Source organism: Mustela nigripes, chromosome 3, assembly GCF_022355385.1.
Source record: "Mustela nigripes isolate SB6536 chromosome 3, MUSNIG.SB6536, whole genome shotgun sequence".
NCBI lineage: Eukaryota > Metazoa > Chordata > Mammalia > Carnivora > Mustelidae > Mustela > Mustela nigripes.
Genome location: NC_081559.1, coordinates 29,286,080 through 29,410,522, shown reverse-complemented (window position 1 = coordinate 29,410,522; position 124,443 = coordinate 29,286,080). Strand labels below are relative to the sequence as shown.

Genomic DNA, 124,443 nt, shown 5'->3' with positions numbered 1-124,443 from the left:
GGTCTAAACGGAAGCGATCTGCATCACAGTCCTACTTGGTTTTATGTATATATATATATATATCACCACATAATTCAACCCTGCTCAAGCTCTACCTGCTCTCTGAAGATATTCTGGCCATCCCTGTCCCCAGTAATTATTCCCACCATTGACTTCCTGTAGGATTAATGTGATAACCTGTAAAATCACCTAGGACTGAGGCAGGCACACTAGGGACTGCTCAAAACCCATCTCTCAGCCAGCACTGGCGCTGGTCCTGTGGCCCCCAGCAAACTCCACCCCGCGTTGTCCTTTATCTTTTGACATAGCCATGTTCTGTCTCCTCAGCCCCTCTGTGAGCCAGGGAGGACAAGAGACCCTATGGCATACCTCACGGTCCTGAGTTCCTCTGTAAGTAGGTGGTCAATAAACATTTGTTTAAGATGATAATTCCCAACCCCTCTTTTCTTGCAGAATAATGTCTGTGAATATATGGGAGACAGTAGCACTGTAAATATTATTCGACAGAGAGGCCTACTTTGCCATTTAGGCTTCCAGTCAAAGCCGTATGAATAGATGGGAAAACTGAGCTTTAAAACAGCAGGAGTGGAACAAAGCTGTACTTAACAAAGGGCAAGATGTACTCAAGGAAAGTTGACACCTAACCTAGTTGACCCAGCCCTCCCCCAGCTTGTATCCAGCTGCCATTACGAATCCAGAGCTGATTCTCTGGGTAGAAAGCATTATAGGAAGACAGCCAAAGATAGGGAATGGGGTCTAAACGGAAGGGATCTGCATCACAGTCCTACTTGGTTCTAGTTGGATATGTTACAGAACCACCTTGACCCACAGTTCCCTTGCCTGGTGCTTGAGGGATAACGACATAGACACCTCAATGCCATTATGAAGTGAAAGGAAGGTATAATGTCCCATGGATGGGAATTACTGCAACTAGAATTACTGCAAGGCTTTAGCCAGGAATTTGGGAAGGTGTCAGGATACCAGGATACGCTGTACCTCACCCCCAAATCCTTCCTCATTCACTCACTTAGCTGAGTTACCTTGGATAACTTAACTTCCTTACCCGTAAAACAGGAATAATAAAGTCTACCATTTAGCACCTGTAACAGTGATCACTAGTTTTTCATCAAATATCCCAGACGCTCTTCTTCCTGGGTACTCAGGGAGGCTACATTTGCCAGTCACCCTTGAAGTCAAGGATGTCCCTGAGACTCCCTAACACATGTCCCCATGTTGGCTTTTGATCAAGATCAAACAAAATAAATACATATAAAAGTGAGCTCGATAATGGTTCATTCCTTTCCATTCATAGGTCTGTTACCCCCTGAAAATATACCAATAAAACCTTTTTTTTTTCTTTTGAGTGAGAGTTTTCTAGGAATATGTCTAAGCACAGACCGGGGTTTACCTTGTAAGCCTCTTAGAAGCAAACTTTTGGAAGATTTCTGACCATTTGCATCTTTAAACTGCTCTGTGACCTGGGGGTGATGCTTGCCTTGAAGCCTAATTAGAAGCTGAGAGAGGTGGAGGTCCTGGGACAGGGAGACCCACCTAACTCAGAGGCCAGCAGGCCCTTTCAGATTTTCCAGAGCAGGTCAGACCTGCTGTAATTTACTAGGGTTCTCTAAACCTAGAGAATGCATTTTTTTTTTTCCTCCTGACTGGCCAATCGGGGACTATTTCTTTTTTAAGTTTCCCAGTGGAAATATTTGTTCATAGTTTATATAAAATCCCATAGAGTTTTAGCCATACAGACAATTATTTAAAACTCACACTCTTACTCTTGCAGATTCTTATCAAGGTTTGGAGGGAACTCTTTTAAAATGGAATCCTGGCCAGAGGCCACCAGCGAAGCTCTGTCCCATATGTGAACCCATCCTACCCACAGTGGGGTATGTGTGGAGATGGGGACAGCAGGTGGCGTGAGGGGGGCTGGAGGAGGGGGTCAGACTGGAGGAGGGAAGGATGGGGTTCATAGGCAGGTGAGAGAGAAGCCAGGAGTGAGACCAGGAGCATGAACACAGAACCAGGATTTCGAAAGGCAGGAAATCACCATCAGTTATTCTAGGCAGAAACAAAGACACAGATTTAGAGAAAAGCATGGCAATAGTCATTGCTATTTAATGATGCTAGATAATGTAAAATAGACTAGAATGACACTTCCGGAAGGTGGGCACTACAGCCAAACATGCCTTTTGGACACAACTGTGAAGTGCCTACAGGCCACAGCTCCTGCCCTGGGTGCCCCTGGGCTGCCACCGTGCCCTGTCACCGGCAGCGGTCAGAAAAGTGAGTGGACCAGCCGAGTGGCATCCAGACACATGGGCAACAATCTGGAGTTACTTCTGACTGATATCCTTTCTGTCTAGCATTTATTTCATGGGCAAGAGGAGGCGTTTTATTTTCACAGTTCCATTGGGAGGCTCTGTCTTCTTCTCTGGCTACATGTAATGATCTGAATTAACGGGCACACTCTTGCCAAAGTTTCAGTGATGTCTTAACACTCAGCAATCGCCCAGTGGGCATGCCCATTAACTGGGCTCTTCTGAGTGATATTGCCTTCTGAGGAAACACCAGGGAGCGGACTGGCAAACCAGGCACGCCTCCTGCTTTTAATCCTTCCTTCCTCTTTCCCGCCGGAAATGCATCTCCTTTCCAGACAAAGCACCTTTCACATCCCTTCATGGCTGATGCCTCAACACAGCCAAACGTGGAATCACAGCCCACACTTCCAATGACTCGTTTTGGGAAAGGACAAATGAGAAGGCAGAATGAAAACCTGCATGGATGGAGCAGAAATATTTCCAACGGAAGAGTCTATTCTATGAATATGCAATCTCGTAAGAACAGTGGAGCAATTCAGTATTGCAGTGGGGATATGACAAGTGTTTTACTGATGAGGCAGCCTGCCTCTGGGAGCTTTCTTCAGTATGTCTGGGGCTTTTATTCCGCTTCGACTGCTCAGCCTTCATGCCAGCCATTTTCTTTCCCAGGTGTCACGTGAGTGCACATATGTGTGTCATCGTGCACATGCAAGAGCGTGTTTGTAGTTTGCAGAGGATATCTCAGTAGCCTATTTTCCTGGACTGTGCAAAGCCAGAGTTCATGTGACAGGGTTTCCATTTCAAGGCCAAATTATCTGGAGAGGAAAAAAAAAAAAAACTATGTATTTTTTCTCAGGTGTTTATGAAGTCCTGAAATTGTGCAAAACTATCGTAGAGAAAAACATTTTTATGGACAGAACACCAAGACCTGGGAGGTAGAGAAAAACAACTTTAATTTAGAAAGCTCACCATGTCTAGACCTCTTCTGTAATTTATAATAATTTGAGTCACTCTCTGCAGTCCTTCAGTATTGCAAAACTAAATTGGACTGAAAATATACATGTAATTAATAAAATTTAATTCTTTACTCTTCCGCTCCCTCAAAAAAATAAATTACCTGACCTTCAAAACATGCCCGCATTTCACTTAGTTAAGGGTCGCTTTTGTGTTTTCTTTTGGTGGAAGACTGATGGTTTAGTTCAAGCTGTCACTCAAAGTCTCTGGGTTAAAAGGTCTCCATTTATTTACTTTGGGTGCTCATATTAACTAGTTAAATGGTTGAATAGCAGTCAATGATGGAGAAAAACAGATATCTAAGAAGTAAAACATTTGGTACTTGAAAAATTATAGAAGTTCTTTGGCGGAGTTTATTATTCACTAATTATTGACTAAGCCTAAGAAGTTGTATATTTTCCTAGCTTTGAAAATAATAAATCATTCAAAGCTGCACACATCATTTTAAATAGCCGGTAGAAATTGCTCCGCAGACCTACCAAAAACAGAGCTTGAGATTGTCCGACTACTGACAATCCTAGAGATTTCAACGTCTGACACCTTACCCACCCCCCCCCAAACACACACGTGGCACAGTAGTATAGCTATGGTGGTGGCGAGTCTTGGGGACTGTCTGGATGGGGGAGGAGCTTCCTATACTTTAATGAGGCCAGACTCCAGTCTTTAAAAGTAAATTCACCAGCTGCTTTCCCAGCATGGGTTACCTTCCCAGCTTCCTCAAATCTGTCAGTAACACCACTGGCCTCTCAAGCAAGAAATCCGTCATCATCAGCCACTCTCCGGCCTTCAGCCCTTGTATGCAATCTGTGACCAAGCCTGTCATCCCCACTCAGAGACTCTCGGTGAACCCCTCCCTTCCACGGGAAAGAATTTCTTAAGTCTCAATAAGTACAAGGTAATACTGTTGCCAGGGTATCTTGCCCAGCATCACCGTGCTAGCCCTGGCCTTAACCATCTCCCAACACACTTCTGCTCTGCCCTCAAGGACACAGGTTGTTGCAAAGGATTTGCTTTGGAGGTAAATGAAAGGGAACCTGGCCCTGCTGACACCTTGATTTTTTACTTCTGGCCTCCGGAACTGAGAGGATAAATTTCTGTTGTTTTAAGCCACCCAGTTTGTGGTCCTTTGTCACACAGCCACAAGGAGCTAATACAAGGGCAGAGAGAATTATCCAGATAATTAACAGTTTGTCTAAAAATAAGTAACTGAAGCTACAATTCTCTTAAAAGCCTAAATCATCTCAATTTCTACCTTGGTTCTGTCCTTCACTTTGGGTGTGTACAGGGATATGTAATAGCCCCCACGCAATTAATAATAATAATGATGATCAGGGCGACTGGGTGGCTCAGTCATTAAATGTCTGCCATCGGCTCAGGTCATGATCCCAGGGTCCTGGGATCGAACCCCGCATCGGGCTTCCTGCTCAATGAGGAACCTGCTTCTCCCTCTCACACTCCCCCCTGCTTGTGTTCCCTCTCTCTCTGTCAAACAAATGAATAAAATCTTTAAAAATTGATGATGATGATGATGATCACTGTTTTTATCACTTTATCCACCATTTATTAGGTACCAAGCTTTGGTCACATCCACAGATTATTGCATCCTGCACCCTATCAGGCAGGCATCATTAGCAACCCCACCTTTTGAAGGTCTTATCCTGTAACAAAGGTAATTTTAAAAAGTTTAAAAAAAAGTAAAAGTTTATTACTCTAGACATATATACCCAGCCCTTTCTACTAGCAGCATCGAACTCATACAAATGCTGCTTTTCTGTCCATTTATTCCTCACACGAGTTCTGGGGGCTTCAGTAAGTCGCAGGACCTGCATTGGCAGGTGGAGTTTCTGCTCTTGCCTTTGGTCCCCACAGAGGGAACACGGGCCTCTCCTCCAGGGACAGCCCAGCTCCAGCAGCACATGCCGTTTGGGGTCTTCTTTCCTAACAGAGGCTTAGTGCTCAGCACCAAGCACTCACCTTCTTCTGTATGCCTCTCTCCAAAAATTTTAAAAAAAAAGAAAAATTGGAGGAGCCATCTGATGAAGAAAGCCCACACTGTCCTTGTTTGCTTCCTGGCCATTTCTGCGAATGGCACTGTTGTGGCAGGAAATTTCAAACAGATGCCCCTCGACCCTCCGTGGCCCCAAGGTGACTGATCATAAGGTCAGCACGTGGGCTCTTCATTTGGGCAGAGCCCAAAGCCGGGGTGTTTTAATTGAGGGCGTCGTCTGTTACAGCTGCAATCCATTAGGGGCAAATGCTTTTCAAGAAAGCTTTTCTTTTGCTGTTGCTCTCAGTGCTCATGCCTGTGCCTGGAGACTTGCTGGGGGGTGGGGAGAGGGGATGCAAACTTAGTGCAAGTGTCAGGTAAGCCAACAAAACCTCTTTTATGATTCCGTAGCAATAGGAGATTGCATCTGTATCTGGGAAGAAGGAGACATCCAAGGAACTCCTAGGAGGAAGCAAGGTAACAATCTATACTAATCCCAAACGTGATCATTAATGCCAGACATCAAAACAAAGCTTCTCCCTGACTTTTCCCTCCCAAATTTTACTAACAGAATTACCAGAGACCAAGAGCACCATACTTTCTTTTTTTTTCTACTTCAGTTTCTCCTTGGGTGAGGGAGACACCTTGGTAGGGAACAAGACAAACTTAAAATGAACCAGGCCCAGTTTACAACTAGAACAGTGCAAGTAAACATGACTCCTACCTTCCAGGAATTTATGTTGGGAGATGTGACACTCATTCCAACAAAGCCAGAGCTTTATTCAAAACACCTTGGCACTTCTCTTTGGAGAATGCCTTCAGAGCTGGTTCTGAACCAATCACATGAAAAGTAATGACAGTGCCTCACATTCAAATACAGTTCTAGGGCCCTTTAGTCATCCATTTTACCCACCACACCGGTGGTTCTCAACCAGAGGTGACTTCTCCCCCCAGGGAACCTCAGTCAATGTCTGGAGACATATTTGATTGTCACTCTTAGGGAGTAGGGGGCTACTGGCATCTTTGGGATGAGGCCAGGGATGAGTCCAGAATCCAGCCTTTAAAAGCGACTTAAAGATTAACTAAACATCCCACGGTGCCCAGGGCAGTTCCCCACAGCAAAGGATTATGCAGCCCAAAATGTCAATAGTGCCACGATTGAGAAACCCTGACTATGCTCCACCTCTGACTTCAGATCACAAAGCCTCCCTGGGAAGATGCAGGTGTTAATCAATCCTGAGTCTTCTGATAGTAAATTTCACAGTTAAACAGCATTTTGAACAAAAGCAACATCATCAGAAAAAAAAGATTCAGTTTCCCCAAAGGAGAATTTTGAGGCAAAACCACCCATTTGATCTCTCCGCTCACTCTCTTGGTTATCAAAAAAGTCACATGCGCTCGGGGATATCTTTCAGAGATGTTTCAATTACATTGTCTCCCAGGCTGGAGGCTTTCAGATGCCTTTTTTTTTGAAGCTGCTAAATCTTTTCTCAAAATGATATTGTAGTTATCAAGAATCTAATATAAAAAATGTAGAGGTACTCTGCTTGCAGAAAGGGTAGAAGGAGGGGTGGCTGGAAACTTCCCCGTGTAGAACCAGCCTTAGCCGTCACTACCTCTCTTTCCACTCCCTAACCCCTAGGATACTAAGAGTGTTACCTTAAAAACCACTGTCCAGTAGCTGAGCTGTGAACAGGGCAGAGCTGCATGGACCAAGAGACCTTACATTCTCATGGTTGTATGCCGATCCAACCACACATTCTGACCCTTTGACCCCAAAATATATTCCCTTGGAAATGTTCCTGTCATGTCAATGTACTTATTTGGTCCTGAAGAACAGCAGCCATTTTTCCTTAATGATTTCTATGATAACGAATTAGAAAATCACTCTGTGAATAATACATAAGTATACCTTATAAACCATAGAAGTAACCACAAAGCAGGTGATTTAATTTTTTTTTAAATCTATATTTCAACATGCCTTAGGCACTTCTCTGCCCTCCTGACACCTACCTTCAGTGTGCAGTAAATAATGCCTTCCTTATAAAGCAGAAATTAGAAACTTATTCTAGTTTGCCATTTGCAGTCTAGGAATATGATGGCTTAAGGCCAAGATTGCATTCTACACTCCTAATTCTATGGGATGCTCATCTTTCTTCCAAATAGTCAAAAGTTGCATCAGCTGAAATGATGTATCTAAAATTGTAAAAAGAGTTTGAATTTAAACTCCAAAACATCAGTAAAGAAATGCATAGAGAAAAATCATTCCCAAATACACCAGAGACTCTCTGAACTGAAAACCATCCCAGGTGGGGAGTTCTCAAAAATGTTACTTTCCACCAAAACAAGATGCCCCAATTCTGCCTATGGCAGCCAGTCTCCAAGGTAACTCCCAATGACACCCACCTCCGGGTATTCACTCTCTTAGGTAGTGCCCTCTGACACTGTTCCAGGACTGAGTCAGTATGACCTCTAACATATGGCAGAACGATGCTATGTCACTTTGGAGGAAGCTGGCTGCCATGTTGTAAGCTGCCTTATGGAGAGGTCCACATGGCAAGAAACTAAGAGAGGTCTCTAGCCAATAGCCAGTGAGAAAATGAGGATCTCAGTTTAAGAGTCTGCAAAGAACTGAGGCCTGCCAACAACTGTGTGAATGAGCTTGAAGAGGACCCTTCAGCTGAGACTATATCCCCAGCCAAGAGCTTGAAAGCTCATAAGACACCCTGAGCCAAAACCATGCAACCAAACCACTTCTGGAGTCATAACCCTCAGAAATTTTGCAAGATAATAAACGTTTGTTAGCTGCTGAGTTCTGGGTTTGTTTGCTATGCAGCAACAGGTAGCCTTCACCATATCCTCAGCCCCAAGAGGTACCAATCACAAAGACTGGGGTTCATAAGACATGTAAAGGTGAGGTCAAAGGCATCAAAAGGATTGGGGAACTCCAGCTCTGAGCATGAATCAGAGTGTAAAAGTCTAGCTGAGATTCCAGTTATCATCACAGAAAGGGATGAAGAGGACAGTGGGAGAAAGCCACTGTGAGTTTTTAGAATCAGCTGGATAGTTTTATCTTCTATTTCCATGAAGTGGTCAAAACATCACACAAAAAGGGCCTGTGGACTTTTCACTGAGCCAACAAAGAGGCATGAGGGGAGAAAATGGACTTCTACTCTATAGCCAAGTTTTGAGGACTGGTAGAACCCTAGGACAAAGAAAAAGCTGAGACCTGGGACCTCGTGCATGAAAGGAATAAAGAAAATGTGGACACAATGTGAACCTGGAATGGGAGCAGAGAACTTAATGCATTGAATCACTCATTAAACCAACATTAAATGAGCATCTAGTATATTCCAGACAGTGTGCCAGGAATGGTAATAACTGCATGATATCATGATAAGTAGAGTATGCGCTGAAAACCACAGAAACATGGTGAAAACACGTTTAAGTCACAATGGGAGAGAGAGATCAAAAAAGGCTTTCCAGAGTAAACAGGATTTGATGTGAGTTTTGATGAACTAGTTAACTAGAAGAACACTCAGAGAAAAGCATCCATGGCAAATGTAACATGTACAGAAATGATCAATATTGCAGTAGCCTGGGAGAATATAGTATAATGTCATATGGACGATGTAGCACACTTGGAAGGAAGAGTATCTTCAGGTGGGTTTTATAAGATGAAGGTAAAGAGGTAACTGGGACAATATCATAAAGGAATTTATGGATGAAATCTGATCTCTATAGTTAACCACTGAACATTTTTCAATATGCATGCAACAAGTTTTAATAGAGCTTCTGTCCGGGGCAAGGCATTGTGGTACTGTGGTACAAGGAATACAGAAAATTGTGGTCCCTGCCCTGACTGCACTTACAATTCTAAAGGAAAAAAATATATTAATGAATTCATGTTTTAGGTAGATTGCTTTAACATTTGTGTGGGGAATGGGTAGGTATGGGAAGGGGGAGGAACATGAACAGTTTCCCAAATGCATTTCCAAAGACATCTTCATATTCCATACTCCCCGTGGGCCTCTCCCCCACCTTCATATTGGCCAAACACACTTGGAAAAACTCCGCTTCTCAGATAACAGTTGTGTATGTTCCCAAGCAAGAACTTTCCAGACCTATCTTTTTAAGCTCCTTTTCTATTTTCTCCATGGCAAGAAGGACTACTGAATGTCAGAATTGAGTAAGACCCAGGAGATTATCTACTCTGATCCATGCATGCTACAAACATGGAAGCTGAGGCCAAGAGAAGGGACGGACTCCCTCCAGATTCTCAAGGCTGGTTATGGCAGAACCAGCTGGACCTCAAGCCTCCTGGATCCAAGACCAGTGCTTTTGCCCACCACATGTCACTACTACCATCATCCTTCAACTGCTACGTATGCTTCTACAGCCTACAAGAGCAACATCCACCAAAAAAAAAAAAAAAAAAAAAAAAAAAAAAACCCAAAAAACAAAAAAACCCTCAGAGCATGGCAGATTTTAGCCTCACTGAAATGCCAATGGCTTCATTCGGCAGCTGTCCAGGTCCCTGCTAAGCTGTTTTCCTCTACTCAGTTAGACAGAGCACTGGGGGAAGATCAGGGGGAGAAATTCTCCGGGGTCCCATCTGTTAATAAAAAGCCACTGTCAGATTTTCCACAGTATGACGAATGATCAAAGATTTCTTCCCCTTTTCTTTATCATATTCTTATTTCAAGGCAACATTAGCCCAAATTACAAGTAAGAAATAGCACAATCTACTTGAAAATGGAAATAAAACAGTCAAAGGGAAGAGACAGGCGTAATCACTTAGATAGCTGCAAATTTTGATGCCAAGGAGTATCCATCTTTCAAGAGGAAAGAGTATCACATTTTGGATAATTCTATCGAATTGTGTGAGCCCTGCATTGGTTTAGCCCCTCCCAGCCATATTTCAATTGCCTGCTGTTTAACATATGTGCAGGGTCTGAGGTCCTTCAGGCACTGGATGCATCAGTGACTGGCAAATTAACAGCCTGTGTCTATATTGACATTCGTGCTCTCAACTTAATGTTAATTTCTTTAATGAACAGTTTCTGTCCTCATTAGGAGGGTAGGATGTCAAAAGTATATTGGACTGGGCAATACGACAAACAGGTGATGAGATTTTTTTTTTCCCCTCATTGACAGGGTTAACTGTTTGCAACGTATTCATTTCATAAACATTTGCTTTTGAGTACCTACCATGTGAATGCCTGGTCCCAGGCTGGGTCTGTGGCTTCCAGCTGGAAGGCTCTCCCTCTGCCCCAAAAGAGCTCAAACTCAATGTAAGCCAGTTCACAGGCACCCAACAATGAGAAGATGAGGTCCTGATACTCTTCGGTTCAAATAAAGGTAGTAGAATAAAGTTGTAGCCATTAGGTTGAGAACCAAAACGTCAACTCAAGTGCAAATCTATGAATTTGCTGGTGGTTGATAGACATTGGCCCCTCTATCATTGCCTAATAGGGGAGAAAAGACTATCCAGCAAGGATAGTCTATCCCAAGATAGAGTGAGTATTGCCTATCCCAAATAACAGGGGCAACAAAAATTCTAACACGGTTAGAACCAACAGTTGTCTCCAAGTGAGATCTTCCAACACTGAAGTCTGGACAAATCGCTCTTGCTTCCTCTTTTGTGCTGACAGAGTTTACTCACAGCTTTGTCCAGCGCGGGTTCTTTCTGCCTTTCAGCATAGCTACATGCAGGTATGTCTATCTCCTCTACTCCATAGTAAGTTCATAAGAATTCTGAGTCCAGTGTGCCTAAGCCACTACCTAGGTATGCTGATCTCTGAGTTAATCCGTAGAATTGAAGTGAAATTCGAAAATAAGGGATGTGTTTCTTTTTTTTTTTTTTTTAAGATTTTATTTATTTATTTGACAGAGAGAGAAACAGCGAGAGAGGGAACACAAAGCAGGGGGAGTGGAAGAGGGAGAAGAATGTTTCCCACTGAGCAGGAAGCCCAATGGGGGGCTGGATCCCAAGACCCTGGGATCACAACCGGAGCCAAAAGCAGATGCCTAGACTAAGCCACCCAGGGGCTCCAGGGATGTATTTCTTACCATGAGCACTCTCTCACCCTTCAGTTAAGACCATAAAGATAGGGGTACCTGGGCAGTACAGTTGGTTAAGCCTCTGACTCTTGATTTTGGCTCAGGTTGTGATATCAGGTCCTGAGATGGAACCCTACATTGAACTCTGCCCTCAGCACAGAGTCTGAGAGGATTCTGTTTCCCTCTCCCACTCCTTCTGCCCCTGCTACTCCCTCTCTCTCTCTAAAATAAAATCTTTAAAAATAATCTCTCTCACACTACCCTTCCTCCCCTGCTCATGCTCTCTTTCTCTAAAATAAGAAAATAAAGTCCTTTTTTTTTTTTAATTATCTTTTCCCTCTGCCCCACCCCACCCCCACTTGGGCTCTCTCACTCTCTTGGGGAAAGAAAAAAAAACAGAAATGTAGAGAGAAGTGGTTAAAAATGCAGATCTTGGAACCTTGTGAGGCTGTGTTTGGATCCTTGCTAGCACTTACTAGCTTTGTAACCTTGGGACAAGTTATTAATCCACATTGTGCACCAGTTTTCTGTTCATTTCTCTATAAAATGAGGATAGAAATAATATTTCCTAGCACTGTTGTGAGGTTTGCTAAATGGAAAAGAACTTGGGGGGGTATGCAAAGTGAGGAAATTCTGCCAGATTTGTCCTACCCAGGGGCAAAAAAAAAACATCCTAGGAAAACTACAAGAAGATTTGCCATGTCCAGAAAGTTGCCCATTCTGGGGTATGAGCCACAAAGCAGGTGAAAGATTTTCTCTTAACTTTTCTGTATTAAAGATAAATTCTAGTAAAAACTAAGAGCTGTTACATGGCTCAGTGATTCATACCTCTAAAAATTGAGAATTAAAGGAAAACCAAAAGCCTCAGTAATATTTTAAGTCTCTTGTTAGGCTACTCTCAGCACTTTAAAATAGGTATTACATGGAGGTGCCTGGGTGACTCAGTCTGTTCAGAGTCCAAATCTTGGTTTCGGCTCAGTTGATGTTCTCAGGAAGGTGAGATCGAGCCCCGCACAGGGCCCCATGTCCAGCTCTGTGCTGGGCATGGAGCCTGCTTAAGATTCTTTCTCTTCCTCTTCCTCTGCCCTTCCCCACCCCCATGCATGCACTCGCTCGATTGCTCTCTGAAAACTAAAATAGGTATTGCATGGAGGAGACCGCAAACCTATGGAAGTAGGTTTCTTTTCATCTTTGATGGCATATCACCTGATATAGCATTAGACACACAGTAGGTGCTCAATGAATGTTTCACAAATGAATAGCTCATTTTATTTTTATATCTTTATATGCCTCTTATATACTTCCTTGATGTAAATAAAGCTATGAGTTACACTGATACGTATATATACATACACGTATGCGTGTGTGTGCAATGTCTTTTCATTTTATTGAAGTCGGTATAGAAAGAGAACAAAAAAACTCAAAAGATACAATAATGGAAGTTTTAGAAAGAGCTGTAGGTCCAGATTTACCTATAACTGGAAGCATCCTTCCAGGGACAATTTGTTCCTGGGTGGGACAAAAAACTAACTGCACATTTTATTTTCTAATTTTCTGAAATGATTTCAGAGCCCAAACTTAGGAACATTTCACTATTTCTAGTCCCACTGACACTGGTGATTCCAGACAAAATGCATCAGGAAGCAAAGGGCCCTAATGGTGTCTACAATGACACAATGCCCGCAGGACAGAGATCAAGCAACATCATTACACCAGATGTATCCTACCTTATAAGTAAGGCCATCTTGGCTTCTTCACATCTTCACTTAAAGATGTAGGAAATCCCTTTCTCCTTCTGTCTGTAGCCCCTGTTGGTGGGAAAGAGGACAATGCATGAGATCACTTCTCTTTATACAAGTAACAGAAACTTACCCAAGTCTTGTTCACTTTGGTTCAGTTTTCTGGCTTCCTTCTGGGAGTCATCTTTGATAACCCAGATACTAAACAAGACTGTTAGTTAAGTATAGAACTATTGTATGCAGAATAGGTCAGGTACCTTCCCAAGCTGTGTTATTTTGGGAAAGAAAATTTGGAAGGAATTCTAAGTGACAAGATACCATGTGTAGCTTAACTCATGAACACAAGATTGGAATAGGTTGAAAAGATAATTGTTTACAATTTCTCCCCTCTTCATAAATATTAGGAATAAGAAAGGAATTTTAGCAAGCTAAAGTGAAAAGTTAATGTTAGGTCATTTTAGTTGACCAGAAAGCCTACACGTTTGTCTAGACTATGAGAAGGAGAGAACTCTCTTACTTGAAGAAAGCAATTAAGAGGTGTATTAGGAATAGTCCTGTGAGAAATAAGAAACAAGAAATAAAGTCTTTGCAAGTTTAATATCATGACCATCATTTTAGCTTAGTTATGCTAAAGTACACTTGAAAAATGTACATGAGAGTCCTGTATTTTCTATGAAGTTAATTTTCTTCTGTTTGTATTGCCTTTTTAAAAAGCAATGTATCATGTTATTGTCTGATATTTTGGCTCAGAAACTCATACTGAGGTCACCAGTGAAACCCCTGTTAACCAGCTGCTCGGAACATATGTCACTCTACTGCCACCTGATGCCGACATGTGGAAATTGCAGGCGCAGATCGTTCAACCCCAAATTCCTCCAAGACTGAACTTGCAGAACAAAGCCAGTTTTTGTAAGTTCAGAGAATACAGCTTTGACTGACACAAATGCAAATGAGAAAATATAATGACTAAAAAAACTGTGTAAAAACATAAAAGGGGTTAAAATTTTCCAGTCTTGATAAAATTACCAACAACAACAACAAATAAGCACATGTTCACTTTTCTATACTGTTCCCAAATTAACTCTTGTGCTTTTTTTCCTCCTTTGGCAGAAATATTTCCAGGAAATTTGAACAATTCCTTGGATAGTGGTTTAGACAACTGCATTGGTCAAGTTAGTAGTACAAATGCTATAAGAAAGAGACCCAAAATAATAAGACCTAAAATAATAACATTTAGTGGAATTTTAATTTGCTCATTCAAAAAAAACCAGGCTATGGATACTTGATAATATTAAGAATTATTACCAATTTTCCAAGGTCTGATAACAGTACGGTGGGGTTTTTGTTTTTGTTTTTGTTTTTAAGTTCTTAAATTTCTGAGAGGAATAAGGAGAGGGGATAATCTGGTAAATTACCAGGGGCTGGTATGGTTATTTTGTAACTTTCAGGGATATCTTGTTTATCAGTTTCATGGTCCAAGAGAGGATTTCCACCACCACCAGCACATCTCTACCCCATATTGTACACATTACTTCCACTCATTTCCCAGGGCCCTGGATTTTAGTCATACGGGTAGCTTTAGAGGTCAGCTGGGAAATGTAGTCTTTCAGGAGGTGATCATGCGTCCAGCTAAAAATTCTATTATTCTATTACAAAGATTAAAGGAAAGTTGATAGTCGCCACCATATTTTGATTCCCCCCTTTAATCTACTCTAGATGCTTTTAAATATGCGTTGCTTTGAAGAAAGACTAGGAAAACTATCTCCAAATAAAAGGGGCTAAGGAGACATGACAACTACATGCCAGGCATGATTTGAAATTTTATTTTGCTATAAAGAACATCACTAGGACAATTGACAAAAAAGGAGTATTGTTTATAGATCAAATAATGGTATAGTGTTAATATTAATTTGCTGCTTTTGATAACTGTACTATGATTATGTAAAAGAACATCCTTACTTTCAGGTAACTCACAGTGAAGAACTTATGGGTAAAGAAGCATCAGGGCTGCAACTTTTTCTTAAATAAGCAAGAGGGAGAGACAGGGAGGGAAAGATGGAGAAAAAGCAGGAGACAGAAAACACAAATGGTAAAATATTCCCATTTGGGGACTGAGGATGAAAAAGACCTGGGCAGACTTTCGTACTATTCTTGCAACTTTACTCAAAGTATGCAATCATGTCAAAATAAAAAGTTAAAAACAGCACTGCCTTAGTTCTAACTCAAATTAATTCATTAGATTTTTTTTTAATGTGGTTCATTTATAGTTTAACCATTATATAACACCTTGGTTGAATTCAATTTTCAGAAAATTGGTAGACTTTCGGGGAGCCTGGGTGGCTCAGTGGGTTAAGCCGCTGCCTTCGGCTCAGGTCATGATCTCAGGGTCCTGGGATCGAGTCCCGCATCGGGCTCTCTGCTCAGCAGGGAGCCTGCTTCCCCCTCTCTCTCTCTATGCCTCTCCAACTACTTGTGATTTCTCTCTGTCAAATAAATAAATAAAATCTTTAAAAAAAAAAAAAAAAAAGAAAATTGGTAGACTTTCTTGCTGTATATGTGATTTAATTTAAGACTTTTTCCCCCAGATATTAAACAGAGCTAAAAAGGAGAAATTATTTACAGCATGAGAAATGGTAAGAAGAGCCCACCTTCTGTATAGGTGTAGATCGCTCTGTGATGTAGCCAGGGATCCAGAGGAACCAGCATGGAGGCTTCCTTGCCCAGGAGCAGGTGCAAAGACTGCCCCAGCTTCTCCCTCTGCTGGAATTGGGAGAGATCCCAATTTCCTGTCCATCTATGCTCAGGCATACATCATCAAGACAGTAACAATCTCTGAGCTTCTATTTCAGGAACACTGAGGAACTTCAGGTCCTCTTAGGTCTTAAACCAAATTCCACATCCAAAGTCTTACACCTTATCCTTGTCAGAGCAGACAAAGCCATTTGAGTACCCAAGCGTTCCCAAATAATACTCCAACATCCAGTGTGATAGGAAGCCAACATCTCCACATGGATGCTCTCTGAATGGCAAAAACCCTGAGACATTCAATCCTGCAAATCTCCTGAAGAAACACCCTTTGCACTGGATCAAACACAAGCAATATGGTTTGTGAACCTGCTGGCTCTTCCCTGTCCCTAATGGTGCCATCCACCTATTTTAGTGTGGAGCAGAGAATGTCATTCAAACAGAAACATATCTAATTCCAGAGTTCCAACGGTCAGCGATAACCACTGGTCCTGTCCAAGGTCAGTTACCCTCTGCTTCTTTTTATCACCAAGCTCCACATCCTTGCTTACCTAGTCATATCCCCCCCAGACTCCACCCACACTGCAGTAGTTTTAGTAGCTCCTATTAACACTTCCCGAAGTGGGCACATCAAAGGAAGAGCCAGAGGCCATGAGCGAGTGGAGATCCTGCCCCAAGCCCGCCACCCTCCAGCTGTGTTATGTCGTGCTGACTTAAAAGCAGCAGAGAAGTCCATTAGGCTTTGGACAGCAAAGAGCACCTCTTCTGTTGAAGTCACTTATAAACAGGACCCTGGAAGGGGGCAGGGGGGAGCAGCTTTCTGCCCCTTTATGCTATACTAAAAAGGGAAAGTAATCTTATTCCATGTTTTTAATATTTACAGCTAATACCAATGCCCTGGATTTGCCAAATAACATTCACACCTCCCCCCGCTCCTTAGATCTGGAAAACACAAATTTCCAAATGCATGTTTCCACAAATTGGGATTTTACTGATAGAGATGTTCAGGTTCTTTGGATATTGGTTAATTGGGTTGTATGCTTGTTTGGCTGGTTTTTTAATTGAAAATGTCTTCCTAGGAATGAATTGATGAGTATTTCCTCCTCGATTGTCTCCTAAAAGAGCCAGGCAGCTAGATAGGCTCAAATAGTATTCAGCATCATCATAGACCTGTGATCTATAAAACGGCAAATCACCCTAGCAGAACAAAGAGAGCCTTGCATGTTCTAACCTGGAATGTAGATGGTTTCTATTTGTTTTCAGTCCTATTGTTCAGCTTTGATTAGCTTCATGATTCTTATAATGACTTAAAACAGTTGCAGTAGAAGCAATGGCATTGATCCTACTTGACCTTCCTCAGGCCAAGCACTCAGAAGCCAACTCTCCATGCCTGGCCCCTGTTTTAATAAAACAGACTTCTTTTTTAAGCTGCTCTGATCACAAGCTACAATGTGGAAGCTGTGATATTTCCCACCACTATCCTTGCTTCTGGACCTGTCCATGGCCCTTTTTCCTGCATGACCGCTGATCCGATGAAAAAAGGAAAAAAAAAAAAAAAAAAAAAAAAAAGCTGCCTTGAAGAACAACACGTGTTCTATTTCCTGACCTTGGCAGCTCAAGGTTCTGCAGGACTCTTTTGGAGTCACCATGGAGCAAATCTCTCCCCTCCACTGTAAATTTGTTGAAAAGAGCAAAGGAAAGGTGCAGAAACGCTTACAAGTAAACATCCTCTGAAATCAATGAGGACAGAGAATTACTCTTGTGCCGAATCCCTTTTTCCTCCTTCACAGAAAGCTGCCAATAACCGCGGCCTGATTCTAACAAATACAGGACCGATTCTACCTCTACCTTTGAAGGGCATAATACAGCACAGGTCCTTGGAACCTGGTGGTGAAGGCCTTGGAAGGCCATGCCCACACTCCGCAGCACACTTCTGTTGAGACTGGCACAGTCTCTTTCACGTGGAGACCGGCTTGCTGGGGAAGCCGTGGTTTGAATAGCCCTCAGCTAGGAGCTTTTCACAGCAACACAGAAATCTGACATATTGGGTATGGAATGGCCAGTCCTGGGCACATAGCTCACACCTCAAGCAGTGAACATGGCAGCCTGCCCAGCAAGCTATGACGTCATTATAGGGGCCAAGTAATCAATCCTTTCTAGTATCATTTACTATTTACTCGACATTTACCTGTGTAGCCTGGTGATTAATCCCAAGGACTCTGGTTTGAATCCCAACTCTGCCAATGACTACTAGCTATGTGACCCTGAGCAAAATACTTCACTCCTTGGCACATCAATTTTTCCATCTGTAAAAGGAAACTATTTCATAGACTTGTGAGAATTTGCTACATCAATAACCATGGAGCATTTAGAACAAGTGCCTGGCACTTGGTAAACTCTCAGTAAATGTCAGCTTTGTCATGAGGAGCTAATCTTAATAATGATTAACTACTTTTATTAATTTTGGCCATGTCTACCAGGACCTGGAAGAACCTGAATGAAGGATCCCTCATTTGAGGTTATGACCATAGGCCATCCCAAATGGAGAAGGGCATGGATCAAACAACAGGGTAGGAAAAGGGGTCATTCTAAAAGCCAGTGTTGAGCCTCTGACACGGTTATCTCCCACCCTCCATGAGCCCTTCAGGCAATGGCTGGTGGCACAAATCCTATTTATGATGTATATTTTGGGTCCTCTTCATCAACCTCTGTCTCCTGGGTTCCTTTCTCCATTCTTAGTCTTCTAAATATTCAACATTGTTCACACTCTTCTTTTTATACCCCTCTAAGCCTCAGGGCTCAGGGCTTCGTAGGCAGCACTGTTTAGCATCACAGGGCTGAGATTTCTGATCCCTGCATAGTGCACAAAACGGTTTTTATGGAGGTGTGCTGTTCACACCTCAAGTGTTCGTCTGCTTCTCCTCACCATCACATAGATTGCGTAGGGTCAGTGCAAAATATGCCGAAGGGAAATTCTTCAGATGTGATGAATTGATAGTTTGAAAAAAAAAAACTTTTATAAGGGAAATATAAAGTTGCTTTTGGGGTTTTGAAATAAATCATTGTTATCTCATCCACTATGTTGCCACATCCTGGAGCAACCTGAGAGCAGTAAGCTGGACCCGTAAAGAGTGGCTTCTCCTGACACTTCTAGCACTTTCTAATCATGTGACCTCGGACAAGTGAATTTCAGGATTCTTCTCTTGCTAAAATACAGACAAAAACATCTGAGTTTATGCTATTGGGTGCTTTAAGGCCCCAGTAGGATGATATATAGGACAGCGTTTTGAAAATTGTAAAGTGCTTTAGCAATATAAAATGATATTTATGATGTATCTTTTAGCAAGTCCTGAAAAGCATAGAACAGAGAAGACATGCAACAAAGAGTCAAAGGCTGGCATTTTAGTTCCCAATTTGCTACAAACTGATTCTCTAAGTTTGGACAAATAACTACCCCTTCCTGGTCCTCTCTTATCTGTAAAATAAAAGGGTTGGACTAGATGAGCTTTAGACTCCCTCCTCTTTCAATAGTCTATGAGACCAAGCCAAACAAAAAGAAGAAAATCATAGTAAAATGGATATCTTTTGTAAAAGATAAAAACTAAATTTAATAATAATAAAGAAAATGAAAAAATCCAATAGTGACTGGAAAAGGCTGACCAAGACAGACACAGTTTATTGATCATGACTCTCCTTCTCCAACTCAGACATGCCCTCATAGACTGCTCTGCCATTAGCAACGAATCATTTTTGCAATGCGTTGTCTTAATAAGGAGATTTTAAGGCAAACCATTTACAAAGATTTCTCATTGCAAATAGACAGATTATAGAGTTTTGCCTACAGTCTCAGGTCTGCACGGGTTTACATGCAAGCACTCACAAGCACACACGCGCACACACACACGATTCCCTGATACTTGGAGGCCACCTCTAGCAAAGATAAATAGCTTTGGCTACTTGGATGTGTGCAGTCAATGCCTCTACATATGTTCATTTCCAAAGAATTTTAAAGCCTCTTTATACATGAGGAAATTGAGATCCTAAGAGGGTAAAATGAGTTGTCAAAAGTCAGTGGCTATTTAGTGACCAAGAGAGCAAGCCACCTGCTCTGATCATGGCTTTTATTCTATGTCGGTAGTTTCTTGACCTTAACGTTAGCATCTATTATAAGGTTCCAAAATTTTATCCATTGGTTTCCTTCTAACCTTGAGTGTTTTTCTCACAGTTTTGTGTTTCCGAAAAGATGACTAAGATTATTCTGCACACAGCCTCTTTGTGTCAAAATCCTTCTTATACCACATTTACTGGTGAGGTTGATAACTGTGAACCTTCTACATGTATAAACACATACTTTGTTTCCTACACACCAATCTTTTGCTCCCCGTTCTCTCTTTAAATCTCTTTTTAATTGAACTATCAGCATAAATTCAAACTTCCGCTTGTTATTTTAATAGTAATTTTAACAATTAACCCATAACTGCTTTCATTGCTAACATAATTATTAAATAATAACTTGTATGTTCGTTAACATAATAAGTCTCATTAATTGCATGCTGTCTCACAATGAAATTAACCTATGAAGATCGGGAAGAAAACACAGGATGTAAGCAGCATCAGAGACTCTCCTTGGAGCTGTTAGGGCCAATTTTCAAAAAACTCGGCTTCAGAAGTTGGGAACAGGGTGTTGGGTGCAGGGGAGATGCAATGCCAAAATAGTAACAACATCAGTTAGAGCTATGAATATCCCAATAATGGGTTCATGAGGGACTTTGAAAGACATGCAATGTTAGGGAAATAAGACTAATGAAGGAGTTTAGAAAGGATCATAAAATCAAGGCTCCAGTCTTCAGAAGGAAGAGAAGAAAGGAGAGAAACTTCTTTTCCTCCCAGCCACTGATGTTCCAGGATCCATAAAACAATGGCTTACTGGTAACTCCCTGGTGCTGATGCTCTGTGTCCTCAGGCTCAATCAATAACCTTTTAATGTATTCACTGTCAACTATTTTTCCTTCCTCCCCCTCATCCATTTGTAACTTACCTCTTTGTTCCACCTGCTGCAATCCCTATCTTCCTACAAAACGTCTCAACCATCTTAACTTATTGTATCATCCTCTCTTGGGCTTTTACTCTTCCTTTTCCTGCCTCTCAGTGTCCATGTTTGCAAAAACAACATATACATTAATTTGTTGCTTTGTCCCTTTGGTGATGGGCAGAATTTGCCATTTGCCCCCTATTTTTACCCTGAAACTTTGTTACTGCATATAAGTTTCCTGTGTGTCTTAAGACGGTGTCTATCTATGTACTCTGAAGGATGATAGGCTACTTGTTAAATATGATGGAACACTGAATCCCCACATGACCACCATCACCACCCTTCCTCAAGAGATATCAGTGGTTTTTCATGGCACATAAAAGAAGTTCCAAACTCTTTAGGATGTCTTTCAGAGCTCTCTGCTGTTCATTCCAAAACTCTATCTGTACCTACACAACCTATTTATGGTGGTTATTTTGTTCTCCTGGAAGTAGACAATGGATTAAACTGACATTGTAAACTATTTTAATAATTATGGGTTTTTTTTTATTTCTAGAACAGTTATTTCTAGTTCATTCTTCTTCCAATCCATTGGTCACTTTGAGTAGTCTTTTGTTCCTTACTCGGACTCTTGATTTACTCTTTTACTTCTTTAAACTGAGAGAACACAACAACATTATATTCTGTACCTAGTAGTTCTTTTATCTGAAGTCTTTACAGGACGACTTCTGCTACTGGTTGTTTGTTCTGACTGTCACTCATGGTGCCTTAGTTCCTCACGCATTTTGTTATTTGTCTATCTATTGTTGTGTGAGTTCATGTCCATTGGAACTTTATATGTGGGGATTACATGAAGCATGTGTTGACTGGCTTATTCTTCCAGAGAGGATATAGACTTAATGTGGCCAGGCACTACCTGCTTGAAACTGCTTGAAACTAAATTCTTGGTGTCTTCACACCTTACATGTTGTGTAAGCCCAGGCCCCAAATATGCATAAGAGCTATATTTGCTATGAATTCTTGGGGGAAAATTTTTCCTTACTCTCAACCAAAGACCAAGACAGCAAGTTTCTTTGTTTGTGTACTTTTTTGTTCTAGGTCACTCTCTTAGTAAGGATGTTGTCGTCCAAGAGTCCCAGTACTGGCAGTGGGGAAGAGGGGTGCACAAATCAACTCGTTACTTTGCACAGGCCCAAAGCTTTGTGTCCTATTCTCCCAAGTGATTACCAGGGATCAGAAGACTCCCTTAGGGCAACTGCCAGCCTCCATATCAGCAATATGGCTGTTTGAAGGCTCTGAAAATTACCCTTTCCTCCCAGTTCAGCTATGCATTTATAATGGTTTATTTCATACAGAATTTTTGGCTACTTTGTAACAAAATTTCAAGGTGCTAGATTCACATTGTTGCAAGAAAAGGAAAACCTGCAATTTAAAATCTCTTTCAACATTGTCTCTTGCCCTTAGAACCTTATATAACTATAGTAATTTTGTTTATAAAATGAACAACTGACCATTCTGGGACAGCACCTCAGTAATCCATACCCTAGAATCAAGGAACTCTGATTCTCATTTCATGACTCTAGGCCAAGATCACACATTTCCCTGTGATATCCCAGAAAGTATATATTTCTGGTTTTGCAAGCCATACAGTTTCTGTCACAACTACTCAACTTTCTGCCATTGTAGCAGTAAAATGGCCAAAGACAATACATAAGCACATGAGCACAGGTGTAGTCCAATGAAACCTTATTTTTGGACACTGGAATTTGAATTTCATATTATTTTCATGTATTGTGAAATCCTTTTTCCTATTTTTTCAACCATTTAAAATATTTCAAAAAAAAAATTCTTGGGTAATGGACCATACAGAAACAGGTGGCAGGCTGGATTTGGCATGTGCACCATAGTGTGCTGACCCCTGCCCTGAACCATGGTTCTCAAATGGGTACACATCAAAATCCTCTGTGCAACTTTTTAAAAACAGAGAGGCTCAAACCTTACAGAATGACAATTTCTGGTGGTGGCTCCCAAGGTTGTATATCTTTTAATATTCCATAAGTGATTCGGATAAGCATCCCTCATTCAGAAAGAGTGATCTAAATTTTCTTTTTCCTAGAACTTGAGGGGGCTCCCTATGTTACATGGTCTATTGTGTACAATTATCCCATCTCTTTGACTCCAAAGTGCCACCTAATTACCTGGTCCAAGTAACCAGCCACGATGCAAAAATAAATACATAAATAAAAGTGAATAATCCCAAGGGCTTTTGGTATATTTCTTATGAAAAATATCTAAAACCTAAAAGTAAAAAAAAAAAATGATATATGAAAAAGAATATATCACAAATCAAAAAGAAGAGGGATTCAATCAACAAAATAGGTTTGCAGTCTGGAAGCAAGAACAATTTATATCCATATCTCACACCACACACCAAAATAAATACCAGATGCACTAAAGTGTAAAACATAAAAGAATTAAACCACAGAAGGAAACTAAAAAGGCAATTGAACTGAATATTTATCAAACCTCTGGGGCGAAGAGGAATTTCTAAGTTCAAAGGCTTAGAAAAAGCCACAAAGAGAAGCTACCCGGATTTAACAGCATAAAAATCTTAGGTCTGCATATATACTAAGATAACATAACTGAAATAAAGAGATAAACTGAGAAGTCTTCATAGTTAAAGAAATACAGAGCTAGTTGACAAAATACAGAAAAAAAGAGTCTGAGTTGTAATAAAAAAAAATGCAAGTTAATCCAAAACACCATTTGATCTATTAAGTTAGCCAAGGGTTTTCAAGATGAAACAGGATTCGTACCGACTAAATAAAACTTAAGGACAATCCAGATTGTCAGAAAAACACCAATCTAAGGAAGGATTTCAAACCAAATTTCTTTTCTTAGTAGGTGTGTAACCTCTCCAAAAAATTGGTAACAGCCCACAGGTCTAAAAGAGAGGACTAAACAACTAAAACATACTCACTTAATAACAGATTATGAGGCCATTAAATATTATGTTTACAAATACCATAAACTAACATGGATAAAGGTTACAATATATTAGGCGAAAAGGGCAGGATATAAAATTGTGTAAATATTGTGGTTACAATTTACGTAAATCTTAAATAAAGTGATTCATAAGGGGGAAAAGGTGAGGAGAAATACACAAAGACGTTAACAATGTTTGTGTGGGTGGTATATGCTGGAGACTTTTTTTTAGATTGTGTTTATAAGATTGCATTATAACTACAATTTTTAAAATGGCCTTTTAAAAAGAGAAATTGTTTGAAAACTGGAGTGGGGCACACCAGTCAGCAGGAAATGGTAAAGTTTCAGAACCCTATTCTGAAATCTTACTATAAAAACCCTGATTAATGTGAATAGTTCATGTGGCAAAATCCCAGTGCACAAAGCCTAGAATTAAATTTTAACTCTGTCCTGTGTTTTCTTTACACTTGTTATATCATTAAGACTATAAAGTAAATAGCTACTGTTCTCACTGATAACTAAGTGAAGCCTAATTGTGTGGTTTTAGTCTCAATTAAAATTGCTGAAAATGTGAAAGCCTTTCTAAACAGCCTCTCAGATAAATAACACTTGAATGCACAGCCTTCCATTGGGAACTTAAAGATTTCCTTAGCGTTCTGGAAGTCTCTGTGCATAGATCTTAAGAGCTTTAGATACTTTTGTGACACTTAAATTTACCCTTCTGCTTTGTCTGACCTTGATATAATTTCCTTATTTGTTAAAGGACATTTGAATTTCAAGACAATATGCAATTCTTTAAATGACAATGGCATGTAATTTAAGCATCCAGCTCGCATCTGCCACAAACCTTTTGTCTTCAATCAAGTTCCAAAGAATGTGTTCCAATTCACAGTGGTTTCTATGAGGAATTGGCAAATCACAGACATGCTCTCCCCCCTCCAAAAACACTCCATGGGCCCCCAATTTCCCCCATCTTTCCTTCCTTCAGTGCTTTTGAACCTGTCTGCTAGAATGTAGGAGAAGCATCTGCCCATACATGAAAAGCAGCATTTTTAATAGGAACACACACTGTCTGGTTTGCTTGTTCCTGCTGCCAACACCAGAACAACCTCTCCTCCTGATCTCTGCCTTCGAGATTTCTTTTCTCCAGGTGGCCAAGATGGAAAGTGCCTTCCGTGCAGACCGATGAATTCTGTCTGACAAATCTCATCTCGAGTCACAGCCGGCTCTTCCTGGAGACCTTGTTTTAGGGCTTTGCAAAGTGAAGGACCGTCCATTACAGCCAGGCATTTATGCCTTCAAAATGCTCATTTCTTCTTATGAGACAATAAAATACTTCCTAGAGGCAACAGCAGGTGAGCGCAGAAAGCGTCTTAAATATCTGACCTGAAGTGCTAAAGATGCTTAATAATCTTTAAAGTTACCAACAATATTGTTTCCTCCCGTTACCAGGATGTTGTAAAATGTCCTAATTAGTCTTTATGATAATGCCGACACCTCCACAGCACATAAAAAGGACTTTTAATTTTTAAAAGGACAACTCTGGTTGGTTTGATTTTTATCTCTAATTGGCCTATAATGTCTATTCCTCTGGCACTCCAGACAGGCAAACATTAATTTAACAAGCAACTCATACACCATTGGAGACCAGAGAATGGAGTGTGGGGGTGGGGTTGGGGGGACTGGGAAAAGGGTCCAATTTTCTGGACATGTAATTGGTTCCATTCTCTTTTACCTCCTGGAAGGTGCTAACCAAGCTTGTCTGCTACTCATAGGGGTCCCTCTAAGGCAGCTCCTTCTTGAGGACCCCCTGCCCTCAGCCAGTCTCTGCTGTGGCACAACCAGGACTCAGCAAATTCCAGGGACCTGTGGAGTAAGTGCTGCAGGGGGCCCAGAAGGAGCCGCATGGTGGACCGAGCCCAGAAACTGAGGCCAGGAGAGCAGAGACCACTTCCTGCTTCCACACCCAGGGCCCTGTGTTCTTAGACTGGTCGTTCATCCTCCGTGGACCTGATTCTCTGCCTATGAAATGAAAAGAATGTTCTAAAATCATCTCCAAAATCTTTTCTAGCTTTCACAATGGCACAGCTCTGCCAGTAGCATGGATAACGATCCCGGATTCCCTGCCAGTCGGTAAGGCAAGACTGTCTCCAGCCACTGGGACCCATCAGCTCTTCCTGCCACATCCGCTCCAGGGATAAGCACTCAGTCCCTGCCCGGCTCCCCACCGCCCTGTCCAGGACACACCTGACCCATGCAGAAGCCAAAGGCAGGTTGAGTGCACTACAGAATTATTCTTCCCTGCCTCTGCCTAAATAAATACCTTTTAGATTTCAGGAGGTTGAGCTGAATGATTCTGATGATCTCAGTTCCAAAGTGGGAAGCAGAAAGCCATGGCTCCCCCTGAATCAGACAAACATCACCTATGCACGAAAGGAGAGTCAAGGCTTTCTCTGTGCCATGAAATTGGCTTGACAAGTCATTCCTCTGCATTTATCTGAGAGTTCAATATGTGTTTCGGGGCCCAATGTTGGGCCTGTGGCAATGGAGACATGGTGTGGGGACACCGCATATTGACCCCAGATGATTCCAGTTGCTGACTAATGAGACTCCACTGGCGACACCACTTCCGCCCCACCCCTTTTCAAGACCCATTCTCCTCGAGTTGCTGCTGGCAAAGAAAACAGAAGCTGAACTGAAGAACATTGCTGTTGAAAAGCTTTTTTCTTCCAAAACCAAGAAAGTCATGACAATCTTTTATTTATATTTCCAATACTTCAATTTAGAGTACTATGGGTAATGGTGCTGCCTGTTCCCTAGCTACCCTTTCTCCTAATGGCACCCTTGCCAGACATCACACACAGCTCATCAGCAAAACCAGGCCGGGGGGTTGTGGGGGTGGGGAAGGGGTAAGGCTGTGGAGGTTGTTGTTCTACTCACACACTGGCTACTAGAAACGAAACGCATTCCTCAGCTTTGACGTGGTGCTACTGAGAGAGTGGTCCTCTGGTCAGTCTTACCAAGTATCTGTTAAATCAATCATGCTGTTAAACACATTAACACCACACACATACATATTTTTTAATTCTAGGACCATGAAGCCTGAAACAAAACACAAATAATGTAAAGAAACTTGGGGCCAAAATTTCCCTCAAACCTCAACGAGGCTTCCACTCAACCTCTCATCTGTTCTTCTCCATTGATATTTCCCACCCATCCCCCTTCCTCATTCTCTTGGCCCAAACACTAAGTAATTACAGGGGAGAAAGAAGACAGGAATCTGCATGAGAGCAGTGGTCAAGATGAAAATTTTGGTTTGTCCAACTTTGGTTGACACTCAAGCTTAAACTTCTCTGGCTACAAGTTACTAGTTTTTTGGTTTTTGTTTTTTGGATTTTTTTTTCTTTTTCAGGCCATATGGTACCCATCAATCCCAGCCTTAAATTCACTTCCTTTTGTTCTGTATAGGATCTGATCTAATCACTACTCTAAAATATAATTTAGGTTATGTTGATTTGACTTCCCCTCAGCCACAAGGGTTGGAATGAAACAATATTTCTCATATAGCAATGTTGATGTTGGGCGCCCAGATGGCTCAGTGGGTTAAGCCTCTGCCTTTGGCTCAGGTCATGAGCCCAGGGTCCTGGGATGGAGCCCCGCATCGAACTTCCTGCTCAGTGGAGAGCCTGCTTCCCCCTCTCTCTCTCTGCCTGCCTCTCTGCCTACTGTGTTCTCTCTCTCTGTCAAGTAAATAAATAAAATCTTTAAAAAAATTTTTTAAATAATAATTTTTTAAAATGTTGATGTTTTAAAATGATAGAATTATTATCATCTTCTACAAAAAGAAATCAAATTATGAGCTATTTGTGGGGTTATATGAAAATCCTTAAACTGTGAAAGACCCATTGACATAACCATCATCTTCTGTCCTTTACATCATTTTGGAGGGGGTTGCAAGGACTCGATACTCATTTTACCTCATGAGTCAGGGGCTGATTGGGTGGGTCAGGGCTCCAGAGGATCACAAACCCATGTCCACTTCCCACCTCTACCACTCACTGTAGGATCTCAGGCAAATCCTTCAGTCTCAACTTCCTCACTCAAAATATGGGAATAATAATGTCTTGTAGGGGTTTTGTGAGAGTTAAAAAGATGTAAATAAATATGGATATATAAGGTATACTTAGCACAAAATAGAAAATCAATAAGTGATGCTATCATCATCATCATCATTATTATTAAATATTATCAAAAGCAAAAGACTACTCACCAAGAGAGTAATGATATTTAGAAATTATGGAAAAGCTGGGTTTCCTCCATAAGGAAACCTCACATTAAACAGATGTGAAATCTTCCCAACAGAGTCCTCACTGAGAATAAAAAATAAACTAATCTACAAATTCCTGTATCATCATTAGGAGACAGATGAAAAACATGCAGCCTCCATTGACATGCTTCTCTGAATACCTACCAAGCCTGTGTCTAAATACCCATGACAAAACCATAACCTTGCAGTTCATCCCTAACAAAACTTAACTTCAGCCAAGTTCCTCTTTCATGCTACTTTATTAAAACTCATCTGGCTCTTCCACTCCCTAGTGTGTAGCATCTTCCTCTGGCTGACCCAAGTTGGCAATGAATCCCCAAAATGGTGCCTGAACTCGAACACTTTCCTTCACTCTCCACTCCATAGTCTGTAACGTTGCCAGGGGACTTTATTTTAGTCAACAACTGATTAGGAATAGGACTTAGAATACAAGCATGCATACCTAACAATTTCACTGGGACCCTGCTTAAGGACTCCTAGAGTTTATCTACACTTACTCCTGCCACATTGGAATCTGAATATTACCTGAGTCTTCTTTGGGCACAAAGTCCCTTGTCAACCTTCAGAATACGCCATATAAATGGCCAGCCCATGGCTGGATCTGAATGTCCCATTTGTCTTCTTGAGGAGTATCATGAGCACTATCTGATGACGAGGTATATCAAGATATCTTACCAACAACAGGTCCTGGAAAGAGGTCTGTCTTATAGACAGACACAAAATGGGGCTAAGTGAGAAAACAGCCTTACATAGAAAGGCTATGCAAAGTAGAGACATCTCAGGGCCTTTCCCGTTAAGTTAATAAAAGGACAATTTATGGAGTGATTCTGATTGGAGGAAAGAAGAAGAGAGGCTTCAAAGTTCCACTGATGTCATCTTCAATGAGGCAGATTTAGCAATAAGTGGACAGAAATCAAGGCAGGGTCAGGGAGTATTGGGGAGGTGACCCTTGTTAAGCAGAAGCAGACTACTTGTGCTGCAGAGGTATTACATCCCCAAACCAAGGGGCAGGAACACCTACAGAAAGAGAGAAGCTTGTGATGTTACTCACCCCTATGATCCTCGCCTCATCTCCCAACTGTGGGACTGCGTAGCAATACAAGATGGAAACGTGCTTTTTCTCCTAGATGGCATTGTAATTGGGATCCTTCTACCAAACTGTTCCTCATAAGAATATAACGTGAGTTCTCCAATTGAACAATAGCAACAAATAAAGTCAGTGGGTTTTATGGATCAAGCTTTTATATAAGCCACATTTAAAGGCATATAAAAAGAGTAAATAATATTTACTTTATCAAACACAGCATTATTCTTCTTTAGTCTTATTCTTTTTTAGTCTTATTCTCAGGATTTGTTTAGAATTCTTTCCAAATCACCCAGAATTGTAATTACGTCCAAGCCAAAGCCTCCTTGGGATTGATTTGGACTTTAAGCCAAGGTAGAATCAAAAACGTATATTGCTTTTCCCAACTGCCAGCTGTGGTAATTTCAGCATAGGAAATTGTGATTCTCCTCTTTTACAACTTAATTTTGAAATAACTTCTCACAACTTTCGGCCATGTTTTCTCAGAGTTCTACTTTTCTTCCATCCATGAAAAGGAAACAAGAAAGTTACATCAAAAGTCTCTACCAAACTTTCATGGGGATCCTTCCATCTGAAGGATGTGCTTTCCAGTTCTGCTCTTAAAAAGGGAATGGGAAAACCACTCTCTCACCTCATCTTACCTTCATCCTCACTCCTTCCTCACCCATATTGGTTTCTTTTCTCTCTGAGCTCTTATTTATGGCACTTTGCATACAGTACCACTTCTCTCAGCAATGGATTAACTTTCTAAGTTACACATTATAATCTGTTCTGAAAGAAACCAAGAGTGGATATCCTGGGTTGCCTTCCTAACCCATTTCTCCTTCTTTTCCATCCTATCAGAACCCAAATTCATTCAGGTCTCTGCTTGACTCAGAGAAAGGCGACCAACCCCACCCCCAACTCCAGGGGTAATCCGGGTTTATCTTTATCCAAACACAGGGATTCTATTTTCCTTGCCAAGTATTAGTCTACAAATGGGCAGGTACCTATTTCTGGCTAATGAGACATAAGACAAATTCTACTCAGGGCTTCAAAGAAATGTCTTCTCACTTCAAAGGAGACACTGGAAGAAGTAGTCTCTTTTCTCCCTTGGGAGATTTCCATGTCCTGTTTTGAAACCCAGGGTGGCTATTGCCATCTTATTAACAACATGGGGATGGAATCAACAAAGAGAAGACAGAGTCAAAAAAAAAAAAAAATCATGGAGAAGTCCTAGGCCTTGGTAAACTAAACCTGGAGACTCCCTTCTAAACTCTTCCTACATTATATATTAAATTTTCTTATGGTCTGTCCAGATTAAATGGGGATTCTTCTGTTACTTGTGGCTTGAAACATCATAATAGATACAAGATTCCTATAGCAAATAGAAAAGTTTTGGAAATGCATAAGATTTTAGAACATGGATTTAACTTGGCCATGTGACTCTTTCCTTCACATGTCCTAACACACAGATTTCTGTCAGTATAGTCTGCAGTGTCATGAGAGATATACAGGTAAAATTGTTTAGTTTGCATTAAATTCTTAACATTGCGACTACACTCAGTGTTTGATGGCTTTAGTATAATATTCTGTATACCTGTCCTGTTGTAGAATTGGAAGTGAATTTTGAGTTTGTTGGTGTGTGTGTGTGTGTGTGTGTGTGTGTGCGCGTGCGTGTGTGTGTGTGTGTAAGCACATTGGCATTGCCTGAAGTCCCAGAAGCTAAAAAAAAAAAAAATTCTAAGAGATAAACCTGGAAGCTATGATAATGATTTCCAAGGGAAGTAGACCATGGAGCAAAAGTATGTCTTCTTCAATGCCAGTACATTTGAGGTGAATAACTACATAAAAATCATAGAATGTGAGGGAAAAGAATGTCGTTTTGTTGGGATATAAGACTCATGGAAAAATACTCATTGGAACTAGGAATTGGATTCAGTTACAGCCATGTTGCCTAAAGCTTTATATATTCCTGTTTTTCACTCATTCCTAACCCTTTCTACAAAGCCACCTGAATCCTCCTAGGCTCTGTCACCAACTCCATATACATTCCCACTAATTATAATTAGCACTTGTGCAGAATTTATGGTTTTCTAAACACCTTCGCTTTCATAATCTCTCCTGATCCTCCCCATATCCCTATAGGATAAAAATTATTACATTTATCTTATTGATGTATAAACTAAGGGGAAGAGAACTTAAGTAAGTTGCCCAGGGTCATACAGCTAGCAAATGGAAGAACTGAGAATAGAGATCTTCTAACTTCAAGTTCAAAATTTCCATTTTACTCTGCCCCCTTCCTCATTCCTGTAAGCTGTAACAAATTTGAAGTTATGCTACTGATCAGCAGCAATTGGTTTGAAATAAGAAATCTTTGTATTCAAATATAAACATGAATATTTGAAAATTGCTAATTTGGGCCAAATGTTGGACTTAAAATGACTGCCAACCTCTTTTGTGTGCTCAAACTCCCTTAAACCATTTGTTCTCAAATAACATTTAGCCTAAGATGTAATACACAATACACATATAGTGTTTCCCATGTACAATGTTTTCCAGCTTCTAATTCATTTTAGGCCATCAAAAGAGAACATAAAATAACTCCAGAGCTCTAGACATTTGCAATTACCTTATGGAGAGGGAAAGGGAAGAGTGGGAAGAGTTTTTACAACTGAGAAAATCCAGATTTCTTATTAGTCATGGTCTAAAAATGACAACCCCCTGCCTACCCAGCAGACCTCCTTCCACCCCGCCCCTCAACCCGCAAGCTGCAGCTGGAAGAGCCTGCTGCCGACCACATTGCTCTGCCTGGCAATCCATCTACAGACTTTTGCAGGGAACCCATTTTTGCACAAGCTGGATCAGTCCCCATGGCCTCTGGGGCAGAGTACCACCCAGAAGGGTTGAAATGAAGCACATGAGAGTGCCCAGCTGCAGTTCCAGCCCCGGGCCATGGCATCTGGCCACCCATAGCCCACCAGGAAGTAGAGCCAACACCAAGTCCCCTCCTCACCCACCAAGGCTTCCTCTACCAAGAGCTTACAAGTAAGCTTAATAAAGTTGTCCTGAATACTCCCCCGTGCTTCCCACCCCAGCAGCCTTTGTTTATCCAGCTTGACCGCAGTCAGGAGAGTCTGGTGAATGAGGTGAGAAAGGTTCCCCTCCCACCAGAGCTGGCAGAAAGTGGAGCAGCCATACCTTACATTTCAGAGGAAAAGGCATGTGTGATTTATGAGATTCAAGAAAGGGTCCTTGTCCCCAGATGTATTTCTTCAACAAATATTCAGCTACCTGAATATATAGGGTTAAAATAAAATAAAAGTAATTTTATTAAAATTTATTATTAAAAATTTTTATTAAAAATAAAATTTGTATTTAAAAATAAAACCTAAAATAAAGTCAATCCAGGATATCTTTGATACAGAATCCCTCTTCTTCTCTCTCCCTCTCCTTTACTCCGAATTCCTTACACCATAGCCCCCGTATTACAAACTATACTTCCCTTTCCAAGAAGTCCAAGTTCTTTCTATATCCCTCAGCTCTGCCTCCCCTATTCTGAAACCAACACATTTTCCCTTAGGCATATAATAATGATTACTGGAGAATTTAAACCCCCAACAGAGGCCTGTGTTCCAGATGCAAATAGCTCAGAGCAAAATGGTTAAAATATTTTTATACTCTTTTCCCAGGAGGACAGATACATTCCATCCAATCAAGGTTTTAGGCCTTTGCTACATGTACAAGAATCAAAGAATTGGTTTGAGTGTCTTAAATTGGGAACCTTGGAAACAGACTTTAAGATGAAAAGTTGCCTGCTGAAGATTTACTGGGGAGTCCACTCAGGATATAGGAAGGTAAAGAAAGCAGGACTGGGCAGAGGGAAAAATTGACCCACAATGCAGTTGCAACAAAGACTACAGCAACCCTGTGGGAAGTTCTAAAGCTGGGATGGCCTGTAAGAGTTGCCCAAATTGAGAGAAGAAGCCAGGCCTTTTAGTCGTTTTAGCATTCTGTTATGGGCCTTACATTGTTCTCTAGGAGGGTATACACAGCTCCTGTGAGGCAGTTCTCTGTGACTGAGAGCAATTCTTTGAAGGACCAAGTTGTGAGCCATTAAAAGCCAAGATTTCCAGGAGCTAGGGATGGTTTCATTAGTTCTGAAGATAGATCTGGATGGAAAACAACAGTATTCACTATATCCCACCCCTTATGCACATATTTTTTATAGTAAGTCCACTCCATCAAAAGAACAGTTTTTCTACTATTCTGGTTGATCTTATTTCCAGAAGAAACAAAGGCTTGTAGAAAGACTAATTCTTGCTGCTACAATTGATCTCAAGGCTGAATCTGACGATCATCACTCTCCTATTCCACTACGTTTATTCTAGGCTGCCTTCACACTTAGCTAGAACCTCTGCTGGCCTAAATGGCATATCTGGTAGGATGACACAGATCTTCATCCCTGAGGACTCTGAGCTCCTGGTTCCCATGTTAATCTCGGGCAATGGCTGTTGCACTTACATATTTTCCATTAAAACTGGGTCAGGTATCCCAGTGATCCAGTGGATCACCTAGGAGTCCAACATTTTCTTCCCTGTTGTCTTTGTGTATTAGTAGCCTTATGTCTTTCCCAATATGAGGGTCAATAACTCTTAACAGTATGCAACTCTTTCCTTGATTGCTGGTCTCTTGGTATAAGAAACCCAAAGTGACCAGGTGGCAGGCAGTCACAGTTCAAAGGAACATTTACTGTGCCACACTGTGGAAGTATTTTTCCTCTGGGAACCAGGATCGTTAGACTCACAGAACCCCAAGTTGTGGAAAAGAAAAGTAGTAATTCCCCAAGTGAGTCACTCCTACTTTTACCTCCCCAGTTTCCAAACCCATGTATTCTACCTATTAAGGAAGACCATAGAGTGGTCATTGATTTACGATATGTATCTTAAATGGAGGGTGGTGCCCCATCCCTATAGTATATCATCTTCAAGCTGACATCTAAAAGGCCTCTTTAATAAACCTTTTCATCACTCTATCACTCCTGTGGCTTCTGGGTAGTGTGATAAATGATAAAGCCAATTATCACATGGCCATGTGCCCACTGCTTTATCTACTTCTGCTATAAAATGACTCCCTTGGTCCACGGCAATGCTATATAGGGTCTATGTCAGTAGATTAAACATTCTGTAAGTTATCAGATAGATGTACTTACTAAGGGCTTGAAAGCAGGAAAGACAAACTCATAACTAGAATAAGTGTCAGTTCCAGTCAAGATGAATGGTTGTTTCTTTCAAGGTAATTATCCAATGTATTCAAATTGCCACCAGGTGGCTAGTTGGTTCTCCTCAACAGATGTTGCCATATTAAGGGCTCAGCTTTGGTCTCTGCTTCTAGCCAGTTGCACGTTGGGCAGTGGAAGTAGTTACATCAGCTTTAGTGAGGGGGAGCCCATGCTATTGGGCTACATCACCCTGATTCTGACACCACAATTATTCTTCTTTCATCTGCTATACCAGCACTGAGGTGGCCCATGACAGAGATCGTTTGATGTCACCTGCCTGAGTCATTCTACTACTTTGTTGTTTTGTGTCTCTTTTTTGATAGCTATCCTCTTGTGATCATGTACATGCAATACAAAACACACACCCATTGCCTTAGATCCATCTAGACCTCATTGTCCCTGATCTTCCAGTCTTTCTCCTTCCAAGCCTCTGACACAAGCAGCAAGGCCATGAGTCCATGGGTATCCCCTCATAGGGTCACTTCACTTTCATACCAAGTATCCTAACTAGAACTTTGTCCACTGGAGGTCAGTGGGGGCCATAAGCCAAACAAACAAACAAACAAACAAACAAACAAAAATGGATCTTAATGCTACTGGAATCTTATTTATACCCACTGACTGATGAAGTCTGGACAAATCCAGTATACTCTGAGCACAAATCTGAGGTAATACCTTTCTCAAGAATACTCTCCTTTTCAGCCTAATGTCTAATGATGAAAGAAAAGAGTTTCTTTCTCACTATGATAAAACTTTGAATACCTGGGTGGACACAGGAGGAGTAATCTTTATTTTTTTTTAAAGATTTTATTTATTTATTTGACAGACAGAGAGATCACAAGTAGGCAGAGAGGCAGGAGAGAGAGAGGAGGAAGCAGGCTCCTTGCTGAGCAGAGAGCCCAATGTGGGGCTCGATCCCAGGACCCTGAGATCATGACCTGAGCCGAAGTCAGAGGCTTTAACCCACTGAGCCACCCAGGCACCCCAGGAGTAATCTTTGGATCACAGGACATGTTTTAGGGCCCATGGGATCCTATCCTTAGAGACTTAGATCAAAACCACTAGATAAGCATCAAGAGGCCTATCGGTCACCATCAGCCATTAATCATCTTAGTAAGTACGTCATGTAAACTTCCTAACGAGTCATATAACATCTCCAAGGTCTGGCCTCTTCAGGTGTAAAGTGGGAGCTAACATGGATGTGGTAGAAAGCCTTGGACTAGGACTGGGCAGGATCTTGGCTCTGCCAAATTACTGTGTGACCTCGTACCAGTACCTCACCATTGTAGGCCTCCATTTATGATCTACAAATAAAAAACTAGGTATGATATGCTCTCAGACTCCTTCTAGTCCAAATAGCCAATATTTCTGTGTGTATATCTTCAACTTTAAAGCAGGTAGGTTCAACCCTTCCTAAAAGTGGAGTCGATTTTTAAACCGACAACTTTCTTATGGAAAGTTTCAGGTGTAAAAAGAATGAGCTTGTAGAACAGATGACTGAGCATTTCTCAAAATAAACATTTGCCAAAGCTAAGTTAGACAGGAAATTGCCTGGAGTTATGAGCTTCAAATGCAGCATTAAAACTCTTAATAGACTTGGAGATTCATTTGGAGATTTAGTATTTATTAATATTCCCACTGATTCTATTTTCCACTCCAAATTCAACGCAAATGCTATTTTTACCAGCATCTTTATTACATTCATTGAATGGCACACGGAGGCATCTCACAGAATTACACAGAAATGTCCTGAAGTTGCTTTTAGAAATTGCTATTTTTATTCTGTAGAGTTAATTGAACCTGCTGCTATATATCTAATTTATGTAACGCACAAAGACAGCAAGTTGTTAAACAAAAGTGTGTTCGGTGCATAATATTAGGAATCACTCCCTCTAATGTTATGGAATATAGGCTATCAAAATGATCTTTCTCTCCTAAATGTAATAGCTGATCTTTATTTATAGTTGCATATCACATATATTAAGAGTTATGTAAGACAATAAATATGGTGGGATGCAGCAATTTTCTCTACTAGTATTGGCAGATAAAGTTCCTTAAGTCAATATTTTGGTAATTTAAGCATTGATAACTGGCTCTTGAATATATTAATGATGATCCATTTCACTACACATCATGGTCTGGATCAATTTGTCTATCCCTTCTTTATATAGATCTAACTGGCTCAACTTCCATTCACAGATGTAAAGGACCATCAGTACACATTACTTTTTGGTACTGCTTCCCTCAAATATTGATTTTTAATTTTTTGTCAAACAGAATGTGTGCTCTCATTTTATGCTACCAGGATACACACACACACACACACACACACACACGCATGCACACACACGTCCGGGCAAGAGCCATCACATTACATGTCATTTCCCTAATAATGTAGAAGCTGATAGGCATGAACATCAATATTTTTTAAGTTATTTTTGTTTCAAGAAACGGAAGCTGACTGCTTAAGTAAAGGAGGGAAGAAAAGACAGCTATTGAAAGGATCCCAGGTTACCACCTAGAATGAAAAGAAACATTGGATGAATTCAGATAGCAAAGGAGCCAGAGCATCTCCTGACCCTCGGCAGGAGATAAATAACTGATATATATTGAGTATTTACTTGCATTTAGCACTGCTCTACATATTTTAAACATGTATTCTCACTTAGCCCTCAAAACAATCATGAAGTAGGTATATCTCTCCATTTTAAAGGTGAAGAACCTAGGGAAAGGGAAGTTAACCAACCTGTGCAAAGTCACAGAACTAATGAATGGTAAAGCCAAGACTCCATGCTACTCTTGCATGCTGCCTTTTTTCTAGAGCATGACCACAGGATAACTCAGCTCCATCAACTGCCCAGCTGCCATTCTCCCTGCATCATGGTTTCAGATTTCATATTCATGGGAAAAGGAATCCCCACCACTCCCCGCCACACCCCACCAACCTCCACCATCAGGGAGGAAGGACAACACTACATGATCATGGCCCAGAGGGAAAATCCCATGTATTCCAAAGCCCCAGAGAAAGAAATCCTTATAAGCCAGAAGTCATTACAATTGAGTCATTGTAGTGGGAATACCACTGAGCCTGGCCTCAGAAGAGCTGGGTTGTAATCCCTGCTCTGCTGCTAATTATAGGACCTTGACAAAGCTTAATCAACTGTGATTCCAGTTATTTCATTTATAAAGTTAAGCAACTGGACTTTACTTACCCTATTCATTCTACCCCTAAAATTATATTTAATAAAAACACAGGTTCACCCTCTTATCCAGCACCTCCTTCAGGTGCCACATGCTTGAAAACTCCAGGTTTCACAGTTTCCTTTTCTCCATAGCAGACCTCCAAAAGTCTTCATGAAATCATCCTCAAGAGCCTCTCATCTCTGGGGACAATTCGGTGCCTTCTTCATTTAGACATCATCAAAGAGATGTGGTATCTGGATTCTGTAGTTCCAGGGTCTCCTTAGCAAGCCACGATCTGTTTATCATTCCTGGTGTATTACTCAGCTTCCTCCCCACAGGCAGAGATGCCCTAGCAGTATTCTGGCCTGAACACCAATGAGATACACTGCCTCTTTGTCTACACCTAATAGCCCCAAGTGATCATCCTAAAATCAATCTCTCATAGTTCCTTTTTGTATATCTTAACAGAAAGGGAATATCAAAGTTCAAAGGAAACTCAAAGGCAGCTGGGGCTGGGGCATGCAGTTAGTGAGGCTGTTCAGGTATTATAGACGACATATTTCCTCCCTCCCCAAAATTCATATGTTGAAGCCCTAACCTCCAATGTAGTAGTATTTGGAGGTGGGTCCTTTGGCAGGTACTTAGGTTTAGATAATGTCATGAGGAAAGAGCCCCATGATGAGATAAGTGCCCTTAAAAGAACACGAAGAGACCAGAGTTCTCTCTCTTTGTCCCAAGTGAAGACCCAGCAAGAAGGCGGCCATCTGCAACCAGGAAAAGTGTTCTTACCAGGCACTGAATCAACCAGCATCTTGGACTTCCCAGCCTCCAAAAGCATGAGAAATTAACTTCTGTTTAAGCCACCCTGTCTGTGGTATTTTTTTCTAGCAGCCCAATTCTAAAATCTGTGGACTTTAGACTTGACCACCTAAATGAAAGTGTTAGCCCTAATCCCCAATCCTTTGGTCTCACCTAACCAATTAATCCCTAAATGTAAAGTCACTCCCAATATATAGCAATCCAGTATTTCCCAAGAAAAGATATTTTGTTAATTCTTAGTCAACCCGAATATATACCTTTGTAGGAATTGTGGTTGTAGCAGGCAGAATAGTGACCACCCAAGATTTCAGGTCCTAATCCCTAAAAACTGCCAATAGAATTTTATATGGTAAAGATTTTGCAGATGTGATGAAGTGAAGGATCTTGACAGGAGGGTGGTTTATCTGGATTATCAGATTATCTAATTATTATTGCCTTTAATGCCCTCACAAGTGTTCTAATGAGAGAGAGACAAAGGGAGATCTGACACACATGCAAAGGAGAAGGCGACATGATGACAGAGCAGAGAGAGATCTGAAGACGCTGGTCTTGAAAACTGGAGTAATATGGCCACAAACCAAGGAATGCCAGCAGTCGCTGGAGCTGGAAGAGGAAAGGAATGGGTTCTTTTCTAGAACATCTGCAGAGAGCACAGCCTTGCCAGCACATATCAGCAATATTGATGTTGAACTTCTGGCCTCCAGAACTGTGAGAGTATAAATTTCTTTGTTTTCAGCCATCAAGTTTGTCTTAATTTGTTACAAGCAGCCACAGGAAATGAACACAGTACCTATTCCCTTCCTCTCCTTTACTTTAGTGAGAAGGGGATACATCCCTGCCCATTGATGCAGGGCATGGCCATGACATCTGCTGTCACCCCAAGGTGAATGGAGCATTCATTTCTGCTCTTCAGCTTTGGGCTGAACCCCATGACTCGTGTTGGCCAATAGCATGTTAGTAGATGTGCTACAAGCAGAGACTAGAGATGTGCCTGTATGGTTGGGTCTGTCTTCCTATGCTTCTGCCACTGCCATGGAAGCACGTTCCCTGGGGAGCCTGCTGGTCACAGAATGAAAGCTCTGGGCACCAAATCAAAGAAAGCCTGTAGCCCAGAGCTCAGCCCAGAGAGCTCAGGGTAGCTCAGCTCAACCCCAGGCAGCCATAAACACAGGAGTGATAAATATCCTCCTGCTGTATGTCCCAATGAGAATTTACGGCTACTGTGATACAGGAACACAGTTGAAATCATCAGATCTAGTTACCATTAATGAATTAATTTAGTTATGCATATCCTTCAAGACTTATACAACATAACACATGAACACAGGGTTTTTTTTCCATTTTCACACATCTTGAAAACAATTGGATTAAACCTACACAGTTGACACAGCAGTGTCTTTGTGTGACACCGTTTTCCAGAGCACACCATTTTCGCTTTCATCCAAGCTGTGTAAGAAATTAGACTGTCCAGTTTCTCACTGGAAATTTCACCCCAATATATGAGTACCCAGTCTCATAACACAAGATGAGTTTGGGGGTTGTGGGCTTTTGTTTTGTTTTGCTTTTCATCCATCACAATTCCTATAATGTATCTTCTATTAGCCTTTTATAAAGATTTATTTATTTAATTTAGAGAGAGAAGGAGAGAGAGCACAAGCAGGAGGGGCAGAGGGAGAGGAAGAGAAGATCTCAAGCAGACCTCACGCTGAGTGTGGAGCCCTACGCGGGGCTCCATCTCATGACCCTGAGATCATGACCTGAGCCAAAACCAGGAGTCAGATGCTTAACCTACTGCACCACCCAGGCACCCTTCTATTATTTTTTTAAATGGTCTTTAAAAGGTCCGGTTTATAGCCATATCCAATGCCTGTAATCATGACACCATAACATCAGGATCAATTACTAAATTGTGTGAAAATTATTACCTTTTTTTTTTAACCTATCAACTTGGGTGATTAGTTAGCATTAATCTAAGGCATTTCAAGCTGCTTTCTACCAGTCAGTGCTATGGTCTTTCTCCAGTTACCTGGTGAGTTTACCACAAAGCTCAGCTGAGGATTCCTAGCAATGGTTTGTATGGTCAACCGAATTTGCAAAATTTGCAAAAGTAAGATATTTTAACTTCAATGAGTTAAGACCACTATACCTATATTTCTAATTTATTCTCCATTAGGCTCTCTCCTTGAGCCAGGTGTTTCGGAGTGACCACAGGCATTTTAGAGCCCTGGCTGTGGGAAAGTTGAGTCGGGATGCATTTTGTATGAGCTCAGTGGGTGTCTTTCATATTCTGGTGGCTCACAGTCACTTCTGGGGCACAATGAAGCGATTGTTAGCTGTCCCAGGGTAGGAACAGCTTTTCAGAAGACTACTGCTGAAGGTACCAACTCACCTAGCACGACGACCAGTGCCAAATATCATATCAAGACATGCACAAGTCCTATGGCATCCAGCGTAGAAGTGTGTGGGTAGTGGAGGAGAGACCTAATTTGAAATGTGTGGAACCAGAAGCTGGTCTGTGGAAAATTCTTCCAATCATCAGAGATTTAAAATTGTAAGTAGGAGATTTGGTTCTCATTAATGCCTAATAAGAACAGAAGTTCCTTCTTCTTGAGGAAATATACTCAATAATACAGCATGGGCAATTATAAATGCACTATTGATTTTTTTTTTCTTTTTGATGGGAAACATGTGAAATAAATTTATCAAAATTCCTGGAGCTATTGAGGAAAACCCAAAGCAGTACCACAAACTCAGTACATCATCTGTAACAGCTCAATTACAAATGAAATTTGCTAGTGGTTTTCTCAAATCTGACAGCCAACCTGAAGGTAAATGGCATTACCCAGAACAAACTATGAAGTCCAAAGAAGTTTTCTAAAGTATGTATAATTTCTTTAAATTCCAACAAACCAGATTATCTTTATATCCTCATTATGAAAAATGACATGATAAAATTATTGTCCTATGAAAACATATATTCTTTTTTTCTGGATTTTGTAGTGCTTGGGATATTTATCGGCTTTTTAAACATAGATGATTTCTTCCTTCACTCTAAATAACTTCAGTAGATTAAATAACTGAGCAGATTTTGTACCCTTTTCTTAAAGTGAGTCCCTGAAAATTGACTTCGGGAAAATATATTAAACTCAGTTTGATCATCATAATGGCACTTGAGTCTCTCATACGTGGGTTCAGTTCTCTGCATCAACTAACCTACGGTGCTCCTGGCAGACCCATTATAGACATACTCCACCTCTTTCTCACCATTCTTTTTTTGTGACTCATGTGCATTTTGAGACCCAGGAGCCTCACAGGGGGACTGACTGAAACAGAGGGGCAGAAAAAAGGGAGAAAGAATCTGTGAAGCTGCTACTGCCAGGGTCCAAATCCAGGATCCTCCATTCCTAGGCGTTGATTAGTGGGTGAATTTCTCAACCTCCAGGAACAAGAATAACACCTCTTGCAGGAAGCCATTGTATTAATTGAGCTGATTCATATAAAATGTTTAGATCAACACCTAGCACGTGGTGATAAACCCAAGGAAGGTCAGCTTTTACTCTGTCTGGTTGTTGATCCCATCTGCTAGGCTATGTGCCAATTACCAAGAACTCCCTTAGCTCTCAGCCAGCCTTATAATTGCCATGTGGCAAAGGACAAAATGAGTTTCACAGAGCTTCCAAATGTGCTCAAAATCTCATCACATAACTAGGATGAATGATAGAGGGAAAATTCAAACCCACGAATAGTTGACTCCACCCCACTTCTTTCCAATATACCCCCCAACTCAAAAAAAATGGATTTTGTTGTCTCGAAACACAAATGAAAAGGATGGATTATGTCAAGGCTAAAAATTGATCATTGGATTGTGAAAGAGCTTTTTCATTTATTTTAAGTAAACATAAAATCAAAAATATTGAAGAAAATTTACACAGATATAATACTTATAATTTCGTACTCTTTACAAATCCAGAATCATTTGATTTAGTGGCATAAAAGCACATTTTATGTGAATTGGTTTGCTCTTGAAATTAGTCTGTTACATTAAATTAAAAGCATTTTTATTCAGACAATCCTGACAAATTTCCCAATTCTACTGCATTTGAGGGTTTCTTTTTTTTAATTTTTTTTTCACTTTTGTTACAAATGGAGCTACAAGCTGCTGAACTTTAAGGAATCCAGCATCACGTCGTTTCTTTTTTTTTTTTTTTCCTTTTTGCCAATTTATAATGAGGGAAACTGTTGAGAAGAGAAAAATGCAACTACACTATAAAAAAAACAAAGGGCCATTATGCTATCTGGAGTCGGTTTTCTTTACAGTGAGGGGTAGAGACAAACAGCATTCATTTGCCGAAAAGAAACTGAGAGAAAGAAAGGAAAAGCCCTCACTTCTTCATCCATGCCTCCCAATGGATTGAGCACAATGTCTGCCATGTACAACACAATTGTCCAGTGAGTTTCTAGCAATCTGTGTTTTTGTGATTTTTAAAAGAATTCTTTAACATCTACACAGAATTCTGAAATCCTCAATAATTCTATGGTAAACTATGGTAAAATGTTAAAGAAGAGCACTCTAGGTAGAAAGAATGGCAAAGCCAAAGGCCTTCAGTTGGGGGCCATTTGTGAAGTACTTGAGCCGCAAAGAGATGACAACAGGGTTGCCAGAGGAAGAATGGTAGGAGGTAAACGTGGAGAGGCTGTGTAAGGCTGGACTCCATCAGATCCTTGTAAGAATGTTGGCTTTTATTCCAAGATGGAAATTATTAAAAAGTTTTATTTGGTAAGGAACATGACAATTGCAATGCTGGGAACCAGACTGCAGAAAGATAAAAAAATAATAATTCTTTAAAGTCTTACCACTATTAATTCTTTAACATACTGTCATCATAGTCATATATTGCTTCCCTCCAATACAGAGCTTTACAAACCTACAAGCCTGGGTCAGAGGCTGCTCTGAATGTCCCATGGAAAACACCATGTTCCTAGTTTACATTTCCTTCAGTCCACATAGGGTGTTAAAAATCTCTTGAATGGGGGCGCCTGGGTGGCTCAGGAAGTTAAGCCTCTGCCTTCGGCTCAGGTCATGATCTCAGGGTCCTGGGATTGAACCCCGCGACGGGTTCTCTGCTCAACGGGGAGCCTGCTTCCCCCCTTTCTTTGCCAGCCTCTCTGCCTACTTGTGATCTCTCTGTCTGTCAAATAAATAAATAAAATCTTAAAAAATAAATCTCTTGAATGGGGGGCACCTGGGCAGCTCAACTGGTTAAGCATCCAACTCTTGATTTCCGCTCAGGTCACGATCTTAGGGTCATGATATCAGGATCATGAGATTGAGCCCTGTGTTGGGCTTCCCACTCAGCAGAGATGCTTAAGATTCTCTCTCTCTGCCTCCCCACCCTAACCCCTACCCCCACTCACACGCACTCTCTCAATCAAAATAAAATAAAATAATACAAATTCCTTGAATGTGCTGTCAGTATTAAAATGGAGAGATTTCACATAAAGTCTGGAATTCTAGATTTTCTCTAAAAACAAGAACATCTGGCAACTCTGGGCCTGCATGTCCCCATAGCAACAATCAGCAGGCACTGGGGACAGCTGCCCCTCTTAGAGCAGGCACTCTGTGGGCACCCAGCCTACACCACTCCCTCAGCAAAGCCAAGCTCTAGCTACCACTTATCAACATTCTTCAGCTCTTGTACTTCATTTAGTGGAGTAGTGGTCTTTGAGAATTTGGTCTTAGAACACTTTCACACTCTTAAAAATCAATAAGCACTCAAAGAGTTTCTGTTTCTGTGTATTATAGCTATAAATATGTATTATATTGAAAATTAAAATAAAATGTTAAAATATAAAGACATTTCATTTAACATCAATAACATATTTTTATGAAAAACTACGATTTTTTCAAAACAAAAAGATTATGAAAAAATGGCATTGTTTTATATTTTTGAAAATCTCTCTAATGTCTGGCTTAATAGAATCAGCTGGATTCTCCTATCTGTTACGCATTTAATCTACTGCGATATTTTGTTTTGATTAAAGCAAACGAAGAAAATTCAGCCCCACATAGTTGCATAAGTAGTTGGAAAATGGAGAAGTATTTTCACAGCCTTTTCATACAGTTTCAGATGTTCTTCTTTGATACTACACTACAACTCAGCAAGTGGTAACTTCTTTAAGGGTAGTTGCAATATAGAACCTGAAACCATATCAAGGAACTCCAACTCTATTACATTAAAAGCCACTGGTCTATCTTACACTTTGAATGTAACTTCTATCTATATAGGATTTTGTAACATCAAGCATTGGTCATTTAGAAAATATTGATTCACTAAGTTATGTAGATCTTCTAAATCTTAACACATTTCATTGGATAATATTTTAAAAAAAGAAAATCATTATTGTTTTCACTGTGACCTCATCAGAAAAAAATATTTAAAACATTGGGATGCTGTCAAACTCACAATGGTGGATACGAGTTTTCCTAAATTATAATATAGCTTGAAAGCTCCAACTTTATCACCAACAACAAATTCTGACAGGTTTTCCCTGAAGTGACAGGCTAACTTCATTTGTTTTTGAGAAAATGTCTGCCATATACCCAAGTTTGAATAAATGTAGTTTGAAAAAAAAAAAATGAGGTTCCATGAAAAAAAAAAAAAAGTGGCTGTTCAAATTGCAACTCAAAAAACAATTGCTCAAGTGCTTTCCCTTAGGACACCCAATATACTTCATTGTGCAGAAGGGCTTGATGTGTACTTCCAGTCTTGTCTCACAAAATATTAAAAAGATGTGTACTCACCAAGAGTAAAGTTCTGATAAAATTAATAATTTTATATTACTCAATAATAGTTGAAATTTAATTAGAATAATAATTCATAATTCATAAAATCAATCATTGATAAAATAATAATTTTAATTTAATAAAATTATTGATGGGTTCATAGAATTAATGTTTCATCATGGGCATTTTTAAGTGAAACTAGTTTGTTTTTTTTTTTAAGTGCTTGTATGGCTGTGAAGAGTACAATAACTGTTAGAATCATTTGGTGCCATGCCTTGATTCACATGGAGTCACCATTACTTTTGCACCATCAGAGCAAATATCAGTACAGTAAAGAAAAGCAAGTAATGCCTTGTATTTTATGAAAATAGTGTTGACCTCATGACTCGCCTGGAAAAAATCTCAGGCACTGCCAAGGGTGCATGGATCACATCTGAAAGCTGCTTTAGTGGAGAAATACTTCTCTGTGTCCATTTCTGTATCAAAAGCAGAGAAATAAAAGATGCTCTCAGAGGGTGACCTGTTTTAAGAAATAGGAAGTGAGCACCCATCTCTAGTTTAAAGTTCCTGCCTGGCCCCTGTAGCCACCTAAGTCTATAATAATGGCCTAAGTATGTTATAGTCAGGACCACCACCCACTTACCCTAGTTTCCCACGCTAGAGTGACCACATTTCAAGTCGCCAACAGCCCTTCACACTTGGTGTGTATGAACGATGGGAGCAACATTCTGATGATCCAATGACCCGAAGCAGACACAGTTTGGAAGATGAGGGAGAGTTTTTGGGAGTACCAATCATAGGCCTAGCCAATTTTCTGTGTTTTGCCTCAAAGACAATGAGAAGGGGAATGACTGCTCATTTTTACAAAGCTGATATTTGCTTTTTTACTTATTTATTTATTTAGAAGTATTAAGCCACTACTGTGGACTTAATCCTCACACCTGCCCTGGAAATTCATTTTTACCAACCTCATTTCACTCAGAGTCTAAGAGTCCACCACTGCTGGCTAGCAAAAGGGGGAGGCATTTAAACCCAGGGCTCTGTGACTCCCAAGTCCCAGAGCTCCAAATAGTCTAGAACTCCTGACATTTCTAACTGGGTACAAAATAGCAATGTGTTTTTTTAATTATGTTCAATTTGTTTCTAGTGATGGTGATAACATAAAAAGGAGATCAAAAACAACAGTAAATGGTGCTGATAATAGAAATTAATATCCCAGTTACATACATGTCATGATGGAAGCAGTAACAATGATAATGATTATCATTTATTTATTCAGCCATATTTTTGTCTCAGGCACAGATCTAACTTTGGGGGATAGGCACTGATAGAAACACAGGGTCTCCGTGTGCCAGCCCCAAGTCTAAGCTTTGTTTATACATTGTATATAGTTCACTTCAACAAACCTGTTAGGTAGGTATTACTGTCTCTTCTATTATATAAAGAAATGAAGCTTCATGGAAGTTATTTATATTACCCAGGATCACATCACTTATTAGGGCAGGAGTCAGAATTTAATCCCAGGATTGTCTACCTCCAAAACTCTACTTGTATCAATTCAAATTGAGGACCAAAATTATGTCCACTTAGTCCTTGGGTTGTAAAACTTCCTTCTCTATAGACAAGAGTGGGAGAGTACTGTTGGACCCTACCAGGCCCAAAACAAATCTGAGTCCATGTTTGGGAAAACTAATTAGAGTAGGGTGCGCAGGTAGTGATCAAAGGTGAAGAAATAACTCACTCCAAAAGATGGATATTATGGGAGAATGGAGAAAGGACCTGGTTCCAGAATCTTCTCCCCAGAGGGCCAGTTAGACTGGTAGCAAACTCCCCTGGGAGTGTTAAGTGTTAGTTCTCTTTTCTTTTTTTTTTTTTAAGTACGGAATCATAACAAGTACTAGTTCAAGTAGCTTAATCAGAGAAATTCAACTGTTCTGACCAGAGCTATTAAAAAGGGAGCAATGATTTGCAGCTTTGGCTATTTGGGAAAGAATATCAAGAAAGAAAACTATGGCGTTGCTAGGAGTTTTTATATACTCTCTTATATAAAATTCTCAACCACCTGTGAGGTAGATTTGACTAGCCCTCTTTTCAGATGAGAACACTGAACCTAAGAAAGAATAAGTGATCCACCCACCAGGTCTATGGATTACAAAGCCCATCCTCTCTCCACACCAGGGTTTGGCAACCTACAGCCCAGGAGCCAAATCCTGTCCACCACCTGCTTTTATAAATAAAGTTTTATTGGAAAACCGCCATTCCTGATCCTTTACATACTTTTGTGGCTGCTTTCATGTTCCAACAGCCTAGCTGAGTAATTCCAGCAGAGACCACACAGCCTACAAAACCAAAAATATTTAATATCTGACCCTTTGCAGAAAAACTGCGCTGACCTCTTCTCCAGAGTAAATGTCTCAGTACATTTAATGTTCCCTTAAACTAGATCTTGCCAGGACCCCCAGCATACATACAAAACAGACACAAGCATAATATTGTTAACACTGCATCTTATAAATTCAAATTTACATAACACTTACTGCTTAGAAATTCAATCAATAAGATAAGTTAGTTTCAAGTAAGACCAAATTTTAAAACAGCAACTTTTTAGAGTTTAGATGCAGTGTCAAAGCAGTACTGGCATGCCCTTTATACTTCATTTAACATTTTTCCAGGCTGGCCCTCACTGACCCAGAAGCTTGAAGAGGAGGGCTAGGAAGCATTTGCTTTCCAAGTCAAATCCTTGACAATGTCATCATTTCTACTCATAGCCATAAAATTCAGACACGGTGAACAAAAAATAAATGTTCCCTGAATGACCAGATAAAGCATTTTCATACTGTGTTATAGTTATACTTTCATTTATTGCACAATGTTATTTTTTAAATTTTATTCTAACAGTACATACATACACACACACACAATAATACCTTTACAACTTCTGGTGTGGGGACAAGACCCTTTTTTGAGCATATATCAACTATTTGGAGTTCCAAATTATTCATTTTTCATATAAAGCACAATGACTTTTAAAACTAATGAAGAGGGACGCCTGGGTGGCTCAGTCGGTTAAGCATCTGCCTTCAGCTCAGGTCATGATCCCAGTGTCCTGGGATCGAGTCCCACATCAGGCTCCCTGTTTCAGGCTCCCTACACAACAGGGAGACTGCTTCTGCCTCTGCCTGCTATTCTCCCTTGCTCTCTCTGTCTCTCTCTCTCTCTCTGACAAATAAATAAATTAAATATTATAAATAAATAAACAAACAAAAAATAAAAATAATGGAGAGAGCTGTGATTCATCCAGTGGGTCAGAAAAGTCTAGATCAATTAAGAGGTCTATTGTAGAAATCCTCAAAAGTTCAAGTCCTTGGTTCAGTTTATCAAACTCATTTTTCCCCCTTTTCACTAATTTCCACTCTTCTTCGATTATTTGCTTATATTTTTATTTTGGTTTCATTTCAAGGGAATACCTTTCCCACATTCCTGAGCTGAAATCTTATTTTATCTTAGGTTGGGTTCTCTGGAAGCAGAGCTTGTGATGGAGATTCTTGGAAAACTTGTTTTTTATAGCACTTGTTTTTATAGCACTTATAGAAGTGCTCACAAGAACCTGCAAGGAGTAGCAGTAAGGGAATGGAATAATCTAACCTCACTCTGCCTAGTCCCTTGGGGAGCTCTGGAGCATAAATCCAGCATAAACTGTACCATGGCCTGTCCTAGCTTGTGGCAGGAGCTATGTGTCCGAACATTACTGTACAGTCCCCCTCTTAGGTCCAGAGGCAGATAATCCTCCTCTGACAAAGCATGGTATGGGGGGAACATATTCCATCCAAGACCCCAGCAGATGCCCAAAACTACAGATAGTACCAAACCCTGTATACCCTGTGTTATTGCCTATACCCACCTCCCTATGCTAAAGTTTGATTTACAAATTAGGCACAGTAAGAGATTAACAACACTAACTAATAACACAATAGAATAATTATAATATACTGTAATAAGAGTTATGTGCAATGGCCTTTCTCTCTCTCAAAATAGCTCTTCCCATGATGATGTGAGATGATAAGATGCCTAAGCGATAAGAGGAACAGAGGTGAACGACTTAAGCCTTGCGAGGACTTCGGTGAGCATCCCTGCTTGCTTATGGAAGATGCTTGGTGCTGGCTGGGCCCTGTGCATCATACAGTGTGTTTCAGATGCACAGGCCTTTGGCTTCAAGGAGTTTATCATCTTGTAAGAGATTCAGACAAGAGCACCCATGCCACAATCATGAGCTCGCTTCGACGACTTTACATAACCCTGGACACTCATGAGACAGCAGCCAGAAAGGAGAGAGCAAAAACAAGTGAACAGGAGACAGATGAGAAGACACCAAAGAGACATGTTTTTTTAACTTGTGTTTCTTTCCTTTGGCCTAGAGAGCATGGAGAAAATACCAACAGCAAATGCCAACCACATAGCGCACTTTCTAGCTGTTTCTCGCCCATTATCGCCCCTAACCTTCGCACCCGCCCTTTGCAGCAGAAATTAGATTCACCATCCTTTAAATGAGAAAACTGAAACTCGGGTCACTAAAAAATTGAGGGACCAGAATTCGAAGCACGTCTTTTTTTTTTAACCATACAACCTCGATGTTTTTCCATTGCCGTCTACAGGGTGCCTCCGGGACTTCGGGATGCACGGATTTAAGTTAGGTAACAGAAGCAGTTGGGAAAGTTACACACCTTAATTTAGATAAATCACTTGGTAAAGCGAATCCAATCACACCCCATTCAGTCCTGACTCACCAGTGAACTGGGGTCAACCCGTCCCTCCTGGCCCTCGAGGGGAACAAAGGAGAGAAAGAGGACAAAGGACTGAAAGCACGGCCTGGGATGGTGACGCTTGGTGACGCTCATCAAACTGGTTTGTGACAGAAGCGCTCACAAGAACCTGTAAGGGATGAGATAGCAGGACGGGAATGGAAAAAGTCTAAGCTCACTCTTCCTCATCCCACGGGGAGCTCCGTTGCATAAACCAAGCATGAAACGCACCATAGCCTGTCCTGACTGGTGGCAAGGCTACAGGACCTACCCTCTTGCATTGCCCTGGTGGAAGGACTGGCCTGTGTAATCGTGGTAAAATGTTAACATTTTTTATGGGCTTTCCTTCCTTCCTGAGTACACCCCTTTGCCCTGGTCCACCTTTGCCACCATCTACAAGGAGGGAGATTCGAATTTACCCATGAAGGGATGCAAAAGCAAATGCAAAATAAGTTAAAACTTCAGTCAATGAGAAATACTATTACGCAGCAAGCTAATGTCTTGAATGATAACCATCCTTCTATCTCTCTGCTTCTAACACCACAAGAGTTAATTCAGGAGGACCCAGTTCACTGAGTTCTCTTGCAGTCTAGAATCATCACTTTAGGTTGTGTGTACTGTACGTTGCCCACAGAAGACCCATCTGATTGGGTGACCACATCATGGACCCCATAGTTTCATTTATCGGATATGACGATGCCTGTTTCTCGCCCATTATCGCGAGAATGTTAGCAATCAAGTGTCTTGTTACAGCATAATCATCATATGACAATTTTCTGATAGGTGGAAAATAAAATGCCTTGACAGAGAGCCACCTTTCACTAATTTTCACAAAGTTATTGTCTCACTAGCAGCACCTCAAGGTAAAGACAATTCCCTTTCTTTCTATCCTTCTTGGGCTCTGTATTAGTCATAGCTGCAAAGATGCCATGTAACAAGCAACACAAAAAATTTTGGTGACTGACAAGCAGGGCTGCTAATGTAGGTCACAGAGTAAAAGAAAAAAGAACAAAATAAGTGTTTACTTTTCATGGGTCTGTGATGTTTGTTGTGCTCTGTTGGACTCAGCTGGATTTGGTCCAGTTTACCGTCAAAACTGAAGGTCAGGTTTAGTTCTGCTTGATGCGTCTCTCATTCTGAGACCCAGGCAAAATCAGCTCTAGCAACCTAAAGCACATTTTTCTCATGGCAGACAGCACAGACTCAAAAAATTAAGCCAAAGCACACAAGTGAATTTAAAACCTCTGACCATGTCACATCAATGCATCTTCTATTGACCAAAGCAAACTTCACAACCAAGGACGTCATAGAGGGTAGGGACATGTCCTCCTCCCACAGAGTTGAGAAAAGGAGAGTGAATTCTTGCTAAAAAGTAGCATAGCCTGGCACAGACTTACTCAACTGCACTCTGCAGTATTAAGAAGACATTGTCGAGAAAGCACCCCACTATTACAGCTCAGGGAATGTTAAAAACTATTTTCATATGGAGACAAGTCATTTCCCATACACCACTGACTTCTGCACACCAGGTTCTATGTACTGTTTTAAAGGAGATAAGTCTGCTTATCTTTCACCTTTTTGTAGGTTAGTATAAGAGACCAGATTTAAGCAAACTAAACATTGTCCATCAAGGATCTGAGAGTAAACATTTTTGAATTTGCAGGCTATCTGGCCTCTGTTGCAACTACACAGTCACTGCTTCAACCAGTTGTCTGGCACACTGGCACATTGCCCAGAGAGCTAAACTCAGCTGAGCCATGCAAAGATCTCAGTCCTAGCTTCTCTGCCTCCCCTCTCCTCCTTGCACAGCAAGCCAGGACTCCCCAAAGTACCAAGAGGTAACTATTTTGCCTTTTTAAAGCTTAGGCCCAGCACGTCATTTCTGCCACATTCTACTTGTAAAGGCTCTCATCCCTCATCTGTCACCTATAGCCATAGCCTCTGTGCCCAGTGTAGGCCTATGTCAGAATGTCAACTTTCCTACATCTGGACTTTCAAATGAGATGAAATAAATTGTAATGCTTTACATGCAAACTGCTAAGCAGATTGCCCATCCTACAGGGCAACCACAAAATCTCCTACTCCACACAGACTTCTCTGCCCAGAAAATGGTGCCTCCATCCAGCCACAGGTAAAATCAATTAAGGTTATATAGGGCGAAAGGCAGAGATTGCCTATTCTCAATCACATCTGTCATGGCTTGAGACATTCTGGACATCCCCTACTAAACTGAGTACAGGTGGGTCTCTTCTCCCAACAGACCCAGCTCTACCCAAACATCTGGCCCCATGTTCCTTAGGAGAGGGCTGATATAACAGGGCTGACAAGTAGCAGTGCAGGAGGTGGGGGTGGTGGGCAGGGGCATGCAGAGAGTGAAAGCAGACAGCGCCCTGAGACCCAGGCACAATGTTGAGTCCAGTGCAATTTTCCCTAATATAACACCCCCTTTATAACACCCCTTATATACAGATAAGTTCCCTCACTCTCGGTCCCGAACATGTCTTGAAAAATTATAATTTTAGATTTTATAATGGAGCTGCTACCTTCCTAAGGCCCAGTGTAATTCCAATAATGGTAGGTGCATTCACCAAAATTATAAATTTCTCCTGCCCTGGACCTCTGCTGCTTCCATCAGTCCACTCATTCTCTACATCTCAGTCTGTGCCATCGGCCCCTCCCCCAAACTCACAGGCATTTCCTAGGCTCACCATTAAGTCACAAAACAACCATGTTGACTTTTGCCACACGCTATGCCATCTGTGCACATTCACCTTATCTACCACCACTCCCTGCTCTCCCAACCTGCCTGTACCTGCGCTTTCCCCTACACCTCCCTTCCCTGGCCTCCAGCCCAAGCCAAGCCAGAGATGGTAATTAAAGAAATACCGGCTTATCACAGACACCTTTTCCAGCTCCAATATCAACAACCATGCAAAGGAGATGACCCAGAAGAGAAACCAAAGTAATCGGGCCTGTGGTGTGAATCTCCCAGAGTATCCCTGAGTTCTTTCACTGAATGAAATGAGAGCTGACCTGTTCTAGCCCGTATTGCATAGAAGGCCTGAGGGATGGTGGATGGGGACAGATTCCATCCAGATCCTGTACCTTTAATCCAGCCAGAAACACCCACCTGCTATACACCTTCAGGACCATAAATCTGAGCTGTCAACACCCCAACAGAGCTCATGACGGTCATTCTATAACCTACTCACCCTAATCCCTTTCTAATCTGCTATTTGTCTGGTTACCAACTCTTGCTTCTATCTCCCTTTTATAGCCCTGTTGGCTTGACAGATGCATGTATTCTCCTGCTCTCTCGTCTCCCTGTCAAAGGTGCTGTCTTGGGCTTGCTCATCAGCTCCTTTGTTTTCTACTTTCAGTATGAAATCCCCTAGAGTGCATATGAGGACCCAACCAGCTCAGTCACTGGGGCTTTTATGGGGTGAGGGCCAGGATTCACAAAGATCAGTCCTTTTACATTTTCAGTGCATGGCCCCCATTGAGGATTCATGAACACTTGTTGAATGACTAAGTGACGCATAAAGACCTTGACCTCATAAGCAATTGTCCCATCAAACCCAGACAACTGGCCCACAATGAGCTATTTTCAAATGAGTTTGTGTCAAGTGCTGGCGAAAAGTGATACCCAGTGGAAGATGAGCCAGACTGAACTACTTAAGGAAACAAAGCATCTTTGAGACATGAAATTAATTAACTGCTTCCAAAGGGAGCAGAAAGTAGGAGGTGGGGGTGCGGGGGCGGATTTTATATAAATTTCCAAAGGACAAGGGACTTGATAGTAAACGAAGAACTTCAGGCTCTAAATTCAAACACTGCCTTCCAAAATCATGGCTTAGCCGTGTGTGATAGGCACTCATAATCAGGATCTGGTTATGTACAAAGGAAAGCTCTGACAGAGGAAAACAATAAATTAGAAGCATAAATCAAGAGGCTTTGGGGCTTTTTAGAAGTTGCTGCACAATATTCTCTGAGGGTGATTTTAGACTAGACCTTGACAGGGTGAGTTGTGAATATAAAAGTGAGCTTTTGTCAATCAGAAGGCACGTCTGTAGAAATAAGTTTCTAGAGACTAACCAAAGGGAATTTCAAAGATCTAGTTTACATTCTTTGTGTCTTTGAGCCCATTTCCTTGGGATTTAAGAAACCGTAAGGATTTTGAGATCTTGAAACAGCCATATAAAACAGTGTTTGGTATGAGTCTCACAGTATTTGGTTCCCCCAGGCACCAACATTTTGTTTTGGTCTATTCTACCAAATTCCACCACCCAGGCCTCCAGCCCTTGCGTGGTTGGCCAGCTTCCTAGACAGAAGGGAGCAGCTACATCTTATCTGCCCAGCATGAATCTCAAGAGCAAAACAGAAGGGACTGGGGGTGTGTCAATGGATGGGGAGGTTCTGAAGCCAGGATACGCCCACCCCACCAAGGAAAAATATCTAAAAGGTCACACAAAAGTGGTCCTACAGCTAAGAAAGGGGATTCCTCTGCACGTACCTGAGCTAAAAAAAAAAAAAAAAAAAAAAAATTAAAGAATTTATTAAAATCCATAACTTCTGGTTATTAAGAACCATGAAAAACATTATATACCTGATTTTGATTCTGTCATTTTGATCATGAAAATAGTTCAACCCCATTGTTTGACCCAAACTGCATTTCGATCCTGCTGTATCCAAAATTTGGCAACCAATATAGCAGAACAGCTAGAGTCTCCTTGGTCACGGTGGGTGGAGAGGGTGTCTTTTCTCTCATTCTCTTGCTCTGTCAGTGTGTGTGTTTATGTGTGCGTATCTGGACACTTTCTCTACATTTGCTCTCTGTCTTCATCTGTTTGTGGTGTCTTTCTCTTTCTGTGTTTCTCTGTCTCCCTCTTTGTGTGACTGCCTCTGCAAATCCCCCAATTTCTCTAAGTCTGTATTTTATATTTTTCTGTCCTTGTATATATGTGTTCCTGTATGTATTTCTCTGTTTCTCTGCTTCCTCTCTCTTTACCTTTCACTCGCTCTCCTTTTCCTAATCTTTTTTTCCTTGTCCTCTTTTTTTCTCTTTTTTATTCTGATCCTAATGAAAATCATTTCATTAAAAGCAGAAAAATATCACAAAGTACTTACTGTGTGAGCTAGAAGACCATGCAAGAAACCAAACTAAATTAATGGTATTGCTTGAGAAAAATGTATGTTCAACAAAAAAGCAAATGATACTGGTATGATCCTATTAAAATTCTTTTGTTCACAATGTAATATGGGAAGGTCAAAATATCCTGAACCCCAAAACCATGACACCACCGGCACCTGCAGCCTGCTTGGTCCATTCAAGCAGCTCCCTGGACTGTCACTGGTTCCAGGCATGGTGAAAAAGGACCTCTTGGAGAACAAAAGGTCAATGTAGATACCAAAAATATGGAGTCAGTCCTATCACATATCACCCCTCAACCCTCCGCCCGGTCCAACTGGCCTCAGGACATTGCAAATCCCAAGTGTAGAAACACAACCCTTAGCTCAGAGCTCTAGATGGCACTGCCCAAGCAGGGATAGCAACTCCAGAGGCAACTCATCTTTTCTTGCTTTCTTGCTTGTGTTGAAAGCCAACAGAGAAAGAGAATAAGACCTGAAAATTCTTGGATCGCACTTAGCCCTTTTAAGAAACCTGCCACGCTCCCCGCTTCCTTTGCTCTGTTTCTGCAGGCTCCCTTCCCCAGGCAGCTCAATTCCACACTTAGACATGCACATGCACACACACATGCAGGTGCTCACACACACACACACACACACACACACACACACACAATTCAGTTTCTTTCTGCCTTTCCAGCCCTCCCATAGTAGCCAATAATTGTTAACATTTATTAAGAGCTAACTATGTGGCAAGCACGATTTTAAACACCTTCCATGTCTATTTCATCTACGTCTGGCAACATTCTATGCCGGTGCTATTATTATCTCTAATGCCCAAAATGAGAGACCTGAGGCACAGGCAACTTAACTTACCAAAATCGACACAATCAGCAAGAGGAAAAGCCAAGATTTCAACTCCGGAGCCTATATTGTAATACTGTACCATATTGCCTAAAGCTAGCTGTTGATGATTAGCAGATATTAGCAGAGAAAGCTATGTGCCCTCTTTATTCTCTAATGAGCTCCCAGGACCCAATAGATAACAAGCTTCTTAAGATCAAACAGTTTTAGAATGCTGAGCAGCACAGAAAATTTGGGGTCACTTTGAAGGGAAGCTAACTACTTTGAGTACTGGGGAAAGAAAATCCCATTTCCCCTGACTTTTTATTTAGAGAATAATCAAGAAAATGTTTCCCCTTTCTCTCTCGTTGAATACAATTTATCTTTATCAAACCAGAAAAGAATGTCGCTCCAGCTGGAAGTTTCTCACAAAGCCTTGGGAGATGAAAGGTACAGTAATAGATACACAAAGCAGTTGCTTTTTATCTGTGAAGAGCTGGTTTCATATGGTCCTTTCATAAGAGTGAAAAATAAGACATTGTGTTTATGTGGAGCATACATTTGTCTGCGTCACAACAAAAAAAAAGGAGTATGACCGTCTACCGGGACAACCTAAATCCTTCACTGTTTGTATTTGGTCCGGCCCAGGTGCTCCATAATAGTGGAAAACCTGCTTTTTAAGCACCTGAAGTATAGACCAAGTGGCCAATTCAGGCTCAAAGCAATTGCATTTGTTATCTGTCCTAAACAGGAGCCCAACCCATACTTTTTACTCAGCTAAAGAAAGGGAACACTGAAAATTTCGTAAACAGGACAATTGATGGTACCTGGCTTTGTGTCAAGCAAAAAGCCAGCCTCTGCATTGAAAAGTCGTGACCTTGAAAAGCTGGTTAAAATGGATGATGCGTGGGCTGCTGGCTGGAGAGCCAGCCGGGAAGTAGGTCAGCGAAGTTACAGGCTGGCTTCTGTCACTCCCAGCCGGAGACTGTGCAACTCAGAAGGGAAAAAAAACAAAAATGTTCTCAGACAGAATAAGACCCTGTGTGTGGTTCCCGGCAGCATGTGGTATGGACAAAACCATCACCACTGAATGAAATCATCGAGGGAAAGCTGTCAGCCCCTGCCACATCCAGGAGACAATTTCTTGCTCCTTTAATTAATGAGGGGTTGTCCTGGGTTGTTTTGTTGTGTTGTGTCCAACCACAGAAACAGACTTGGTTGTCTACTCCTCTGTGGACCTCGCCAAAGGTCACCTCTTCCAGGCTGTCTGCCAGGTCCCTAATGGCCCGGGCCAGGCTGACAGGCAGGAGGAGCTAACGAGGAAGCAACAGATCAAAGGGACATTAGACTTTGTGATGACAGTCATGCCCTGGACCATTCCCCTCATCCCTCCCGCCCGCATCGCCCCAACTCCTCACCCCTTCTACCTCCCCTCTCCGCCCCACCTCCCCTGCTCCGAGAGGCACTACAAGGCATTGCTTAGGGACACAGCTCCTGGAATCAGATCACCTGATGTTTAATCCCAGAGGCTTGTGTGTTAGCTGTGTGACCTTGGACACAAATCCTAACCTTTCTGTTTCCCAATTTCCTTCTCTTCAAGAGAGCAGTAGTAAGGGTCCATACTTGGTGGGTTTCTTGGGCTGCGTACCCCATCAGATTGAAAGTTCATTCAAATCTAGATAATCCAAGGAGCATTTAGTAAAGGAACTGGTTACAAAGGAGTACAGAGGATGTAGCAAAACCACAGAGGAGGGTTCAGTGCCCTGAGGCGAACAACGTGGGTTTGGTTACCTTTCCTAGACCTGAAGGGGCACCAGTCAGACCTAGTGATATCCACCCAAAGAAAGCGGGAGCTCAGCAAAGAGGGTACCCCATTACTTTGGACCATCAGGGTAGCCGGCTCATAGCAACGGGACAGAAAAGGAGACGCATGAATAAATGCACTGACCTCACTCTCCTTACCTCTCCGGGTCTCCATTCTTCCCATCGGCTGAAACCAAAAGAGACAAGAAGGCCAGAGAGCCCCCAGATGCCTTCTGCCTGGGGCCCCAAGCTGGGTAGGGAAGGGTGCAGAGTGAATGGTGGGGCAGATGGAAGCTACCGAGCACCAGGAATTCCATGAGGTGTTGTGGGACAGAGCCTAGAGCACCCACTCAGTGTTTAGGAGTAGCTTATTGTGTGTCCCTAGTTACCTGTCCTTGGATACATCATCAACCGCCTGACAGGGACAAGAGGGTAGGGACCGCAGATGCTTTGCAAATAAGGCTCTGGGGTCTGGTGAAACCATTGCTCCTTTTGCATCCTGCCTCAAGGATTCTCCCAGCTTCCTACTGACCACACAGCTCATACCCTTGTGGTTCTAAAAGGAAGCAAAACCTCACAATGGTGGGAGTGGGAGGGGAGTGACCTATGCTCCTTCAGCACCCAGCTAGCCCTGGTGATCCCAGTCATTCTCAGCATCCACCAGCCAGTTTCCAAAATCACTTTTCAATCTAAAAGACACTTTTATCAACACTTTACACATACATGCAACATATGGAATAGTTAAGATCAGGCAGTTCTAGCTAAAGTAGGGTCAGACCCACTGAGCCAGTCTCTCAATGGATGCCAAGGGCTACAGAGAGCACTGTTCCAAAACACCTGACCCACAGTACCCCTCAACTGTTCTTGGTCCCTCTCCTGGGTCTCCCCTTCCCAGGTGCTAAACCAGAGGCCCTCAACTAGTCAATCACTATCCACCAAGAGATTTTGGAGCTTAAGCAATAATAATGAAACCTTACCATTAGAGTGCTTAACTGATTTTACAGGCCCTGTCACCCACATTATATTATTGCATCCCAACAACAACCTTGAGCTTCCCCAAATTCACAGCAAAGTGAGCAGCACAGCCAGGCTTGGAAATTTTTTCAGTTTGTTGTTGTTGTTTTAACTTTAGGACACAAGCCAGAGAGACCAGCAGATTCAGTTAGGTTGTTATAAATGATTTTTTTTAATTATTATTATATTGGGGCACCTGGGTGGCTCAGTCGGTTAAGCATCTGCCTCTGGCTCAGGTCATGATCTCAGGGTCCTGGGTTTGAGCCCCACATCGGGCTCCCTGCTCAGCAGGAAGACTGCTTCCCCCTTTCTCCTCTGTTGTGCTCTCTCTCACTCACTCTCTCTCTCAAATAAATAAAATCTTTTTTAAAAATTATTATTATATTTATTAGTTACCCACATCTTCTTTTCTTCTGAACACTATTTAAAATCATTGTCTGTTTGCCTACATGATATCTTCTTCCTCCCTCAAATGCCAAGCGAGCTCCCAGAGAGGAAGTCCCGTGCCTATCTCCTGCGTGGCCACATCCCAACGTCTAGCCAACATCTGACATGCAACACACATGCAGTCCTTATTTGCTGAATGAAAGAGTGAATCTCTTAGTCCCACTCTTTTAGGTTATTTACCCTAACTAGGTTTCAAGGTTCCCAAGGCTAAAAATAACCAGGTTTTGACTCAGCAGCTGGCGAATGTCCAGATTACTTTTAGCTCTTAAGGTTACGGAGAAAAAGTGGGCCAGACCTAACTGGAACAAACTGCCTGCCCATACATCCTTGCTCAGCGAATGTTAAAGACTCATGTGTAACAAATATTGACGAAGGCTGGCTCTCCTCTCCATTTTCCCTGGGGTCTCAAGCCCTCAACAGCCTACAGTTTCTAGAAGTTTATGATTCTTTCCCACGAGACTGTGAGGCCTTAAGGAACAAGGACTCTGCCTTACTCATCTTTATTTCCCTAGGAATTAAAAGTGCACCTGGATCAGGCAAGGCCCCAAATAATGATCTGATGAATGTTGGTGAATGATTAGCAATGCAAGCCTGAGCACCAGAGTATGGAATCATGGAATTTTAGAATCAAAGGGATTTCAGCTACTGTCTAAAACTGCTCTATCCAGGACCATCTGGCTGACTTAGTTGGTAGACCGTTTAATTCTTAATTTCAGGGTCTTGAGTTCAAGCCCCACATTGGGTATAGAGCTTACTTTAGAAAAATAAAATTTTTTTAATAAAACTGCTCTGTCCAATGTATTAGCCACTAGCTATGTGTGCCACTAGCACACATTTACCATTAATTCTTAATCTCAGGGTTATGAGTTCAAGCCCCACATTGGGTATAGAGCTTACTTTAGAAAAACAAAAAAACTTTTTTTAATAAAACTGCTCTATCCAATGTATTAGTCACTAGCTGTGTGTGCCACTAGCACACATTTGCCACTAATTGCCACACATTTGCCACACAATTGCCACTAGCAATTGAAATTAAATAAAATTAAAATGTATTCCACAGCCACTCTATTACCTCTCGTAGGGCTCGAAAGCCATATACACCTGGTGGCTGCCATATTGGACAGTGCAGAAAGAGAATATTTCCATCATCCTAGAAAACCCTTTCAGACAAGGTTTCATGTTATAGCGAGAGAATGGAGTCTCAGAGGAAGAAAGTAATTTCCCCTGAGTCACTCAGTGTGAGAAACAGAAATGGGACCAAAAAAGCTAAGTCCTCTGCTTACTGGTCTGTGTTTTTCCACCATTACACTAGATGCACACATTGTGAGGGCCTCACATATGAGAACCACAAAATGCCCTCCTCTTTCAAGCCAGCACAGCTTTGGAGAGCCCAGTAAGAAATCCTAGATGCACATCACAGAAAACAAATGCTACACCCAGCAAGCAAATGAGGGGAAACCATAGCTTCCCACAGAAAACTAGAGGCCAAAAGATCTGAAGTACACCCAAATGTGGGTTGCCTTTTTATTTAGAGCCTTTTAAAATTGTTTTCATTTCCATCTTGGAGGTTAATACCCAAGATGGACACTTTTTTTGAAGAGTTCCTTTTGATTTTAATTTCTTAAAGTCCTCATTTGAACTCTGCTTTTTGTTTATGTTATACCCATCCCACAATTTTTCTTTCTTTGCAGGTAACTTGATCCTCGAAAATGTACAGAATCCACCCACACCCACTGCTTTTCATTAAACATCAGCTTGTCCTTTCAAGGGAGACTTTGAGGATTTTATGTCGCCTTTTCTAAATGTATGTGTTCTTTTTCCCCTGAAAGTACATCAAATTAGGTTCTTGAAAAAAAATGTATTCCTTTTCTTAATCTTTAAATAGCTGGGAATGAATTTTGGCAAAATCTCAAGGAAACCTATAAAAGGAAAGAAGCCAGCTTCCCCCACTTCTCTCCAGACTAGAAGTGGGCACGCACTCGGTCAGGGTCCTCACACCCAGACGGACCTCTGAGTGGTTAGCACCCAGCCAAGGCACCTAAACCCCAGCGTGGGTGTGGATTCCACACCCAAAACAAGTCAGCACATCTTGTCTCAGAACCACGACATCCACATCTTTGTTTTTACTAGAGCAACACTGAGAGAACAGGATGCAAAGAAGTGAGCTTTGGTTCTGGAAGGCCTGGGCTGCCGGGGGAAACATTAGCCATGAGGGGCACACAGCAGCATGGGGTGGCAACTCGGGCCCCAGGAGCTGAGGTGGTCAACAGCGAGTGGGGACACTGGTCACACAAGCTCCCCAAGATACTGGGAGGATGCAAAAGACTTCAGAGAAGACCCTCCTGATGGACAAATGGAGTAGGGACAGAGAGTGTCTAAAGAAATTCCACTGATGAATCATATATTTTTTTCCTGGTATGTCTCCTACGGTTTCTGAAGATTTCATTATCCTCATAAGTGAAATTTTTAAAATTGCTGAAGAAAGGTGCTTATTGAAACCTATAGCTCCCCTTCCCTTGGCAGGCTTTGATTTGAAACATTCAAAACACATCCAACAGCCTCTTCTTCCCTGAAGACAGGGGCTTTAATGTTAACAGAAGAGAGAAAGAAAGAAAGAAAGACAGACAGACAGAAAAGCAGGGGGAAGATCCCCTTACACCAGCCAGCTCTCACCTCTTAAAGAAAAATGTTACCTAAAAAGTAAGGTATTGGAAGCAAAATATAGTGGCAACTTTAAAATCTGAGTCCTGCTCTTTGTTCCTAATGAACAAAGAAACACAATTCCCATAACCCAGAGCCATGTGTGCACACAATTTCAGAGCAAGGACTGGAGTTGTCATCTAGGCCAACCTCTTTATACTGCAAATGAGAAAACGGAGGCCCAGAGAGGTTAAAGAATTTTAACAGCTAGCAGGTGGGCCGAGGCAACACCAGGGGCCAGGTGTCCAGGGTCCCAATCTTTTTTGCACAGCAAAAGAAAAAAAAAAATCGTTCTCTTACTTGGGGTGAGGAGAGGACTGTTTAAAGGTGCGGAATTAACACAGCTCCTTAACCCTGCCAGTTCAGCTGTGGAGAGAGACAATCAGGGTCAGCTCCAGACAAAAATACAAACTAATTGGAGAAGCAGCACAAAGAAGGCTACCGAAAAGCACATCAACCCTTTTTATTATGTGACTACTGGAAACAAAAGTCCCTGCCCACCTCACAGGAATGAAAATAAAGTCAGGCCCAGGAAAGCACTCCGAAATCATCCAATGCTGTGAAACCAAAAGTGATCAAGATGCCAGCGGGTTTTGCAGGAGGGTTAGGAGCTGGGAGCCTCTGCCGGAGGGGGGGGGGGGGGGGGATGTCTTTGTGCCTTTGTAGTGGTTGTGTCTAGAGGCAGTACCCCGCCCCTTCCTCTTTTCCAGCCATGACGGACAGCTATAGTAGGGGTCGGGTGGGGGTTGATCACACACACACAATCACCCTCTTCTTTCCCTGTATTCTTCCCGGTAGTAGGGAGGATTCAAGACCACGCTGCTGCTAGGCACCATCTTTCCTGTGCATTTTATCTCTTCGAATTGCCTTTAGTAGTGGAGAGTATCTGTATTTTACTGTTTTTGTGTACCCCAGTTTGGGTGCACCTTTACTTTCCATGCCCACACCTAAAGTATATCTTTGAAGGGCTGCCCTCGAGCTACTGGCATGCTCCCCACAGACAGACAGCCAGGGGTGCCTGGGAATTTACTTCTCCCCAGAAACCCTTGATCAATGATGGACGGGTGCAAAGCTAGATAAGCCCAGCTCCCTTGGACAATGCCTAGAATAACTCATCCTCTAGAATGCTCCTACCAATCTTGAGCAAAGCCACCTCTAGGGGACTTTTGCCTGAGACTAATTTTGCTTGCCCCTTCATCCCCTACCATAACCTGGGAGCATTTCCTTAGTAAGTCCTTGGAGGCAAATCCTTCTCTCAACATCTACTTCTAAGAACCAGGTCTAGAACTTTCATCTCTCTTATTCCTTTGGCAGCTGGTATGGCAAGACATGCCCAGGGTTACCTTTTGTCTGGGAGGAAATGCTCCCAGGCTAGGCCTTAAGAGAGAAGCCCAACTCCAGAGACTTGAGCATACCCTTTGCCTCTTGTGTTTCCTTGGAGACCTTTTCCATCCAAGCTTATTAGAAAAAGTGCCATAATCAAGGACTAATGTCTGCCATGGGGTAGGAAGAAGCCAGGAGAGGATGGGTTGGTCCATGTATGTGGTGTTTGCCATCTCTATCCTAGAAGAGAGGGTCCAAGGAGAGGGTGGTCTGTTTTTATTACAAGCCTTCAGTTGACCATTAGCTTAGCCCAAAGGAGTCCTGATGGGTCTGTGCAACCCAGCTCATTGAGACTATCCAGGATTTATTATCCAACTAGTAACAGAGTATCTGCTCTACAGATGCCCCTTGGAAATTGTGGCAGTGTGGGGAGCTGATGGAGGATGTAGTATGGGGAGATCCTTGGCCCATCTCTTCTTGACTACTAAGGGTTGGACTAAATGGGCTATAGAGTAGAGAAGGCAGGCCCTGGAAGAGCTGTTTTTAGAGCAGGCAAACTCTGATACCATCAGCTCAACTTGAAGTTGGGCAAACCTGAAGGTGTGCCTGTATTTACTAAGACAGAGGCAGGTAGCCAGGTTAGGGCATGTTTAAACCTCTACCTGTAGGCAGGTAGGAAATACTGAAGCCCATAATCCAGAAAGCAAACTGGTATCAGGAGTCTGGAAATAGAGTCCAAGTCCTGCAAGTCTTGGGACTAACATGGGATGTTACCAGAATAGGACTGGAGGCTTTCTCACCTGAGTCTTTTTATCTACTTTGGTTTTATTGTGATTTAACAGACACACAGTAAAGGACACACACTATAAGTGAATGAGTGAATTTTTACATATGTAATATTCTCATCACCTCAAAAACTTCCCCCAGCATCTTCCTAGTCCATCTCCCTCCCCAAAGGTAACCACAGTTCTGAAGTCTATCACCACAAACCAGCTTTGCTCTTCTTGAACTTCATATAAATGGCAACTTATGGTATGGATTCTTGATGTCTGTTTTCTTGTGCTGTGAGATTCATTCATTCTGCTTAGAAGCAGTTTATTCTTTTATGTTGCCATGCCCTATTCCACTGTACAAGTATATGGATTTATAGATTTGGGTAGTTTCCAATATTTCACTGTTGTGAATGAAGCTGCTATGGACATTATTATCCATGAATTTTGGAGGACATAGGCACTCCCTTCCCTTGCTGGAAGACCTGGAAATGGAATTGCCAGGTCACAGGAGCGGCATGGATTTTCTAAAGCAACTATACCAGTTCACACTTCTCTGAGTTACATATGGGAGTTCTACTTGACCCACATCCTTGTCAACTCTTGGTATTATCAGTTTCATTCATTTTTGCCATCCTACTGGGTGGGTAGTAGTATCTCACTGTGGTTTTAATTTGCCTTTCTCATCTGGTACTATTTATCCTCTAGGACTGATCTAGGTACCCAAAATGTGGTCATTTCTCCATGGCGTCTTGAAGGTACAACTTTGCCCCAGACACAGACATTCAAAGCTACCCCTCTGGGACTTTATACACAGAGACCTGGGAGATGGGAGAGAAACAAGGACTGGCCTCTGTCCTGGAAGTGTAAGAGAAATGAAGTCCACATGACTCCAATATATCACTGGCCCAGCAGCCACTCTGCCCCAGAGCCTCTCCTTGAGGTGGAACTTCCAGATGTTTCTCCAGATCAAACTCTAGCCAAGGGCCTGTCTTACCCAGAGGAGCTGGGGAAGCCAAAATACCCGCTGAGCTTAGAGAAGAGAGGCTGTGAAGATGGAATGAAACAGAAAAACAATGCCCAGAGCATACAGTATGCAGATCTATGTAAATCAAATATAAAAGCCAGAATGCAAGTCTTCAAGCGATAATGCTCTCCAGCTGTCATACATGACAATCTCCATTCCAGAGACTGCTGAGGCACTGCGGAACCAGCAGGCAGCATAGTTCAGCAAGGAGGGTATGGTTTTCCTCTTTCCTTTAATCTGGGAGCATGAGTTCACTGGGTCCCTAGGGATCCATAAAACATGGAAGTCTGTTGTTTTGTTAACCGGTTTGTCCATTTTTATTCAAGTAAATGAGGCACAGCTTCTTCCCGTCGGTCTTCGGCTTCAGAGTCAAATGTCACCATCCATGGCCTTTGCCACCGACACAGGAAGGGCAGCAGTGGCTGTGCTGAGAATCTGCCTGGGGTGGTGCGGTGAGTATGTGACTCAGAGTCAGTAGCCTGGCTTGAGCCTCCATGGCTACCTATCTGGTGTCCTCAAGCAAGTCACTTGCTCTCTGTGAACCTTGATTTTCCCACCTGCAGCAGGAGCAGACTGGACTAGGGTCACTTCTAAGATCTCTTTCAAGGTCTTGAGCTGTCTGAGCCAGTGATCCTCGGTGAGGCCCCTTCAATCTAATTGTCAATCAGCGTGAGTCACCCGCCAAACACAAATGAACCCATTCCCATGTAGAGCAATTAGAGCGAGGCCATTTCTGCCACACATCCAAGATGACAGAAAGCCCGACCCAGATTCCGTGCTGTATAATTGAGCATTAAGACACAACAAGGGCTCCGTGGCGGCATAATAATGCATGCCTGGCTGATTTATTAAGCGTCCGACTTAGAAGTGCATTGTCCCGTAATGCCTGGTACTTTAGGCAGCACTCCATGAAAAACACTTGTGGTGCAGGCAGTTGTGTTCAGATCCTGTTACATCCCACAACTTCCAACTTCCCCATCCCTCCGCGGCAGCCTTGGCCTCCCTTTCCTGTCCATTCAGAAGCCCAGCGGCCCCTGTCTTGATCACACTTCGCGGCACAGCCAGCTCTGCGCAGTCTGGGGCGCCCCCTGTTGGCACCGGAATTTTGTCAACCGCTTCGCAGTGGCAGGCTCTAAGCTGAGCAAAGCGACTTAAAGGCACCGTTGCAGTAACTCGAAAGACCGTAGCAGTGACGGCAGGCAAAGGATGAACACTGAGAGAGAAACAGAGGCACATGACCCTCGACCTGCCCTCTTGCCCAGCCTGACTTCCTGTAAAGCATTTATCTCTACCTTCCACATTTATATTTATTTTCACTACGTTCACTGTCTTCCCCAGCTAGACTTAAAGTCCCGTGATAGAAGGCTTTCATCCAGTTTGTTCTTTATGGACTTTCAGCACCTGGGGTGCTGTCTAGCATTAAGGAGGCCCTCGATAATATTTGCCAAAGAAATCATTTACTTGTTCAATAAATAAATATACAGGTGGTAGCAAGGGCTATTGAGGAGAATAAAGCAGAGTAAAAAAGTGTGAGGTGCTAAGAAAATGAGAAGGTTGCTGTTTCAGACACAGTGGCCAAGGAGGGTTCTCGGGCAATGACACTGAAGCAGAAATCTGAAGGAAATGAGAAAAGGAGACACTCGGATACAGAAGGGAAGAATGTTCTGGGTAGAATAGCCAGGGCAAGGCCCCAAACAAAGTCTTGCAGTGTTTGTAGATATCCATGGGGCTGTTGCAGAGGACAAGACAAGATCATAAGAGCCAAGAGGTAGCAGAGGGCAGTCACTTGGAGCAGAGGTCACCAAACCACAGGCCGACCTATTGCCTGTTTCTGGGAACAAAGTTTCATTGGGACATAGCCACATGTGTTCATTTACATATTGTCAGTGGCTGCCTTCATGCTCACAGAGTTGAGTAACGGCCACAGAGACCAATAGCCCACAAAGCCAAAACTATTTATTATCTGTCCCTTTGCAGAGGAAGCATGCTGGCCCCTGCCCTTGATCATTAGAGACCACTGTAAGGACTTTGGCTTTTCTCTGAGGAGCATGGCAAGTTATTAGGGGACTTTGAACAGAAGAGTGACATGATCAGACTTCCAATTTAAAAGGATCAGGATGGCTGCTGAGTAAAGAATAAATTGTAGGGGTGGAAGCAGGGAAATCAATTAGGAGGTGAGAAATAAAGAGGGCTTGGACTGGAAATGTAATCAGATTAGAAAATGCACAAAGTCTAGCTGTTCTCACAGCACAGAGTGAGTTGGATGTGCTCTGCTTTGGTCCATTTTGGCCCTCAGCAACTGGGTTTATGTGAAGGTGCTAGGGAGTAGTCAGGGAAAAGAGGCAATTTTTTCCAAGGCAGGAGAGGAACCACAGTAATGATGCTAAAGGTTGCAATGAGCTAACACCCTTTCTCAGTCACCTCCTATTGGCTGCGTATTCTGAGACTGGGCTGGGGTCCAGGCAAGATCCTAGTTCACTTCCTGGTGGTAGAAGCTGCCTGTACCGGGGCTATTCTCCCATGGGCTGTGCCTGCAGACCTCAAATGGTTTGGGAGGATAGGGGTCAGAGGTCATAAGGGCCCCAGCCAGATGACGGTCCTTAGAGCCACAGCCATTTACCAAAGACTCAGGGAGTCAAATGCTAGGAGAAGTGTGGTGCCAGCAAAAGATGCTCGGAAAGAGGGTATGAGAGTTACAATCAGCCCACCAAATGCCAAGACGGGAGATGGGGTTTCACTTCCCACCCTCTCCCTCTGCACATCAAACACACAGGCTGCCCTTTAAATGAAGAATGTTTTCTTGCTATTCTTTTAATTAGTCTTCTACCACACATGGGAGTCTGTGAGCAGCTCAGTGAGATTATTGGGAAGCCCAAGAGGTCTTTCTCTGTGAGAAAAAGAATAAGAGAACTGTGGGAGTCTTGACAGCCCCAGGCTTAAACTTCCTTACTATAACATGAGCTGTGTGACCTAAAGCAAGTTACTTAACCCCTCTGTGCAATAAAGGGTAAAGAAGGCAGAGTTGCTAATGAGGATTGCAGATTACATATAAGAAACATATGACCCATATCAGCAACTATTATTGACAAGAAAGAATTACGTGATGGAAAAATAAGCTTTGTTTACCAGCTGTGTATTCCTGAGAAAGATAAATAACCTATCTGAGCTTCCTAAAATGAAGAGAGCACTACCTCTATCACAGGAGTTGGATTAAATGCACCTGAGCAAATAGCAGATATAAGGCCCTTAGTAGACTTTTGTCCTAGTGTGCACACTCCCGGCAGCCCACATAACTTTGTTCTTTGTGAAACATCCTGAAGCTCTGAAGCCAAGACCTTGAACAAAAGCAGAGGAGGGAAACTGATAAAGCAACCAAGAGACCTTAGGTCCACAGCCAACTGGGGCCAAAGATGAGCAAAGACCAAGGAGCCAGGACTTGTGGAGAGCTAAGTGTGCCCACCCAGCACAGACTGGCCGTGCCCTGTTGAATCGAGGTCAACCCAGGACATGATAAGCCCTAACCCAGTGGGCTTAGGTCCTGGATTGATTTCCCCTGCAAAATCCAGGGTTGGGGGAAAGGAGGAATACAAGGATTCCCTGGGGTGGGAGAGAGAAGAGGAGCTTCTCATTCCTTGTTCGCCCCTCCGACCTCAGGCCTCCTCACAACACTGACAGGTGAGTGTTGGCAAGCTCAGGGCACTGCAAGGAACAGCACAACACTGACAGTTTGTGAATGGGAAAGCATTATGGAATCTGAGGACTAGAAAGCATCTGTGAAGTCAGCTGGGATTCTAGCAAAACAATGGACAAGTAGCTGACCCTCTGTGAGCCTGTTTCTTCATCTGTAAAATGGGGATAAATAATCTCTATTACACTCATAGGCTTAATTGTGAGTTTATCTCTGGCTTGAGAATAAGGAATTAATTAATCAAGACCTTTTTCATCCAGTACATCATAGGTCCCATCTCAGAGACAGGAAAATAAAAATAGAGTGGGAAGGGGGTATCATTACATAGCCTCCCCATCTTCCATTTGACCAAGGAAGCAACCCAGACCCCTGACCCCCCAACTCTACTGTTGGATCTTGCAACCCCATCATCAGAGAGAGCCTACTCAAGTGAGGGACTATGTATGTCCCCAACTAGGTCAATGTGTGGCCCTCTGGGAAACCTGAACTCTTCCAGTGCAAACTGAAAGAATGATCTAGTCAAACCTAGTAGGTGCTCTAAGGAGATATGGGAGGAGGCTGCATATGGCTCACGAAAGACACATGGGTGGTGGGCAAGCTCAGGTTTCCTGACTCTGGCCCTCACCACCAACTCCCTGCCAAGCTCTGAACCCCAGAGGGGCCTGGAACTACCCCTCCACTCCTTACAGGGTGTTCCCACAGTGCTTATGGAGCACATAACAACGGTTCCATACATGTCTGCTTGTTAAATAAGTAAATGAATGAAGGAATGAAGAAATATTGACGTTCAAATCTTTATCGTTAATTCCTACACCTCAACTAATGCCCTTGTCATGAACATGATACCTGGCCATGCAAACTTGAGACCCCAAGGCCGAAGGGACAGATGTCACCTGGGATTAACCCAACATGTTCTCTTCTCCATAAACTGAAAACGGCAGTGGTTTCTCAGTTTTTTTCACAGGATAACCGAGAGAGTCAAATGAGAACCAGCATACACATGCTATAAAGGTACAAGGATGTACATAAGAAACAACATCACAATGATCCAAAGTTCTCAGAAGCTTCCATGGGCCATTTGAGGTCAAAATGTGGATCACTGCTTATTGGGCTGGAGGAGAAGAAGCTGTGGTTCTCATGCCAGCAAGGTCTTGAATAGTGTACAGCCTATTCAATGTATTCCCCACCAGAGCCCACATCCCTGCTAAGTCTGGGAGTGTAACATAATAGACATAGCCGTGACGGCAGCAGAAACTGTAGCTAGCATTGAATAAGTACTTACTATGGTATGCCTCCATGCTGAATGCCTCTCATCATCCTCCTTATGACTCTAAAACATCTCTTTCAGCAGGAACAGGCATTAGAATATTGTTCAGTAATTATTTACTTCCCACCTCCTCCATGGCAGAAATGTATTTTCCACCCTGTGGATGTGGAACTTGGCCATGTAACTTGCTTTGCCCAATAGAGTGACAGCCAAAGTGACAGAGCACGTGTTACAAGCCTGAGAATCACAGGTTTCCACTCACCAGCCTAGAAGATGCCGAACTCCATCATGAGAAAAACATGCTCCTGGTAGCCACTGTCCTCCAGCCGGGGCTCCAGAAAAACCTGCATGAAGCAGTTTACAACTTGGGTCAGAGGCTAACTCTTCAGCAATCTAGAAAGCACTGCCCTTCGCTTTGACCAGCAGTATGGGAGTAAGAAATTATTGTTGGCTGCCTCTGAGAGCTTTGTGGTCATTTCCTATGCGGCAATAATAGATAACCTGAATAACTATTTTTATAGAGAGGAAGCCAAGGCTCAGAGAAGTTAAATTACTTATCTGAGGTCAGCCAGCATATAAATGACAGAACTAGGGCAGAACCCAGATCTTTCAGATGAACTGAGAGCAGGTTCTCTGCCCTGCCTCCTACTTGCTATCTGGGGAGGTGGATTTTGTGTCAAGCTATATGAAAAGAACAGCCAGAGCAATGGAAAGTAAACAAATTCTCTGGACCTAGTTAGCTATTGAAACAAGCAAATCTAGAGAGGTCTACCCTGCTCTCCTCATGAGGGGATTTGTCCCTCTGCAGCCCTGGAGTGCTGCCCACAATAGCTGTCTTTCTCTAGGTCAGGGCCCACGGGGCCTATCCTCATGAGGGGATACCTCTCCGGGCACCCCCCAAAACCCAGGAGAAGCCCAGATCTCCCAACCATGGTAGTAATATGACTAGACCCCCAGCTGACACTCTGACGGCCACATCCAGCAGAATAATTTCAAGAAGACTCCAGTAGACTCCCAGTTTTCAGACTGCAGTGGTAAAGAACGACTGGAACATTCTGAAACAAATTTTTTAAAGGTTTGTCAGGAAAAGAGATGATCCAATCCAGCTGCATTTCTGGGTTTTGTGAGGATTTTTGTCCTTACTCAGAATGACTTCTTGTACACAAAATGACATTTTTCAATTCATAAAAATATATCCTTCCACCTCCTTAATTCACTTAGTACATCGTTCTCTCCTAATGGGCACTGGGATATCATTATCTCAGTCAGAGCTTCCTTTTTCTCTCAAGAATGGAAAATTAGTGAGGAAATGAACAAAGCAGTTGTTCATTAAATGCAATTCCCCAAAAGGGCCTGGAAACCCAGGGAATCCCTCTGACAAGTTATCCAGAACAGCAATAAAGCCCTAAGCCATAGAGTGAACTGAGAATATAAGAGGCTCAGTCTGACATACACACAAGTGAATGCCAGGGCTCTTCTCTGCCAGGCTTCCCTCCCTGGCTCCTATTTCCTTCTGGCTCCACATAACTCTTCAACCAAAGACATAGAAACACACTGGGCTCTTAGAAATCCACTGTATCACCCAAGGATCAAATGTGGCTGCACATAACAGAAAATCCACTGAACTGTGGTATGGATAAAATGGGGATTATTTTTCCCCATGAAAGATGAAGACTGGAAGTAGACATTTCCTGGCATTGATTTGGTAGCTAAGTGCATCAGGGGCAAAGTTTCTGCACTTCTCTTGGCTTCTCTTGCATGGTAACAAGATGGCTAGTCCAGCTTGAGACATTTCATGGGCAGGAAGGAAGACAATGGAGCCAGGAGGAGGGAAGAACAATGCCTACATTAAGAAAGCAAAATTTTCCCACAAGTCTGAGGGGGTTCAGACTTCTTACATGTCATTAGTCAGAATTGCATCACATGTCCACTTTGCTGCAGAGCAACTAGGAAATCTGACTTTGTAGAGGAGCACATTGGGGGCCCAAACAAATTAGCACTTGAGGAAGAGGGGGTAAAAAGTTATTCTCAGTCAGTTGGGAGTTACTGGCAAACTCACCAGTAGAACTTTCACAGTTGACATCAAACTTGGTTGGGCCATTTAAATCCAGTCCAAAGGACAGCTTCAAATCCACCTAACAATCAGGACGTTTTTCTCCTTCTTCACTCAGAGGCATTATTCCCCCAAACACTAAAGAGGTAGAGAAGATAATTAATGCAAAGCAACACTTTTGATTTGAACATACAGACTTTGCTGTTGATGGGGAGATCAGAAGGAAAGGCAGCCTTGGGATTTTCCTTTTGAGATGACATTTGTTTTTAATAGCAAATGACTTTCATGTCCGGAATAAGCCACTAATAGAATTAACCAAATGAAAGCAACAAAAATAAAAGTCTAAGCATATGACCCCAGCATCTGTCAGAACAAGGTAATCAGACAAATTGTGGTCCCCATGTGACAGATTTTTCTGGATTATCTGGAGGAGGTTTTCAAAAGCCAAGTAAATTACCTTGGTGCAGCTGCTCTGCACCCCCCATTAATACTTTGATGCAGCAGGATAAGGATTTCAAAATGTAAATGACTGTAAATGGATAATGACTAACACAACCAAGAAAAGTAAGTGCTACTCTGAACCCCGAAGGAGCAGAACATAGTAATTCAGTGGGTGCCAACATCACTTTCTCCTGTGCAGGAAAACCAGCATTCAGATCACAACAGAATTAGAAGAAGAAAGGAGGGAATGTCAACTCTGAAGGTATCTGTCTTCACACCTAGAAGATGACAAGGGACACAGATGTTTGTCACACCCCAAATAAAATGAACTTACAGAGAATACTTTGGTGAATATTAACTTCCCCATGAAGATCCAATTTTCTACATTTCTACCAACTCTGAAGAAGATCCTGCCTGTAGATTTGCTCTGTTGCCTCAGGCCTAAGCCAGAGCAGCCCAAAGGGAAAAAGGTGGCGGCATTGGTACCTCCTTTATTGATGGAAAGAAACGTGAGATCAGGCTGTGTGACTGTCATCTACACAAACTCAGCTCCTGGTTAGCCATACAGGTGTTTCTGTCAGTGGCTTATTTTTAGGGGATGGATGAAGTTGTTTTTGAATCCCTGGCCTTTTTATTCTATCAGTTTCTCTACTTTGCATTTCATTTAGGTATAACATAGGTCGAATATTATTGCCAACAGAAGTGAGCAAGCAAGATGCCTTGGTTTCCCAGGGCTATCTTAGCAAAGTCCCACAAACTGTGTGGCTTGAAACAATAGAAACTTATTCTTTGACAGTTGCAAAGACTAGAAGTTGACAATCAATTTTGGACCATATTCTCTTCAAAGCTCAAGGGAAGAATCCTTTTTTGCCTCTTACTAGTTTTTGGTGGTTCCCAGTAATCCGTGGCATTCCTTGATTTATGGCAGCATAATCCTAATCTCTGCTTCTATCATAATATGGCTATCTTCCCCCTGGGTGTCTCTGTGTGAAAAATCTCTCTCTCCTATGAGGACACTATTCATTGAATTTAGGGTCTCCTCTAACCTAGCATGACCTCATCTTAACCTGACTACATCTGCAAAGACTGTTTCCAGATAATGTCACATTCGTTGGTTCTGGGAGTTAGGATTTCAATATATCTTTGGGGCTGAAGGGGGTACAATTCAATCCAGAGCACAGATAATCCAAAAAAAAAAATTAATGACTTTTCTCAATTCTGTGGGTTTACTTGAATTTCTTCTACTTTCATGAGAGGATACAGATAAAATAAGATGATGATACAATGTCTCCCTAAAACCTTACTCATCATTTTTTATGATTAAACACACCAACCTTGAAGAAGGCAGCAAATTGCTCTGGAAATAGACTGCGCACATGAGACCTGAACTCTAGTATCATCTTTGTCACTAGCTAAATATGAAGTCTAGGTATAGTCAGTCATCTCTCCCAACCTTCAGCTGTTAAACCTAAAAGGTGAAACTTGGAGTGAATCAGAGTTTCTTGAAGTGTGGGATGTACATCATTAGTTGTAAGACCAGATGGCTGAACTCAAATTTAACACTAAAAAAACTGTACTGGAAAATTTTGTTCTATCAGTTGCATGGTCCAAATCTTACTTTGGAATCTATGTTCATTTTTGCTCAAAAACAAACCACCCTAAAATGTTTGAGTGTCACAATCATTTATTAGTGTTCTCAGACCTATGGGTCTACTGGTTCTGCTGATCTAGGCCAGGATCAGCTGACCCGGCCTGAGCCCACTATTGCAGTTGAAGCCAGCAGATTGACTAAGGTTAACTGATCACACACCCAGTCATTAACCTGGTCATTAGTCTGCTATTGGCTGCAGTGATGGGGTGGCCCTGTCATGTGACTTTCATCATCCATTAGTCTAGCCTAGGCTTGTTCATGTGCTGGTCAAAATTTCCAAGAATAATAAGAGAGGGAAAGCCCCAATGTGCAAGTATGTTTCAAGTCACTGGTGGCATAACATTTGCTGTTGTTTGATGGCCAAAGCAAATGACATGGCCAAAACCAGACTCAGTGTGGGAGGGGATTTTCAAGGGTGTAGATGCAAGGCACAAACAAATTCAGATGCAATAACATTTCACAGGCTTAATTTTTTTTTTTTTTTTTTTTTAAACAGGCTCCCCGGCTGAGCAGAGAGCCCGATGCGGGGCTCGATCCCAGGACCCTGGGATCATGACCTGAGCCGAAGGCAGCGGCCCAACCCACTGAGCCACCCAGGTGCCCCTGGCTTAATATGTTTTTAATATTTCTTCAGTACTGCTAATCTCTCTTCTTAACAAACAAAACCTAGAACTCGGGCTCAGAGAATCAGTATCTAGTTAGAATTAATGATACGATTCCACTTTCAGTGTATTTATTTTATAGTTATCTTATATTTCTGTCACATGGGTTTTTAATGACAGTGGCAAAACAGTCTCCTTTTTAAATAAGTTTATAGTTTTTCCAAGTGAGTTACTTTCAAGAAAATAAGTTAATAATGACCCAGTTGATATATATGTATTATAAAATCATGACACAACATGGCTGAAATTTGGAAAACAGTGGACCAGAGGATATCCAAGTACCCTGCACCTGTTCTATAATCATGAGAGCAGGGGAAAGGCCTACTCTAGAAACATGGCAGAATTTGGAGACCAGCACATCACCAGTCAATAAAAAGCCTTGCTTGTATTGAATAACTTGGCTTTTCACAGAGCTTACAGCAATGAATTGAATAAAGATGAATTAGATGGTATAAATTCTAATGGGCTGTACACTTGGTCATGAAGCATATACTCCTCCACCATGCCACACAGATTGGGAATGATATTGACATGCCCATATGGTTCAGCCATGAACCTAAATATAACAGGGTGAATACTGTTGTGAACTGAACACTTGTTTCCCCTAAAATTCATATGTTGAAGCCTTACCTCTCAATGTGATGGTAATAGGAGGCAGAGCATTTAGAAAGCAATGAGGTTTAAATGAGGTCACAAGAATAAATCCCCAGTAAGGGAAGTGGTACACTGATAGGATGAGGAAGAGACATCTGTCTGTCTGTCTCTCTGTCTCCTTGTCTCTCTGTCATGTGAGGACACAAGATGACAAGATGACATCTACGAGTCAGGATGAGGAACCTCGCTCAGAACCAAATCAGTTAACACCCAGATGTTAGACTTTCCAATGCCCAGAACTTTAAGACTGTCTCTTGTTTAAGCCATCCAGTACATGACATTTTGTTTTAGAAGCCCAAGCTGACTAATACAATTGACACTTCACACTTGACACTTTGGGAAGCCATCACTTAGTTCTGAGAAACTGACATCATCTAAAGGATTTCTGGAAGTTCATTTGGCAATGGCCTTTGGGTTCTATCTGCAAATCAATTTTGTTACATTATATGTCTTAGTGTTTTTATACCATTTGATCACCTACTTTAACCTTTGAATTGCTTCTAAATGATTTTTGGCAATTGGGAAAAAAGCACAAAGGTTTATCACCACTGGACCTCAGACTCTGAATACTCTCCCATAAAAGGAATTATAGAAATGTTTAAGTCAGAATATTGGCAATAGCTTAGGAATAACATATAGATTCACAATGTGATAATTTGAAGGATATGGTATTCATTTGGATCATTTCTCTATGTTCCCTTAAAAGAAATCCAGGTCATGCCATGTCCAGTCACAGACATGCAACGAATCAAATCCAAAGTCACCTATACAAACGCCTAAGCATAAATGCTATCCCAAAGGTAGTATCTTTCATTTCCCAAATGTTCTGAAATTCAACTAAGAGATAAGGCACTTGACCTCAACTCAGCAAAAGAGAAACCTATTCTTGGACCCAGAATTCTAATTCTCAGAACACAAAGCAAATCTATCATGTAGTCCAGGTAGATACTTCCTAGTAATGCACTTCATACACAGGTAACAACACATGGAGAATTTTTACAATACCTTTAAAATATACATCTTATATATATTGTCAATTCTTAAATCATACATACAACCTCTGTTCCCAATGTAGAGATTCCTTAATAATATTAGTTTCTCCCTTTCATGTATAATGTGGCATTGCACTTGGAGGAAAAAAAAAATGTCAATTCAATAGTACCAAAGATTCCCCTTTCTAAATGTAAGGGAAAACAACAATAACAAAAATCTAGCCAAACATCAGCTACTATAACTTAGACCTATGACAAGAAAATAGTAAGTATTTTAGCGTGCAGTCCTAGACAAAAGATGGGAAAACAAAGTCATAGATGCCTTTGATGTCAAGTCAACAAATTTCCCAGATAACCCCAAATCCACAGAATGAGACTCAACGCAATCAAATTGAAATTATTTTCAGGTCTGGGATTTGATTTTACCCGAACACAAGTCAGTAAGTTAGTTGGTACTATTTCATGAGTACTGAAAGAAGACATGAAACTCCTAGGTCAGAGGCAAAAGACTGTTATTATTGGGGCGCCTGGGTGGCTCAGTGGGTTAAGCCTCTGCCTTCGGCTCAGGCCGTGATCTCAGAGTCCTGGGATCGAGCCCCGCATCGGGCTCTCTGCTCAGCAGAGAGCCTGCTTCCTCCTCTCTCTCTGCCTGCCTCTCTGCCTGCTTGTGATCTCCGTCTGTCAAATAAATAAAATCTTAAAAAAAAAAAAAGACTGTTGTTATTTATAGCACAGCAAGTAGCATGAGCAACAGCATGTGTACCAGACCCCCTTGCCCCAATGTCCCATTGAAGTATTGCTGTTAGCCCAGATGGATGCTGCACACACAATGGGTTTATAACGCATTGCATAAGGAACACTGAGCTTAAGGCCCATGCTGTTTTCTGGTAAGCAGTAAGCTAACCTATTCTTTATCCCAAAGAGAGACATTACTGTACCCCCCAATTCTGTTCATAGTAAACATAACCCTAAGAAACAGTCCAGGTGAAGAACAGTCAAAGCTTTGTATCCTGGTCATGTCCACCAAAAAAGTACAGAGCCCATGGCAGACTGCCTTTCTCAACAATGAGGAGCTCTCAATAGTTAAGTGAGAGGTGAGCTGGCTATTTGCAGTAACAACAAGCCTACAGCAGGTGTAGTCATCCTGAGACATACTGTAGTTCCTACCTACCTTAATGAAGAATTTAAGCCCAGTTGAGCATATAGGTGTGTATTTATATTTCTCTCAGATGTGTTTCTGTAAACTCGTGAACAAACCATACTTGTAAATCAAGTCATCTTTTAAATATTCTGGAAGAAAACCCTATAAATGAACCCTTTTAAGATATTCTTCCCTTAGTTCATCTATTTATAAACTTGTGGAGTTAAAAATACACGGATTGCATGGAGCACTGGGTGAGGTGAAAAAATAATGAATATGCTATGCTGAAAATAAATTAATTTAATTTAAAAAAAAATACTGGATTTTCTTAAAGTGAGCCATACCCATACTAGTGCAACCCTGCCATTTGTAATAAGTTGTGGTGAATTCTAAAAAACAAATTTTTCAAGCATGTCTGATTTGACCACACCCATAAAAACAGTCATTGACCAAATAGATCCCATTCCAATTTTAAAACTACATCTGTTTTCTTCTTTAAAACTTCCCCATAACTATTTTTATATGCCTCAATTCCTGGGTCAAGCCAGATGCTGCCACTTTGGGTGGATAATCTTATTTGCCGGGATTCAAAGCTGGGTTACTAAAGCAATCTCCATAAACATAATCCTTCTAATACTCCAGTCAGGTTCAAATTAGCAGGATTGTAGTGAAAGACCTCCAGATTTGAAATCTTTTTTTAGTCTCTTTTCTTACATATTATTGACAGAGCCTTCTTCCCCCTAGTTTCCCTCCTCTCACCAAGAATATGTTGCTCCCTCATTGATAGGAATTTGGAAATTCAACCACTGTTGCCCAGAGCAATGCGGCAAACCTACAGGACTTTCCAGGAAGAAAAATGTCTACTTTTACCTTTACTAGATTACGTTTCAGAAATGTATAAACCGCAGTCAGCAGCAGTGAAGTCAGGTCAAAGTGACATAAAATATGATTTCTCTGCCACACAAGAAAACACTAATAAGAAAGAATTTGTAGTAGCTGCCAATGCTTCTTAATGGTTCTCTAGGAATCCACATGACAGAGCTGCCAACATGGATGGTACCCAAAAAATTTTGCTGAAAATAAGAACATACCCTATTTGGTATAATCTAATACCAGGTCTTATACTGGTATAGCACCTTCTGACATAAAATATTTCACATGCATTCTTTCATTAGATGCTCACCATAATCCTATGAGGGAGGACAAATAAATCACTTGGGTCAAAAATAAGTCAAAAAGCTGATTTTCTTTCATGGTACCTAAACTGACCTTTAGTCCTTCATTCTTTCTAATACCTCTGGCTCCATACTTGGACACTGGAAGGTGGCAAGCATTTGTTGTTACCACCTATGTCTGGAGATGGAACCAAAATGACTAATATATAGTTCACTGTCCTCTCTACAATACACAAATGATCTTTCAAGTGGCTAGCATGAAAGGAGGTATTAAAAAGAAAGTCAAAATTGTAGGCACATCTCTGCTTGGTGGGTCTCAAGACACGTTGGCTAACATCAATCTTCCCCATTGTGCATTGCTTCACCCAGTAGGGTTTTAAACCCACTGTGCCTACAATTTTGCTTCAAGTTTCAATCTAGTATTTTCTTTCAACATCTTAATTTGTTGGCTCTTATGACATTTTGATAACAAAACTCTGGGGGAGGCTTCCCAAACTTTTCTAATTGCCTGAAAACTATAACTTCCAAAAAGAGGTAGAGATTTTGAGCTATGGTTATTGACGGCAGAGGTCACAATAGCTTCCAGTTTATAGGAAAAGATGGGAAGAATGAGGGCAGGACTAGATGACTCTGGAAACACAATGTCATGTAGAGAGAGAGTGGGCTTAGGCATTAAATAGAATTGTTTAAGTAACTAGGGATAAGTTATTTAGCATCTCTGAACCTCAGATTTGTCATCTGGAAAACTGATCTAGTAATATTTACTTCAGATGACTGTCAGGAGTATTAATAGTGACTGAATGCACTTACTATATAATAGGATTTGTTGTTTTGTTTTGTTTTTATTGTGTTATGTTAGTTACCATACAGTATATCATTAGTTTTTAGTGTAGTGTTCCATGACCCATTGTTTGCATAGAACACCCAGTGCTCCACACAGTCTGTGCCCTCCTTAATACCCATCACCAGGCTCACCCATCCCCCAAACCCCTTCCCTTCTAAAAGCCTCTGTTTGTTTCCCAGAATCCATAGTCTTTCATAGTACATCTCCCACTCCGATTTCTCCCCCTTCATTTTTCCCCTCTCCTAATGCCCTCCATGCTATTCCTTATGTTCCACAAATAAGTGAAATTGTATGATAATTGACTTTCTCTGTTTGACTTATTTCATTTAGCATAATCTCCTCCAGTCCCATCCATATTGACCCAAAAGTTGGGTATTCATCCTTTCTGATGGCTGAGTAGTATTCCATTGTGTACATGGACCACATCTTCTTTATCCATTTATCTGTTGAAGGGTATCTTGGCTCTTTCCACCTTTTAGCTATTGTGGACATTGCTGCTATGAACATTGGAGTGCATATGGCACTTCTTTTACTAAATCTGTATCTTGGGGGTAAATAGTGCAATTGCTGGGTCATGGGGTAGATTTCTTTTTAATTTTTTTTAGGAACCTCCACACTGTTTTCCAAAGTGGCTGCACCAATTTACATTCCCACCAACAGTGTAAGAGGGTTCCTTCCCCTTTATCCACAACTTTTCCAACATTTGTGGTTTCTTGCCTTGTCAATTTTTGCCATTCTAACTAGTGTAAGGTGGTTTCTCAATGTGGTTTTGATTTGAATTTCCATGATGGCTAATGGTGATGAAAAGTTTTTCATCTGTCTGTCAGCCATTTGTATGTCTTCTTTGGAAAACTATCCATCTTCTGCACAGTTTGTGACCTGATTATCTGTTTTGGGGGTGTTGAGTTTGAGAGTTCTTTATAGATCTTAGATATCAGCCCTTTATCCATAGTGTCATTTGCAAATATCTTCTCCCATTCTGTGGGGTCCCTTTTTGTTTTTTTGACTGTTAACTTTGTTGTGTAGAAGATTTTTATCTTGATGAAGTACCAAAAGTTCATTTTTGCTTTTGTTTCCCTTGCCTTTGGAGGTGTGTTTTGAAAGAAGTTGCTGTGGCTGATGTTGAAGAGGTTACTACTACTCTAGGATTTTGGTGGATTCCTGTCCCATCTTGACCCTACTCTCAGGATTTGTCATTGTTGTTGTTGTTGTTGTTTTGGAGTGTGTGGGGGTCCTTCAGGGAATAAGTCATATCTTACTCATTGTTGTATCTTCAAAATTTAGCACAGTGTATGGAACATGGTAAGCTCTCAACATGGCAAACATAGTGAAGGCATTGTTTGAGTCAAAGAAGCATTAAGGGCCATGTAAGATTTGATCAACTGAACATTGTGGGCAGTGTGGGGTGAGGATAAACTCAGTCTCATGAAAGACCCAGCAAAACATTAGGACCTCATGCTCAAAGCTGATGTCCTGACTCTAGAACAAGGATCAGCAAATCTTTTCTATAAAAGACCAGATAATAAATATGTTAAGCATTATAAACCATCCGGGCTTTGTCACAATTACCCAACTCTGCCACTATAGAGTGAAGACAGTCACAGACAATAAGTACATGAATGAATGTGGCTGCGTTCCAATAAGTCTTTGACTACAGACACTAAATTTTGACTTTAATATCATTTTCACATGTCACAAAATATTATCCTTCTCTTAATTATTTAATCAATAAAAAATGTAAAAACCATTCTTAGCTCATGGGCTGTACAAAAATAGGTGGCAGGCTGCATTTGACCTATGGGCTAGAGTTGGCTGACTCAAGTGCTAGTGAACTGACCCAACTGACCCAAGGATGTTATGAACACACACTCACCCTCCCTAGCTGAATCCTCTAAAAGCCCCCATCTTTGTTCCTCTAATAGTTTCTTATGGCTGCTGTGAAAAATTATCACAAACTCAGTGATTTAAAACAACACAAACTTCTCCTCTTAAAGTTCTTGTAGTCAAAAGTCATGGGAGGCTAAAAATCAAGGTGTCAACAAGTATGGTTGCTTCTGGCAGATCTGGGTGAAAATCCTTTCCTTGCTTCTTCCAACCTTCAGAGGCTGCTGGCATTTGGGGCCATAACACTCCAATTTTTCACATACCTTTCTCTGACTGATCCTCTTGCCTCCCTCTTAAAAGACCCTTCCAATTACACTGGGCCCACTGGATAATCCAAGATCATAATCAAAATCCATACATAATCACATTTGAAAAATCCCTTTTGCCATGCAAAAGGTAACATATTCACAAGTTCTTGGAATCAGGATGTAAACATCTTGGAGGGCTCCTTTTCAACCTACCACAATCCTGTTCAAGCTCCCTGGCAGTGATGCATAAAAGAGAAGGTGCCATCACTTAGCACACAGACATTGTGTCCACACAAACAGTGCAATTTCTCTTCCCTCCTTCCGCCACAGAACAAGGAGAAAGCCAGGGTCAATATTTTTTCAACTTCTCCCCTCTAACTTCATCCCACGAATCATGACCATTAAGTTAGACACTGCCCAGTAAGTAATGTAAATAAAAATAATTCCTATATCTTAGAAAACCCTCTCAATACTGGCCCTATTTTTCTCTGAGTTATTTTTAAAGTTACACAAATTTTTCTCAAAGGCATACCAGAGACTTGCTTTCAGCTTCTTATCTATGCATAGCACAGACAATTGCATTATACCTAAGAGAATTAATGTGATTTAATTATATTATATTTGGTGGTAGTTTAATATCAAACTTCTTTTGTACAAGAAATTATTTCTTGGTGAAGTTAAGCTCACATATTATGCTCATTCTTTATTCATTAAACTCATTAAGATCAGTGGGAATTGCTTATAAATAACTATACTATTGATTTGAAACATTGCAGATAAGTGAGGATATTCTAAGAGTGTGAGAGCATAATGTTTCTTAGTTATTTTCTTGGGAATTCATGTATTGGGAATCTATGTGTAACATACTTTCCCAAGAATAGATGACACATCATTTAAAAGTTCTCTCTTCTCTTGCAAAATAAAGATGGACAATAAATGGACAACTATCTTTCTTAGGAATCTCTTAAAAGGATCTAAAGCAAGAGTCAACATATATGATTGTACAGATTGTTCACTGCACAAGGGTATTCACCAAAGAAGGAAGTGGGGCTGAAGTCTGGCTGATGTTGTGCTACCAAACTACACATCCTGGCACAAGGTTGTCAGAAAGGGGAGGGAATATCTTCTTAATTCACACAAAAGTAACTGTATGCCCACAAACTTGTGCAGATCCACTTAAGGGGGGTGCCTTTTTCTACTTTGCAAAGACAGCTCATGGACCAGTAAAGACCTTGGCTGAAATCCACTTGGGTTAGCTTAACCAAGAAAGGGATATTTATTGCAAGGTTATAGGTATACTTCTTGGGACTCAGGAGCAAGAGGTACAGTAGCTATTATGTGGGATTAAAACAACAACCAAAAAAAAAAAAAAAAAACACCAGAAAGCTGTCAAAAGAGAGAGGCAATAACTAAATAAATCAATATTTACTGGCACATCCAGTCTTCACAACAACCTTGCTAGAGCAGAATAATTAATCTCATTCTATAGATGCAGTCTCTTGCCAAAGGTCACCCAGCGAGTAAGTGACAGAACTTTCAAATCTAGGCACATCTGTCTGCAATGTCCTTGTGCTATCCACTACTTCACACAGTCTCTCTCATTCTCAATGTGTGGTTGGTGTTCTTATAACTACTCACTGATATTTCCTCCTCTCTTGTTTCTAAGCACACCGGAGAAATGCACTTCCCCCTGAAGTTAAATGGACATGTGGGATTTGCTTTGGCCAATGAAATATAAAAAGTGACATGTATCACTTCCAGTTGAAAGCCTGAAAGAGCCAGTGTGTGATTTGCCCTCCCCTCTCCCCACTAAGGTGACCATAGACATTTTAGGTAGAGATGCCAGCCTGCATCCTTGAGAAAGGACAATATGAAACGGAGTCCACAGCCAATCTGCATGAAATTATAACTTATAACTCAAGTGAAAGGTAACCTTTGACTCATTAAAGACACTAAGATTTGGGCTTATTTGTTACTACAGCATAACCTTGTCTATCCTGCCTGACATACTGTTAAAGACTTTGTATTACTTCTAGCAGCTGGTAAATTTCTTCACCCAGTGAACCACACAAGTTCTTTTGTTTTCCTACTTGCCCAAAACCCTGCCATCTTTCACAGGCCAGCTAAACTCACCTACTCAAGAAGCTTTCCTTAACTCCTCCAGGTGACATTAGTCCTTACTCTTTATAATCATTATTGTACTCACTATCATCATCATATATATTAGAATCCAGCTACACCACACATTACACATTATGTCTCATGTATGCTATTGTAACCTGTTTCTTTCTTTAGGACAATGTCTTAACTCTCCAACTAAAAAATCATGTTGTATATTTCTGCATGGCTCCCACAGTGTGGCCAGAACCCTGGTGAGTAGTGCATAGAAACCGAATAAATAGTTATGACATCACACTGTCCCCAAAAAAGTATACTGAGGAGGATGGGTGAGGACAAGATAAAGGGAGAGCAGGGCTAACCTTTTCTTCCTCTGTGTACTCACAGATTTGAACAGTAGAATGTTCCTCCATATGGAGGGAGGAAAGGGTTAAATTTCAGTAGACTACACCCTGAGCAGCTAACATCTTTGGAGGTTATATTTCTCATTAATATAAAAGAGTTAATTATACATCTTGGAAATTCTATTCACGCCAAATCTTCTTTTAGGGTTAAGTCATGCATGATCATTTATATTCAGGCATTAGCCCTGACAGCGCCTTGTTCTTTTGGGCCATCTTATGCACCTGCCCTAAGGATGCACAGGAGCTTTAGGAAGCTGTTCTCATAGTGGAACATTTTACCGAGAAGATGACCTACACTGCAAAATACTTTATATAACCAAAGGCAGGGCATAAATATTTTATAGCATCGAGTCCATGAAAACACATCTTCATTTCTGTAATGCGCTATCTCAGAACATATCACTGGGGGAACAGGACTTGCCTGAAAGATTCAACAACTCCAATTTGCCATAGCTCATTAGGATGCCCTAGAGAACAAGCACAACAAATAATTCTAGATCCCTGCTGCTCGTGGGCTAGTTAATGTGGACTGACCACACAACAGCAGACCTTGTCACCTCATGAAAAAGCCACCTTGTGTGTACAAAGTACATTTAACAAGGAATCAGACAATGTCGTCTGGAAGGAGCCCTGGAGACATATTTTTTCTACAGGTGAGGAAAGAAGGTTCAGAGAGATGACGTGAGTTGGATTTAGATTCAAAGTTAATCCTTCACTGTTCCTGTCATAACCACAAAATTAAAACCCATGGGTAAAGTGAACACAGAGAGCACATCCACTGATTAGACCTACATTGCCAGCTTTGAAGTAAAGTATCATGTCACTGCTCAGGCTTTTCAGTAAGTGGTGCTGCGTGTGCAAATCTGTGAGTAACTTCGAATTTCTCATTAATAATATGTTTCCATAAATACCAAACCTCACTGGAATCCCTCTATTGGCATTCATAAGTTAAAATCTCCCACCATTAATTCTTCAATAAGAAAATTATTTCCTGGTAAGTGATGAATTAGAGGCTGCTGCAGCTTAAATTCAGCTTTCACATTATTTTTCCTCCTTCATTGATCACCCACTTTGTTCAAAATTGGTTATATCCACCCAAATCTCTTGAGCCAAGACATCACTACACTGTGTAATTAAATTCTGAAATAAATAGCAAAGCCTTGATGCAAAAATGACCTTTTTGATTCAGAAAGTCCTTCAAAATTTCAACAGGACAAACAGAACATTCCTAGTTTTGAGTTGCTCACAGGGCCAACAATAGCTTTGTAATCCCTTTGTCAAGCCCAAGCATACAAGGAAAGGATTCACTTTTTTACTTAACTATCCGAGGTTTCTTTTATGCTTCTTCACCAAGCACTGCAGATTTGAGGAAACCACTGTATAACCCTGTTTTTAAATGTTCCTTTCAAATGCGGTTAGAATTGTTCAGAGAGAAAAGAAAGGGGTGGCCCCTTTTGAGGCAAGCCTAGGCAGAAGCCCATTAAAAGGAAAGCTGAAATCATGGAGCATCTCAGCAACACTACTGCTGGCTTTGGAAGGAGGAGTGATCCAGAGATAAACAAGTAGCAGCCTGAGAAATCCTAATTTAGAAAAAATAAGTCAAGCATTCAGCTGAAAATACTGTTGAGCCGGTAATCAGCCTCTCCTAACTTCCCACTGAAAGACTTTAATGGCACCGGGAAACACCAAAACTCCCAGCAGCCAAAACTAAACTAAAGGCCAATCTAATTCCGGAGTCCAGAAAGAAGCTCCAGTATGTTTTAAATTAAACTAAACTAGACTCCCAGATTTCTCTTTGTCCCATATGCAGGAGTCATCTTTATGAAACAAGAGTCTTCATAGATGAGAGGAAAGAGTCTCCCTGAAAACATAAAGGATTATACTTCCTACTTTACCCCCATTCTGGAAATCAAGAATGTGTATCAACCAGAAAACCGGTAGGTGCCGCTCCATCACGGAGTCACGTTGTGGCCTTCCTACAACTTTCTGTATTCTCTTCAAAAAACATTGACTTTTTTTATCCCCTTCAAAATCAGCAAGTTTCTCATCCTCGTAGTAACACCTAAAAAGCATTTGTGGAGCATTGCATCCTGGAAAATGTAGTCTCCACGGGTAACAGTGCTTTGCCGGAGGGGAGGGCAGAGTTGTGTGAAGCATTCTGGGAATTGTAGTTTTCTTTGTGCCTTCCTTTGTTTAAAAGTATTAGTGAACCTGGCAGTGAACTCAGAATCTCTGGAGCTGAGTTCCCTGCTATATTGATTCGCTCTCAGAATTGTGCCCTTCATCTTGCCTCTACTCTGAAGAAGAGAAGAGCGTTAACCATCTGCTAGATGAACAGAGAAAGGGGCCAAAAGCAGGTAAATCAACTAACACTATCATTTGGCAAACTGAGCCGGTACAGATCTTGCCTCATTCCAGAAGGAAAGGCAATAAATATCATATAGAGTCTATGGGGAAATACAGCCAGACAAGAGAAAGGAATAATGTGATGACTAAGAGATAGAATATACTTCTGAAAATATTTTGCCCAGGGAGATAGAAGAAAAGAAAAAAATGAAATTCAAAAGGATAGGAGACTCTATTAGACACCCTCTATTAGAAAGACAACATGAGGGCGCCTGGGTGGCTCAGTGGGTTAAGCCGCTGCCTTCGGCTCAGGTCATGATCTCAGAGTCCTGGGATCGAGTCCCGCATCGGGCTCTCTGCTCGGCAGAGAGCCTGCTTCCCTCTCTCTCTCTCTGCCTGCCTCTCCATCTACTTGTGATTTCTCTCTGTCAAATAAATAAATAAAATCTTTAAAAAAAAAAAAAAAAAAAAAAAAAAAAAAAAAAAAAAAAAAAAAAAAGAAAGACAACATGAAAGAAGGTAGCAGAATTGTATGAAGAGAAAGACAAACAAGATAAAGAAAAATGGCAGGAAACCACAAGACAATAATATACTCACAGTGAAAGTGATTAAGAGCAGAAACAATAAAATATATGAAGTCAAGTTGGTGAATCATGGGGTAACTTGAGATGTTTTCCCAGAATGTAGTGGACAGAGACAAAAGCAATGAGTTAATATAATGGAAAAAAATAGAAAAAGAAAAATAAAGAATGAAAAGTAATGTTTCTAAAGAAAATGCTAAAGTAGAACAAAAGCAATAATAAAAGATAAAGGGACTTTCTATCCACAGGACCTGTCCCAATGCTTTAATAAAATATTTTTTGCACTGGAAAAAAAAAAAAAGATAAAGGGAAACTGTCTTAGACTGAAGAAATGTAAATATCCTGTATTCCATTTGAAAGGATTCATCATGAACGGGGAGGGGGGGGATCAGTGAAAAACTTTCACCTAGATTACTTTGTGCAATTTTTTTTAAGTGTATGAATAAAGAAAACATCTTTCAAACACTCAAATAGGAAACAATAAATTAACTCTGAAAGAAAAAATAACTGAGTCAGTCTCAGACTTCTCTTCTGTAACACTAACTGCCAAAAACAATTAAGTGGGATCTGCAGAGATCTTTTTTTTTTAAGATTTTATTTATTTATTTGACAGAGAGAGATTACAAGTAGGCAGAGAGGCAGGCAGAGAGAGAGAGAGGAGGAAGCAGGCTCCCTTCTGATCAGAGAGCCCGATGCTGGACTCGATCCCAGGACCCTGAGATCATGACCTGAGCCGAAGGCAGCGGCTTAACCCACTGAGCCACCCAGGCGCCCCTGCAGAGATCTAAGGGGAAAAAAACCATTTGTCTTTTATGTATAAATACAACATAAAATTATTCTCAGATATAAAAAATCTAAGTCTATATGTAATGCATCAAACTTTCCTTTTAAAAAGTCACTATGTAATTCAATCAACCAAGAGATTAAAGAAAATTAAGATTTTAGGAATGAAGAGGTCAAGATATGAAAGAACTGATGATAACCACTAAAACAAGTTAACTGTAAATCTAAAATAATTGTAAGTCTGGCTGAAAGCCGAATACAAAAGTCAGAATTTATTCTTGAATGTAAAATTATGTTTAAAAATGCATTATAGGGGTGCCTGGGTGGCTCAGCGGGTTAAGCCTCTGCCTTTGGCCCAGGTCATGATCTCAGGGTCCTGGGATCGAGCCCCACGTCGGGCTCTCTGCTCAGCAGGGAGCCTGCTTCCACCTCTCTCTCTGCCTGCCTCTCTGCCTACTTGTGATCTCCATCTGTCAAATAAATAAATAAAATCTTTTTTAAAAAAAATACATTATAATTAATGGGATTTAAACCCCAAATCATATAAACAAAGTTGGAGAGGAGAGGGAAGAGAATGTGAAATTGTGCTAACTTTCAAATCTTATTTAGGAGTAATTCAAAGATACTGATTTGGCTGGATTTTAACAATTAGAGATACATGGTAAAAAAAAAAAAAAATGTTTCAGAAGTTAACAACTTAACTAACAACTTAATTTAACAACTTAAAATTAACTCACTAATAGGAAGTGAAAGGGGCCGGGGCACCTGGGTGACTCAGTCAGTTAAGCCTCAGATTTGGGCTCAATTCATGATCCTGGGGCTCTGGGATCCAGCCATGCCTCTGGCTCCCTACTCAGCAGGGGGCCTGCTTCTCCCTATTCCACTCCTCCAGCTCGTGCTCTCTCTTTCTCTCTCTCTCAGTCATATAAATAAATAAAATCTTCAAAGGAAAGAAAGATAAAAAGAAAGGGAGGGCAGGAAAGAGGATACATACCTGGAAAAGATAAAATAATGCACTTAGTATGCACCAATAACTGAAAGCAATCAAAATACTTACTCATTGGCTGTTAAGTAAATTATTATTATAGAACTATGTTAAGGGAATAAAATATGGCCATTAAAAGTCACATTTTACAATATTTTGTCTTGGAAAAAAATGCAGAAGATATTGGAAATAAAGGATAAATTTCAAAAAGCTTGTTCCCTGTGATCCCAATTTTGAAAACATAGTAAACATAGTATTTTACACATTATGTATTTTGGAGCATAAAAAAACACAGACATAGAAGGAAAGGACCAAAAAGTTACACATCATCAAATTAACAGTGATTGTCTCTGGGTCAATAATAAGATTTTTATTTTCTTCCATTTGCTTTTCTATATATGCATAGGGTTTATACCAAAAAAACACTTAAATATAAACACCATAAAATAAATCAAGCTTACGCTATGTCGGGGGTCAGCAATTTTTTTCTGTAAAGGGTCAAATAGTAAATAGTTGAGGCTTTTCAGGTCATACCATCTCTGTCACAACAACTCAACTCTGACATTGAACTGCAAAAACAGCTAGACAATATGTGAACAAATGAGCATGACTATGTCCCAATAAAAGGACCCAAAAACGGGCTGGATTTGGGTCTATAGTTTCCTAATCCTTATTATATAGTAACATCTGACATGGAAGATTTAGAAATTATTTAAGCACATTATTTTTCTGTTTTCTGTGATTGTTTAGGACAAACATGCCTAAACCAGTATAATAGAAGTTTCTATGAGAATGGAAATCTTCTCTAAGTCATTTCATACAGTAGTCAGCAATCACAGGTGGTGTTGAAATGTGGCTGGTGCAAATGAGGAAATTTATTTTTCAAATTTTATTTTATTTTAATTAATTTAAACCTAAATAGCCACACATGAACCATACTGGACAGGATGGTTCTAGTGCACATGTTATTGGCGGTGCTTTCCATCATCCACAGCAGAGAAGGATACAACCGTTTATTTTATCTCTTTAATTTCTTGCCAGACAATATAATCTCAGACTCGTTCCTTCTCAGTTCTTATCAGAAATCCTTTGTAAGGAATGAGCAGAGGATTGTCTGAAGGGCATTTATATCTCTTTGGACTCATAGATTCATGAAAGTTCACTCAGCTCCTACTATGTACAGACACTATGCAGACTCTGGATAAACAGTGGCGAGCAAAACAGACAAGGTCTTCCCTCACAGTTTATTCTACAAATCATTTAAAGACACTAAAAAATATAATACAGTACACATTTTTAAAAAATGAGTGAGAGAGCCACATATACACTGCTTTTAGGGAAACAACTTAAATATAAGAATAGTAAAAGGTTGAACACAAAAGAATGAATAAGGGGCCCAATGAAGAAGAGCTATATGGAATGATGGGACCAGTATTGTCTGGTAAGAGCTACTCAAAGTCAAATATGTATTTTTAACACACTGCAGGCCAAGAAAAACCTGTCTGCAGACAAGAGCCGGCCCACCAAGCAGCCATGTAGTAACCACCGAAGTCACCTTATTTAGAACCCAGAGAAGAAAATTCCATCCTGAAAAGCAGGTTTCAGGTGATTAACAGAATTCTATTTTTATCTTAAGGAAATGGAATCTTTTCTTAAATATAATTTACATGATAATTAAGATTAAATATACATTAAATGCAAATATTTAAAAGCATAGATTGATGAGTTTTACAGATGGATAGCCCCACGTAACCACCACCCCAAGTGGGATTCAGACCGGGAGTTGGCAAACTCTGGCCTATGGGCCACATCTGGCTTGGTGCCTATTTTTGAATGGCCAACAAGCTAAGAATGGTTTTTATATTTTCATGTGATTGAAAAAAAATTTTTGAAAGAATAATATTTCTTGACATGTAAAATACATATGAAATTCAAATTTCAGTGTCCACAAATAAAATTTTTTGGAATACAGCCATGCTTGTTCATTTACATATTGTCTATGGCTGCTTTTGTGCTATGATGGTAAAGCTATAGTTGTAACCCAGACCAGATGATGGAAAAAGCCTAAAATATTTACTATCTGATCCTTAGCAGAAAAAGTTTGCTGACCCCTGATGTAGAACATGACTGTCACACCAGAAAAAATTCCCTCATGTCCCCATGTAGTATATCCTCCACACTCTCTACTCATTCTGGGCAACAACTGATCTGATTTCTATCACTGTCGATTAAATCTACCTATCTAGAACTTCATACAAATGAAAGCATATGAAACATTTTTTTTTCTCTTTCTTTGGCTTTTATCCCTAAATACAATGCTGTAAAACATAGCTATGGAACATGCTTCTGAAATTTGTTCATTTTTATTGCTGTGTAGTATTTCCTCGTGTGAATCTACCACACTTGGTTTATCTACTCAGCCACTGACAGGAGTTCTGAGCATTTATGAATAAAGTTGCTACCATTCATGTATAAGCCTTTTGCATGCAAGTCAGGTACAAACCTTTTAGTTAAACACTTGGTGATATTAGTGGGTTGTAAGATATATGTATGTTTAACCTCATCAAAAACTGCCAGACTGTTTGACTCTCTTCCCAGCAATACATCAGAGTTCTCATTTTATTATATCTCTGCTAGTACTTTTAACTTAAACCAATCTAGTGGATATAATGTGATATCTTATTGTGTTTTTTTTCTTTTTTAAGATTTTATTTATTTATTTGTCAAAGAGAGAGGTGGGCACCAGTATAAGCAGGGAGCGCAGCAGGCAGAAGGAGAAGCAGGCTCCCTGCTGAGCAAGGAGCCGGATGCAGGACTCCTATCAGGACTTGGGAATCATGATGCAAGCCAAAGGCAGACGCCTAACTGACTGAGCCATCTGGGCATCCCTTACTGTGGTTTTGATTTGCATTTCCCTGGTGACTAATGATGTGGAGCATCTTTCAATATGCTTATTAGTCATTTATACATTTTCTTTTGTGAAATATCTAGATCTCTCAAACAATTCCTATTTTCCTATTTGCTTTGGCTATTTGAAAGCTTTGAGCTCAAGGAGAGGCCAAAATATAACAACTGTATAAAACGTCCTGACATTTTGAGGGTTCTAACCTGAATCTTGGTTTCATTGTCCATTTCCCCCCTTATATTCTCTCTCTCCCATTTTCTTCACCTACTTAATTTTGATCCCGTGTTTCTTCATTTCTTTAGCATGACTCAAGCCCTCTTTTGGAATGAGGCAGGTGATGCAAAAAGAAGTATGAAACTGGTTGGCTTGCCTCTTCTGTGCCGAGAATTGTTCTGGACACTGGGAATACAGAGAGAAATATGTCCTCATCCTCCAGGAACTCATGGGAAAAGCAACCAATAACTTGAAGACCACGCAAGAAGTGCAGCAACAGAGGGTTGCCCTAAAGGACAGTGGGCCACATGGGAGGTGATGTGATATATATTGGAGATATATCTTGACTCACTGTGGATTAAAGAATGAGTCAGTATGGCTCAGAAGGAAAGAGGAGCCCTAGGGAAGTGGTGGGGGTGTATATGCAAGAGAGAATATTTTAAAATTAAGGAATATTTCATGCAAGATTGCATGATGTATTCTGAGAATGCAGAATTTAGCACAGCGACAGCAAGAAATAGGGAAGTTCAAGGAAGTGAAGGACAGTCATTTGGCCCCTGCTAAAGTCTCAATGACCAAAGCAAGTCACATGTCCAAACCCAAAGTCAGTGGCAGGGAAACATCCCTCATCTTTGGTGGCAGGACCTGCAAAGTCACGTTATAAAGATGTGGCCATTAAGAGTGTGAAGAATTGAGGCAATTCATGCCATCCACCACAGCAACATTCCATAGAAGAAGTGGTGAGCACCTAAAGTGAAAATCTGGACAAACAGTTGGATCAGATGGACTGGATTTCTGAATTACGTTTGGGTATGAGCGCCAGCTTGGGTGCTGTGGGCTATAGCTTCATACCTCTGACATACTTCGGGGAAATACAGAACAGCGCAGAAGATTTAGACTGCCCAGAAGCCCATCTCTAAACAGCTACAACTCAGGTATCACCAACCACAGAGCAACAGTGAGTTAGATGGTACATTTCAGTTTGTTCAGTTCAGTTCAGAACCGGAGCCCTATCTAACAAACTGAAATGTACCAAAAATGGCAGCTATCACTATTTTCTAGATTGGATTTTTGCATTTAGAACTAAAACAGAGATTCTGTCCTAAAAATCCATGTCAGCTGTGATTCCACTGCCCAATTATCACTAAGTGTGTGATTATAACCATTGGCAAATTAAACTATAACGGCACTAATGCAATTGCGTTGTTAAAAAAAATTCCTGAGCACCACACTCACCCCACTACTAGTTAACTGCTATGCTAATGTCTTGGCACATGTGACTAATAATGAAATGAGTTATAACTGTGTGTTTGGATCACATTACATTGCTTCAAGTGTATCATAATATTTTATAGCTTAATGGAGAACCTGGCTTATAGCAATACAGGAAAAATAAATCTCGGCCAATCATCATCCATTTAAAAAAAAAATCTATATTCAGCAGCCGACAAGATTTTAACCATCAATAACAATTACCCTGAAACCTTTCTGACACAATAGGTAGATATTTAATATCAATAACATAAAATACACCCTCACTAATGGAGATATATTAAGATATTGATTAGTTATGCAAGAAAGTTTATGCTTATTCCAGTCCCACTAGTAATTATGAGCAGGCTATTGACTACTCCTTGAACCACATCTTTTAGTCCATTTCCCTTTCGCTACCCAAGAGTACACTTGGCTGGCAGATAATCAGAACAAACAGACATTCCTAGAAAATGTGAACCATATGTGCAACCCAGAGCAGCAGGCTTTTACTGAATGCCTACTAGGTGCACTTTACTGTGCTGCCAAGACCACATAGCTATAAAAGCACAACCCCTTTGCTTGAGATGCTTACAGTCTGGTGGGGGAGAGGGACAGGACCACAGAACATGTAATGGAGAAAGATGTGCTCCAGGGCATGCGGAGAAGCAGCTGAGGGGGGGGACTTGAACAAGCAACTAATGACTATAACATAAGGCAGAGGAAGCAGAAGCAGGGCTGGGAGGAAGCAGGGGAGCTGGAAGGCTACCTCCGAGAGTGGGGCCTTTTCAACATTTTTCTTAAGTTAATATGTAGACATGACAGTTGCTAGGACTCAGGGGCGGGGAAGAATATTAAAGGAAGTAATGTGAAAGCAGGACCTAGAGAAGTAGACAAAGACAGACTGGAGGCTGCCCAACAGGTCCACTACCTGACCACAGCTCTGCCCCAGACAAGCTCCCTGCAAGGACCCTAGGGCCTGATTATTCCTCCCAAAGCCAAGATCAGTCCCTTAAAGGAAGCACAAGCCTTCTAGGGATTGAAAGGAGAAAGTGGGGAGGAACTGGTTATGGGAAACCAAGAGACTCTATGGAAGAGTGGCATTTGGGAACTAACTAAACTTTTTTTTAAGATTTTATTTATTTATTTGACAGAGATCACAAGTAGGCAGAGAAGCAGGCAGGGTTGGGGTTGGGGGAGAAGGCTCCCTGCTGAACAGAAAGCCCAATTCGGGACTTGATGCCAGGACTCTGAGATCATGACTTCAGTCCAAGGCAGAGGATTAACCAACAGAGCCACCCAGGAGCCCCATGGGAACTAAACTTTAAAATCATGCAAGAAACAAATATATTTCTTTTGGTGTCTGAATTGCTATGGATGATTTCAAATTCTCTCTCTCTCTCTCTCTCAGGTGGACCTTGACTGCTTCTTAGTTTCCATGACTACACCTATAGGGGATGGACCTTGTCCCTACCTTAGATGCTATATCCTTGTTTCCTGCATTTGTGATGAGCACAGTGGTCTTGAGGGGCCTCAGGAATGACCAGAGAGCCAGAGCCGCCCCTTTACAAAGCTCCAAGCATCCCATCAAGCAGCTATTCTGAACTCAGTGAATTACTATATCCCTTTGGGCAGCAGAAAACCAAAGGGTGAAGGCGCCACCCCTGGGCTGGGTGGCTAGGTCTTCCAAGAATGAAGCTCATTAATAATGCAAAGCACAGGAAGAGAACATTCTTTTAGCACTGAAGACAAGCACCAATTCCCCAGGCAAAGGCTGATGTTTTTATTTTATTTTTTTAGAAACGTTTAAAAAAAAAATAGAAGACTTCCATGTTTTTCACATTCCCTCAAATGGTACAGAGGTAAATGGAGTGAGAGAGAGAAGACCCTTCTTAAATATGATCTGTTTTCCTGTGTGCAGGCTGTTTAGAATGCCAATGCCTGCAGGCTATAGGGGAATTCAGGTGAGAGAATTTCCTTCCTTCCAAATTAGAGAACAAAAGAACTAGACCTCAAGGCCATTTCTGCCTTGAAACTCTTCCTGAACATGGTGTTTCACAATTAGAATACAACGATTAACAAAGAATGATTTTCTTTCAACTAGAAGTAGAAATGAAACACAGACACCCTGCCAGTCACTCTTGGTGGCAAAGTTGCTGCAAAGCAAATAACAAAGCATCTGGACTGACTGGGTTTTCTTATCAAAGCCAGCCAACAAGAAGCTTATATACAATGGTTTGTACAAAACCTTATTTTCCACTGCGATGCGCAGGGAGGGGAACCTCTGCCTCTCTACGGGGGTTAGTAGAGCATTCCTTACACACAGAAGGTGATGCCAATTAGGAAAAGGTAACCAAACCTTTTAAAGCTCTTCAGAGCCCCTCTGCCTAAAATTGTCATAACTGGAGGCAAACGTTAATGAAGCCCCCACCTAACGTTTCACCAAGCCCTTCCAAATGCACATCCACAACCTTGGGGTCTCTGTTTTCTTTAAATAGCTGGTGAGCTCCTAGGCATTGGGCATATCCCAACGTTCCATTCTCATGGGCTACTGCAGGCCCTGCATACTGGTCAGCAACAATATGTGTTTGTTAAATAAATGGTGTAGAATGTGATGCCCAGGGAGTTCGTCACTTGCCCAAGATCACACAGCTGATTGTAACAAAATCAGTCCAAGTCTCCCAGGCCCTGTGTTCCTTCACAATGCCTCAAAAGGGATTAAGCTGATTAATAATGGCTTCCATTTATTGAGGACTTGTGTGTCATGTCCCCCAGCCCAGTACTATGCATTCATTGTTAATTTAATCTTTGTTACAATCCTAGAAGATAGACACTCCCCATTTTATAAATGCCTAACCATAGGGCCCATCTGTATGAGGTCACAATGCAAGGAAATGGCAAAAGCTGGCAGGCATATGTACCTACACCAGCCTGACCCCACATCCCATGCTTTCCCACCCCCAGGGATCACCTCCTCCCTAATCAAAAGAAACCAAACACATTTGCCAGCATGAATCCTGAATGGCAGGAGACCATGAAATGACAAAATAAGTTGTTGATGCATTTTGGAAGGTGTAAAAATCGGTTTCCTCTTGGTGAGAACTTTATAAAAAAAAAAAAATCAAAATCGAGTTAAAAGTAGGATAGGAGAGGGGAAAAACAAAAAGAGAGAGAGAGTTTGGAGGTGCTGTATGCCTCTTTAAATCCTATTAAGGCACAAACTGAAGTCCTTTAGGGACACAAACAAGGAGAGATGCGTTGGGAAAACCCAAAGGATTCTGGGTGCAGTTGCCTGCTATGTGCCTTCTTTCTGTGAGATAAGTCATTTAAGAGGCTCATAAAAATAAGTAAACAAACTTTCAAAAGGTTGGACTTACATCTTCCTCCAAAAAGCCAACAAGGAGCTCCTGCTAAGAAATTGTCACAAACATACAAAGAATCATGTTACTACCACAGGAGTCTTTTACCTACAGCCTGGAAATGCGATCTTTTCTGTTCAAATGTGGTTGAAATTTGTTGGGGCTGGAAAATAGATTATTCTTTCCTTAAAAGGGCAAACCGACTGCTTTGTGGCCAGCGCAAACAGGTTTTATCTCAGCTGATTTAAACCCTGCTTTGTCAGGTTGGACCCAAACAATGTGTCTGCTCTGACTCCCCCTATCTTATCTAGACAGTTGGATCATGTGGGCTTTTGTGATTTGAGCACTGGTCTTGAGGTTCAAGAACCACAAACAAGAAAAAGAACCACAATCAAATTAGGATCTTACTGATTCCAACCTACTGTACTGTTTCAGCAAAACAAAACCAAGGAGGATTTGGCACAATTTCCTCATTTTGAGGAGGAAACTGAGGCCCAGAGGGAAGTGGCTTGTGGCCTTACAAACCATTCAAGGAAAGGTGTTGCTTTATACCAATGTCTTGAGCCCATAATGTGCCAACCCATCGGAGTTGCCCTGGTGTTTGTTGTTATTGTTGTCATTTTAAATTGGAATTAGTTGCAAATATTTAAAAATTAGGAGGCTCAAAGGAATATTGAAAAAGAAAGCCAAAGTTGGTGGCATCACAATTCCAGACTTCAAGCTCTATTACAAAGCTGTCATCATCAAGACAGTATGGTACTGGCACAAAAACAGACACACAGCTCAATGGAACAGAATAGAGAGACAAGAAATAGACCCTCAACTCTATGGTCAACTAATCTTTGACAAAGCAGGAAAGAATGTCCAATGGAAAAAAGACAGCCTCTTCAACAAGTGGTGTTGGGAAAATTGGACAGCCACATGCAGAAAAATGAAATTGGACCATTTCCTTACACCACACATGAAAATAGACTCAAAATGGATGAAGGACCTCAATGTGAGAAAGGAATCCATCAAAATTCTCAAGGAGAACACAGGCAACAACCTCTTTGACCTCAGCCGCAGCAATTTCTTCCGAGGAACATTGCCAAAGGCAAGGGAAGCAAGGGCAAAAATGAACTATTGGGATTTTATCAAGATCAAAAGCTTTTGCACAGCAAAGGAACAGTTAACAAAACCAAAAGACAACTGATAGAATGGGAGAAGATATTTGCAAATGACATATCAGATAAAGGGCTAGTATCCAAAATCTATAAAGAGCTTAGCAAACTCAACACCCAAAGAACAAATAATCCAATCAAGAAATGGGCAGAGGACATGAACAGACATTTCTGCAAAGAAGACATCCAGATGGCCAACAGACACATGAAAAAGTGCTCCACATCACTCGGCATCAGGGAAATACAAATCAAACCCACAATGAGATACCACCTCACACCAGTCAGAATGGCTAAAATTAACAAGTCAGGAAATGATAGTTGCTGGCAAGGATGCGGAGAAAGGGGAACGCTCCTACACTTTTGATGGGAATGCAAGCTGGAGCAGCCACTCTGGAAAACAGCATGGAGGTTCCTCAAAATGTTGAAAATAGAACTACCCTATGACCCAGCAATTACACTACTGGGTATTTACCCTAAAGATACAAATGTAGTGATCCAAAGGGGCACATGCACCCGAATGTTTATAGCAGCAATGTCCACAATAGCCAAACTATAGAAAGAACCTAGATGTATATCAACAGATGAATGGATAAAAAAGGTGTGGTGTATATATACAATGGAATACTATGCAGCCATCAAAAGAAATGAAATCTTGCCATTTGCGACAATGTGGATGGAAGTAGAGAGTATTATGCTTAGCAAAATAAGTCAAGCAGAGAAAGACAACTATCATATGATCTCCCTGATATGAGGAAGTGGAGATGCAATGTTGGGGGCTTGGGGGGTAGGAAAATAAAAATGAAAGAAGATGGGATCGGGAGGGAGACAAACCATAAGAGACTCTTAATCTCACAGAACATACTGAGGGCTGCTGGAGGGAGGGGGTCTGGAGAGGGTGGTGGGGTTATGGACATTGTGGTGAGGGTGTGTGCTGTGGTGAGTGCTGTGAAGTGTGTAAACCTGGTGATCCACAGACCTGTACCCCTGGGGCTAAAAATACATTATATGCTTATAAAAAAATAAAAATAATACTTTTTTTTAAATATAGAAATTTTTTTTAAAAATTAGGAGACTTGGGAGCACCTGGGTGGCTCATTTGGTGAGAATTCAACTCTTGGTTTCAACTCAGGTCATAATCTCAGGGCCATGAGACCAAGCCCTGCATCAGGCTCCTTGCTCAGTGGGAAGTCTGCTGGAGATTCTCTCTCTCTCTCTCTCTCTTCCTCTTTCTCTACCCCTCCCCCCACATGCTCTCTCTCACTAAATAATTAAATCCTTAAACAATAAAATTAAGACATTCGGTATGGTGGTTCTTAAACATAGAATTACAATATGGCCCAGTGATTCCACCTCTGGGTATACACATGAAATAGAAAATATATGTATTGCTCTCCATCCCTGGTTCCTGACACAGAGCTCTTAAAATCCTTGTAATTTCCTAAGTGGTAAGAGCACTAGGGGCATCTTTTGTTCTAATACGTAGTCTTTGACTCAGTTCCTAACACAGAGCTCCTAAATCCCCTGGAATTTCCTAGGTGATAGGAATGTGTTTGGTTCTAATAAGGTAAATCTTAGTGGGCTCCTGGATAGTTTCAGGATGGGAGCTGGTCACCAGAAAGACCATGATTAGAAGCTTGGAACTTCCAGCTCCACAACTCCTATGTACTCTAGGAATGGGGAGAGAGGCTGGAGATTGAGTGAAGGATCATTCAAGACTACTAGATGAAGCCTCCAAGATTCCCAAAACTATGGGATTTAGAGAGCTTCCAGGTTGGCAAGACATCCACCTGCCACCCCAAATCCTTGGGTGCTCAAGACACCTCTGGACCTTGCCCTATATATCTCTACATTTGGCTATTCATCTGTACCATGTTTCCTATCCTTTAGAAGAAACTAGTAAACAAAGTAAGTATTTCCCTGACTTCTGTGAGTTTTTCTAGTAAACAATCAAACCTGGAAGGGGTTCATGGGAACCTCTGATTTATAACTGCTTGCTCAGTAGTACGGGTGACAATGTGAAATTTGCAACTGTGTCTGAGGGCAGGGTTGGGGCAGTCTTGGGCACTGAGCCCTTAACCTGCAGGGTTTATGCTAACTCTAGGTGGCATCAGAAATTTTGGCTGAATTGTGGGACACCCACCTGGTGTCACAGAGAATTGCTTGGTGTGGGGGAAAAAACCCAGACAAGTGGTGTCAGAGGTGAAGTGAAGTAATGTGCATATGGTAGTAGGGTGAGAGTAAAGAAAACAGTAGTGAGTTTTCCTAGATGACACCCAAATGAATTGAGAACATGTCACTCAGATAATGCGTACACCCCTCTTTATAGGACCATTAGTCACAATAGTTCAAAGGTAGAAGCAACACAACTATGCCTTAATAGATGAATAGATAAACAAAACGTGCCCTATACATACAACAGAATGTTATTCATCCTTAAAAATATAGAAAACTCTGATCCGTGCTACAACATGAATAAACCTTGTAGACATTATGCTAAGTGAAATAAGCCAGTCACAAAAGGGCAAATGGTGTATGATTCCACTTGTATGAGGACCTAAGGGTAATCAAATTTATAGAGACAAAAAGTAGAATGGTGGTTTCCAGGGGCAGGGAGGGAAATGGGGAGTTAGTTATGATGGGTGTGGAGTTTCAATTTGGAAAGTTTCAAATTGTAAAGATGAAAAGAGCTCTGTGGATGGGTGGTGGTGGTGGTTGCACATGGTGTGAATGTACTTTATGTCACCACACCATATACTTAAAAATGGTTAAGATGGTAAATTTTATCTTATGTGCATTTTACCACAGTAAAAAAAAAAAATTTTTTTTAAATGGAAGTTTCCATATAAATATCCAGACTTCCAGTGTCTTTTGAAAAACAGGAAATCTAGTGATGCTGGGCCCACATTCTTGGAAAGATCTGAGCAGCAGCTGCTCCCATCAGACTAAGCGGACACTCCCATCTCACGGGGCCACCTCCTCTCCCACTGCCCCCATCTACCTTACCAGCTGGGCTCCTGACGCTAGTAAGGTTCCCAAACGGGGCTTCCCATGGGAATTAAATGGAGAACTTTCAAAATATACCCCATACCCAAGCTCAACCCCAGAAAACTGAATCACAATCTCTGAAAGGTAAGGCCAACACACTGGTCATTTTTTAAAGCTTCCAGGTGATTCTAACATGCATCCAGACCTCTTCGGCACCACCAGCCCAGAGTTTTTGGCTGCACATTAGGATCAACTGAGGCGATCTTAGAAATTACTGATGTCTCCTCCTGTAGGTTCTGACATCATTGTTGTGGTATGTGACTAAATATTAGGAGTTTTTAAAGTTCTTTAGGTGGTTGACACTACAGCAAAGATTAAGACATTTGAGTTCATATCCCCATTGAAACACAGCACTTGCTTTACCTTTAACCCCTCATTTTGCCAAATTAAATATATCAAAAATTCATATTATTATATGTTGTATATGTATATGTATACTGCATACATAGATACATGTAAAAACATAAACATGTATACATAGGAGTCCTGTGAGATTAGTAAGTGAAGGGGCCCATAAAACAAGTAAAAAAAGTCCCAGTGCATGGACACACTCCATCATCCTGTTACCCTCCATGATTGCCTCCAGATTCACCCATAAACCAAAGATAAACCATCAGTGAGACCGAGAGAACAGTGCTCACACTAGAGTTTAGTAATGAGTGATTTGAGTAACTGCGGCCTCTTTGGAACTGGAGACAAAAATGACTATTTCTTGAGCACTCATGGCACCTGTGTGCTTTCCTTAACTATCTCATTTACTCTTCCCAGGCACACTGAGGGAGATACTACCATCGTCATTCCAGATGAGGTAAGCGTGAAGACCTACACAGTGAATACTTTGAAGGGAACACCACTCCTTTGAATTTGTAAGTTCTGGAATTTTTCTTAAAATCAGCCATAATCTTTTACAATCACACCTTGTATGTTCCCAAAATGTTCTGTTAAATAGGATTTTTGTAATGTGCTTCTCGTTTTAAAGGCACTAAGGGAATTTGGTATTTGTAGGGAACACTTAAGAGAACCTTTTTGTAAAACAAATAACCCTTAGTACTATGAACACTAAGCTCTCAATGTAGCTGTTTTGTGAGTTAGGTTTTCAACTGCAGAACTGGTTTTCTTACAGGATACTGAATCTGTTTCCAATGTATATTCCAAAGAGTATGTGTGCAAATCAGAGAATGCTTAAGAAAGTAAGTGTTCCGGGTAGAAGCAATAATCTTCCAAATTCTGCCCTCCAAAATAATAATAGAAATGTTAGGAAGTCTTTTTTGTTTTGTTTTGTTTTTAAGATTTATTTATTTATTTGAGCAGGGAGGGGTACAGGGAAAGAATCTCAAGCAGACTCCCCACTGAGCGGGACTCCCCTCCTAACAAGGGGTTCAGTCTCACAAACCAGGAGATCATGACTGGAGCTGAAACCAAGAGTTGGACACTTAACCAACTGAGCCACCAAATAATGCTAAAGAAGTGTTAAGTTTCTTTCTTGTCCCAGTTTTCCAGTTGCAAAATTCGTCATGTCTTCCTCTCAAAGGAATGTCTGAATTGAATAGAACTGAAGACCACATCTCTCCATCCTACCTAAATGGTCTTTCTCTAATCATTTTTTTGCCATCATGGCAGATGGGCTATCCATCTGCTGAGAGGCTGGCGTGATTTGGTAGGCTAAATTAACAGCAAAGATTATCCCAAACCAAACTGATTGTTCCGTGCTCCACTGTTAGTATCACAAGAAAACCTAAATAGAACTGAAAATGGTCTAGCAAGTTGTACCATAGACAGAGAAATCAACACAGGCACAGAACTCTAGAACAGAATGTCCCTTTAAAAAGAGAACTGAAAAGTAATTTATTCTACAAGTTAGCAACCAACTACAGCTGTTATAGCCTCAGGCCCTAACAGAGATAACCTCTCAGGAGCCCCCGGTAAAAGAAGGGGATGGAATACAGAATCAACCCCTGCCACTAGGCTGAAATTTAGGAGTTTGCATTTTAAAGTATGGGCAGTCTTCATTCAGAGGCTGACTTCTAAATGTTCAGAACTCACAATTTTACAGGTTGTGGTTATGTTCCCCAGACAGCCTACAAGTGTTTATGTAATCCTTAATGTCCTTGAAAAGGAGCAAAGATCTAACTTTGCTAAGGTTTGAGTCCTAGGATGAGGAAGGAGACATGTGATTCTGGAACAGAAGGAGGAAGGGAAGAAGGTAGACATAGTGAAGCTTTATGAGGTTCAGATAGAAAGAGATATGTTGACCTGAACCAAAATGCTGCAATAATAAAACAGTATGTTTGGCATTTTTCTACCTTGGTTTCTGAACTGCATTCCTAATTTTTCCCCAAGCAACCACTCAGACCTACCCTCCTTCCCACCAAGGGATAAAATCTCACCTTGATCTGCTTAAATCAGAGCTCCATTGGGAAGAGAGGAGAAGTTCAAACCAGACTACCTCTCCCATAGATAACAACCATAGGCTCTTGACAAAATATATAAACTAACCATAAGGCCCTAGAGAGCAACCAAAGCAGGGAGAAAAAGGAGGAGGGTGGGGGAAGTCTCACTTAGAAGAGCCTTGAGTGCTTTGATAGTTTTCTGCCTCAGGACCCATTCACAGCTAAACCAGGCAGCTAAAACTGGGATTGAAAATTGGCAGTCTACCAGCTCTAAGAATGAGAACATAGTTTGGAGTGATCACAGCAGCTGGACAGTGAGGTAGAAATCCTGGAAAGGGGGGAGCCAAAGAGAATCAGCCCTGAATTCTGTGTATCTACCTAAATCTCTAGCTAATTACTGAATTGCATGTGTGTAGGGCAGGCTCCAAGGAGCCCAGCTAAGGCCAGAGGAACTGAATAGATACTTCAGCTCCTGCCTATCTCAGAGGAAAGAGAGTTTGGAGTTTGAGTCTATCAAATGCTGCTAACACAAAAAATCAATACTCTTCAGAGGAACATAACAGAATTCAGAGCCTCTATATCCAATAACTTACAAAATGTATCTAGAACACAATCCATAATTACTAGTCATATCATGATATAGGAAAATGTGATCTATACTGAATAAAAAAGGCAAGCAGTATTGATGAACCCCAAGATGACCCAACTATTAGAATTAGTAGATAAGGATTTTAAAGCAGCTTTTATAACTATGGTCAATGATGGTGAGGAAAATGGTTTATAATGAATGAACAAGTAGGTAATTTCAGTAAAGACATAGAGACTTTATTTTTTAGAAAAATAGAAATTCTGGTACTGAAAAATACAGCATCTGAAATAAAAAATTCACTGGCTAGGTTTAACAGAGGATAGGAGAGAACAGGATTAAGAGCCAGTGAACTTGAAGATAAATGAATAGAAATAACCCAATCTGAATAACAGAGGGGGAAAAGTGATTGGGGGAGAAAAGGACCAATATTTTAAAAAAAAACCCTAATATACATGCAGTTGGAGTTCTAAAAGGAAAGGAGAGATGAAAATGGGATTTTTAAAAAAAAGGTTTTGAAACTATAATGACCAAAAAATTATAGATTTGGAGAAAGACATCAGTTTGCAGATTCAAGAAACCCAGTGAAATTAAGCAGGATAAAAACAAAGAAAAATGCACGTTGGCACGTGACAGTTGAAGTGCTGATGCCAAATGTAAAAAAAAAAAAAAAAAGTCTTGAGTGCAGGCAGAGCAAAACAATAGCTTACCTAAAGGGCAACAATAATATGAATTGCTCTTGACTTCTGGTCAGAAAAAAATGGATGCCCAAAGATGGTACAACATCTTTAGAGAACAGAAAAGAGGTGCCTGAGTGGCTCGGACAGTTAAACATCCGGATTTCAGCTCAGGTCTTGATCTTAGGGTAGTGAGGTGGAGCTCCGAGTCGGGCCCCATGCTGGGCGTGGAGCCTGTTTGAGATTCTTTCTCTCTCTCCTTCTCCCTCTTCCTCTGCGTCTGTTCCCCTTACCCCCCCACCCCCATATTCACACATGCTTTCTCTTTCTAATGAAATAAAATAAAGAGCAGAAAGAGAAAAATACATCTATTCAGAATCTATACAACAGAAATATTCTGCAAAAGTGAAGGAAAAATAAAGATGTTTTCATATATATAAAAACTAAGAGAATCCATAGCCATCAGGTCTACACTACAAGAATGTTAAATGAAATTATTCAGACTGAAAATAAATGACACCAAATTGCAACTTGAATCTTCAGGAAGGAATTAATAGTACCTTATGTGCTAAATAAATGGGATATATATATATATATGTATATGTATATATATATATATATATATATATACACATACACACATATATATATCTCATTTATTATGAAATAATTATATGAAAGTTTACTATATATATATATATATATATATATCCCTCTTGGTCTGTTTAAGATACATGACTAAGGGAAAAATTAAAACATCCTATTTATTGTGGGGTTTAGAAAACGTACAAGCAATACATATGACAACTACAGCATAACTACTAAACACGGAGGGTAAAAGGACCAAAACCTTCAAGATTCTGACTTTTTTTTTCCTCAAAATAGTAGCAATTTTAGCTCCATATAAATAGGCTATGAAAAATTAAAGATATATATTGTAATCCTTAGCACAGCCACACACACACATACACAGAAAGTTCAAAATGGCATCCATTCTTATTCAAAAATAAATAAATAAATAAAAGCTAAGTCCACAGAAAGTGCCACAAAACTGTTCACAGCAGTTTCATTCATAGGAGCCAAAACTTGGAAACGGTCCAGGTGTATATTCATGGAGCAATAGGTAAGCAACCTGTGATGTGTTCAGACAATGGATGCGTACAATACTACAGAGCAGTAACAGAAAAGAACTGAGGCATGCAGCATGGATGAATCTGAAAAACATTATCTCAGTGAATCTCTAGAACAGACTAAGTTTAACTACAGTAAGGAAAAAAATGAAACATTAGGATAGGACAAGGTTTGACTGAGAAAGAATGAAAGAACTTTCTGAGGAGATAGTAATGTAATGTATCTCCAGAGCAGTTTGTTTTACACCAATGTATACATTTGTCAGAACACATTGATGGTTTGGGGCACCTGGATGGCTCAGTGGGTTAAGCCTCTGCCTTTGGCTCAGGTCATGGTCTCAGGGTCCTGGGATCGGGCCCCGCATTGGGCTCTCTGTTTGGTGGGGAGCCTGCTTCCCCTTCTCTCTCTGCCTGCCTCTCAGCTTACTTGTGATCTCTCTCTGTCAAAGTGAATAAATAAAGTCCCCCCCCCAAAAAAAAAAAACCACACACACACACACATTGATGGCATCTTAAGATTTGCACATTTCACACTATGTAAATTTACCCCCCAAAATAAATTGTACCATAAATACTGAACTCTCATTAATGACCTTCATGTTGAAGTATGTAGTAGAGGTATACTGGTGTCTTCAATTTATCTCAAATGCATCCGAGAGAGAGAGAGAGAAAGATTTGAATTGATGGATGGCTATTGGCTAGAGGAATGAACAGATGATAAAGGTGTAATAAAGCAAAATGCTAATTTTGAAACATAGGTAGTAGTTTGTGGTGGACTAAATAATAGTCCTCCCCCAAAAATGTGCACATTCTAATCCCAAAGCTGTGAATATGTTATGGTACCTGACAAAGGGGACTTTCTAAATGTGATTAAGAATAGAAATGGGGGACACCTGGGTGGCTCAGTCAGTTAAGCATCTGACTCTTGATTTCAGCTCAGATCAGGATGTTAGGGTCCTGAAACTGAGTCTCACATCAGGTTCTGTACTCAGCCTGGAGCCTGCTTAAGATTTTCTCTCTCCCTCTACCTCTGTCTCTCCCCCTGCTTGTACTCTCTCTCCCTGTCTCTTGAAATAAATAAATAAACTCTTTAAAAAAATAAAAATAAAAAAGAATCTTGAGGTGGGAAGATTATCCTGGATCATCCAGGTGGGTCCACTAATCACAGAGTCCTTAAATAAGGAGAAAGGAAGGCCAAAGGCAAAAAAGGTGATGTGACCACCTATGAAGCAGAGATCATAGCAATGTGGCCACAGTCAAACAATACGCACATTCTCTAAAAGCTGGAAAAAGCAGGAAATAAATCTTTTTCTAGAACTCAACCCTGTAACACCTTGGTTTTAGTCTTATGAGACTCATTTCAGACCTCTGACCACCAGAACTATAAAATAATACATTGATATTCTTTTAAGCCACCAAGTTTGTGGTCATATGTTACAGAAGCAACAGGAGACTCATACATAGATACGTGGCTGTTCACTGCACAATTCTTTCAACTTTTCTGTATATTTGGAAATGTTTATGCTATAATGTTGAAATTTAAAAAAAAAAAAAAAGACTTCCATCAGTCAAGGGTAGGAATTAGGTAAAAGGCAAAGTAACTAAATTATTTTTATAGTAATATCTGATTGGCTAACAACCTTCCAACCCACCCAAAGTTATTTGAAAGTTTTAAATAAAACCCGTTTGTCATTAGAATTTATAATCATCCTGATTGTTAAGACTAGATTAAACTGTGGGGGAAGGGTAAATTAATATTTCCCAGAAAATGTGGAAGAAATCAAAGTTTTTATTTAAAGAATCTACCACATGGCAGGGAGGAGGGGCTATCCTAGTCTGGTAGCTGTCCTGGATCCCATTTCTACCATGTTAAGCTTATTTCTATTTCCCTCTACTTGTGAACCCATGGGTTCTCCAGAATATTTAAGGATTCTTGTTATTATTGTTTTTCTTCTTTAGGAGAATCCAGGAATGGAAGAAAGAAAATAGGACATAGGTAGAGATAGGCAGCAATTACTTAACTGGACAAGAAAAAGGAACAAAAAAAAAAAAAAAAAAAATATATATATATATATATATATATATATATATATATATATATGTTGATTTTGTATGAATGAGGCCCACTGTGTTTGAGAAAACCAGGTTCTTCTTTACTTGACCCAGATAATAATAGGTTTTGGGTTTTTTTAGGGATGTTTGATCACCCAAATCTGGAAGTAAGTCCCTGCATCCTTCTAAAAGTGCAAACTGTCTTTGAAAAGAACAGTATAAATTCATACCATATAGAAAACAAAAAAGCAGACAAACCTTAAAGTTGATTTTAAAATGTATGGTTTCAAAATGGCAAACAAAAGCTTCAACAAAAATTTTAAACCAAGTTTATAGCTCCAGCCATGAATAAAAATAGGAGAAAATCATGCACAGAAGAACTCAGACACAGCCTCTATAGAGTTGTGTTCTCAGGAAGGGAAAGATCTGATTTCTTAAAATCTGTTTTTCAAGCAAAATGAATAAAATATCTCAAATATTTTATCACAAGTGCCAAACATGGCAGATGGCATTTGCATGGAGATTATATAATCACATTGAAAACCAACCATAAAGTTCTAAGAATATATGCAGAGTGAAAATACCTCCACCTCATCCTCTCACAGATCAGAGCAGTTCTCCTGCAGAGAAGGCCTCCAGCATCTGAAGTCCAGAGAGTGAAATGCAAGGGGGGGGGGGGGGGGGGGGAAGAATACCACTTCTCTGGCTCAAGACTCAAACTTGAATCAAGGGTTCAGTCAGTGCCCATGCTCTCACATTATTACAGAGCCCAGTTATCTGAACCCCAAAAAGCCATTGAGATCAAGAAGGATCTACTTTGTAGAGTCTTGTATATTATTTCCATGAAACACCCAAATTTTCAATTCAATTCAATATTTTTTTGAGTGCCAATTGAGATCTTCAGCAATCACTTTATGTTTTGATTAGTGCTTGGCTTTGGTAATGTCTCAATATATGTTTGGAATAAATGAATTTATAAATGCGTGAAGTTGTGTTTTAAGAAATGGTCTTGTTTCCTAATGGAATGTGAGGGAAAGTCTTTTTCCCTCAATAAGACCGCAAGTTGCTTCTTTCCTGACAAGGATCCATCCTTCATTCCATTACACCTAACAAAAGTGGCACATTGAGCCACTTTTTAAAATTGAATCAGCTTTATGGGGCTGTAATCTACATAAAGTAAAATTTACCAATTTTAAGAGTAAAAGTAAATGAGTTCTAACAAGTGTTTACAATTATTGCAACCACCACTACAATTAGGATCGAGAAAATTGCCATCATCCAAAAAGCTTTTTTCCTGCTCCTTGCAGTCAATTCTATCTCCCTACTCCCTGGCCCCTGGGAAACCACCGTCCACTACTGTTTTACCTTTTCTAGAACCGCATATATATTGAATCATATAGTAGGTTGTCTTTTCTATCTGGCATCTTTCTCTTATAATGCATTTGGGTTTTATCCATGTTGTTGTGTGTATCAATAGTCCTTTCATTTTTGTTTTTCAGTAATATCCCATTGTATGAATGTAACTCAACTGATGGGCTTTTGTGTTGTTTTCAGTTTGGAGCAGTATGAACAAAGGAGCAATGGATCTGCAAGCATAAGTCTCTGTGTGGACATATTTTTTATTTTCCTGGCTAAACTTAGGAGTGGAATTATCAGGTCATACAGTGAGGGTATATCTGACTTTAATAATAAATTGCTGAACTTTCTTCCAAAGATACACACACACACACACACACACACACACACACACACAAAGAGGCATTCCCGCTGTATTCCAGTGTTCCACATCCTCATCACATCCTCATCAAAACTCAGCAGAGTTTTTTTTTTTTTAATCTCCACCACTCTGGTGAGTGTATAGTAGTATCTCATTGTGCAGTTTTATTTTGTATTTCTTTAGTGGCTAATGTCATTGAGCACCTGTTCATGTGTTTGACAGATCAATCCTGATCACTAAGTTTTATTCCTAATAACAGAATGAGAAGGATCAAATATTTTCTCCCTGGAAATAGTCCAGAGTCATAAATCCAGAGGTATGCAGATTCTGGAATGATTGGCTCAAGATAAGACCACACCTAGAAAAGATAACATACCTTAAAAAGATCCACACTTTGGAAAAATCTTTCAAAGCAAAAACTGAATAGCTAAAGGCCAAATTAATTGTCTGCTGTTTCTTTCTTAGGGGAGGGAGGAAAAAAATAAGAAAAACAATCATCTCACAAATGGAAAGATCTGGAATTGATACAGCAGTTTCTTCTGTAACAGACACCCCCACATAGTATATCACTAGCTATCAGATGGCCATATGAGATCTGAAGGCTTCAGAACACTAAATTTGCCTCTCAAAAGAACCAAATGTTAAACTACACCACACATGTCGTTCGTCTCTTGCAGCATTCAATTTTCTCCTCATCTTATTCTTTTTAGGTGGGATTCAAAACACCCACCAGGGATATATTTTTTTAGAGAAAGAGAAAGTTGTTTTGGTAGAAAATGTGTTCAAATCCTAATCATTTGTCAAGGTTTATTTTTTTTTTCTTCATACGAGATGTAACTTTCCATCTACTTAAAGTACAGTAAATTACTCATATTTGGGACATCAAAAAAATGTCACCCCTTTACTTAGGAAAAGAATAAAATCAGTCTACGCAATTATCCTCTCCATCACTAACAGTCTTTTTAAAAAGTCTTAGGGAACGTATCTGTATAATTCTTCCAAATTCTCTACTAGAAACTGGCATCAACCCTGGGAGTCTCTTCTCTCAAGTTTCGATCTTTGTTCCAATTGTATCCTCAGACATCTGCTCTCCAGCCTCGAAGTTGAAGAATCAAGCCCAATAAATTGGACTTTTTTTCAAAAGCAGAAAGACTGTTCAGAAGTAATTTATATAATAACTTAATATTTGTCATCAGAAAAGGGGAGCAAAAGATAAAAGACACAAGGCAGTAATCTATTTACAGCTGAGATTTGTTCATTTGCATTGCTCTTCCTTCTATAAACTTAACCTATACTTGTGTCTGATTGGAGGTCAGGAATTGAGTCGGCCAGCCCACATTTTGACCTTGGAGGTACAGACATAGGGCCATAATGAAATGAATGAGCCTTTCTTTTGGGGACACTAGATAGATCCATCCTCTTTCATAAACCATGGTGGACGGTAATTATATCTGCATCCAACTAGATTTTTGTTCCCATCTTTAGGAAATTCATTTTCATAAATACTCAATACTTGACTTATTTCTTTGACAAGCATATTTTCCAATGTAAGATATGCCACTTTAAATCCAAATATAAATTTAAATGCCTGAGATTTGGCCAAGAAACAGATTGAGTATCAAATGAGAACACTCTGGTATTTCACACACTTATGTGTTAATTACTCCAACTAGGATTGATTCCCTAAAGATGTGTTACTTGACATCCATCAATCAGTCCATTTGTGGAAACCAAAGTTATCTAATCATCTACAAAACTCAGAATGATTGATAAACACAGTTATGTCTTGCCCCCTCCTCCTTTTTCTCATGGAAGTCCTTTGCCATCATCCATCTCTAATATCCAACCTCAAGATTATTTAACTCTGAATAGTTGTCCCCAGTGCCACTCCTACCTCAGCCCCCACACCATTTGTGAGCCAACCTTTACTCCCTTCATTTCTGCAGTCAGCAGAAGAAGAAAACAGTCCAGTCCACTTCTGTAGATGGACTCTGGGATGAATGAAAAGCTCAGCCTGCTTGAAGCCATTTCATAATGCAATGAGCATCAGAGGGAATAAGGAAATCTGAAAACAGCTTTCCTGCACTTCCTAGCACCATCTTTAGCAGGGGAATTAATACCACTTTTTTTAAAGGAATTAAACACACGTGGGAGTTATTTAAACCATGTCATTAATGATGTTTTTCCAATATTTCTTTTCTTTAAATAGGTCCAAAGCATTGTTATTCCCCTGTAAATCCACGTGTGGGTATAGGATGTGGAGAGGAGACAAACTGCTCTCCACCACATCTCCATGCAGCAAGGCTCTCCTAGAAGGATCCAAATACAGAATCCAGGAAGGGCCAAAACCTGGGGCACTCTAGGGATGAGGGAGTGCTTTAGAATTCTCCAGCCCACAGGTACCAACAGCTGCCTTCCCCCTCACCATCTCCCTCTACCACTAGAAGAGGGCTGAGGCCATGCCACTTGGCAGCAGCTCTTACACCAATTTGCTGCCAATAAATACTTGCTGCTGGGGCCATTGATTAAAACAGCAAAATCTTCCAGACTCTGGGGGCTCAAAAAGTGAAGTCTTCTCCTGTGTGGCCAGGTTTTGCTCATCTAAGAGCCAGGGGAAAAGATTTCTGGGGTCACCCACCTCCACTCTCCCTGACTGCCAAATTTGACCATAAAGAAGAAATAATTTAAAAGAGAGAAAGAAAAAACAGCTCAGAAAAAGACATTTCCAGTAAGACTGCTCCATTGCAGCCCTCTGTAACATTTACTGTTGCATCATACAGGAGTCTTTCCCTCTACTTGGGCTCCTTCTAAAGGCACATGGTTCCCACAGCTTAGAAATGAAGTAAGAATGCAGAAAGTCATGGAATGTGTTATCTCAAGTCATAGATTCTTAGAGCCAGAGTGACCCAAAATGTCCTTTAATCCAACCATTTTGTTTTACAGATGAAAACACTAGGGCCAAGAGAGGGTAGGTGTAATTTACTCAAGATTATAATCTGGTAATCTAAAATCAATTTAATGCACCTCCTCTCTTTATCTTCTAAGATAAAGAACTATGAGTTGCCAAACCAACAATGATGATGATGATGATGATGACAATGACATAAATTTGTCATATGCTTACTATTGTCAGGTACTATGTTGAATGCCTTTCACAGATTATTTTATTTAAACCTTTTAATGAGACTAGAGGCACATACTCTTATTATCCCCATGTTAGAGATGAAGAAACTGAAACATGTTCCAGCCACTGGCTAGAGGTCACACAGCTACTAGATGAAAGAGCCCATGCCCTTAGCCATACATTCTATACTCACTGAAATTCAATACTCCTGTTATGACCCTAAGCACTTCCTGAATCATCACTACATTAATTACTCTCAGTATTCTCATAGGTCCTATTTGTTCATAGAGAACCAGGATAACCCATTTCTCCAAAATACCAGAAAACAGATTATAGCTTCTTTCCGACTAGTTGGACAGCCTAACCCTTTTCGTATTCTCTGTATTCCAAGCAAGTTGGATTGTCTACAGAAAGGCCAAGTCCATTTGATATAACCTTTAGAAAACTAATCATTGTCTGGTATTTAAAGGACTTCTCAATATTTTCAGTATACATTTACACTACTTGCCAAACACTTTTTACCCTACTACCTGTAACAGACATAAGTATCCAACCTGCCTTTGAAAACATAACACCAAAACATTCACCCCTCTGACAGCATCCCAGAGCCTGGCAACCATGTGTCAGCAAACCTCAGGGTCCATGAGGATCCCAGAGCACTTTTACTCACATATCAACTTCAGTTCATCCACCTAGAAAAAGAGGACATAAAGACTTGCTCTTAAAAGAAGTCTTGTCTGGGATATTCAGAAATAGTGTAAGGTGGTAGCAGAGGCATTTGAAAGACTTCTACATACCAGCCATATTCCCCAGCTGGGAGTATAGAAGTGGCTGGATGGAAAGACATTCTTATAGAGGCAGTATGGAGTTCATGGTTAAAGAGAGTGGGGCTCTGTCCTCAGGCCTCAGCTTGAATCTTGGATCTTGCATTTCCAAACGCAGAGATCTTCAGCAAGTTGTTAAGCTCTTTCCCAGAAATCTATCTCACAAAACCAGTGTGAAGATTAAAAACAAAAAATCTATCTCACAAAACCAGTGTGAATATTAAATGAGATAATAGATTGTAAGTGTCTAGCACAGTGCCTAGCACATAGTAATATAAGTTAATGGTCATTCTTGATGTTTTTGTTTTATTAACTCCAGTAGAGAGAATTCTCAACTTTATTCTAGGAGATTAAAGAAGGATAAAATGGCAGTAGCAGGGAGGAAGGTTCATAAAAAATTAGGCAGAAAATTCTAAGGCCAGTAGATCCCAAAGCCAGGAAAATCTAAGGAATGACTCTGGGCACAAAAAGAGAATCTATCCAATTATACCTACTTTCCAGTACTTTTCAAGAATATATTTATAGTGTATGTTTAGGTGTTTATGCTTTATATATAATTAGCTATTTTTCTTCAACATATCCCATAATTATTTTATCAAATGCACATCTGTTTTAATTAGGCATGTACACACTTTACTGTACTGTAAAATGTCAAACACACTGTAAAATAGCTCAGAGTACATTAACACATAAAAACAAAAATTCGTTTGACATATCACAAACAGCTGCAAGAAGCTCATAGACTCAACCAGCTGCTGCTCGACAGCTTCCAGCCAACGGCTGTTTCAGTGGGTCCTTCGAAGATTGTTCCCATGCTGGAGCTGCAGTGTCTGTTTTCAGTTCTCTTGCCTCAACTTGATTGTCAGACATGTTTGGGGAAGTATGTGTGGCTTGGCTGGAGCCATATGTGCCAACCAGTCTTCGGCTTGCCAAGGGGAGAATCCTAGTATAGCTGATAATACCAAATACCTCAAATCCAGAAGGGGCTTCAGCTGTCAACTAGAAGACTCCCTCATTACACAGATGGCAACACTGGGAACCAGAGGGAAGAGCTGAGTTAGTGAATGCACGGAGTCATCCCTGTGTCATTTAATGCCCAGTATGATGTTTCTTCCTCTGCAGTGGTTTCTGAACCTGACCATACATCAGAATCATCAGGAGCAGTGGCATAAATTTCAATTCCCAGAGCCCACCCTGACCAAGAATCTTGTATGGGAGGTCTGAGGTGCAGCCCAGGAATATATATTTTAACAAGATTGCTGCCAATCTCAGAACTATTTTGTATACAGAATATATAAAGAACTATTACACATTAATAATAGGAAGGTATTATAACCCAAGACTTGAATGAATATTCTACAAAGGAAGTTATAAAAATGGCCAATCAGCACATGAACAGTGTTCAATATCATAGGTCATCAGGAAAATGCAATTTAAAAACCACAATGAGATATCATTTCACATGCACTCAAATAGCCAGAATTTAAAATACTGACACCATCAAATGTTGGCAAGAATGTGGAGCAACTAGAATTTTCACACATTGCTGGTAGGAGTGGAACATAGGACAGCCATTTTGGAAAGCTATTAGGCTTTGTCTTATAAAGTGAAGCATACCTCTGCTCTATGACCTAGCAGTTCCAATAAAAAAGACATATGTCCAAAAAAAAGTGAACAAAAATGTTCACAGTAGCTTTACTCTTATATTCTTCTGGAATTAACTCAGAAGGATAGATAGACATACTGTAGTATACTCATGCAGTGGAATATGACTCAGCAACAAAAGGAATTGTTGATATGTACAAAATCTCACTGATGTTATGCTGAGGGAAAGAGGTTGGACACAAAAGAGTACACCTTAGGATTCTTTTATATAAAGTTATAGAATGCATAAAACTAGTCTATGGAGATAGAGTCAGAACAATGATTGCCTATGGAGGAGGGACAGTTGACTGAAAGGAGTTTTCTGGGGTAATAGAAATGCTCTATACCTTAATAGGGGCACAAGTTACATGAATGTATATATTTAGAAAAATTCATCAAACTATATACTTAAGATCAGTGGTTTTCCTTACATATACCTTACTCCCCAATTTTAAAAGGAGGGAATAAATAAATAAATAATAAATAAATAGCAAGTGCTATACAGACCTATTTTTACTAAATATTGCTGTCTTCCCTTCTCTGATTTATTTTTTTTACTATTCTACCAGTATTTCCATCACCTCCCAAATAATCCACTTGTACTCAAGTCCTTGTCTCAGGCTATGCTTCTGGGTAATCCCTTCAGCCACATTCTCTGAATACAATGCAATAAAACTAGAAGTTAATAAAAAGTATTTAAATAAAACCAAAAAGAAACCTTTCTAAACACTTGGGAATTATAAAGAAAAGTGGCTATCCTAAATAATGATAAGCCTAAGGTAAAAATAAAGAGCATAGCAGCAGATAATTATATACATATACATTTATAGGATATGGCTAAAGCTGTACTTTTTATAACATGTAAACTTGAACATTTGGTATTATTTTTTTAAAAAGATAATGAATTTTTTCAACTCAAGAAACTAAAGAAAAAATGACAAACTATATCTCAAGCAAGGAAAGAAGATAATGAAGATAAATAAATACATAAATGAATTTTAAAAAATAGAAAAACAAAATTGATAGATGATAGTAAGAACTGGTTCTTTCAAAATTCAATAAAACAAACAAATCCCTGGATAAGCCAATCAATAAAAACAGAAAGTAAAATCATAAATAAATACATTTAGGAATGAAAGATGATAGATGAATGGGTACACAGAAGATTTTAAAATTACAAGTGAAAAATTCACCAGGTATGTAAATAGATTAGCAAAACTCAGTGAAATGGATAACTTTTGGCAGGGCAGGGGTGGGTAAAGCTTAACAAACTGACACAAGAAGAAGTAGGTTAATTTTTAATTATCTCCCCCCACAAAAATTCTGTAGCCATGTAATTTTATAGATAAGTTCTTATAAATCCTTCGAAGAGCAGAAAATTCTCATTCTGTGTAAACTGTCCCATTACACATACACACACACAAACATACCCCAGAAAAAGGACTCCGCCCACTTTATTTCATAAAGTTATCTTCACTGTGATACCAAACACTGCCAAAAATGGCACATGACCACACAAATACATACACACAAACATAGGTGTACAGAGAAGAGTTAACAAGTCTGACTGCTAATCTTAGAAAGATCTACTTACAAGATTGGCCCTTGGTTGGCATCTGGGAACTTGGAATTCAGGAGGGTTCCAATCCCCCTAATTGATAAGAATGGCTCACTGCACCTAAACTGTTTGAGCCAATGGTATGTTTTATGCTGAACCCAGCTTTCACTCTGGCAGCCTGAAATTTTGGTATCTGCCTAGCACAGGCTGCCTGTGTGATCAGCGTCCAGTAAAAACCCTGGACACTGGGTCTGTAATGAGCCGCTTCCTTGGTAGACATCATTTCACATGAGCTGTGACATTCGTTGCTAGGGGAATTACATGCGTCTAGTGTGACTCCACCAGGAAAGGACTCCCAGAAGCTTGTGCCTGGTTTTCCCCTCACTGATTTTCCATATAGGTAAAAATCATAAGTCACTTCTTGGATGAGAATACTGAATAGTATCATGTTACCAATTCTTGAGTTAATAGATAGTTTTCATAGAAGAGAATGAATACACAAATGGACAAAGGCCAAGCATTGTGTAAAAGCAGAAGTCTAACCCACAGCTGCACCTACTGGTCCAGGAAACCCACCCCTTATCTAAAATAAACAGCCCATGAAGTCAAACTTCTAGGAAGTTTCTACTAGAGTGTATTAACTCTAGTAATAATGCAGGAAGTTAAGCAAAAACTTTTGTAACTATTAGCCCAAAATAACTGACAGCTTCCCTAATTTTTTCACCGTCACCTAATTTCCGATTAGGTCGATTTAGGACCAATTCGAGAAAGCCAAATAGGTACCCCTAACCAATCACATAAGATACCCTCCTTCCTGTCCACCTACCTCCAACCTCTCTATTGTCACAGAGCACAGGGCACACCTGAGACCCTCTCTTCTTTCCACTATAAAGTTTTCCCGCTCCTCTGCCTGCTGTTGAGTCTCTGCCAAAACACAAGTAATGGTGGCTAATTCCCTTGCTACAGAAAACTCCAAGTAGCCTTTTTTGTTCTCAGTTGTTTGGCCATGATTTCTGTAATAATACTGATGAAAATTCCAGCAAGACTTTAATTTAACCTTGGCAAAATAATTCTAAAGTTTGTCTTTCAGGATTAATATCTGAAAGTAATCAAGAACATTTCTTAAAAACAAAAGTAATGAGAGGGTACTAGCTCATATTTTAAAACAATTAATAATTGTTGGGGCACCTGGGTTAAGGTGGGTTAAGCCTCTGCCTTCCGCTCAGGTCATGATCTCAGGGTTCTGGAATCGAGCCTCGCTCAGGCTCTCTGCTTCGCGGGGAGCCTGCTTCCTCCTCTCTCTCTGCCTGCCTCTCTGCCTACTTGTGTGTCTGTCAAATAAATAAATAAAATCTTTTTAAAAAACAACAATTAATAATTGTTATGTTATGTTATATTATATATTAATAATTGTTATGTTGCATATGCATTTAGCCTTCAACCCAACACTAATATATGTAAAATTTCAGCCTTTAATAATAAAGTCATCACAAATCAGTAGAAAAATGAAGATATCATCCCCATAAAGCTGCAAAAATCAACCATTTGGGAAGAGATGTCCATTTAAAAACATTTTAGGGGGCACCTGGGTGGCTCAGTCGGTCAAGCATCTGACTCTTGGTTTCAGCTCAGATCATGATCTCAGGATCATGAGATCAAGCCCTGCATGAGGCTCCACACCCAGCATGGAGTGTGCTTGAGATTCTCTCCCTCTCCTTCCCCTTCTGCTCCTCTGTCTGCATATGCATGCACTCTCTCTTTCTCTCTCTCTTTCTCTCAAATAAATACTTATTTCAAAATATTAAAAATTTTTTAAATATGTAAAAAATATTTTTAAAAATATTTTTAAATAGATTTTAAAAATCTCAGGAATAGGGTGGCTCAGTGGGTTAAAGCCTCTGCCTTTGGTTCAGCTCATGGTCCCAGGGTCCTGGGATCGAACCCCACATCGGGCTCTCTGCTCAGCAGGGAGCCTGCTTCCCTTCCTCTCTCTCTGCCTGCCTCTCTGCCTACCTGTGATCTCTGTCTGTCAAATAAATAAATAAAATCTTTAAAAAAAAAAAATCTCAGGAATATTTCCAAGTAAATTCTAGTGAGATTTAAAGGTAAATATAAGAAGTTACAATGATTAAAACAAAACTGTAAGAACATATAAGTGAATAATATTTAATCTCTAAATGTTTAAAATGAAGTTTTAAAAAGGAAGCAATTAAAAAATCTATAATTCATGCATTTAAAAACAAAAGGACAAAAAACCCAACATATTTACAGTTAATACCACACAAAAATTATAAATATCATGTACATATATAAGGGGCTTTGGTAAATAGATCAACGGATAAGTGGACAAAGTACATAGAAAAGTCACAAGCAAAAATAGAATGGCAAGCAAACGAAGAAAAACAGGCAAGAGCTCAAATAATAAGATGCAGCTTTTTAGCTCTAAAATTAGTCATTTTCTTAAAAATAGCATTACCCGGTGCTGATGAGGTAGAGTGAAAGGGAGCTCACTTCTGGTGGACTGTAAGTAGTATAATCTTTTTGAAAAGTGTTTTGGCAGAGCAAAGGAAGAGCTCGAAAAATATTCATATCAGTTGAGCCATTCGGTCTAAGAGCAGGAAAAACAGAATCATGCACAAAGATGCTAAATGCAATACTATTTATAATAACAAAGAAGTTGGAAACAACTGAAATGCTTCAGATTGGGAGATTGGATAAGCAAATTATGGTGCATTCAAAAGAAAATGTTATTCATTTATTTAAAATATTTATAAAGAGTTTTTGGTAATATGGGGAAATGCTTATGTCAAATATTAAACCAAAAAGCACAAAGGTATTCATTTGTTCAGTTCCATAGGATCTCAATTATGTCCACAATTTAACAACTAGATATAATGTATATATACATATATATGTGTGTGTGTGTGCCAAAATGTAGCTTTATTGTCTCAGAATGGTAGGATAATGGAAGACTTTTTGATTCTTTCTACTTTTTACCATTTTTTTCAATTTTCTATAACAGGGGTTGAGGGGGCAGAATCTTGTTTAAATTTTCAAAAAACAGTCCAGGGGGCGCCTGGGTGACTCAGTGGGTTAAAGCCTCTGCCTTCAGCTCGGATCATAATCCCAGGGTTCTGGGATCGAGCCCCACGTTGGGCTGTCTGCTCCACAGGGAGCCTGCTTCCTCCTCTCTCTCTTTCTGCTTGCCTCTCTGCCTGCTTGTGATTTCTGTCTCTGTCAAATAAATAAAATCTTAAAAAAAAAAAACAAAAAAACCAGTCCAGGTTTCTCATACCAGTATTAGAAGAGACTTTTTGTTGTTGTTAAGAGAAGGGACTTAGAAAAAGCAATAACGTATGTTGGTGCCCGGGGTAGGGGTTACCCAATTAATTAAAGACTGCTAAAGAAGGTCTCCATAAGAAGATTGTACTCCCCGTTCAAGCCAGGTGACATAATTACCTTGGAAGAGTCCCCACAACCTTTCAGAAACTGCCTGCTTATCAGACACCCCCCCCCCACAAAATGGGCTATCAATCCTGAGGGACACTGAAATCTAAAACTGTTGTGAGATTATGTTCTGTATTTTTTTTCTGACTTTTTGAAACGAGTTTCAATGGGGTTCCATCCATGATTTGCAACTATATAGGCTTATTCAACCATGTGGGTTGAACCAATGTGGGTTTTGCCCACATGCTGTAGAAATCAGTATGAAAGCAATAGTCTCTAATGTGATTCCACCAGGGAAAAGGCAAAGCAATGCCACAAAACTCAGAACAATAGATGGTTCCAATCAATAACCTTGGCATCTTCCTAAATCTTTTTTATAGTTGTTCTTGTCTTGCCCTGGAATACATATTTGGTTGATCATCCGTGGGAAGCATGCAGCATGTTTAATCATAATATAACTGGTCAGAACTGCTCTGCATATATCAAGGGGAAAGCCTTTGTCTCCAATCTCCACCTGCCTTATTAGCAAGGAGTCTAATTCTCGCCTTATTAGCAAGGAGTCTAATTCTCTTCTGAGATTCCTCTTACCATCTGATAATCCCAACGGGCTGAGAAAATTCCTCCAAGATGGAAATTCCTATGCAGGTGACCAGTTCTTGCTAGGAGCATCACCTAATGTCTCAGTGCCCAGCTCCTCTGAAAAGCATCCACATTGGGCCCCAAGATTTAGCATTCAATGCTTTGTGGCCACATGTAGTTATTGCTTGGGCCCAGAAAGCAGCTTGAAACTGGGGGCAGGGATCTGCTAACACAGAGTCCCAAGGCCCCATTCTTCCCCTAGGATTCATGCCCAGGGGTCTGGACTTTGCCTTCTGAACCATAAAATTATAATAAACAATATAACTCAATGGTGTCACCCCCAAACAAAGAGGCTGTTCTTCTGTCTTCTAAAGCAGGTTACAGGGACCTTCTTCCTAACCCTTGGAGACTTTCCAAGCTACTCCAGGTGCCCAGGTACCACCCACTATTCTAAAGGCTACCTCCATGGTTTTTTTGGCAGAGGAAAAGGTAAAATACACAAAGGAACAATAAAGACCTTCCGTTTCTATGGGACTTCCCACCACCAGGCAGAGCTGCCTCTTATTACCGTCCACCATTAGGAATTTGAAGCTCAAAGACTTGCCTAAGGCTACATGGCTCAGCTTCCTTTTATAGTTTTCTCTCTTCTTGTCAAAGCCCTTATGCTATTTCCTTCTATCTCTTCTCTCCCCAGACATCTTCCTCTTCCTTAGCTTTTCATTCATCAGCAATATTCATTGAGAACAAATATGAATCCAATATTTTACTAGGTTATAAAGACCTTTTTCCACACTCTGAAAAAGCCTGTCATGTAGTTCAAGGAAGAAGACCATCAAAAGCCACGAAATAATCAGGCACTCATTTTATTTCTACTTCTCATGTTTTTCTTCACCCCACTCTTTCCCTTGTGTCTTCTGCTACCAAAAAAACTTGACTCTTCTACATTTCATTACTATATACATCATACAAAGGCTGAAATATAACTACAGGTTATAGAACAATAAAATAAGCATCTATGTACTTTCCATTCCTGTTTAAACAATACCAGCATTCCCAGTCAATGGTTGCCTCTCAGCAGGTGAGATTATTTATTTCTCAGGATGGTTCAGGATGGACAAACTTTGCAAGACTGAGCATTCTTTCAATTCAAAGGAGTTGAAAAAAATAAAATGGGGCAGTCAGCCAGGTGTTTTCTGTTGGCATGCCTTTGGTCTGGAGACAAAGTATGGACTGATAGCCAAGTGCTACAGGGCCTTGATCCTAACATGCTGTAGAGGGTTTGAGGAGTTGGGGGTGCAATGAAGGACAAAGGTATGACCATGAGTGGCAGTACACACAACAATCTGTATTGGGAAGCACTTGGACAGGGCTGTGTGAGCCTCATAGCATGAGACTGTTCAAAGGAAGCTGCATCCAGAAGGGGAGGCGGGCCAGGGAACTCTGGGAGAGAGGGGACCAAAGAGAAGCTTGTATGTCTCTGTGATGTCTAGGGTCAGCAGGATGGCAGGGAGTCTCTCCCCAAAGGGCCATCACACCTTGGGGTCTTATAACCACAATGCTCTACCTTATCAATGGCCCTAAATGACTAACATTATACTTGTTTGGACTACTTTTTTAAAGATTTTATTTACTTACTTTGAGAGAGAGCTTGTCCACATGAGCAAGGGGGTAGGGAGGACAGAGGAAGAGGAAAAAGAAAATCCCAAGCAGACCACACAAGCAGGGCCAGGAGTAGAGGTGAGGTGGGTACCCAGACACAGTGCTCAATCCCACCACCCCGAGATCACAACCTGAGCTGAAATCACCATCAGTCAGATGCTTAACTGACTGAGGTACCCAGGCTCTCCTGGACTATTTTTTATATAACTGAATATATAAAAATTTAATTTTGGCACAAGTAGGCTTTTGAGCTGTTAGCTCTCAGTCTGCAGTGAAGAAATAAACAACCTAAGGGCCAATATACAGTGGCCACCTTTGGCCCAGTTCTATAACACCTACTTCTCCACTCAGTATGCTAAGTGTTTGTCATCTCCCTTGGAAGAGACCCTCTACCCCCCACCCGTGGTTGCTGCCTCCACCCTAACTCCTTTACTACTCCCACAGTCCAATCTGGCTTTCAGCCACTGGGGGATGCTGGGCAGAGAGGGGGCTGCTTCCTGAAGAAGGCATCTGGACAGACCCTGAGCCTGACAGTTGGCAAATCAACACATCTGCACATCACTCCCAAGGATGCCCTGTGTATACAGGGAGGAAAGACAGGAATCTTTCCCTCTCTCTGATCATCAGGCTGACCACAGGTAAACTAACAGCCTTGCAGGTATCTCTAAGAGTAAGAAATGGACTCTTCCTCTTCTCTTTTCTCACACACACACACACACACACACACTCACACACACACATCTATATGCAGACTCTTTTTGTAAACTTTAGACCAAAAAAAAAAAGTAAGCCAAACACCTGAGAACTAATATATAATTGTGATATCTTTCTCATTTTATTCCAAGATTGAAATACAGAGATAATGGTAAACTTTTTCCAAAACCTTATCTTGCAATAATTATGACCATTACATCTCATGTCTTCTGATGCTAGTTGGTAAGGAAAAATCACTTGACCACAAAACAATGAGATGCTTAATATTCAACATTTTTAAATATATGTATATTTTTTGGCAGAATCAGATACAAGGATTTTAAGATTTTATTTATTTATTTGAGAGAGACTGAGAGAGAAAGCACATGGTGGGGGAGAGTCAGAAGGAGAAGCAGACTCCCCACCAAGCAGGGAGCCCGATGCAAAACTAGATCCCGGGACTCCATCCTGGGACTCCAGGATCATGACCTGAGTCGAATGCAGGTGCTTAACCAACTGAGCCACCCAGGTTCCCAGATGCAAGGATATTTAAAAAGGAGGATTAGGTCAGCCAGTAGCCCCAGTGATGCAAGATTATTCAGCTAATGGACCTCCAAGGCACCCGTTGGAAAACAACTATGTGATTTCACAACTGATACTCTCAAAAAGTTTATTCGGATAATAGTGTGAAAAGAGCCAATCGCAAGGAAAGGTCAGGCCACTGGGGTTGAGACCATCCCCCTACACAGAGTGGACAAGAGCATAAAGATTATCTGAATAATTCCATTTCACCTTTCCTCCTTCATCTTATCTCAAGAAAAGTTTCAAGAGCTCAGACAAACATGGGTTTGGTTTATTTTTGCCTTTGTTTTTTCACATTTATTTAATTATACAGACGACTACTTTATCCAGCCCTTTACTCGGAGAAAGGCAAAGGATCAAGGAACATCTTCCTCTCTTTACCAGCGACGGGTGAAAAAACACTCTGCAGCCCTGTACCCGGGCAATGTGACACATTTTTGTCAGTTTTCTTTTTCCCAGTGGGTGAAATTTAACCAATACTTTGTTAGCGAAGGTCTAGTTGCTCCCCAGAGGAAAATTACAGGAGTGAAGATATAACCTCTGCCATGCCACATTTGAGCTTAAAAGGATAGATTTCTAGGTCTAGCCACCGTTTTGAAATTAGGTTTTAAAAGGAATAGGTTTGTTGCTATGGATTTAAGGGGCAGCAGGGCCAACATTCACTTACAGTTCTCAAAAATAACAGCGAGCAAAAATATTTCCATCCTATTATAGCTTGGAAGAAGGATTAAA

At 40.8% G+C, this 124,443-nt stretch overlaps 1 long non-coding RNA gene across 1 annotated transcript; it reads right to left on the bottom strand.

Moving 5' to 3' along the window:
- Positions 1–2,803: 2,803 nt before the first annotated feature.
- On the bottom strand, positions 2,804–70,485 carry LOC132012893 (uncharacterized). Its single transcript, XR_009402796.1, has 3 exons — positions 70,417–70,485; positions 13,116–13,196; positions 2,804–3,139 (listed from the first exon to the last, which is right to left on the bottom strand). It is a non-coding gene; the product is annotated as an uncharacterized LOC132012893 (long non-coding RNA).
- Positions 70,486–124,443: the final 53,958 nt, after the last annotated feature.